Here is a 144,179-nt window from a genome sequence, read left to right on the forward strand (position 1 = left end):
CATTTTTTTCCTTGTTTTTAAAAGTTTTCTTCATTTGATCTTGTCAAGATTGCCAGAGATGTGCTAATTTACCATCTCTTCAATCAGCTCTTACGTGTGTTTATCTACAAATTTTTGTTTTATTAATTTACTTTTATGTTTAATTCCTTCAGATTTCTTTTAGTCTATGTTGCTCTTTTCCTAGCCTCTTTAGTGAAATGATTATCACTTAGAAAACGCTGAAAATAAACAGCTTCCTCAGAACAGAATCTTGACCATATCTCATAGTTTTTGATGATTTGCTTACATTGACATTCATTTATTAACATAATTTAACTTTTTAAAATTAGAGTACGAGCTGTATGTTATAGATAGCTAAGATAGCTAAATAAGCAAGAATGATGAAATAATTTTTAATTTACCACCCAGATATAATCAGTTAGCCTTTTATAGTCAGTATGATGATTACAATACAAAAATGAACACAAATGAAATCAGCCTATACAGAGTTTTGTAATCTGCCTTTTTTTTACTTTACTATAATTTACAAATATCTGCTTAAATGATGTGTTCTACTAGAACATCAATTTTATTAGCTATACTGTACCACTGCTTATTAACATACTTCTTCATCATTGGATATTTAGATTGCTTCTAATTTCTATTAAAAAATTAATGTGCTCTATAAGATATCATACATACATACACACACAAACACACAAACACTGAGGACCCTAAAGATTTTTCCTACTGATACATGAAGGCAAGTAAATGAAATAACTAGATTATTAAAACAGTAAGAAAGAAGTCAATATAGTACATTCAGAACTGCACTTTTCTTCCCTTCAGTTTCTAGAAAGGAGAATAACCATTCAGAGAGCCACAGACCATGATGGCTAAAAAGTCAGCCAAATCAGCAGATAAGGAACAAATAGTTCAGTTCAGTCGCTCAGTCGTGTCCGACTCTCCGCGACCCCATGAATCACAGCACGCCAGGCCTCCCTATCCATCACCAACTCCCAGAGTTCACTCAAACTCATGTCCATCGAGTCAGTGATGCCATTCAGCCATCTCATTCTCTGTCGTCCCCATCTCCTCCCGCCCCCAATCCCTCCCAGCATCAGAGTCTTTTCCAGTGAGTCAACTCGTCGCATAAGGTGGCCAAAGCATTGGAGTTTCACCTTTAGCATAAGTCCTTCCAATGAACACCCAGGATTGATCTCCTTTAGAATGGGCTGGTTGGATCTCCTTGCAGTCCAAGGGACTCTCAAGAGTCTTCTCCAGCACCACAGTTCAAAAGCATCAGTTCTTTGGCGCTCAGCTTTCTTCACAGTCCAACTCTCACATCCATACATGACCACTGGAAAAACCATAGCCTTGTAGATGGACCTTGGTTGGCAAAGTAATGTCTCTGCTTTTCAATATGCTATCTAGGTTGGTCATAACTTTCCTTCCAAGGAGTAAGCGTCTTTAAATTTCATGGCTGCAATCAGCATCTGCAGTGATTTTGGAGCCCAAGAAAAGAAAGTCTGACACTGTTTCCACTGTTTTTCCATCTATTACCCATGAAGTGATGGGACCAGATGCCATGATCTTTGTTTTCTGAGTGTTGAGCTTCAAGCCAATCTTTTCACTCTCCTCTTTCAAATAAGGAATGCTTATTATGTATGCCAGGCACACTGTAAGATGCTCTCATGTCCATGATCTGATTTATTTAATCCTGTGTTTAAAAAAACAAAGGAAAGAAAAACATGTAAGTATCTATGTTCCTATTCTTTTCTTAAAATAGGAAATAGTGTCTCAGAAGAATGAAAATCATGGTGGCAGAACTGAAATTTAAATGCAAACTTGTCCTTCTCTAAAAATGTGCAGGCTACTCTAACAGGAGGATTTTGTCAGTATTTACCAGTAAAATTAATATAACTACTATGAACAAGTTTATTATTTTATGCTAAGTTTTGTCTAAGCTCAAACTGACCATGCCCAACTTAATGCATAATTCATTACTAATGCCTGAAAAAAATAGAAGGTATTCTGGTTAATTTGATTTTTTTGTTCATATATGTTGTTTTTTAAAACTAAGACTCCAAGTATTAGGACTTTGTGAGATGTTGTTGTGCCTACACTCTGGAATTTTATGTATGCATATTCTGCATTAATTTTGTTACCGTTTATGATTCATGGCCAAATAAAGAGCTCCACATTAATTCACTTCCAAATTGAGCTTAAGACTAATTGTAAACATTTTTCCAAAGAGACTTTTAGAGTTAATTTAAATTATTTTATCAAGTAATACAGAGTAATTTTTATTGAATCTCATTAGGCAAAAGTGTAAACCTTGGTCATAAATCCTTCACAAACCATTTCAGTACAATTTGAAACACCTGTATAAGATCCCCAGGGGATATTAGAAGGCTGAAATTCATGATAAAATCACTTGTACAACTTGCATGTTGTCTAACAGTTATGTCCAACCTGGTGTGTTAGTAGCTTAGCCATGTCCGACTCTTTGTGACCCCATGGACTACAGCCCACCAGGCTCCTCTGTCCATGAGACTTTCCAGGCAACAATCCTAGAGTGGGTTGCCATTTCCTTCTCCAGTGGATCTTCCCAATCCGGGGATCTAACCCATGTCTCCCCCATTTCAGGCAGATTCTTTACCATCTGAGCCACAAGGCCTACATCATGAAACAATAAGACTTTGGGGAAAGACTAGATTTGGTTTGGAGAGGTTCCAACAGCAAGTGAAGCTCCCGTCAATTTGACACGCACATGGCACATCGCTAGTACAGAACCGCATGCATCCTCAGTCACAAGGAACAGCTTTTCTGTGCTTACCGAGTCAGGAATAGTGTCACTTTCCATTCAGCTTCCCTATCCATTCTCTTCAGAAAAAAGGCAAAATACAAAACAAATAAGATAGAAATAAATTAACAAAACTACTCCATTTGCTAACTCTAAATTGTCTAGCCCAATGCCTGGCATTATACGTTTGCAATAGATATCAAGTATTTGTTGGCCTCTTGGTTAAAGTTGAGGATAATTGCTTCATTTAGTTTTTCACCAAGAAATCTTCTAACTTTAGTTCTGTCTTTGTCCTTCATCTGCTTTTTATTCCTCTCTGCCTCTCATTCTCAGCTACCATTTCAGCTTTTGCTAAGCCATTCTTTCTTCGTCCTGAAAGTGTGCTTTTCCATCATGCACTTCTTTTACCTTTGTCTCATGCCTTGCTCAGCTTTTCCATCGTGCACTTCTCTTACCTTTGTCTCATGCCTTTACTGTTTTGAGAGATTTTAAAAGCAAACAAACAAAAAACTTATTTTCCCGCTTTCTCTGTTTCCCTGGTAGCCACCAGGGCATTAAGATCTTCCCATATTGTTATAACTTCAGGCAAATCTAGATACAAATATCACCTAAATTCCCCTGATAGTCTCATATTTTTCTTTCAATAACTAGGTTCTCTATGTGAACCCAATTTTTATGTTCAATTTTTATGTATGCTTTTCTTCTTTACAGATTAGGGTTCTAATTTAGAAGCAGCATACAAGGAGAAAAAAGAGCATCGTACAGAATATTTCTGATAGCTCTAGATTTGGAAAAGTCATGATCTTCCCCTCCTACCTGCTTCTTTCTTCCAGCTTCCTTCTTATCTCTGTTCCCTGCTACCTTCCCTGAGCCAGGATCCACTGGCATTGGAGGCCATCAGGGTCAAAGGTCAGGAGCAGCAGCTCTGATCTTGTCCAATTGTGAACTCTGGAAATTTCTATCAATCAGTCTCAGCCAAATGATGAGGTGATTGCTCATTCCAATCCACCTGTGACTTTCAGGCAGGCAGAAATCTTGATCCCCCAATAACTTCCAGGTTCACTTTATGTTTTTCAAATAGGCACTAACATTGCAAATATAAAACCAGAAATTCCTTGAGGAGAAAATTAAATCCAAACATAAGCTCTTATTTTTCAATCACTTTGCACTCAAACTTTTAATTTTATAAAACTGTATTCTGCCAGATATGATGACTCGTTCATAAATGCAAAGAAACCTGCAAATCAATTCCTACATAAAGCAAATTCATTCTAGGATAGAACTTTCAGGAAGTGACTGGAACAAGCATAATAATAAGTATTAGGAAGTTAGATGCAGACTTATTTTACTTCTGATCAGTGCAAGTTACTACAATTTATAAAATGCCCATGCAGAGTCCCTCATTTGTTCCACAGGTATTTACTAAGCACTACTCCAGTACTCTTACCTAGAAAATCCCATGGATGGAGGAACCTGGTAGGCTGCAGTCCATGGGGTTGCTAGGGGTTGGACACGACTGAGCGACTTCACTTTCACTTTTCACTTTCACACATTGAAGGAAATGGCAACCCACTCCAGTGTTCTTGCCTGGAGAATCCCAGGGACAGGGGAGCCAGGTGGGCTTCTGTCTATGGGGTCACACAGAGTCGGACATGACTGAAGTGACTTAGCAGCAGCAGCAAGCATAAAGTCAGGCTAAACCTTCTGGGCAAAGATGAGTGCAACATACTCCTTATGTTTAGGACGTTCACAATTTAGTTAAGTAAGCAAATAGTTACAGTACTATCTCCAACAACCGAGGCAGGTACCAGCTTTCATGAGAGAATTAAGGATGTGGCATCTAACATTATCAATTGAGAGGATCAAAGAAATCATCACAGAGCAGACAATATTTCAATAGTCTGGAAGGAGGAACAGGGCAGATGCAGTCATGTGAAATGTGAGAAGGGAATGGTAGGAAAGAGAAGGGAAGAGAGAGAAAGAGCGTTTGAAACAGAGAGCTCAGACGCATTAGTATAAGAAAACATGGGAATTCCCAGCAGCAGGGTCTCTGAGTGACATTGGAAAGGGAATCCGGGAGCTGGTCCTGAATATATGATGTATCATCCTAAGGACTTGGGACTTCATCCTCCCAGCAAGTGGTTTTGCAACTCTACCCCTTGGAATAAGAGATTAATTATAATCACAATTAAATATTAAAATAGCAAACACTTTCTGGGCAGTTTTTAAATGTCAGTAACCATTTTAAATATCAATACATTTAAAATACTTAATCCTTAAAAACAACCCTATGAAGTAGGAACTAATATTATCCTAAGTTTTGAATGTTAGGAAACTGAGACTCAGTTTCCACCGAATGGAAGAACAAAAGAGGGCAGCATATTTATGCAGCAGGTTTGGTGGTGAGCAGACGCTTGAACAAAGTCTTCCTCTGCTAAGAAAAAACAGGATCAGGGGGCTTGAGGGCAGATTAATGAAAGTTGGCAGAGCTGAAAGAGACCTCTGGTTTTTCATACTATTAGCCCTCCTTCCCCTCATTTTCATAATGAATAAGGAAGGAGGAGAAGGAAGTACTGCCATGTCGAGAAAGACCTTTCAGCACTCTCTCTGCTGCTCCCCTGCTCTGCTTCTCCCCTCCAACATGAGTAGTCAGCAGTGATGGAAAGGCAGGTGGGCGTGCCTAGTGTGCTGGACCGAACTCAACACTTCACAGATGCTTTCTCATTTCATCTCCACAACAGCAATGTCACAACCTGCCTTTTATCCTGATTCACAAATAAGCAGACTGATGCTGTGGGGAGGGGAATACATGATTCTTTCCTTTATGCTTTCCTCATATTTCCCATAATCTCTCTCTCTATCCAACTTCCATTCATTTGCCCCTTTCTTCTCTGTTCTCATCTAGGTGACCAACTGTCCCACGAACATCTGGAATTTCTTACTGTACAATCTCTGAGAAGTTGGGGTGACTGCCTCTTCTCTTTTCCTTTTCTATTATTACTTATCTGTGCCCAACACGAATCCAGCACTTACTGCATTCCAGGAACTCTTCTGAAGCTGTCCCAAAATATTTACTCATGTAATGCTCAACCAACGATCCCCAGAGAAAGACCATTGCTCCCTCAGTGGAAGATTCTGAGTGACCAAGAGTTTAAGGAAATTTTCCAGGGCACAGAGTAAGAGGCAGAATGGAATCCAGGAGGTCTAGCTCCAGGGTCTGCATTCCTATTCAGGCTTCATATGACTTGCCTTTGCAGGTCTTGGCACACCTGACCAGGCACTTGATCTCAAAATCCTTTTTGTTTTCTTCCTTGGCTTCCAATTCTCCTCTCTCACCTGGTTCACCTCCTACCTGTCTGACTGTTTCATCCCAATCCCCTTTGCTGATTCCTCTTTGACCCCTGCCTTCCAAAAGTTGGAGTACCCCAGAGATTAGTCCTTTGACCTGTTTTCTAACACCAGTCCCTCCTGATCTCATACAATTTCACAGCTTAAGCATCAACTCTAGGCAGATTGTAGCTGAATTGGTATCTTCTGTCTATAAATCTCCTATAACTTTCTGACTCATATATCTAACTGTGCATTGAACCTCTTCACATGGCTACCTAGTGGGCATCTTGAAATCAACACGCCTCCAACTGAGTTCCTGCTCTTTTTCCACAAACTCCTTATTCCTCATCTCAGTAAAATGGCAACTCCATTTCTCTAGCTGCCCAGGCCAAAGAACAGTATCATCCTTAATCTCTTGTTTTTCTCTCTCCCAGTGCATACAACTCAAATGTAAGATATATTCCAGAATTTTATCGCTTTTCACCACACCCACTATTGCAATTCCACCACAAGACACTGTTCTCTCTTACCTGAATGTCGTGGTGTTTCTAACTGGTCTCCATGCTTCTCCTCTCAACCTTTCCAACCAGAGCAAGGGAAGCAAGTCCCTGTATTAAATGCAAAATGTAAGAGGCATCATAAAATTCAGTAGTTAAGACAAATGATAAATTAATGGAATATTTTAAAAAAATCAAAGTCAATGAAAAGAATTCATGGTGAACAAAATGGCAAATTTTAAATGAAAATAGAACCAGATTGTTTGCCTTGCCTCCCTTGCCTCATCAGGCCTGTCTGACTCCCTTCAATGTATTTTCTTACCTTTAGCATAGCATAGCATAATTGCTTTACAATGCTGTGCGAGTTTCTGCTATACAACAAAGTGAATAAGCTATATGAATACATATATCCTTTTCCTCTTGAGCCTCTTTGACAAAGGATTAACCTGCAAAATATAGAAGCAGTTCATGCAGCTCACTGTATACAAAACACCCAATCAAAAACTGGGCAGAAGACCTAAATAGACACTTCTCCAAAGAAGTTATACAGATGGCAACATTTGATGCTCAACATTGAAAAGATGCTCAACACTTCTCATTATTAGAGAAATGCAAATCAGTGTGTTCTTGATGGTTAGAACTATTCCATTAAACATGAGTCACATCTTCACAACTCAAGGCAAGAGCCAAGGTCCTTCCTGTAAGAATTGCAAGCTCCTTCACAACCTGGCCCACCATCATCTCTCTGATACCGGATCCCATTTCTCTACTAATTCACTCATCTGCACCCTCTCCACCTAGGCCTCCACTGTTTCATCAACAGGCTCGCACCTCAGGGCCCTCGTATCTGCCAAGCCCTCTTCTTGGAATGCTCTCTCCCAAATACCTCCCTCACTTCAGCCAGGTCCCTTCCCAAATTCACTATATCAGGATAACACCATCTAAAATTCCATGCCCCTCCCAATCCATATACTTCACATTCCTTTTCCATTCTTTTTTCTTCCCTGAAATGAACATAAGCACAGTGCATATTTTGCCTATTTTATCTTGCCTACTACTGTCTATCACACCCACTATAAAACTTCATGAGATTTGGGGGAGAGAGGGATTTGTTTTGCTCTCTGCTTTATCCCCAGTGTCTCAAAAATTCTTAGATGACAGTAGGTACAGAGGAGCCCGATGGGTTATAGTCCCAAAGTGTCAGACATGACAGAAGCGACTTAGCATGCGTGCATGCATGCATGCACCCAGTACACAACTTTTGAATGAGTAAGTGATAAATGTTTATGAGTGCTTTTTGTTTAGCTCTGAATGTCTGCTATGTATAGGTTTTGAATTCTATTTCCTCAATAAATTATACTGGAAATTACTCTTTCAAAATTCATAAGCTCAGATCTGATGTATTTATAAGGTATGCTGCTGCTAAGTTGCTTCAGTCGTGTCTGACTCTGTGCGTTAGAAAATGTATTGCAAAGCCTTTTTTTCAAGTTGACCATATTTTTTAACAAAAGTTTGACTTGATTAAGAATATATTTATCTTGGATTTTAGTTCACCCCTTAGATTAGGTCAGTGTTGAAAGGGGATTGTTTTTGAGGAATAATCATTGAAGATCAAGTGTCTCTTATCCAAATTTTGAATTTTATTTTCATGTCCTAATTTCCAAAGACTTGATACTATGTTGAGATATTCTACAGATTTTCTCAATAATATCGGAGTGAACCTGTATGTGATCAAAAGGCCATTCTGATATCAAATGTTTAATCACCTTTACTAATAATTAACCAAAACTAAAGGTAAGTTTTGCAAATAAAACTTGTCATTTCACCACAAATTGTTATGTCCTGATAGAGAAGATGAAGTTCAGCAAAAAGTAAACTTACAACTTGGCTAGAAGACAACAGACTTTGCCTTCTAACATCTGTAACGCACACAAGACTAACCTCATCAGACCCCAGTCCATCCATGACCTCTTTGCTCTTATGGGTTAAATCTAGCACTGTGGGATCATTTGAGAATATCCTGATGAAAGGCAATTTTAGTAACATTTGGGAAAAGTGAACAAGTTAGAATTAGTCTTAACAACTAGCTTTTTCTTTCTAAATCTTCAAAATCCTTTTTGGGTTTTTTTAACTTATAAGTTTTTGAGGTACAGTTGATTTACAATGCTGTATCAGTTTCAGGGATACATCACAGTGATTCAGTTTTATACACACACATGTATATGACTGAATATATATAGAATATATATATATTCTTTTCAGATTCTTTTCCCTTACAGGTTATTACAAAATATTGAGTATAGTTCTCTTTGCTATAGAGTGGGTTCTTGTTGGTTATCTATTTTACATACGGTAATGTGTATATGTTAATCCCAAACTTCTAATTTTTATCCCTCTCCCCTCTTTTCCCTTTGGTAACCGTAAGTTTGTTTTCTACGTCTGTGGGTCTATTTCAGTTTTAAAGATAAGTTCATTTGTATCATTTTTTTTAGATTCCACATATAAATGATAACATATGATATTTGTCTTTGTCTGGCTTATTTCACTTAGTATGATAATTTGTAGGATCATCCGTGTTGCTGCCAAAGGCACAAAATGCCTTTTTTATATACAAAATGCCCTTGTAGTTTTATTTTTTAAGATGATTTATATTGTTTCAATATAAATGTAAACAATAAATGTTTATATTGTTATAGAAACTTCTATAACCATTTCACCAGCAGTTTAGAATTATAAACTAAATAGAGATCTCATTTTATGCCTACTTTGTAGTATGCATAGAAATTATTTATACTATCAATGTGTCAGTAAAGCTATAAGTCATTCTGAATTGCTGAATATATATATATCAAACCACCACTATAAAAAAATACATTCCAGTTTGTCTTAGCCAAGATACAAAATTAAAATGGAAACAAACGAAACTCTGCCTTTTGTAAAGTAACAGAAACAGAGACTTAGTCAACTGTCCACAGAACACAATGCCATAAAGCTGGGCGGAAAACGAAACTGGCATACAGACAACACTAACTAATTGCTTCTTGAGAGAATGAATGATTGAGCACCGAATCGATCTGGGTCAGAAGCAGGCAAGAATCATGAGAAAATGCTGGGCAAGAATGGCCAAGCTTATATCCAGAACAAGAAACTGTTCTATCTCTTTAACAGCTAATGAATATTCTCGCTGGTATCTTGAGTTTTCTAAATTATATGAAAAATATTACATTCTAGATGATGTTTGTCTATTAATTTGGGAACATTTTTATTTTATTACTTTTAATAATAGAATACTTTGAAGCTGCGTTTTACTCAAATGATTACCTCAGCTTCACTTTTGTCACCTAATTTTTACCCATTCCCTGTATTGTTAGTGGTACATTTACTCCGAATCTTTAAATGAAAACCAAAGTAGTTTAGGAAATCCCAATGCACAGGACAGAGAAGTTTTTAGAGGGTCTTTAGTGAAATGCATAATATTTGCATGTGATTCAAATCGGTGTAAAACAAGCTTCCTCTGTCTTGGTTGGCAGAATACATCAGGCAGAGTGAAAATCCAGCACAGAAGCTTCACTGAGTCACTCCCGCTCATTCCTCTCTGAACAGGAAAACCTCCAGGGCCTCTTACCACTGTGAACTGGGACCTTCACCATGGATGTGTCCTTGCCCGGGGAATCTGTAAATTTGAGCAACCATTAAATCGGGAATGGGGCTCAAATAATGTTCCCAAATAGAAAGTATAGATAATGAAATGCTGAAGTTTCCTATTTGTAGCTACATAGATCAGCATGTGTGCTCAGTCACTCAGTCGTGTCTGTATCTTCATAATCCTATGGACTGTAGCCCACCAAGCTTCTCTGTCCATGGGACTCCCCAGGCAAGAATACTGGAGTGGGCTGCCATGTGCTTCTCCAAGGATTCTTCCTGACCCAGGGATCGAACCTGTGTCTCTTGTCCTGGCAGGCAAGTTCTTTACCACTGAGCCACCTGGGAAGTCCACATAGATCAACACTGACATACACAAATTTTTGCAATTTCTTAGATTTTACAAAGGCCTCACATCCTTTCCTGAGTGGTCCATGTCGTATGTGATCCAGGTGTCAGTAGGCACGTCCAGCACCACTCAAAAGGATCCATTGTCCTTGTTCTGCTAAACCCCATGTGACATTTTTATTACAGAGTAGTTTGCATGACTTTTGTATATCTGGTACCAGCACACTCTGGTCTAGAAATTTATCTTTGAAGAATAAGTTGGTAAATACCCTAGGTAACAGAACAGATAAGTGAAAATGAAACTTTCAGGCTCTTCATACCATATTCTAGTTGATTTGATTTAGTAACAGTGCTCTCTCCCCATATTTGCAAGGACCATTCTACATATTCTTTTAATTGGTAAGAACGAATTTGTTTTCAAGCATTTGGTGACATTCTGGGATAATTGGATTGAGAAATACTGGTCTGCCTTCTAAGTGTAAAAAAAGATATTATTCAATTTTTACTTCTAAATTTCAACTAAAATTGAACATTTTTAAAAAGCTCTTTTTTTAACGAGGACATTTAACTGGTCTGGTTTGTGGGTGACTGTTAGTTACTCTATCCTTAGTGACTCATTTATCGAGAATGTTTCCTGAAGATGTCCTTCATGAAAGGGACACGTTTGGACTAGGCAATAGTAATTTACTTAATCTTAAATTTGGTTTCAGTGAGCAACCCTAATTAACCTGATTTTTTGCTGATAATCACTCTCAATGGAATCAAATCACAAATCCGGGGATGGATTGAGCGGAACCCAGAAGGAAGCAGCTCTCCGCGCACTGGTCCAGCGCACGGGATATAGCTTGGTCCAGGTAGGAACTTCTCGTGCCATCTGCTGAGGCTCACCACTGAACTCAGAGTGGTGGGAAGATCGGGGATCCTAGCATGTAAATTGTGACTGGTCAGTTGCGTAACTCTTAAGATGGACATTCCTTTCCTGGGGCAGGGGAAGTTGGATCCTTTCGGTCTTGCAGGGGACCTTACAAGTGATATTCTCTCTACTCTGGGTTATCAACTCAATTTTGCCTTGTCATTTGGAAGCTGAACTAGTGTTCACAGTCATGAAGACTATCACAGTTCTGAAAGGCCAATTTAGAATAAGAAAAGGCATCTGGAATTCACCACCAAGAACAGTCAGTGAAGTAGAACCAAGTTGGTCTTTCAAGAAATCAGCAGAAAACAAACTATCCAGAGACTTGCTTTGGTTTCCAGAGAGATTTCTGACTATCGATGTATGACAACTTGTAGACGAAGGATCTAAGAACTGACCATTTGGTCAGCATAACTATTCCAGGATGTTTTCCCAAAATAACTACTCAAGCCGTTTAGGATATATAATAATTTCTCTCCATGTCCAGCATTTTTGAAAAAGAAAGGAGAAAAAATATCCTAAAACTAATTCTTCATAGTCATTAGTTGTTCAGAATTATCTGCATATTATTGTCTTTATGATAACCTCTGTTAGTTTATGATACATTGAAAAGCAAACTAGTTATACATATAAATTATCTGAAGAAATAATGCTGCTTTTTTTAAATGTTGCTCTTTTTACAGTAAAACAAAGTGTTAATATTTTAATTTCTCAGCTGTTATCTTTTTCCTACATACTTCCCCGACTTAAAACTTTGTGCTATTATGAAAATGAAAGTCAGAAGTGGATAACAATAAAACATATAGTAGTGTTCTTTATTGTAAGTTCCTTTGTCAGATCAACTGAAAACTAAATGTAGCACACTTTGTAATAATCTTATGAGTCATGGCACACTTTGTTAGAGATAATGCTCAAAGTTATTTTTAATTTTTCATCCTAATGAAGAGTATTTATTTAGTCTTTTTTAAGATTTCAGAAAGTATTATGTCACAGAAGACTCCTAAAAGTTTAAGCCAAGAGGGATACTAATGCATTATTAGTTTTTAAACTTAATAAAAGTCTATTTTAGGATCATTAATAATCTAAATGCCTTTATCTCCAAATTTAATGTGCTTCAAAATTAATGCCTGAGTGAAATTTTTTATGCAGTCTTTTCCTACATAAAGGGGTTTTCATAAGCCACATAGAAAATTCAATAGCACTTACAGTCAATAAAACAGAAATATTTAGAATAATTTTTACATTTGCTTAGGTATGGTTAGCTTAAAAAAAGTTCTTTTTCTTTTGTAAACAGCAGTCTCATAAGTGTTATAAAATCAATAATTTTTAAATCAGTTTATCTTTTTAACTTCTTTGTATCTGAAACACTCATATAAGAACAGTGATAGTGAAAAGCACTTAAACCCTTTTGAAAGCAGTTTGTCAATATTCATACATAAGGGTATTCTCCTTGTGGAAACAAACTTCTAACGATCTGAAATATAATGATGAAAATATATATAAACATTTCTAGTGTGACACTATTTCTAATATCAATGTCTTAACTGTGAATATATAATTACCCTCGACAAGCAGAAGTTTATGAGAAATTACCCTTAAACAATATAAATTGTCCATTTAACTTTATTCTGGGCACTGGTTCTTTCACTTCCCCTGGATGAAATTCAGGGCAAGTCTCATGACTTTTCTGGTAACTTTCAGCTAATAAAAGATCAGCCGCTAAATAATGAATACGTCTAGTCCAGTAGAATAAAAACTTAACTTCATTCAAAGTGAAAGCTATTTCCCTTTCCCACGCATATCAGGGTGGAAGGCAATTTCTATTTTTTTTCTCTTTATGCTCTCAGAAGCATAGTTCCCTACACCAGTTTCAGTTCAGTTCAGTTCAGTTCAGTCGCTCAGTCGTGTCCGACTCTCCGCGACCCCATGAATCACAGCACACCAGGCCTCCCTGTCCATCACTAACTCCCGGAGTACACTCAAACTCATGTCCACAGAGTCGGTGATGCCATCCAGCCATCTCATTCTCCATCATCCCCTTCTCCTCCCGCCCCCAACCTTTCCCAGCATCAGAGTCTTTTCCAGTGAGTCAACTCGTCGCATGAGGTGGCCAAAGTATTGCAGTTTCAGCTTTAGCATCAGTCCCTCCAATGAACATCCAGGATTGATCTCCTCTAGAATGGACTGGTTGGATCTCCTTGCAGTATAAGGCTAACTAGAATTCCTGACTCAACTGAAACAGAAGAAAGGGATGAAAGTAAAGGAGTGGGGACAGGGAAGTTTTCGCTTGACTGCTTTTGACATCAGTCTCTGGGCCTGGCAGGTGCGTAAAGCTCCTAGGGTACTCTCTAGAGTCATCAGAGACACCCTGAATTCCACTGCCAGGGGTCCCTCTAGCTAAAGGCTACTTCGCTTAGACCCAGTCTCCTTCGACAGAGCTCTTTTTGACACTCCTAGCATCCCTCTTGGAGGAGATGTAACTTCAACCCTAATTCCTACATGTGGCCAAACTCTAGACCCCTGGAAACTCACATTCTGACCCAGCAAAACCTGCAAGTGCAGGTGAGATGAAGCAACCAGTTCTTCTCACCAACATCAAACCAAACAGCCAGCCTATTGCTCACCGTGAGATACTCCAGGGATGAGTTAGACCTACCATCCTTGGGTGTTCCCAACTGCAGGGAGTACATAGCAAGCTCCATGAGCTTTTTCCTTACTTCCCTCCTCTGCTTTAGGTGAGCTGAGAAGCACCTCAAAATTCCTCCCACTTAGGGGGAACTAGGATTCACAACACACCAGCAATGGGCTCCAGAGATCTTTGAAGCAATTCCAAAAATTCCTCTTAAACACTTCAATATTTTTTCTAAACTCACAGATGGGGAGGGGTAGGAGGTGTTCAGTTAAAGTTGTTAAACAGTGTCTCCCTACCTCCTTGTTCTGCTTGCTGGTCCAGTAAGTTTCATATCCACATCAGAGGCCGGAAGAATTCCACTCCATCTTTAAATCTTGTTACAAATGAAATGTAAAAAGTCACTAAGTGATCATTTAGAAAATTCTGCAGAATAGAACATTTTAGCATATTAAAGCAGTATAAAAAGCTTGCAAATAACAATACATTTTTTAAAAGGCTCAAATAGCGATGGAGACCTTTTCATAAACCTAATAATTTAAGAACATTTTCATTAAAAAGGAAAAAATAATAGGGCTATTTTACCCTTATTATGTAAAATGTTTTCAGATAAAATACACCTAAAAATATATGGCCTATTTGCCTATCACTTTGGTCTTACATAATCAATTAAATTTGGAAAATATTAATAATAAGGAATTATATCACAAGTTAATAGCAATTATAAAATAGTAAACAGTTATTGGGCACTTATATTTCAACTGCTTTATGTCTATTAATTCATTTAGTCCTAACCACAACACTGTGAGGTAGTTACTATGATCATCTCCAATTTCCAGATAAGGAAAACAAAGCTCAAGGAGTTTGATAGTTTGCCCAAGATTTATGGGCCATAATTCCACTGCAATTGGGTAAAATTTCCAGCAAGATTTACAGAACTAAGTGTTAATATAATGTTATATTTAAGATTGCTATTTGAGAGATTAGCATGCCAGAGCATGCTAAAAGCACTTTGTTGAGCTTAAACTTTGTAACATGATTCGCTTGAAGTAATCATTTATTAGCAGAATGACTACTGGATCAGAAATTTTCTAGTGATGTAGAAACCTAAAGTTCTGAAACCTTTGCTATGTAGATGAAAAGCCTCTAATAAAGATGTAAGTATGCACATGATTCAGTGCAAAATGATTCAATCATTTTGAATGATTTGGAAAATCCTTTCCGATTTTGATTACAGAGTGTAGAAAGTCACCCAAGACTTCAAATCAGACACCTGTTATTTAACCCAGTCTCTACCACACACAAGAATAATAAATTTTTTCTCTTTTAATTCCTTTTTTAAATTGAAGTATAGTTGCTTTACAATTATTGTATTACTTTTGGGTATACAGAAAAGTGATTAAGATTTAGGTTGCTCAGTATATTGAGTATAGCTCCCTGTGCTATATAGTAATATATATTAATGTGTATATGTTATTGGAGAAGGAAATGGCAACCCACTCCAGTGTTCTTGCCTGGAGTATCCCAGGGACGGGGGAGCCTGGTAGGCTGCTGTCTGTGGGGTCGCACAAAGTCGGACACGACTGATGTGACTTAGCAGCAGCAGCAGCAGCATTGTGTATATGTTAACCCCAAATTCAAGTCCCTTAACAGCTCTTGGCCTTAACTTCCCAGAAAATTGGCTAGGACCTACTCCACTCTTAGTCAAGGTTTGGTTATTCTAGCACATGCTCAACCTAATTATTGGTCAGCAAACTTGTTTAATTGGAAAAGGAAATCAGCATGTACTGAGACATAGCTTCAAACTGCAGTTTAGGAAAATCCTTCAGCCTTCTCAGTATTTCAGTCTTCCTACTCTGGATTACAGAAAACATTAGCATCAACATCAAATAAAAGAACAACATCAGATGTACTTTTAAAAAAGTCTCTGTACAAAAGTGCAGACATTAATAAGTATATTAATAAAATTCAGGGAATTGTACCTATATATAATGATATTTTAAAATATTACAGTATTCGCTAAGTTAGGGTTTGAAGGATTTGCTTCAGCTGTACCTTTGCAGTCTCTGATATTGAATGCTGAATACTTGCGAAACAAGAATTCCAAAAAGAGAGTGTGACTAATCTGTGCACTCTTATCACTAGCAGGACAAATACAGCTGCCAAAAATAGAATTTTGCAGGTTACTTAATAACATGAGTCAGTCTCTCATATCCAAACTGATGCAATAAAACGTGCTCATGAGGATCTGAAAATATGCCTTGTGATATTCTTTTTAAATAATAATTGGATATCTTTAGAATTGATAACTAAAATTTTTATCAAATTTCTTAAAATGATAAAAGAATTTTAATGAATAGAGGCTAAAAATTGTGTAATGTTGACAAGCTAAACTTTCAACTTAGATGCATTATGCCACATAGAGATTTCAGATGTGTGCTACAATGTTAACTTGCAAATAAAATTTGTCTCTAGGTAATGGAATTAGATGTGGAATTTTTTTTTCACTTTTCCACTCTTAACTGTACTTCCCAGATCTTCCAAAACTACCATATATTTGAGACACAAAGGCGGAAAAAATAACATTATGATGATCCTTTCCTCCAGAATGTATTGCTACTGTGGGTCATCAACTCTGTGACATCTGATGCTCCTTTCATCCAGAATTTTCTCCTTAAAACTAGAAAAATACATTTTCACAGATGAATATTTTCAGACAACTTTCTACCCAATGTGGAGTCAGTTTACACCAGTTCTACTACAATGAAGTCTAAATATATAGTTAATAAAGATCACTCTTAAGTAGTCTGTATATATTTTAAAGACGACCTGATGGTTATATAGTATTTTTAAGTGATTTAAAATATGGTATGTGTTAATGCTTTGTCCAATTACCCTATAGATAATCTATTTTCTAAAAATTATTACAACACAAATATTTATGTGGTATGTCAGTCCTACTGTTTGTCTAATGCAGTGGTTGTTTTTAACAAAATTTTCTTTGCTTTTTTCCCTAATCCTTATTATGAAACACAGTGTGTTAGTATTAGTCCTTGAGATTACATAAGTATAAATTATAGCAGCTGACCTAAAATGCATATCAAGTAATTGCAATGAAAATTAATTTATCTAGAATTTAAAAGGACAACACAAGACTGCATTAAACGGGTATAACATTTCTGTTTAGAGCCTTAAAATTGACCATAGTCTTTGATATAAGGAATAAGGACTAATATTTAGACATAAGGATGTTCATCATAGTGGAATTTATAATGTTTAAAAATATTGGACATATCATAAATATCCAATAAAATATTACTGGTCATACAAAATATGTCACCCTTATATTTCCAAATTATATAGTCATATAAAACTGTGATTTCAAAGACAGACATGGGAAAATGTCCAAATTTTAAAATTTAGTTAAAAATAAGAAAGCAAACCTGTATGTATCAGCTTATAGATCATATTTTAAGAAATTATTCACACACACAAATATTAGAAGATAATAAAAGTTAATCTCTGATAAGGATAACTTTTTCTTTCTTGTGCTCTTCTTTATTTTCCAAACTCTTTATGATGAATATGGATTATTTTTATTTCGAGGAAAAAAATCTCATAAAGTAGAAAATATTTCCAAGAAGCATTCAGCTAGGAATAGAAAACCTGGGGAAATTTCATGAAGAAAACTTCATTATTGAAGCTGGATGTAGATGCTTGGGTTCACTAGGCGATTCTTTCTAATTCTTTATATGTTTGCTGTATACATATTTAATCCTGATACAATCCAACACTTCCATTTCACCGTTGGAAAACAAGCTCCAGAGTTATACAGTTCAGTACAGACATAAGCCAGAGGTCAGCAAACTGATCCATGACTCAAATGTGGCCACAGCCTGTTTTTGCAGTGATTTAAGGACATGAGTGGTTCTCACAATTTTAAAAGGTTTTTTTTTTTTTAATCCTAAAATATCAACTATCTGGCCTTTTACAGAAAAAGTTTGCTGACTCCCAACTTTTATCCTGAATTTAGTACTCTATAAGTTAATCCATAGGTTTTTAAAATATTGATGTACAGTTGATTTACAGTGTCAAGTTAGTTTCTGGTGTACAGCAAAGTGATTCAGTTATACATATGTGTGTGTGTGTGTGTATATATATGTGTACATATATGTATTCTTTTTTCATATACTTTTCCATTATGGTTTACTACAGGATATTGAATATAGTTCCCTGTGCTATACTATAGGACCTTGCTTATCCACTATATATATAGTTTGCATCTGCTAACCCAAAACTCCCAATCCAATCCTCCCCTGCTCCCCCTCCCCCTTGGCAACCACAAGTCTGCTCTCTAATTCACAGTTCATAAAGAAAATACCCTATAACATAGATGAGGGTTTAAGATTCCTTAAAGGAAGTAGGAGCATCCCTCCTTGTCCTACCCACCAATTCAAGCCTAAGCCCTCATTCCTTCACTTATTTATTTACTCCACAAATAGAGACATGGTGCCTACCTTCATGAAAATTACCCAAAGGAAGACAGAAAGTAAGCAAGAAATAAAATAAAACTTAGCATGTTAAATGCTATGAATATCATAAATCAGGTCAAGTGACAGAATGGTAGAAGGCCTTCTTCAGACAAGATGACATTGAAGTGGGGACACAAAGGATGAGGGTAAACAAACATGGCGAGGAGCCAAAAACGAAGCAGCGTCTTTAGCAGAGGGGACCACTAGGGGGGTACTGATTAACCAAAATATTTGTAAAATGCACAACAACTTGCAAGCAGTGAAGACAATAGAGTGCCTCAATTTCGGTAAGATTACAGCAGATAAGTAAGAAATCAGTGCGCTTCATCTTTCTCTTCCTTTTTCAATCAGTCATCAGTCTGCTCCTAGAAGCAATTCCCTCAGACTAGGAACAAAATACAGACTTTAATTCACACTTCTCAAACTTTCCTTTCCATGCGTGTTCTCTTATTTGGAGTTTCACTGCAACTATATATTTTAATTTTCTCATTTGTTCAATTCCTAAATAAATATCTACAAGCCAAAAGGTACAAAAGATGGCACTAGATCAACATTAATCTGATTAGAAGACCATTCTCTGCTTATGTGCCTCAAATTAACTCCCCTATCTCTTTGGTTTGGTATAATGTGCTTTAGTAACTTTCCTTGGGTACTTTTGAAATGACAATTTTTTTCTACAAACAATGCCATAAAAATAAGTAACTTAGGATCCCAGAGTTTACAACTGGCTTCAACTAGACTAGATCAGCGAGAAGCAGATGGAAAAACCCTGTGGCATCGACATTCTTTTCCAACCTCCACACAAAAATCCTAGGGACAGAAATAAGTTTGACTCCATGACAAAATATAGCTCTTGGGTCCTCCTTTTACTTTCGTTGCCTGTTCTTACCACCTGCTTCGGTCCCCATTATTCGAGGACTTATGTCATTCATCAAGAGCATGAAGCTAATTCCTTAAATAGGTGGCACTAAACATGAGAACAGGATGGTACCATTAGATCATCACAGGCGTGATTCCTTAAGGTCACCACTCTAGCCACCCAAAGGCTAACTTCATTTTCAAGCTCCTAAGAAGCTTTGCTTTTACTAGCCAGCAATGCCACAGCCTGGTGTGGAAGACTCCAAATGAAGGAGCAGCTCTGTGAATCCTTTCGTGGACAGTGCATGTACCTGACATGAGACGGGAACTTTAGCATCCCAAGGAATAGAAATGCATTCCAGGAGCTATTTTCAAACAGCAATGAATTTCTTCTCCACTTGCCTAATAGGGAGTGGGTTACATATGATATAAGGTTCAAAATATTTGCAAAATATGAACTATAGTGCTTTCCCTTAAAATAGAAGGACATGATGGTTTCTGTTTTGTTGGCTTAAAAAATGGTGTAAATTTCATGACTCACACAGAAGCATTGATGGCACTTTTGAACCTTAGACTTTGTTTGCAGGTAACTTCAGGACTTTTAAAACTGTTACCTGTTGGCTTAATATCAATCAGCAACAAAAAATAAGTGCCTCTTAATTTTCACCTAAAATCTTATTATGACATGCAAAGAGAACTCTCTAACATAAGCTAAAGAGAAAAAAGTGAGATCACAAAAGCATACAATCATGAAGCTGGGTGGGATTTCAGTAGCCGTGATCCTTTTTTTAAACATTGTTTCAGAGATGCAGGGCAGAGAGCTGAAGTGATGTTGAACAATATATTGACAGAGCATTCAATAACCTTGAATTTCATCATGAGAGAATTATTCCACTTTCAATTCTCTTTTAAGTTTTCTGATGAGGAAAGTTTTTAGAGGTACATCTTAAACACCTCTCCTTCCCCTGCTAATCTTTTAAAACAGAGAACAGGACTAGGGATAGGTTTTTAGTAGATAACAATGTCTGGCTAGAATTTAATCACAGTTTCCTTCTTTTGTATTGTTTAAATAATGACCTTCCATTTATGGGAAATTATACTCCACTTAAGAGAATGATACTTTCTTTTTTGCATAAGTTTAAGACAGTGAATCAATGCAAAGAAAGTCATTAAGTATTGAATAATTAATGGACGAAGTGTCAAGTGGATATGCCACTGGCTTTTAAAAATCCCTATATTTCATTTAAGGATCCTATTAACTAACTCAAAACACATTCTATGAATATGTTTCTGCACTTAAATATGGCAAAAGTCAGACTCCATTTCACAAGCATCCTAATACCCTCCCAAGACCTCTGCAATCACCTCGTTAATCTTTTTCCCTTTTAAATGAAGAATTTCCTGAGGAAAGATTCAGTGCCTTGCTGAGTCCCTTAGCTTGTCAAACATTCTTCTGGGTGTGGTAAGGAGAATAATTGCTGTATAAGATTTCTCACGTGCTAAAAGAACAAGTGCATTCAGAATTCTCCTTGTCATATGTTGAACTAGAAAAGGATAGAACAATTAACCCAAAACAAATGTTTTTATCTATATAAGGTCAAATCTGCATGTGAATATCTTTATGTCATTTAACCAGATGTCCGACTACTGTCAGTTAGTCAATGCAAAAGGGCAAATTGTATCTATAATAATAAGTTGGATGGCCTATTGAATAAAGTACACATTCCAAAATGATAAAAGCCCAAAACAGATAAAGGAATCACCAAAGCTTTCATCTAGCTATTTCTTAGATATGGTTTATAGGTTCCTGCAGGTTGGAGCAGTGAGACAAGACACATACCCAGAGCCAGAAGTGAACATGAACACAGTAAATCCTGGTCTCAAGATAATATATGCTTTGCAGTCCACATTAGTGAACCTCAGGGCAAATGTAAACAGAGTGTCTTAGAAGTGAATTGGCATTTCACTTGCTCTCTTATACAGAAACACACATACCCTGCAAAAAATATATTTTCTGATTCCTAAATTTGTATAAGGATATTCTTGAATTCCATATTCCCATGAATTAGCCAGAAATGTCTAGGAAGCTTTACAAAACATAAGTTATTTTTAAAAACCTGTTTGCTTTTAAATACTTCCACTACTGAGATACTGAAATCCTAAAGGGTGGTTGTCACACATAAACTTTAAAAATAAAGGGGAAGTATTAGAAGATATCATTAAAGTCATCATTTGATAACAAATTAGTTCTGCCTTCATAAGAGAACTAACAACTTGAAATCAGAACTCTTCCTAGGTGATAGGATTTCAACAGTCACTCTTCCAAAATGATACATCAAGAACATGGTTCATAATTTGCTAACAGTTGTTTCTATGGAAAAACCATACATTTTTTAAAGATCAAATGTGAGAGCCTTTTGAAGACTGAAACAAATAGATAAATTTTCAAAAGCCAAGATCTATTTGCATATGTGTGAGTTTTGACATAAACACATACCACCAACAATAATACTTAGAAATTTATTTAAAAATTTGAATAGAAATACTGTTTAGTTTTAAAAGTAGACTTTTTCTAACATGTAAATGGGGAAAGTTTTACATTCCTGCTACTGCTAAGTCACTTCAGTCGTGTCCGACTGTGTGTGACCCCATAGACGGCAGCCCACCAGGCTCCCCCATCCCTGGGATTCTCCAGGCAAGAACACTGGAGTGGGTTGCCATTTCCTTCTCCAATGTGTGAAAGTGAAAAGGGAAAGTGAAGTCGCTCAGTCATGTCTGACTCGTAGCGACCCCATGGACTGCAGCCTACCAGGCTCCTCCGTCCATGGGATTTTCTAGGCAAGAGTACTGGAGTGGCTTGCCATTGCCTTCAAAATAAATGCATAACTATTAAAATAAAACATTGACTATAACTACCTAATATCACCTCACATATGATATTTTGAGAAACTCTGGGCTGTATGATAATAAACTAAATTTATATTCATGTATTATAGTCATGCCCTGGCTTTGCCTCTTTGTTACTAACTGTAGTATCATGTTTCTACAAATTCCAACATCCCTCTTACTCAGTTTTATACAACAATTGTTATTTTTCTATTTTAAGAAAAATATCTGGCATTCAAGTGGTGTATGCCTTGCAAAGATTGTAAAAAAAAAAAAAAATTACCTAACAAGGGTAATGCCAACTTCCAAAGTTTATAAGTTAGATAAATTCTGCTTTGGAAGAATTCTCAGCCTAAAGTAGATTTTACCAATTTGAAGTCACTGATCTTAAGATGTGTGGGTAAACAAACAATACACAAAACAGACTGTTATCTTCCATACAGAATTAACAAAATAAACATTCCTTATAGCACTGTCTGTTGTCCTCCACAACAATAACAGCATTAGCAGACCAAAGGTAAAATCACAACTAAGGAGATTCTTTTGGTACCTCTTATTTAAGGCCTCTAAGATTTGCCTTGAACCCTATCACATGTTGAGGTATAAGTGTTTTACAGGTGGAAGGTAATAACAATAAGGTCCAGTAAAGACCTTTATTCAATTTCACAAATCAGCAACTAGGAAAACATGGTAGTAATGTATGAACTCCAACAGACACAGTCCATAGAGCTGTTCTCCATGTGCAGGCATCAACCATGAGGACAGACCACAGGAGTTTAGCCATAGAACCATTGTTCTTGGTATGACACTGGTGACCGGCATGCTTAAGAAGGCTAGAAATGCCACCAAACTTGGGGAGATTGTCCAGCACTTAAGAGAACAGGAATCGAAATAGATACAAACACAGTCGATTGGAAAATGGGTTGGAAAACATCTGAAAGCAGTTTAGTAAGGAAACATACACAGTTTCTTCCCTCTTGGCAAGAAAAAACATAGGACCAAAGGGAACCACAAAGATGATTACAGATTTGGAATATAAAATTTCCAAAGAACCAGTTAAAGGAGTTGAAATTACTACTCAGGAAAATGACTGAATGAGGGTTCATTAATTAATGTCCTTCTAGCTTATGAATGGGTTCATTTATCAAGACAACTAACCATCTGGTATCCATGTTTGATGAAGTTGAACAAGAAAGGGAGTGTGGAACACAACACACAAAATTGTGAGACTGCTAAGCCTGAGAAGAAAGGTCATCACGAATTTTGAACAGTACATATGCCAAGTTCACCAGATTGAGAACCTGAGGAATTTTAGTCTATATTTTCTGTAATAAATTAAACTAATGCAACCTTACGGAAGTCACATCATATCTCTGGATTCAGCTTCCTCCTCTATAAAATGAATATATTAGGTTAATATTTTTTTAAAAGAAAAATAATGCTAAAACTACAAGTATGGACTCAGGATTCAAATTTTGTCTTTGTCACTTACTGTTTGTATGTCTTTGGACACATTCTGTGCCTTGAATTTCTTACCCACAAAATGAAAGTAATAATAATATCCTCATACGTTTGTTGAGAAGGTTAAATTAATTAATACATGGAAAGCATTTGCACAGATCCTGACTTAGGGTTAGCTGTTGTTTTTTCAGTTGCTGTTACTATTATGGGCAAGTATTAGAGGTAAATTCTGGAGAAGGAAATGGTAACCCACTCCAGTACTCTTGCCTGGAGAATCCCATGGAGGGAGGAGCCTGGTGGGCTACAGTCCATGGGGTCACAAAGAGTCAGACACAACTGAGCGACTTCACTTCACCTCACTTCTTCTGGCTGATTAAGCAGAAAAGCAGTTTATTAAAAGGGTACTGGTTTCTAGAAATTTTGGATTTGGAGAACTAGATTAAAGAGTGAAAAAGATGTAAGCTTTTACAAAAATATATATATATATAAATATATATTGGAGAAGGAAATGGCAACCCACTCCAGTACTCTTGCCTGGAGAATCCCACGGAAGTAAGAGCCTGGTAGGCTACAGTCCATGGGGTCTCAAAGAGTTGGACACGACTGAGCGACTTAAGCTAAGCTAAGGCCTAAATATATATACACATATATCTGAATCACTTTGCTATACACATGAAACTATTAATAACACAACATCGGAAATCAACTGTTTCAATTTAAAAAATAAATAATAATATTAAAACAAAATAATTTCAAAAAGGGTAAACTCTTAGAAATGAAGCCCAGAACCACGCACAAATCTGGAATGGTAATAAGATATATCCACCGTCAATGCTAATGTTAGCACCATGACAGTTTCTGCACCAGAACCCAATTTAACTTTATTATAACCAGAACTATCCCAGCTACAAGGGACACTAGAAAAGCAAGTATCTGGGCATTTTTAACTCTTACAGGAAAAATGTAGTTTTGCCCAGATTTCTCAGATGTAGTCAAAGATCAGATGCCAGGTGACCCAAATTAACTCAGTCTGCTTGTCCTTCAAGCTAAAATTTATTGCTCAGAATCATGTATTAAAGGTTGGGTGGTTTCAACCAAGGTGAAGAAGACAGTATATAAAATTTCTTAAAGACTCTGTGGTTCCTTCATGAAAGGGCTTAAAATATCTGTGGCAGAAGGGACTTCCAAATACTCTTAACATATAACTGAGTTAAGGGTAAGTTCAGTATTCAGTATCTAAATTAAAGCCACTGGATTTATAGTTAGAATTAGGTCTTTAATTTTGAAATTTATATAGTGAAATTTATAGGTGAAGATTTTCACCTATTTATATGTGACATTCACATCTTTGAAAGGAAAAATAAAAGATCCCAGAGTTTAATGAACATTCTCTCATAGAAAACAAAAACCTGTATTTTAAATCTCTAACTATTTATACATGTATGCTGCTGGAAGAATGCACCCCATAGGAAGGACATCAGCCAGGAGAGGGAGGAGCAGCGCTAACTGTGCTTTATCTATTTTAAACTCGTCAACTATAAACATGGTACCTAAAATACCAGCAATTCAGCTTCCAATTGTCCAGGTAATGGACAGCTATACTAACCCCATGACTAATGCCCAGAGCCTGTCTTAAACTGGCCTGGACCTCCACTTACTGGTGCATTCTGAGCCCAGTGGGTTGTTCATAGGACAAATCTCCCCCAGTGTTTGAACTTCACAGCATCAGTCAGAACTTCACGGAATCAGTCAGATTCTTGGTGATTCCCCAAAATACTCTTGGTGTTACAGAAACAACAGAATTAATAATCTCTCCTAATCAATCATTTTGGCTCAAAATCACATGAGTTCTATATATATGATATGCACAAAACAGTTTGGTGACATTTTTAGCAATAGCAAGAAACTTGAGGAAATTCTAAAGGTCAGTCTACTGGTTGCCTATTTATTTTCAAGCTATCAAAACTTGTCAAATGAGAAATTCTGGAATAGCCACTTCACTATTATGCAATGAAACTTTGTTTCCTTAGGTCGAAGAATACAAATATTGTCAAGTTTATACTAAATTTATTCCAATAGTCCATTGGGAAGTATATCTCCAGATACTTAAGATAAATAGAAATGGCCACAGAGGGATCTGCATCAATTCAATGGTAACAGTCAGTCCTAGGAGGTGGACTATAGAATATGCAATAAAAATATTTCTCTCTGTAAGAAGTAGGTGTGAGATATGTTCTTTCCAAAATTTGTGCAGTAAAATGATTGGAAGTTGGAATGATTCTAAAAGCAACAGAGAGCCTGCAATTTAATAGCATGACAATTTTTTTTATAAACAAGTAACTGAATGCATGAATCTGTTATAAGTGATTAGGTTTTCATGTAACAAAGCAAAATATAGTAGAAATTTAGCTGATAGACTCTGACACCAGACTGCCTGGCTTTAAATTCTGACTTCCCCACTTCCCAACCACAGGATCTTGGCAAATTATTTAATCTTTTGTGGGCTTCAATGTCTTCTGTAAAATCAGGATAGTCATATCCATAACCTATAACACTGTTTGAGAATTAGAAGAGAGACTGGTATGTAGTAAGCACTATATAGATATTTGTTAAATAAATAAAACCTTAAATATGCCTCCAAAAATATTAAATTCATTTTTTACGAAATTCTTGGTTGAGACATAGCTCATTGAATTCTTAAGTTTTTTCCTATAACACATTTCATTTCTCAGATTTCTCAGTGAAAGCTTTTTTAATGAATAATCCTAAAAGTATATAGGGGAAGGAAAAAAATACAAACACTCTTGAGGCAAATATTTCCATGTTTAGTAAAATGAGAAGCACCTACTTGTTTGAAGCAAAAAATAATCAAGGCAAGGTAGAACACCTATATGACATCTTTTTTATTTAAAGCAACATGATTGAATTATCAGGAATTTTAAACATGATTACAATTAAAGACATTATTTAAATACCATAATCCAAAAAGCTTTTGTATTATCAATTATAAAACAATTGAGAAAGTCTTATTAGTATTCACAAAGATTTGACAGTGAAACTAGAAACTGCTTTACTTTTATTTTTAACAAACAACTGCAATGTAAAACAATGTCCTTAAATAACTAAAATGTGTCTTTTAGAAATATACATAGAAAAGTATTTGGAAAGGCAGACAAACAACAAAACTGCTTCTACAAACAGGTAGGGTGACACATTGAGAAATTTTCTTTTTTACTTTATACGTTACCACGTATTTTCCAACATCATGTATCATTTTATGGTATAAAAATTTTTTAAGTAATCATGGTAGAAGTTAGTAATGAATACAGACATTTGGTTCCTTACATTTTCCTTTTTCCAAAAATCCCAATAAAGTATAATAACAAAGAGCTCTGGCTATGCCTAAATGAAAGGTAAATTTATCCCTCTCTAGCAAATGAACCGTCAGCTCAGTAGTGGTGGATTAGGCCTACTTTCACTTTGGGGCCCCTGAAGTTATTTTTAGGTCATTAACTTTCAGAAAAATAAAGACAGCACTGGCAGAAAACCCAGTGTTACTCCTCCCTGAAAAGGACATTATATAGCTGATTCACACTGTTGGATAGCAGAAACTAACACAACTTTGTAAAGCAATTATATTCCAATTTAAAAAAAGGACACTGAATTTACCAAAGGTCTTTTTATGACAAAGGAAAAAATAGAAACTAATTGTATTTGGGCTGAGAACAGCATTGGTTCCCCACAAAGATCCAACATTAGCGAACACCTCTCACCAGTCTTGTCAACTTCAAAGACAGATTTAAGCCCCTCACTGGGGACCCCCCAAATTAGCCAGTTCCATTGCTAACCTTCATGATGTTTCTAATTAGGGGTTCACATTGCCTTGCTCATGAAACAACCTCAATCTAGGCAGGCAAGAAGAGGATTAGTAACTATTAAATGCATATCGCATGCCAAGACCTGTGCCACGCACATCTGATGCATTATCTCCTTTAATCAAAAGCTGATTATGTCTCCACTTTGTAGATGAAAAACACTCAGGATCTGAGAATTCAAGACATTTGTCCAAAGTCCCACAGCTAGTGTGTTCCAGAGCCAAATAGTCCAGGTCCAGAACCCTCATAGACTTCAACATTAAATCAGAACCCCAGATTCAAACTGTGGTCAGAGTCTTTGATGATCAGGCATTGGTGAGTTTGAATGGCAATCAAAAAATAATAATGACCCCTTATATTTGTCCAGCACTTTATAAGTTTTCACTGTGCTTATCTGGAGCAAGTCCTTGAAGCAAAGAACATGGTGTTAAAATCCACATTGAAGAGACTTAAATTTTTATCTGACCAGTCTACTACTATTACTTGTCAATAAGCATCTTCCTTATTAAGTAATGATTTTGAAAATGCTCAAGGAACTCAAACTAAAGATTGTATTGCTTTTTTCTCCCTCCAATACTCCATATGGAATTCGCAGGAAAATGGACAAAGAAAATATGGTGGTCCCCCGCCTGGATGGGATGCTGCACCCCCAGAAAGGGGCTGTGAAATTTTTATCGGAAAACTCCCCCGAGACCTTTTTGAAGATGAGCTTATCCCACTATGTGAAAAAGTGAGTCTGAAGATGATTGTTTTTTAATCTTTTAAGGGAAAAGACACTATTCTCATCACCTCGCTTTCACTCTCATTTTTCTTGGCCAGTGACAGTTTCTCTTCCAATAGCCATTCTTCAATCATGGACAAAGTTAAAGCCTTCCTAGCTATTAGTGATTTGCCTCTAACTATCAATGCCTTGATTCTCTCTGCTCTATTACTCACAGTTGAAACTACCATTGCTGATGACTTTTTGTTGTTGTTGTTGTTTCCTTTTCCTAACTTATTTATTTTTAATTGGAGGATAATTGCTTTACAATGTTGTGCTGGTTTCTGCCATACGTGCTGATTACTTTTAAATCTGTATTTCAATCCCCCATCTCCACTGGCAAAGCTATTTTACTGCAAACTCAACATATCTGTCAGTCTAGAATAACACTACAACAGCCTGTCTAAAATAAGATATTGCTTCAACTTGAGATGTTACTATGGTTTTATAAAGTGTAAGACTGTCAGATTAAAAAAAAAATGTGTATGTTTGTCATGGCTCAACCATGTACCTGTATATGTTGATCCAGAATGAAAAAATTTCTTTCTAAAAATTTGAATGTGATGAACAAGATTAATAACATGGTTTTTCAAAGTTATTACATAATTGAGGAATAAATTCCCTCAGTTTTTACTCTAAATTATATTTTGCTACTGAACCCAAAGTTAAAGCGAAAATGCAAAATTGACATTCTTGATAATTTACCAAGTAGGTGTTTAAAATAATCACATTGCTAAAAAATTGAGTGAAAATAAGAGTTTAGCTATTTCTTTTCCTAATGCCCAAATCAGCTATGTGTGTGTTTGTATGTGTGTAATTTAGCCTGTTTCAGAGCTACTTTTAATTTTATACAAACATCAGTTGGCACATGCACAAATTATGAGGACTTAATCCTGTAAGAATCTTATATACTGAACATGAAAATAAGTGCCAAAGCCACCTGAAATGCAGAGATGAAACATGCTTGAACTTTTTTTAAATGAGCCCAGGAGAAACAGGTGTCCATCACCGAATACCTGGGGTGGCTTGGGGTGGGGCTGAGCTGAGGGGAAGCCACCACTGCAATAATAGCATTTGCTGAATAATGCCTCTTCTCACACGTGTCCCTCACATCTATGTCGGCCGTCCTTCTTACCGCAGCCAGCAATAATGAACTACTGTATCTGGATTATGAAGAATATTTGGGGAAGCAGGAGAGAGTAGTATAGAGGCAAAGCAGGGGCTGCACTGAGGGACAGAGGGAGTGCCCTGTGGCCATGGAGGTCTGACCCCAGATCAGTTGTATTAACACTAGCATTTGCCTTCTGCCTACAGATGGAGAAAACAGGGCTTCCCAGACCATCCTCTGAAATATACCTGCTCTGTTCACTTTGTTTCATGGTGGGGGGAAAGATAGCAAATAAGTCAGTTTTGTAATGTTCCAAATGACTGTTCCTAGTTTTGGTTTTTAAACGCTAAGGGTAGAGTACAACCAAGTAAAGATAAAACTATGGAGACTTCAGAGGTCAATGTAGAGAGTAAGGACAAATCCATCGAAAAATTGTACTTCTGATGACAAATGTGTTTTCTGGTCCCTAAAATGGTATATAACTCCCCAGATAATTGTGTGATGAAAGGTCACTTACTCTGTAAAAAATATATATATTCTGGCAACTCAGGCTGAAATGCCACTTGTACACGTTTTCTTTATTATCTTGACTTTGCCAATGAGTCAGAAGACAAATTTGAACCCAGCATGAAAATATGTGAACCATTCATACGGGATGCAAATACCAAACGTGGTAGAGGCAGACTTCACAAAACATTGTGTGTATGTGTATGTGTGTTTAAATATGAATTCTCTCTTTTCATTACTTGCAGATTGGTAAAATTTATGAAATGAGAATGATGATGGATTTTAATGGCAACAATAGAGGCTATGCATTTGTAACATTCTCAAATAAACAGGAAGCCAAGAATGCAATCAAGCAACTTAATAATTATGAAATCAGGTAAGATCTATCTCTTCTAGATTAAAAGTGAATCAATGTACCTTTATCTATTCTTCTATCAAGTTTATCTATATTTTAATATATGCAAAAGATAGCCAAAATAAGGGAAAAAATAGGTTAGTTCTTTTCCTTGGAAATCAATTTAATGAAACATTTATTTAGCCAACACTATATAAGATGCCAGACTAAGTCCTGTAAACTATTCAAAGAAACAAAATTCATTCATTTATCCATTTCATAAATATGTGCTGGCCACTGTTCAAACCATTAGAAGTATCAAGGAACACTTTCCTCCAGTCATAGTAAGCAATTGGATGTATTCAAAAGAATTTGAAAAAAATAAAACCAGGAAATGGGATAAAGCTGTGTGAAGAGGTTGCTGTTCTAATTTGATGTATTTAAGAAAATACTCTTCTGGGAAGCAAAATTTGATCTGAGACGTGAATGAAAAGAATCCACCATGATAGTCAGACCTAGAGGAAGATCATTGCAGAGAAAGAAAGAACAACAAGTGAAAAAAGTCTCAAAATGACAGTAAGTGTGATGTTTTAGAGAACAGAAAAAAAAGCCAGTGTTTAGAACAGAGTAAGGAGAGGAGGGCTGAGGGCAATACAGTTAGTTGGAGAGTCATATTTCATCTTTAACAATCTGTATTTTAGTAGAATAAAAGGGGAAATCACAGAAGAGTTTAACTAGAGTCATACTTTTAAAAAATATTCCATCAGCTATTAAGTGCCCAGGGTAAGGACTAAAAGAGGGAAAATCAGTTCCAAGGCTGCCACTATGTCTAGAACTAGGCAGGAAATGGTGGTGGTTAGACAAAGGGGTTGGCTAGTGGTGTAGGTGGTAAAAAGTCAGATGTGGGAGATATTTTGGAGGTTGAATAGACAAGACTGGCTAAGTATTGGATTTAGAAGAAAATTGGATTTTGGGCCAAGTCTCTGTGGATGTGATAGTGTCATTGAGATGGAACAGGCTGGGAGAATAGAGGAAAACATGAAGCGCTATGTTTGGGACAGGTGACACCTGAGATGCACATTACATGTCCCAGGGGAGACACTGAGGCGATGACTGTGTGACACTGGAGTCTGGAGAATGGCGCCATTAGAGTATAAACTTGGGGGTCAGCCAAGTAAAGGTAATATTTGAAGCCATGAAATTAGCAGGAGGTTCCAGGACACAACTGACCCTATACAATCAATAAATTGGCAATAGGACTAAACTTCATGAAAATGTTTGAGTTCCAAAACGTAAACTAGAGGGAACTGCCATAAATCCTTTCTTAAGGAAGCCCAGGGTCACCCAGAGCAAAGATTAGTGTACTAAGGGAAAAAGGAATAGCTTGGGGTCAGACAGGTTTCAGTCGAGTGTCAAAAAGTGACTTGACCTCTCTGAGCCTCAATTTCCTCGTCTACAAAGTGGGAATAATAATAATACTTATTTCACAGATTTATTATGGGGATGTTATCAAGATTTTTAAATGTTTAGCCCAGTATTCAGAACATAGCAATAGCTCAATAAATGATAGAAGTCACATATTAGCAACGTTAATTCTGAGATGGTATTTTTCACAGGAAGGAATGAAGACATTCCTTCCTGTAACAGAGTCACACCTTAAAAGTGATGGAATCTGAAATTTGATGAGTACAAAGACAGTAGATTTCCTACCATTGTTTTTCTCTCACTTCTTATAGGCCCAAAATAAGTTCCACATGATCCCTGTAATTCTGTAAGTCAGTCAACTACTGGATCATTTTTCTTAAACCCCTTAGCCACAATGAGATCGACTGGACTTGGCAACTGCTAGTAGTCTAGCCATTCAGTCTCAAGATTGGATTCTAGAACAGAGTCAGAAAAAAACATAAAGGAGGCTCCCCCAACATATGGCTCCATGGATCCAAAAGAATTCTGCTATGTGCAGAATTGTGGGGGATGAGAATCAGATCTGAGGTCTAGTCCAGGCTCCTTGGAACAAATCCTTTGACCTCTTTCAGTATCATTGTTATACTATCATGTGATCACACAGAGTGATTCTGGGCATCCATCATATGAAATAATGCATACCAAACTGTTTCAGAAAGGGCTATAAAAAGCTATATCCTAGTATAGCTTTTAATATTAGTTATATGTTATATAACTCTAGGATTCTCCATTCCTTGATCTCATGGTATCTGGATATCTTGACAGTAAGGATTATTGCCAAAAGTGCTTTTAAATTGAGATGGATGTAGAATTGGCTGTATAGGGAATCAATAGTGTTTTCTGGATCTTCTTAGCATACTGTTACACACTGGAGCCTGTCAATACTTTTTGAAAATAGATAGGGTATGAACAATAAACACAATCCACTGAAAAATAACACTCTCCTCTGTGAATTTTAGTGTCTTCATCTTTAAAATAAAAATAAAAGTATCTGTACCTCATGGGGGGCATAATGAAAAAAAAAAGAGATAATGCATGCAAAACTCAGTGTCTGATATGTCAGATGCTCTATAAATGTCTGCTGATGGTTATGGCGATGACAGGAGGAGGGTGAGAAGGAAGAGGAGAAATACGACAAAGTATTTGGAAAGAGAAAAGTGGTGGCCAAAATTCCAAAGTTCAGGTTGGATGCCAGAAGCAAGGTGAAGGCACAGAGTGACTTTAAATTTTAATGAGTAGGATAAAGGGAATGTGAAATAGCACAACAGACGCCAGATCCTCTTTGCCTGGGTCCTGCCAGAGAGAGAACCTTTCTTGCAGAGAGGAGAATAAACTTTGCTTTGTTTTTAGCCACTATCTCTCAGGAGATAGATAAAGTTCTTATCTGGAAAAGACAAAGTTGTCATGCTATCCTCCTCCTCATCAAATATCCACTGAGTATCTTCTAAATGCCTGGCTTCTGGCGACATTAAAGTCATGCCCTCAGCTTTTGAGAGATAGTTTTTTCGTCTCCAAGCAATTCTTGGAAAAGTGAAAGTGTTAGTCGCTCAGTCATGCTGGACTCTTTGTGACCCCATGGACTGAAGTCCACCAGGCTCCTCTGTTCATGGGATTTTCCAGGCAAGAATACTGGAGTGGTTTGCCTGACAAATCACAGTTCTGAAACAGGATATGGAGACTCCAGGCTCCCCCTACTGGTAACTGATAAGACCGGTCCCTGAATGATCAATAATATATTTTCTAAATAAATAATATCTTGAAGCAAAAGGTTTAAGATGTTTAAAAAAAAAAAACAAAAGTTCATTTTATCAACCCTTTCACCCCTCCAGTAAAACCACATTCCTAGGACAATGTTCACCAAATAGAGACGGACCTGTCACAGGTCTGATATGCAGTTATTGATTCTTCAGCAAAGCATAGACCCTGGACAAACATCTGCCACACAACTGAGAGCCACTAGAAGGAAGAATTAAGAGCAATCTCCCCCTTAAGCACTTTTTATTCCTAGTGAATGAGTGGTTTCTGTTAATGGAAATTTACCCATTTTTGATAACTGTGTTATTACAAAAGTCACATAGCCTAATACACAACACACAAAAACAGCCAAAAAAAAAAAAAAAGAAGTAATACAAGTTCAAACCATTCCTTCATTGCTCTATTGCCCAAAGATAATAACTATGCTGAATTATTATAGTCTTTCTAGACTTTCCATACAGTTTTAATCAAAGTGGCTTTCTCATATACTCATTTTATAGTCTTTAACCCAACAGCACAGACTGAACTGGTGTTTTCAGCTATCAAATACTCTCCCATGTTACTGTGTTTATTGACTACAGAGCATTCTATGTTACGAATGCTCACCTTTTATTTACCAGTGCATCTCAGCCAGGAGCAGTATCGTCTACCCTAAGGGACATGAGATGGTGAAGAGGCTTTCCAGGACGACCTAATGGGTGGCTACTGGCATTTAGTGGGTGAGAACTAGGGAGGACGAACACACCACAGTACACAATGAGGAAACATCCAGCCCTAAAATCAACGTCATCTCAGCTGAGATACATTAAACCAGTCCTCTATGATGGAATATTTTGCCCATTTCCATATTGGGAGAGATTTTAAATAGTGGCAGTGAATAAGTTTACACAAAATTCTAGTGCTCATCTCTAAGGACACTCCCCACCGAGGGCCATTATATGGTCAAAGGTTTCCCACATGAAGACTTTTTTTATGCATTTTGCCAAATGCTCCTGGAAAAGTTGAACCGATCTCATCTTGGCAAACGTACCCATCAACTTGCTAATAAGCAACATGTACAGTGTGAGAAACGGAGATTGAATTGAGCCTAGAGGCCAATTTTATATCTTAAAACCTACAAAACTGTAAGCAAGTCATTTCATTTCTTGGAGTCTCAAGTTCTTCAACTGCAAAATGGAAATAATACCTATTTTGCCCATCTCACATCCTCCTTGTGTCAGTCAAATAAGATAATATGTGAAAATCAGTTCTGTATATGGCCTATCTTGAACAGTGATGTCAGAATAGCTTCTATTTGGTTGGAAAAGAAAGGGAGCACCAGGGGTTACAACCTCAGATACCTTCAGGGAAGCCAGGCAAGTTACCCGTGTAGGTTGGGCCAGGTGCAAAGGCCTCAGGATTGGTGATATATTAATATTTGGGAGGGTTGAGGATTGGCAATAGCTAGCGAATTTACAGTAAGTCTAAAGACAGCAGATACTACTCAACTTCAATTTTTTTTCTTTTTTAAGATAGCAATGGGAAGCTGCTATATAGCACAGGGAACTCAACTCCGGGCTCTGTGATGACCTAGAGGGATGGCATGGAAGGGTATGTGGAAGGCTCAAGAAGGAGGGGATATGTGTATACATATAGCCAATTTGATTTGTTGTACAGCAGAAACTAACACAACATTGTAAAGCAATTGTACTCCAATTAAAAAAATTTTTTTTAAAAAAAGCAGAATTTCCCAAAAGCAGTTACCACTCTCCAAAAGCAATCTAAACCCTAAAGGTAGCCAAACATCACACATCCACAGACCATAAAAGTTCCAAGGTCAGACATGTTCAACTTCTGTCTTAAACCTTAACCACACAAGGATTCTCACCAATCAAAACACCTGCTCTTTTGGCAGAAATGGGCGTCTCTTAGGGGTTTGTGCCAGTGTGGACAACTGCCGATTGTTTGTCGGGGGAATCCCAAAGACCAAAAAGAGAGAAGAAATCTTATCAGAGATGAAAAAGGTCACCGAAGGAGTTGTGGATGTCATCGTCTACCCAAGTGCTGCAGATAAAACCAAGAACCGCGGCTTTGCCTTCGTGGAGTATGAGAATCACCGGGCAGCTGCCATGGCCCGGAGGAAGCTTCTCCCAGGTTAGGACCATCCTCAGAGAGGAGGCATCACTCCCTTCTGCATGCTTCAGGCTGCTGTGCTCCTTAGCAAAGGAAGCAAAACCCTGCAGTCCGTTTCTTTGCTGTTTATCTCTCATTATGCAACATTTTAAACTCTCCGTCTTTCTTTTCTCACAGTTAATTGTTCCCTAGATTTGTCACAGATTAGGTTCTGAAAACTATTCACTCTGTGCATTAAATCCAATACACATGCACAGGAGAAATCTAGAACCTCGAGCTATAGCAACCCTGTACTGAATCTTTAAACTGAAGAATCTCCTTAAATTTATCAATCAACAGTTATCTTTATGTATCATTTTCATTATCAGACTTATTAGAAATAAAGTATATTATCCATCATAATGAATAAATAATAAATATGCAAGTGAAACATTATCCCAATGACAATTAAGTGGCATACTTTTATTATAACTCCCTAGTAGTATCACCAACTCAATGGACATGAGTTTGAGTAAACTCCTGGAGTTGATCATGGACAGGCAGGCCTGGTGTGCAGCAGTCCATGTGGTCGCAAAGAGTTGGACACAACTCAGCAGCTGAACTGAACTGTCTAATAATTTGTAATTTCAGGAATTAGAAATAACAGCTTTCCATAAAAGGACACCTTAGTTAGGGGCTATAAATACAAGGTAGGTCCTGTCTGGGCAACAACCATAAATTCCTAGGTTTAGAAAGAGGTTCCACCAAGACACTGTCTCAGTCAGATCAACTAAGGAAAAATTATTGAAAGTCTTGTGCTTATTTTAAAATATTTGCCAAAACTTACATAAAGAAAGGCATTGAAATGAATTAACATTAAAATGATAAGGATTTCAAGAATAACTGATTGAGCACACTGGAATCAATGTTTCTCTTAAGCACTATGGAAGACCACCTTAATTTGAAACAAAGCAAAACAGCAATACCTAGATGTATGGTGCCCTATACACATTCTTAAAATATACTAACAGGATTAGCCCTCTAAAATTTTTCAAAATTGAAATATGGCTTCTGAGCTTGAGGAATAATTTTTAATACTATGAAGGCAGCTTAAAGTGAAAAATATGAGCTAGCCCCCAAAATTGCTGAATCTATTGAGGTGGATATTTTTATATCTAAAGTAATATTCATAAATTTTGTACATGTAGTCCATGGGGTCGCAAAGAATTGGACACAACTGGGTGACGGAACAATAACAACATTAGTATTAAAAACATTGGAAAGGGAAATTTTACGAAGATTAGGGAAGATCAAATCAATATTTAAAATTTAACAGTAAAAATGTTTTGTCCTGAGAGGTGGATAGGTTCAACATGGAAACTTCCATTAAAAAGTAAACAGTCAAAAAAAAAAAAAAAGAAGTAAACATAAATTCACTTCCCAGTGGTCAAGGTGCCTGACTCATAGAGGCATAGAATCACTAAAACTCCTCACACTTCTTACTTCGCCTCTCAGTGACCAGAACTTAATAGTTTACTGCCCTCTTCAACGCCAACAATTCTGCTATCGAAAGCCCTTCATTTCCTTCGTGTTCTTGGGCCATCATTGTAGGCTAAACACATATATGGCCAACCTTGGATTTTTCTTTTTTTTTTATCAAGGTCTCCTAATTATTCTCTCAGCTCTGCTTTCTCTTCAGTGGACCCCACCTTCAACTGACTCCATCTGGAACTTTACCATCAGAGTAGTGTTCCTAAAATATCCATCATCCTTCTACAGGTTCTTTTACATAGCAGAAATCCAGCCTCTCCTTGTTAAGAGCCTGAATGTTGTCGCTCACTCAGCGAAAAAATTAGTTAAAAATTATTAAAAAAATATTATTTGAACTGTCTCGTTGCTGCATAGGAGATAAACCATAAACCTCTGAGCCTGTCATTCAAGGCCTTTCACTCAGGGTTCCAGTTCTTTTCAAACACATTTTGTACCTTTTGTTTCCCAATAAAAACCCCTTCTTTCTCTCAGGATAAACTCAATGTCCTAGACAACGCCTTGATCATTTTGTATCCTTTATTCCCAGTGCTGTATCTCCTACTAGAATGAGTTACCCTGTCCCCTCTCTCCTGACTCACTGATTCTAAGGCTCAGCTTAGCTATCACTTGGTGAAGAAACCAGCCTTACCCTGTTTCAGCCCACACTAATTATTTTCCTCTTTTATTACCTGTACAGATATACACAATCATTTGGGAGGGGTAGCGGGAGAATGGCAGTGAAAGAGAATCCAAAATAGGAGAAAGGGTTCTCAGAAGTCAACCAGTGTTCCTGGGGAATTAAAACTTCCCATCAGCTTCCTTTCTTCAAAGAAAATAGCACACTTAGTCACAGAAAAAGCCTCTTTTTTTTTTTTTATTGGAGGCTAATTATTTTACAATATTATATTGGTTGGTTTTGCCATACATTGACATGAATTCGCCCCGGGTGTACATGAGTTCTCCCTCCCGAACCCCCCTCCTCCCTTCCTCCTCCCCTTATCCTCCCTCTGGGTCATCCCTGCATACCAGCCCCAAGCATCCTGTAACATGCATCGACCCTGAACTGGCGATTCATTTCACATATGACAACATACACATTTCAATGCCATTCTCCCAAATCATCCCACCCTCACCTTCTCCCACAGAGTCCCAAAGACTGTTCTATACATCTGTGTCTCTTTTGCTGTCTTGGTTAAGGTTACCATCTTTCTAAATTCCATATATATGCGTTAGTATACTGTATTGGTGTTTTTCTTTCTGGCTTACTTCACTCTGTATAATAGGCTCCAGTTTCATCCACCTCATTAGAACTGATTCAAATGTATTCTTTTTGATGGCTGAGTAATACTCCATTGTGTATATGTACCAAAGCTTTCTTATCCATTCGTCTGCAGATGGACATCTAGGTTGCTTCCATGTCCTCGCTATTATAAACAGTGCTGCAATGAACATTGGAGTACATGTGTCTCAATTCTGGTTTCCTCGGTGTGTATGCCCAGGAGTGAGATTGCTGGATCATATGGCAGTTCTATTTCCAGTTTTTTGAGGAATCTCCATGCTGTTCTCCATAGTGGCTGTACTAGTTTGCATTCCCACCAACAGTGTAAAAGGGTTCCCTTCTCTCCACACCCTCTCCAGCATTTATTGCATGTAGATTTTTGGATAGCATCCATTCTGACACCTGTCTTTACCTGAGTTGAGCTGACTAGTCGGGTCAGGGCTGAGCATCGAGGCTGCAAGAATTCTCAAGCACCATGTTAAGCTTCCACCCAAGATCCTGACTCTTCCCTATGATTCTCTGGCCAGGATGCAGCAAGGGAGAGGCAGCCCCACCCTCTCTAGGCGTTCCTCATTTCCTCATTATCTGAGGTGCCCTCCTTGCCTGACCCTTTAATTGGCCTCAGCTGTTGGAGTTTCAGTCAGGTTGGATTTAGATCACAGTGCCTAGAAAATCCCATGGATGGAGGAGCCTGGTGGGCTGCAGTCCGTGGGGTCGCTGTGGATCAGACACGACTGAGCGACTTCACTTTCACTTTTCACTTTCACACATTGGAGAAGGAAATGGCAACCCACTCCAGTGTTCTTGCCTGGAGAATCCCAGGGACGGGGGAGCCTGGTGGGCTTCCGTCTATGGGGTCACACAGAGTCGGACACGACTGAAGTGACGCAGCAGCAGCAGCAGCAGCAGCCTCCGCAGCAGACTAACAAGATGCAACAAATAAGCCAGTCAGAGCAAACTGTTCTATTTCTACAAAAGCCTGAGAGTAAAATCTATTACCCATTTGGACCTCACCAGTGAAACGACAAAACAGGATTTCAGTAATGGGCAATCCTCTGGAGAGCCTGGTTTGAAAGGAAAAGGAGGTCTTTCAGAAACATGATAAGCGAGGACCACAGGAAGCTTTTCCTTCTTAATTGATCCAGACTTGAGACAGAGAGAAAACTGTGGTCTGAAGTGGTGTATTGACTCTCCCTCTCCCCCACCTACCTTCTCAGCAGTAGCAACTCTCTCCTGACACTGCATCTTTGCTCAGGCATATATGGAGCAAAGATGATGCATCCACCACAGAGTTTATCAAAGCATTCATTCTAAGAATGCTCTGAAAAAGAGTTCCAAGAGTACTTTTTCCATTTTAGTCTCCATCAGAATCACTTGCAGGGCTTATTAAAGGACAGTGCTGGAGGCTCCACCACCAGAGCTCCTGATTCAGTAGGTCTGGTGTGGTTTGTTTTGTTGTTTTTTAGTTGCTAAGCCATGTCAGATTCTTTGTGACCCCAGGTTTGGTGTGGGGTCTGATCATTTGCATTTATAACAAGTTGCCAGGATGCAACTGCCCCTGAGACCTCAAGCTTGAGATTTGGTCATCTAAATCAAGGATTGTCCATCGTGGGCTACAAATTTGAATCACTTAAGAAGGCTTTAAGGTTTATTTATTTTATTTATGACTGCACTATGAGGGCCTTCTCCAGTTGTGGTGAGCGGGGTCTACTCTCTAGTTACGATGCCTGGGCTTCTCATTGCGCTAGTTTCTCTGTGGCAGAGCATAGGCTCCAGGAATGCAGGCTTCAGTAGTTGCAGAACACAGGCTCCTGAGTGCTGGGTCAGTCAGCAGTTGTGGCACACAGGGTTAGTTGTTCTGTGGCATGTGGGATCTTCCGGGACCAGGGATCAAACCCGTGTCCCTGATTTGGCTGGTGAATTCTTTACCACTGAGTCACCAGGGAAATCCTTGAGGAGGTTTTTAAACAATGCCAGTATCCAAATCAATCGCTAATCAAGTAGAGATTCTCTGGAAGCAGAGAGTAGCATTGAGGCATTGATATTTTTAAGTTTTCAGGGTAATTCTATTGTGGTGCCAAATTTTGTGATCCACTGCTATATCCATCAACTAATGATATCAGCCATTTACTTGCATGGGAGATACAGGAAAACCTGGGGAATGACTCAGGATAGAAACATTTATTAAGCATCTACAATGTACATTGTTTTCTTCTAAAGGACAGGGGAGATTCTAAAAAAATCATTTGTAATTTGACACTATTTACATTAGAGTCAAAAGAACACATATTCTTTATAAACTATATATCTCCAAAATAGACCAAAAAGTATCAAGAGGAAAGTACATTATTGAATTATCATTTAAAAGTGAAAATTCTCCCTTCCGTGCATCATCTTTGTCTTCACAACAACCTTAATGAGTAGGTATTTTTCTTATCCAATTTTACAGATGAGGAGAGTGAAGCTAGAAGGATCGTTTCCTAGCCAAGATCACCGATCTGATTACAGAACCTGTCTGACTTCAAAGTTCACACTCACAAATCACTTTCCAATACTACTTTCACAGGGATTTTATGGAAATCACTGTTTCCTGCATCCCCTCTCACTTCTATCCACTTTAACCTTTTCCACATCTTCAGGCTTGTGAATGACTTAATGTGGTCTCAGTCTTGGTAGGCAAAAGTCAATGAGCTAGAATAGTGTTCTCAACTTTGGATGAACTAACTGAGATACTTTTCAAAATCCTGACGACTAGGCCACTTAGATCAGAATTTGGAAGAAGGATCCCGGGATCAGAGATGAGGCAATTCCAAGGGGAAAATCAAAAGCCTCGGTTGTAGCATTTTGGGATTTCCTTAGTGTTAACACTCCCACTGTGGCTCATTTCAAGCTACCAAGGTGACATCAGTTGACAAAAAATTCTGAAAATTGAGCAGTCTATCCCTGCAGGTAGAAAGGAGCTCGGTCCAGCAGATCCAGTAGAACCCATTTTTTTAAGCTCTTCTACTGTGGGGTCAAGACTAAGAACCACTGAGCTACAGAAACCAGAGTCACTTGGGAACCTTAGGGATCTTGGGGTAAGATCTTTAGCAAAGTCTATGTAAAACAGAAAAGGAAGGGAATGGTATAAAAAGGGAGGGAGGTATAGAAGGGGAATCGAAGGCAGGGGGAAAGAGAGTGATGGACAAAAATGTCCTCTAGGATGCAAGGAAGGACTGGAATAGTAGCAAACAGCCTCCCCAGGATTGGCTGACTCATTAGGCTATGTCTATCTTTTGTTTGGGTTTTAGAATGTCAATGCCACAGATGCTTTCATTGACCGCTTTTTATAGGATAAAAAGATACATTTGGATTGACAATAATTGCCTTAAACATGTAATAATTAAACAACTAAACTCTTACCAATACTGAGGATTTCTGATTTTATTTTCTCACCCTTTTTATTGCTTCCAGGATATAACTTGTTCCAAAACTAATAAAAAATAAACATATTTCCAATCAAACTTAGAAACCGAGTTGACCCTCACTCTCCTCTTATCACTTCAACATGGATCTTCACTGTATAGGGGTACAAGATTGAGTAATAAAAAGCAAAAGGGAGCAGTGGAGAAGGAAAGTGGATCTAGGCAATGTATCCTCTCAAAAGTTCATTTACTTTTCTGTAAAACTGAGAAAGTCACACCCCACCCCACAGAGTTACTGTGAGAAGTCACTGTGAGACAGAATATGGGAAACATATAGTAGAGAGGAAGACACTCAATTCATTACAGTTATAGAAATACAAAAATATATGTAGGATAACAGCTACCTTTTTAAGATGAGTTCAGTTTCCCCTCATAGACTCTACTATTGCCCTTTATCTTACTTTGGAAACATAATAACTTTTTCTATTTTCTGGCAAAGAACTAGGAGAGAATCCTGTTGATCAGAGCTCTGAGTGTAAGCGACAGAGAATGTACCTGAGCCCTACACACCTTTCACATGCACCAATTTTTTGGACAGTTCTGTGGTGGTACTTGATCACAAAGATTCTAGTGATGTTTCTAATGCTTCATGAAGCCAGACTCTATGTCTGAGCCCTAAATTCATCCTTTTCCTTTCTCCCCTTTTCACCATCTTCAGTGATTACCTTCACCCTGTGAGAACTGTTCTAAGATCCAAACATGACATCGGCTGCCTCCTTTCTGTTCCACTTCAAATCATGTTCTAGTTCCCTTTATGCCCAATCATTATAATAAGCCACTTGACATTCAGAACTCATTTCTGTGTGTGCATGCTCAGTTGCTAAGTTGTGTCCAACTCTTTGTGACCCTCTGGACTGTAACCTGCCAGGCCTTCCTGTCCATGGGATTTTTTCAGGCAAGAATATGGGAGTGGGTTGCCATTTCCTTCTCCAGCGTATCTTCTTGACCCAAGGATTGAACCCACATCTTGTGTCTCCTTCATTGGCAGGCTGGTTTCTTTACCACTAGTGCCACCTGGGAAGCCCGGAACTTGCTTCTAGCTAGCTCTTATTTGAAATGCCTTTTAAGATCAACCATCACCTCTTTTAATATTAGTGTTCTTGCTCAATCAACATCTCAAGGTTCAATTTAAAAGGCCATTTTAGTATGAACAGAGATGATGTCCTAATTTCTATATAATTAATCATATCTGATCTTTCTCACCAGGAAGAATTCAGTTATGGGGACATCCAATTGCAGTAGACTGGGCAGAACCAGAAGTAGAAGTTGATGAAGACACAATGTCCTCAGTGAAAATCCTATATGTGAGAAACCTAATGCTGTCTACCTCAGAAGAGATGATAGAGAAAGAATTCAATAATATTAAACCAGGTAGGACATACCAGACAAGATCACTTTTTCAAAATATATTTAAAACACTTATGTTTGAGCTGACTTCCCGTAACTTTAAATAAGCTAGCTTTCACTTATCATTCTCATAATCACATACAGACTATTAAAACTATATTTCTACCTTTGGATTAGAAAATGTGGACATAAGGTTCTATAATGTTTATCAATATCATAACCTTACATGTTTCTGTGTGATTACTTAACACATATTTCCTTCACTGAACTATAAATTCCATGAGCTCTTTTTCTGTTGTCTCCTCAGCTCCTATTTCTGTGCCTGGGACTTAGCTGATGTTCAATAAATATTTACTGTAGTAATGAATGCATGGCCATAACTAAAGATCTAACGCAGGTTTCTAAACCTCAGTATTTGTGACATTTTTGGCCAATAATTCTTGGCTGTGAGGGTCTGTCCTGTGCATTCCAGAATGTAATGTTTTGTAATTTTCATAACCAAAAACGTCTCTATGATTTTTTGTGCCTGGGAGAGCAAATTGCCCCCAGTTGAGAACCACTGGTCTAATGGAATATGATTATGACTTTAGACACATAAGGAAGGAAGAAACAGTTTGTTCTAGAAAACTAATTTGAGTGAATAGAAAAGAAAAAGCGTGGTGGATTAGAATTTATTACTCTTCATTTTGTCAATATTTTTCATTGTCCATTTTAAGCCGTGAGATTGACTCCCTATCTTTTTCCTCATATAGGAACTGTAACACTGAGACAGGTAAAGCATTTTAAGCAACAATGTCCAAACAAGTATTTCTCAAAGCCAGTTCTGCAGAACACTAATTCTATAAACTATCAATAGATGTTACTCTTAAAAGGGATCCATGGTCAAAAAGTTTGCTAACACCAGATTCAGTAAAATTAAAAATTTGTTTGTCTGTGGGACTTATCATAGTTCTTAACCTTCTCATTTGCTTTGAAAGTCTCCAAAAGAGGAGATGTAGAATGACTCACTTCCCAATTTGAGGGCCATGGAGCCCATTTTTTTGGCAGATCATCTTGTGGGATTAGCATGCCTTAGAGCATGTTAGTCTAAGTTTATCACTATGGTGACATCGTTCCATAAATGAGAATTTCCTAGGTTGTTGATAAGCATGGGCCATGATACCATCACCTTAAAACTGCCTGAGAATATTCACTTCACATAGTGATGTTGCCTGTTTCCAACTCTGACTGCTCTGTGAAGTATAATAGCATAAATTGATGGTTTATTCTAAAGGTATTAGTAAGGATCTCTTTTCTCCTTTTTAAAGATTCACCGGAGACTTGTCTTTTTCCACACTTCAGGAACTCTGCCTTCCTTGCTACTTGAGTATCATGGTGTATTCAACAGCTCTGTGATGTAGGTTACCTTACTACTTCCATTATTTTAAAGAAACCAGGGCGCGGAGCAGATAAGTTGCTTGTCTAGGGTCATACAACCAGAAAGTGTCAGGGTCTGGACTTAAATCCAGGTCTGGTTAAGAGCTTGTTCTTAACAACTCAAGGACCCCCATGACCTACACATATTCCATTCACCCACTCATTCACTCACCTGTCATTGTTTCAGTAGCCAGGAATGGTGGGAAGAACTAACAGGTAGGATGTGTGTGTGTGGAAGGAGTTTAACAGCAATGGCAACCTAACTCCTGGGGTTAGGCTGTTTAAGAGAAGTGACACGTAATTGGAGATCTGGAAGTTGATGCAATTGTGAGCATAGAAACTGATACGTGCGTGTATAAACTGTTCCACCATGACTTAGCACTGACTTTCTTCCTTCCCATAGTGAATAATACTTATTTTGTATAATCAAAATATTACTGTTTGGGATGGGGGGTGCAGAAAGGCTGGAATGAGAAATTACTAAAAGGCTGCTTCCTTTCATAGTCACTGGCTATCAGCTTTCTAGTCTGCATGTTGAAGAGAGACGAGTGTCTATGCCCTTTTAATTATAGTGAAAATAGTAAACGCCAGGTCTGTTTCTCTCTCTCTGAGGCTGGTGGCGCAACTCTTAGGACTCCATAATGATATGTGGCTTCTGCTTCTTGGCACTCTGCAAAAAAAAAAAAAAAATGAATTGCAGAGGGTTGTCGACTAGCAGACATCTGTTGTATTGGGGAAAAAAAGAGCTAACCAGTTTCTTTTCCAGTGGAAATGATAAGTTTATAATTACCTAGAAAAATCTGAGAAACAAAAAAATAACATTTTAAAAATTCTATTGAAAGTTGGATCCCTCAAAGGACCCTGAATATTCTTGCCAATAATTATCAATATATTATTTTAATCCTTATTAAACTGAAAATATTATATTGCTATTCAGAGAAATAACGATAATTAAAACAAAAACTAGAGCCAGAAAATGTATGTTATTCCCCAGTGTAGCCTAAGAGGATCTGCTGAAATTCCAATTATAATCATTTTGTAAAATCAGATTTTCTTAAAACAGTTTACCTTCAGAATCACCTGAAGGGCTTGTTAAAAGATTACTGGCCCCGCCCACCTGAATTTCATATTCAGTAGCATTACTGACTCAGTGGATATGAACCTGAGCAAACTCCAGGAGACAGTGAAGGTCAGGGAAGCCTGGCATGCTGCAGTCCATGGGGTTGCAAAGACTAGGACATGACCGAGCGACCGAACAGCAATAGGTCTGGGATGGGTCCCAAGCGTTTGCATTTCCATTAAGTTCTAAGGAAGCTGATACTGTGGGTCTGAGGACCATACTTTGGGAAACACGACCTTCTGAAAGTCTCCCCTTGGGACTGCAGATGTGTTTGTCTTCAGGTAATTCAACTGCTGCTGACAAGTTGATAATGAACAGAGTCATTGTTTTCCAATTCCCTGTATTAGAGTCTTTTGGGTGACCACTGATATTTTATTGCCTCACCCTCTGCAAAATGATGATTGATCAATAAACAAGAAGAAACATATTAAAATAAGCCATATGATAAACACCATTGTAGAGAAAACCAGCTTTTATGATTTAAAAAACTCTCACTTTCTAATCTGTCTGCTTAATGAGGTTACATTTTCACATACCATGATTTCTAAAAGCATGTGTTGCTGCTGCTGCTGCTATTAAGTCGCTTCAGTCGTGTCCAACTCTGTGCAACCCCATAGACAGCAGCCCACCAGGCTCCGCCATCCCTGGGATTCTCCAGGCAAGAACACTGAAGTGGGTTGCCATTGCCTTCTCCAAAAGCACGTGTGGCTAAACATTATTGTTCCAAAAATGCAAGCTGATTTCAATATCTGCAAGTAGAATTTGAGTATGCCAAAATCTATTATCATCTAAAATGCCACCTAACTAATGTGAATGATAACAGAATATGAATTGACTAAAATAATTGCTCATTCCAGGAATATTCATTGAATAGCCCCTGTGCACAAAATACTATGCGGGAACTAGATAAGGACAATACCAAGATGCCTCTGGGAGCTAACAGACTAGTGGAGCCTGGCTGGAGGATGGCACTGCAGAGTGAATGGGGCAAAGACCGGGAAGGGAGAGGTCCTCACTGGCCCATCTTTTACCTGTTAATGCCCAAGAAAAGCGTGAGATTAAGTCACAATAATTACTCCAACCTGATACTGAAGGAATAAAGAGACCACATTTGCAATGCAGTTAATTACATGTCTGCATGGTTCATGGTCTCAAATACCTTTATTTTCTCAACTTAGCCATATAACTTTGTTCTGTACAACCACTGTCATAAGAAGTAAAGAATCAAATACTGAGGGGGAAAAAAAACATCACAGTGTTTTAAAATTATCTTTACATTAGCACCCTATCATTATTCCAAAGGAAGACAGTTCATAACCATTGAAACATGTAGCAGAGTAGAAACTCAGATTGTCTTCATGACCTTGAATCTAAGAGGGTAGATAACGGAACTTTGACAGTGAGAGGGAAAAAGGAGAAGACATATCCTTTTCTGATCCTCCCTGGCATAGGGTTCCATCCTTTGTTGTCCTTGGAAACTAAGGATGGAAGAAAACCTGAGTGCTCAAAATATACCCAAGTGACTGACTGAAAAAGGATAATTTGCATGGTAAACTAACAAATTAATATTAAACAAGTTTCTATCTTTAGGCAAAAGTTCTATTTTTAAAACTGAGTAAACAAGGACATTTTAATAATAAAATGCAAAATCTAAAGTTCAACTTTAGATGGTAGAACTTTATTTTTACACATGTCCATCAACATGTACAGCAATCCCTCTAAATAGGTTAGGTTGATTTGTTATTTTTTTATTACACAAAGAATATATATCAATATTGCAAATATTTATAAAAACACCAAAGAATGCAAATTAAAATATGAAAGTCCCCTTTATTCTCCCCAACTTTTTTCCCCATTCCTGTTGTTCAGTCACTAAGTTGTGTCTGATTCTTTGCGATCCCATGGACTGCAGCACTCCAGGCCTTTTTGTCCCTCACTATCTCCTGGAGTTTGTCCAAGTTCATGACCATTGAGTTGGTGATGCTTTCCAACCATTTCATTCTTTGCTGCCCTCTTCTCCTTTTGCCTTCAGTCTTTCCCAGTATCAGGATCTTCTCCTGAACTAACCCCTACTAACAATTCAATCTTGATCATTTCAGTTCTCTTTCTGTGTGTATATTCATATTTATGTGAAATATATGTGTGGGTTGGGATTTTATAAATATAAATGCTATAACATTATACTTACTATTTGTGACTTTTTAGATTTAACAACAGGTTCTGAAGGTTTCCATGTAAGTATACATGAGCCTATTTGTTCTCTTTAAAGACTTCTTAGTATTATTTAATACAAATGTACCAGATTTAATCACTGTCATGAAAATGGAAATTATTTTATTTTGCTATTTCAACTGACTAGTGTTATTAATATTCTTATGCATAATCCTCTTGCACATGTGTGAATACTTCTATTAAAGAGATTTCTCTAGTAGGATTAGTGGATATGTACATTGTTTCCAACTTTTGATATTTTAAACCAGCATGGTAAGAAACTATCTTGGTTCTCAGATGTACTTTCAGAATTTTTGTTTGTTTGTTTTGATCAAATGAGATAAGCAGATGAGAGATCTGAGTTCTAGTTCCTAGCTATGTGAGGTCATAAATTTCACTTACTTCGTCAGAGATTTAGATTCAGAATCTTTAAGTTGAAAACAAATAAAGGTAAAATGAATTAAAAATTAAATTATTGCTAAGTCTCTTCTGATTCTAAAATTTTATTGTACAAATCAAAGGAGTCAAGATGTCTTTCTGAGGAAAGAGCCATAAAATTTAAAAAGGTAATTCCATTCCGTTCAGTCGCTCAGTCGTGTCCGACTCTTTGCAACCCCATGGACTGTAGCCTACCAGGCTTCTCCGTCCATGGGATTCTCCAGGCAAGAATACTGGATTGGGTTACCATCTCCTTCTCCAGGGGATCTTCCCGACCCAGGGATCGAACCCGGGTCTCCCGCATTGGAGGCAGACGCTTTAACCTCTGAGCCACCAGGGAAGCCCATAAATATATAAGATGACCAATAATTGAGTTCAACTCAACAAGTATTTTACCATGTATAAATTACTATCCTTTATATAATATACTGAGAAAGATACCCTTCTATCCTCAAAGATAATAATCTAGGAAGTGGAAAAACAAATCCATAAATAAATATATAAATAATAAGGCAGAACATAAGTGTTATTAAAGAATTATAAACAAAATCTTCTGTTGAATGTGCAGAATTTTAAATCTGAACACAGGAAATATTCTCAATGAGCTCTTTAAATACTGAATCTCAATAAAAAGAAAAAAAAGATTCTTGCAAGCTAAATGTTTAAGTATATCGTGTTCAGAGCTATCTCAGGTTTGCTAATGAAGCTACTTTCACTTTGCTTCCAGGTGCTGTGGAAAGGGTGAAGAAAATCCGAGACTATGCTTTTGTGCACTTCACTAACCGAGAAGATGCAGTGGAGGCTATGAAAGCTTTAAACGGGAAGGTAATGTAGGACAAAGAAGAACTATGTACAGATTCCACCACAGTTTGTTGTGGAGGTTTTATTCAGGAGAAGAGACCTACAAGTCCATCTCACTGAGGCTTCCTCCATCTCTGACATGGCAGTCTTAGTCCATCTAAGAAGAACAAAAGGGTGATGGAAAATTCAACAGAGATGTGGCTTATATGTCCAATTCTATCTCTAATTTTGGCTGATTTGGACAAGCCACTGGCCCTCAATTTTTTTAGAAATAGTTTGAATGGAGTATCCCAAGGTGATTTTCCCAATTTCAGTTTTCTCTCATTATTTCAAAGAAATTATAACCTTTGTAGTACAGTATTTTGGTGACTGATGATCTGACAAGATGTCAAGATTCATTCTGCACTTAGAGTTTGATATTCCAAGTCTGGAAAGCTTGGAATCTCTTCACCCTGCCAAGAGTAAGCTCTGGGAAAAACAACTAGTAATATTATACTCTAACTTATGATTTATATATAGAAACCAGTATAATATGTACCTATTAATCCCATAATATTGAAAATCTTCTGTAAACAATTTATCATGCTAGATATTATTTGGAATACTTAAAGGATCAAACCAAAGATGCTTATCAAGTGGCTAAAAGTCAACTGAGGATTAAGACAAGTACTCAAATACCTTTGCAAAGTCCAGTCAGATAAATATTGTTTAAAAAAAATGGATAAGAAGTGGTGACAATGTTCAAAGAGGAGTAGGTTATTAAGAATCAGAAAATCTTCATAGATGTGAAAAGATAATATTTAAGAGAAGCCATGACACTTGGGAAGAATACCAAAAGGAAAAAAATAACCAAAACATGGCAAAGGAGAGGTAATCTCAGACAGAGGCATAGAATTTGTAAAGAGCAAAGTATAATTGGAGAACAGGAAAGATGGATTGCCTTGCTATGAATCGAATGAGCATAGGGCTGTTTCACCTGCCAGGCCTTGCACTGGTCAATCCTAATAGGAGACGATTGGCAAAGGGACTAACTATAAAGGTATGAGCCTCAGGCAGAAGAATTAAAAGAGACTGTGCAGAAGCCTGGGGCTCAGGCACTCCTGGAGCCAAGGAGACAAAGGACTAGAGAAGTAACAGGAAACCTAAAGGAGAGAGGATTGTAAAGAGCAGATCTTGTTGAGAAAAGTAATGAACTTTGGCCAATGGACATATTCAGGCCAAGGTCACCTCATAGAGAGGGAGCCAAGAGAAGAAATACCTCGCACTTGCTGCTCTCTCTCCTGCCAACCTCTGGCCAGGCCTCCCCTTTGACTAAATTCAATCATAATCTGGAAGGCCCAGGAGCCCTGAAGGCGAGCCATGCAGAACTCCCTGTGGGAGCTTGGAGGCTGGCAGCCAATGGGGAGTGGATCTACAGGGCAAATAGAGGGTCTCCACACAAGGCCTTCAGACATAGTGGGGCCTGGGCTTATGAGCTATTCCTGGTCTACAGAATTGTGTGAATCCTGCTGTGGGGGGAGGGTGGTGTGGGGGCTGCATAGTGGGGGAGACTACTGACTCCAAAACACAAAAAGGAAACTTGAAAGCAAAATATTAATGCATATTTAAATATATGTCTGGGAAGCAAAATATTATTTCTTCATTGATAATTACATTTAGTGTCATAATAATATTTCTTTGAAAAAATGTGATAGATTAGTTTCTCACTTTGAAAACATTTCTGAGGATACATGATGCTTGCAAAGAAGGGCCCATTGTAAATTAAATGCTAAATAATTGCATTGGAATCATCATAGTGGAAAAGTATTCAAACTGTTTCCAGTTTTTGCACCTGGCATATTTATGGTGGTTTAGTCACTAAGTTGTGTCTGACTCTTGCTACCCCATGGTCTGTAGCCCGCCAGGCTCCTCTGTCCATAGGACTTTCCAGGCAAGAATACTGGAGTGGGTTGACATTTCCTTCTCTAGGGGATCTTCCTCACTCAGGGATTGAACCTGGGTCTCCTGCACTGCAGGCAGATTCTTTACCGACTGAACTATCAGGGAAACCCATGGCTACATATTTTTATAATAATGATAAATGTGTTATATAGTTAAATACATATTCAATGTTATTATTAAATATATATATTAAATATTATAATAATACTTAACTGTAGTGTGATATGGAAAAATCAAAAGTAAGTTTGCCTAGAACTATGAAAGTTTTTAAGTATCCATGAAACTCCAATACTTTGGCCACCTCATGCAACAAGTTGACTCACTGGAAAAGAGTCTGATGCTCGGAGGGATTGGGGATGGGAGGAGACGGGGACGACAGAGAATGAAATGGCTGAATGGCATCACCAGCTCGATGGACACGAGTTTGAGTGAACTCCGGGAGTTGGTGATGGACAGGGAGGCCTGGCGTGCTGTGATTCATGGAGTCGCAAAGAGTTGGACACGACTGAGCGACTGAACTGAACTGATGGATATTTATATTTAATCTATTAGACAAGGTGAGGCTTTGAAGATTTTTGTGCAGTGAAGTAATGATCCCATTAACAATTTAGGGAAATCAACCTATTAAGAACTGAAGTTTCATAGAATAGGGAGAGAGATGTAATTGGAACTAGTTAAGTAACTATTCAAGTCACTCAAATGGGAAGAAATAAGGGCTTGAATGAGGGTGAGAATGGAATGTAGGAGAAAGCTCTACACAGAACTATGCAGGGTGAATTCAAAGGATCCAGGAACTGATTGGATGGAGCAGTGGCAAAGAAAGATGAGTCATTTTAGGTTTTCAATAGAGAGAACCAGGATAATGATGTTAGGGAAGTCAGGCAGGGAAACCTATTTGGACAGAAAGGTGATGAACTGAGCATTGCATGTGATTATTCACTTATTCTACAAATACCTGTGAATGTCTACAATGAGAAAGTAATCTTGCTGGGCTTGGGGCTATACGGGTTAATATGATATTGTTCTAGACCTTGAAACACCTAAACAAAATAAGCGAGATACAATACTGGGTTTAGAACACTGTAAAGGAGCAGAGGCATGCAGAACAAAGTCTATCACATTAAGAAATCTGACTTTTCAGTAAAGAATAATTTCACTGAAAGCATCTCTTGATATAGAAGTGCCTGTAAGTACAGACCTAAGATAAGATACCTAAATAGGTCTGTACTTACAGGCGCTTCTATATCAAGAGATCTTTCTTAAGACAGGAACAAAGACAAAGAATTACATCCAAGGTATTTCTTTAATACTCCAAGTCTGTTTCTTCTTATAATATGGTAGAATATGAGCTGAATTCTCTCTCTGTGTGTGTTCAACCTAAGATATTTGATAATGATTCCTGCTACTAAAAAGTAGGGTAGATACTAACTAGGAACAAGAGGCTGATCCCAAATGATCAGGATGATCATAAAGCATGAACTTTGTCCAGCAGACATCAGTGATCCAGGAACCACTGGATCACCCATGAAATCATCAGCTGCTGTGAAAGGGAATATTTGCAGGAACATTAATATTTCTTTTCTTTATTAAAAAAATAACATTCTTATTTGGAAGAAGCTACAAATGCCTCCTAAAAATACCTTGTCTCTTTGACAGTAAATATATCAATGTATCAAGTAACTGTTGAGAGCCATCTTTGTCTCTTATGTATGCAAACAACACATTAAAAAGCAAATCACACTTGTAGATCTACACATGGCCATTATTTTCAACATCCAGATATGTTTGCAAAATGTAAAAAAACTAGTATCAGAAAAGAATCACTTCAAAAGTTTTTGAAGACAAGTTTTAAGTAGCACCTGACTTGAGAAACATTAGTACTGACCTGCTATCCCTGTTTGTTTAGCAGATCAAAAGTTTGCTTTTTAAGGAAGTATCTATAGAGGACAAATGAAGTGCCCTCAATGATTTGACTTCCTTAAGTAGGGTCCTACTTTTAAGCCGCTCTTTTTTTCCAGTAAAAACTCAGCTATGATGTAGCTCCAAAGAGTAAGACACTTAGCTGGCTGGCAACTGGAAAGGCCTGACTAGGCTGCCCATAACAAACTGTGAACAATTGATAAGACCTTTTATTGATTTCCTTTCATCTTCATTGCACTGTGTTAGGTACTGGAGATTATATTCCACCCATAATTAACCTAAAATGTCTTAGAATTATGTAATTATATAAGTATGTATTTTTAAATACATCACATAAAAATATTACATAATTCTGTCTCAGTGACTGTATTCAGTCAATAGATTTGTAACTAATATGTCCATAGACAGTGGCCAATTATTGGCCTGTTGACAGATTATATGCAATTTACCAACAAACCATTCAGGGAAAATTCAACTGGCATACAAAACAAGAACCTATGAAAAGATGACGCATATGTTGAATGGAAAAATTACATAACCTAAAAGTTGAGAACTATGTTTCATTTTGAGGATATTCTGAGGACCTGAAGCCTGGGAGACAGCCTCTCAATAGTTATAAAGGACTACTCTGAAGAGGTAAGAGAGGAGCCAGATATATAGGAGTTTTGCAACAAAGACCAGGTAGTTAGAACAACAAAAGATAACTGGTAAAGAAAACCTCGTATCTCAAGTTAAGGAATTTAGCACTTTTCAGTATATGGGAAGATGCAAGTCTGAGCTCACTGAAATCATTCCTTTGATATGCACCTCGCTATCTAGAGCCAGTGTCCTATTCTTTCCCATCCTGAGTTCCTTCAAGGTCACCACTGGGGGCAGCTGTAATGTGATGGCTTGATGGCTGCAACATCCTATGTTTACTGATGTGACAGGTAACATTTTCCTTTCAAACAGATAAGTGAAAGAGTAAACAGCAGCAAATAGCCTACCCTTAGAAGGAGACATGTTACTAGGACTCAGCCACACCTGAGCCACACCTCATATCTTTTCATATGCTTTTTCCTTACTGTCTACAACAGGTGCTGGACGGGTCCCCCATTGAAGTGACCCTAGCCAAACCAGTGGACAAGGACAGTTATGTTAGGTACACCCGAGGAACAGGTGGAAGGGGCACCATGTTGCAGGGAGAGTACACCTACTCTCTGGGCCATGTTTATGATCCCGCCACCACCTACCTTGGCGCGCCTGTCTTCTATGCCCCCCAGGCCTACACAGCAATTCCCAGCCTTCATTTCCCAACCACCAAAGGACATCTTGGCAACAGGGCCATTATCCGGGCCCCTTCTGTTAGAGGTAACATTAATCAGCTCTTAGATGAAGCTCTGCAATTTCAAATTACTCGTACTGCAATAGACTTGTGTCTAAGTTATGTCTAATTGTATGAGTCTACTGGGAGAAAAGAACTGGAAAATGGCTTATTGAAAATCAAATATTACATTAATATTTTTCCTTTCATAGGAATCTTTTTTCACATTACAACTGGTTATTGAAAAACTTGGTCAGAATACAGTGTAAATGAATTTAAGGTATGCATTTGATCTCTGCACAGGCCCATAAAATATGCACACACTAAAATTCAAATCCACAATTTCTAGTCTCTTATCATTGTACTACCATATTACAAACATATGTGACTCATTACAAAACTTTCAAATGGGAGCAGTATGGTTCAGAGGAAACCAATTACCTTAAATGTCAAGACATGTGTATTGGATGGTGACTCAGTGCCATCATGTCCATATATAAATCACAAATTATCATAAATATATTCTAACAGATACATGAGATGCTCTCATCTGACCTCCCCTGAGAAATATATACAATGCCTTCCAAAAAGCCACATTACTAGGGAAATCAACTTCTTTCTCGAGGATATGGGGAACTAAATAATAAAAGTCCAAATAGAAAAAAATAAACAAACAACTCTCAATCTCATTGCCAAACTAATCTTTCCTGCTGAATCCTATGAGAATTCCAAATGTTTGAGAAGTTCTCTGAGCTCAGTTATTTCAAAAAATGTCAAAGATAAGGAAAGCATTTTTTCAAGAAACTGTCTTGATTTTGCCTGATGGGGTTCAGAATGGTTCTCCTAGGAATCAATGCCAACAGAATCTCAATTCTGTCTTCCAAATATGACAACAGTCTGGGCAATTCATGACAAAAATGTGTACTTAAATCTATTCTTGGGTTTGACTAGAAGCAAGGGGCATGTCCAGATTACTGTGGAAACAATTATCTTACTGTGTTTTACTATTTTTCAGGAGAACTGAATTGGCCATCCTAGGAGTTCTAGTCTTCAACTGCCTTGAAAGTTCCATACTCATAATACAATCACTTCACCCAAAGTTGTAATATAAAAGAAACCTTTAGGAACCTTTTCCTGAAGGAAATCCATTCAGGACAATCTATTTATATGTTTGATGGCAAATTATGTCATTAAACCATTGTACATTTATCATCTAAAATCACATCATTAAACAATCTTTACATTAAGTTGTCAACCAGTTGTAATGTAGGAAAAAAACAAACTGTACTCCAAGGGGAAAAATACCTGTCTTATAACAAGAAAGAAATCAATGAATGATATTCATGGATGAAGGGTAATCAACTTTTTATCTCTTTACAACACTAATAGGAAATCAAAGTAGCAATGTGGCAAAACAAAAAATCAAAAGTAATCTATTAATGAAACTCAACGGAAATTTAAACGTCACATTGATAGAATATAAGAAAATGGGGTATTTTAAAACACATTTTCTAAACATTGGTTTTCCAACAGGTCATCAGGAATGGAACATTAGGGAAAACTAGAATTCATTTCTAATATACTGGTCAAAGACAAAAAGACAAGACTTATTTTAATACATGTGGTCATATTACACTGTGAAATGTGAAAATATATACCTCCCAACATGTATTAGTCTACAAAAAATGTCAATGCAAAATTAACTGAAGAGAGAAACTGCACAATTTTTCTCTATACCCAAGTTTTAAAGTGGCATGTGTACTTATCCATAGCTTTGATAGTACTGCTTTCTTCTATATACAGTTTAAAAAAAAAAATGCCTGTGGTAAATGTTGTATTATGTTGAGTTTCATTATATCAGAATCCTGGAGTTTTCTATCTACCTTCAGGGCAATAATCAATGTGACTTGGGCTAACTTTTCCATTACAGTAAGATTCAGGGTGATTTTCTGGTGGTTTGATTCAGTTTAATGCCTTCTTACATTCCTAGAAATTTACATGAATGTACCTGTAGGGGCTGCGGGAGTGAGAGGACTGGGCGGCCGTGGCTATTTGGCTTACACAGGCCTGGGCCGCGGATACCAGGTCAAAGGAGACAAGAGAGAAGACAAACTCTATGACCTTTTACCTGGGATGGAGCTCACCCCAATGAATCCTGTCACTTTAAAGCCCCAAGGAATTAAACTTGCTCCCCAGGTATGTAATGTTATTCCAGAGGCAGCTTGGATAGTTTGTATAAGTTGGGTCAAAGACAATCATTCACCATTCATCAATGGATTTGACTTGATCCCTACTTGGGGCTGTTGTCTTGTTTTGTTTTCTTTTGTTTTATTACATAAAGTAACCAATCAACATAACATATTGTGAGACAACAGTGGGCACTGAATACCATTGGTCCACTTCAGACTCTTTATTTTTTTTTATTATAAAATTTGACATCTTAAATAATCATCCACTGAAATGCAAAAATCCTGAGTACTACTAAGAATTATCAACAAGTACCTTAAAAGAAAACAAAATAAAGCAAGGCTGGTTAGCAAATGAAGAGCACTCACAACAGGGAATGAATAGATTCATTAGAACATCTTTTCTTGGAAACACTCTTAAAGTGAAAACACCGTGCAATCTATGGTGTATCATTACTCATATTAACTATGATATGCCATCAGTCATATCAAATTAAGTCTTCTACAGTGATTATATTTGGGCAGTGGCTTTATGGTAAATTTTTTTGCTTTCATTTCACAGTTCTAAGTTTTCACATTCTTGCATGAGGTATGATTTTTATTATTGGAAATTTTAAAGCTATAAAAGTTGTTCCAGTATGGAAACTGAATCACAGGGTTAAAAATAAAACAGGATCTGTGTTAACCCTCAGACTGTTCCCTCTGGATGTGCTTTACGTGTTGGACTCTGCAAAGATACTTTGGCTGAATAATCAAGTTGACAGTTTGCAAATCCTAAAAGAAACTTCCTGACTCCCACCCCAAAGATATAAGCCCCAAATTTAAGGAAGTAGCCTTATGATTACAATCAAGTAGAAAACTTGATTTTCTAAAAGCTCATCTGGAATGGGTGTGTTTTTTTTTTTTTTTTGGTTGATTATTTTTGGTAGGAGTAATAGCTTTCTTGTACATATAAAGGAGCTCATCTATAGTTTCTGCAACCCTCCCTAGGTAATTTTTTTTTAAGGATGCCCATTAGAGTAGTAAACAGTAATAATATGTCTAAAGATGGGAAAGCAAATATAACATAATCCTTGCCATCAAAAATCATATGGCAATCCAGTGAGAGGATCCTGACACATAAATAACTACAATAAAATCTAGTTAAGTACAACGATGGAGCTTTGTTCAGAAAACACAAAAGCTAGTCATCCAATATATCTTGTGTTAAAACCTAAAAGAAGCAATCGAATTAAAGTATTGGGGTATCTAGAAACATTTTAAGGAAAAAAAGAGAATCATTGTCATGTGCATGCTGCATGCTAAGTCACTTCAGTCATGTCTGACTTTTTGTGACACCATGGATAGCTCTCTTGGCTCCTCTGTTCATGAGATTTTCCAGGCAAGAATACTAAAATGTGCTGCCATGCCCTCCTTCGGGGCATCTTCCTGACCCGGAAACTGAACCCATGTCTCATATGTCTTCTGCTTGGCAGGAGGGTTCTTTACCACTAGCAATACTTGGGAAGCCCCATCATTGTCATAAATTCTATGTAATAGTTCTAAGAGCTACTACAGAGTGTGTAATGATCTCTGCTTTTATATTAGCCCAGGTGAGAAATTGGTCATGCTTTATAATACCATCAGTAACCATCTCTATGAACCAATGAAAGTTTTCAAAATTATTCTCTCTGAATTTCTGCAACTATGGCTTAGAAATTAAGGGTCATGCCACAACCAACCAGCCTAGATGGAGCCTTGACAAATTCTTGGAGTGGTTATGAATTTCCAACAAGAAGAGCAGAGGTACTAGGACTGCCCTGCAGAGTCAGGAGTTAGAGTTAAAATCCTTTACACGTGTCTGCACAATGGGCATAAACAAGCAGGCAAAATGCCTACTAGGGCAAGTAACTGACTATTGCCCCGGAACCTTAGAGAACACTTTGTAGATGAAAAAAGATGCTGCAAAGCTAAGAGTACTAAAAAGCAAAAGTTAGTAGTAGAGGAAATAGAAACAACCTAAAAGTTTAATAAATAAGAAAATGTGCCATTGCTGCTGGACGAGGATTTGAGCAAATGAGATAAGATCCATGGACTCAGTCTAGGGAACAGTTCTACCCCAGGAGTTATTTTTTCAGATTTATGCCTTATGTTGCACAGTTTACTGAATCTGCTGCCCAGTGGGAGCATCAGGGCTTGTGGGCCAACAAAAATGGTTTCAGGATGAGGAAAATATGTGCCATTAGGAAAGATTTGGTTTGGAGTAATGACAGAAGGCAGCTTCTAAAAATCAGATCATTGTAAAAATAGCCAGAAGTGGTGTCTTGCCAAACAAAAACATGGCAACTACCAACACGCATCTATTCATGTCCATCAAGAAATGCCCATCAAACTTTTTAACTCTATTTTTGTGAAAATGTAAAGTTACAACCCTATGACAAATGCCATGAAATAGGAATAAATCCTTAGATTATTTTCTCTAACCGATTATAAACAAAAGGATTCACAGTAATAATGAGTAAATCCAGCTACACAGTGTTGGAATATCATATAAAAAAAAGAATATATCAAACAAATCGTAAAAGTAAAGTATTGGTAAAAAACTTAGAGCTAATGGACTAAACTAAAAGCATATTAAAATAAATGATGTGAAATTATTTTTATGAATTAATAGACAACATTTTAAATGGAGTTCAAATGGAGTTCATCTTAAATTTTATGAGTCATTAAACCATGTGGCATTTTATATCTTCTTATATTTGCTTAAACGCTGAAGATTCAGTTTAAAAACCTGAAAGCTGGAGAAATAATGCAAATGTGACATTTGAAAGAAAAGTCACTTTTTTTCCCACTCTTGTAGATACTGGAAGAAATTTGTCAGAAAAATAACTGGGGACAACCTGTGTATCAACTTCACTCTGCCATTGGACAAGATCAAAGACAACTCTTCTTATACAAAATAACCATTCCTGCCCTGGCCAGCCAGAATCCTGCCATGTGTGTAACTTCTCATCATTTAGATTTTAGAATAAGAGTCTCTTGTAAATGTAGTATATATTTATCGCTATCTAAAGAAGATAAATATTCAAGCTTACTACCAAGTCATTTTAGTCAAAGCATACGTTGAGGTGTGTATTTGGGATATATGTGCCAGCTATGAGACTAGCATCTCAAAGCCCCTAAGTTTCAGAGACAACGAAGATTGGGTACTCTCATCAACCAATAGAAAACTGTGCATATTAAGTGTAATAGAAATGAAAACTATAGCCCATGTTTTTATCTGTGTAGTATTTGGGTTGAACTATATGAAATTACCATTTTATACCTAATAACACCTTCCTCTGCCATTTAAATCTTGGACGAAAGACATAACCTCTCTGTTAGTGGTTATGACCTTCAGAATTTTACCTTGAGCCTGCATTTCTGCACGTTTTAGGAACCATCATGTTTCACATATATATTAGAAAAGGTTTACAATGAGTTGCAAGTACATTCCAGGAGTGTCATCCCACCCATGTTCTAAATAAATTCACAAATATTCCGACATGCATAGATCCTTAAAAGGTTTAAAAGCAAAAAGAAAGATAAGTACCCACCCAAAATTCTATTATCCAATCATCTTAAAAAGCATACAGAGCCTTAGGTTTTCATGTCTCAGCAGCACACATTTATTAATAAAATGTGCACCCTGACTAACTCTGCTTTCCAGCCACCCTTTCACACCTCCGAAGCTAAGTGCCTATGTGGATGAAGCAAAGACTTACGCAGCTGAATACACCCTGCAGGCCCTGGGCATCCCCACTGATGGAGCCGACGCCCAAACCGCAGCTGCTGCCGCTGCTTCTGCTACTGCTTTTCCAGGTTTGGAAAAATTAGCGCCAGAAATGACACCCTACAGAGAGTGTTTGGGTACCATGGACTCACAGAGTTGTCTGTGAACACCATCTACTCTAAATCTGATTAGTGAGCCATCAATGTATAGGCGGGAGAATAGAGCCGGGTGGCAGGGGTCTTAGTTCAGCTGTGAGACTCTGTGTGACCGAGAATGGAGCAGTCACTCTGCCTCTGGTTTTGTTTTGGTTTTTACTTTTAGTAAGAGAGGTTAGAACTGCCTATGAATAGCTGATATTTATTTGAACTCTAACTATGTGCCAGGCACTCACCTATCTCAGCAATGCTCATGACACCACAAGAGACAGACTCTACCTTCATGCCCATTGCACTGGTGAAGAAACCAAGTACTGGAGAGATTAAGCCATTTGCCAAGGTCAATCAGCTTTGAAGCAATCCTTGGACTCCCTCCCTCGTTCTAATCTTCAGTTCTACTCAATCCTACTTTTATTACTTTGCTTTCTGAAAGAAATGTGTAGAGCAGATTTTTTAAAATTATTTGAAGTAAATTCTGTATGTGAGAGAGGGGGAGAGAAAAGAGAGAGAGAGACCCTTTCAATAAGGGGATAATCAGGCTCATTTTATCTGTTGTATAATTTAGGTCTGGGGCGTATGCTGATCACTTAAAGTAAAGCCTATCTGTAGATCAACATGCCTTCAGGGTCACATTTAAAAGATTTTCCCCCATTTATTATGTACCCACAACAAATGCTAATCATTAAAATGAATCCTCTAGAGATTAAAGAGGCCCAGACAAGAAATGTCTTTTGGAAATTTTCCTTCAGCAGTTAGTCTGAGCAACTCCACTCTTAATAATAAAAGTTTGTATCTTTCAAAGAAATCTATTATTCTGACTTGTCACTGTTAGCATACTTCCCATAAGCCCAAATCAAACCAGACCTAGAAATAGGACATTCCTATCAATTGATTAATTTATATACTGATTGCACATGGGTATGAGGACTGCTATATTCCTCACATCCATGACACCTGAGCCTGCTCTCATTTCCTTTTATTTCTCAAAACTTGCCAATATGTCTTCCATTCTGGCAAGTGAGGCTAAAACTAATCACGCTTCACACACAAGTATGATCTCAAGTCCAGCTTTGGTCTGTAGAATATGGAGAAGATGTGTGATGCACGCCTTAAAAGTTACCAAACCAACAGCAGCCACTGCCAAGGGCCAGGTTCCCCCTTGGATTGTGCTGGGGCCATAAGCTTTGTGCTCGCTTTCCATACAACAGGGTGTTGACTCATCCATCTTCTGGGGACTTGTGTCAGGCTTCTCAGTTCCCGCAAAGTTAAACCCCTGTCTTACAGAGAGCTGTACCCCAAAGACATCTAATTCATGTACTGTAAAAATAAATGAGCCACTTCCAGAAGAATTTTAAAAGTTTGCTTTCACACTGGAAAGGATTTGCTTTTTACTCAAAAATGTTTTATCTTATCCTCACTTTTATTTGCCCCTACAAGAAATAAAAAATTATTTAGAGCAGGAGACTCATCTTGGGAATGCCTAAGAATTTGAGATGATCTGTTATAACTCACTATGAAGTCAAGCAAAGAATAACAGGCTCCAAGGAAAGACTCTGTTTGGAACACAAATACTCTTGTGCTTTAGAAATTAGCCAAATTGAAAAAGAAAACTCAAAATCCCTAAACATAAAATCTATGCTCCATGCATACACACACATATTTTACTTACTTTAGAAATACTGTTTCCAAAGTTATGAAAGTAATTCTTAACACATTTCTCATATCCGTGGAAAATGTACCAAACTCCACTCGTGCATTAGTCAGCATTTACTGCCCCAAGTGCACGAGCCAAGGAGTGGATTCAATTTTTAAAAAACTAGTCCAGCCAGCTTCCTGCCACCACTTCCTGAGAAGCCACCAGAAACAAATCAATGTGTCTGGGGTTGGGCAGACTCCCACAACACAGAAACCAATGGGCTTTTTAAAAAATTAGAAAATCAGGTCTCCATTTGTTGCTTAAGCACACTTTTCCCTTTTTCTTGTTATCTTTCACAATTTGGGGATCATCTCAGAAAGAACCAGGTTTTGATCTAAAACATTAACAGGGAAATATTGCTTGTAGATAACAGCTATTATGCTCTTTTCTTCAAAAGGGAATATTGATCAGCTAGAAAAACAGTACTATGAAAGTACATGATTATGTCTTTATTACTCAAACCCCTTGGTTCTCTGACAGGATGAGCATCAAGGCCTCCACATACACCAAAGACAGACTGCTGGTGGGGTTAGGTATTTTGGGCCTTGTCCAGTTAGGTCAAAAGGTGGCCACACTAGGTATTTGCTTTTATGCTGCTCATAGACATATGCTAAAATGTTAAATATTTATCCTACTGGTCTACGCAGTCCTTACAATCCTGAGTACAGCAATGGCTTTTAATATTCAGTTTAGGTGAGGTGGGGTGCAGCAGAACCGGACCCACAGAGCCCACCCCCCATGCCTTACCAACCCATCAATTGCCTGCCCTGCTTTATAAGTTCTGCTGCTGCTGCTAAGTCACTTCAGTCGTGTCCGACTCTGTGCGACCCCATAGACAGCAGCCAACCAGGCTCCCCCGTCCCTGGGATTCTCCAGGCAGGAACACTGGAGTGGGTTGCCATTTCCTTCTCCAATGCACGAAAGTGAAAGGGAAGTCGCTCAGTCGTGTACGACCCTTAGCGACCCCACGGACTGCAGCCTACCAGGCTCCTCCATCCATGGGAGTTTCCAGGCAAAAGTACTGGAGTGGGGTGCCATTGCCTCCTGCATTATAAGTTCTGAGACCCTCCGTAAAAGTTCTGAACCTCAAGCTTTTCTCAACTCAGCATCCTGTGAAGTGTCTGTTTCTTGGGATCTATCCCCAATGTTTCTAGTTTTCTAAGAGTGAAATGATTCTGACATAGGTGGTTGACCCTACTCTGAGAAACACTGTTCCCTATTGCATGAGTCCAGATATTATGTCTTCAGAGGGCACCTTTTAAAATATACATATTAATTTTGGGTTTTAAGCAACCATGCTAAATTGTCATCTTTCAAAAAGAAGACAACAAGCCAAAAGGAAGCAAATCTAAAACCCCTTCATGAAGTTTTCTTTGCCTCCTCCTCCAGGCTACGCTGTCCCCAGTCCAACTGCATCTGTGTCTGCTGCCCAGCTCAAGCAAGCGGTGACCCTGGGACAAGACTTAGCAGCATATGCAGCGTATGAGGTCTACCCCACTTTTGCAGTGACTGCCCGAGGGGATGGATATGGAGCCTTCTGAAGACATCTTTGTCTTAAGAATAAAACACACAAACTCAGTCCAGAAGAAATAAACCTCTAACTCAGTCCCCCAATGATCACGATACTTGTCCCAAAGTGATGCCTGTCCTGAGACTGTACACCTTATACTAATTGTAAAATTATGCGAAGAGAACTTTATTCCTAACTAAATGCAATGTTAAGGAGCCATTTATCTAACAGATAACTAAAGAGTTATTGTCCCCAGAAGTTTTTCTTTCAGGGTTCCTGAGGGTTTTGGGAGCATGTTTACAAACCTTGACAAAGTAGAGAGACACATTTTAGCCAGCAAGAATTCAGGAGCTAAACAGACTTGGACAACCAGTAACAACCAAGGGAGCCAAGTAATTCCAGAGTCTTAGCCCGTGGCTTCCAGCTTCAATACACGGTCACAAAAGGACAGTAGGAGATGAGTTTCCAAGTATGTTTCCCATTGCCCACTGCATGTGGCATGTTCATAGCCTGGAGCTTGTGAGCGATTGTCCAAGTTTAAAGGAATCAGCATCATGTCAGTCTGCAAATCCATCCAGTCATTTTGTTGTAGGTCAGGATCTTCTCATCCCCTGCATCCCCTGGGGACTTGGTAATTGATGTGATCTGTTATAGCTATTGTTAAATCCAGGCCCATTGTTTGTTAACTCATTAGCCCACACCTCTTTTTCCCTAGAACTCCTACCAATCCCAAGGATCCCCAGGAGATAATTGTCGTACCAACATGAAATGACTTTTTCTCATTTTAAACATCCTGACTTGTTCATATTGATTTATTTTCCTCTCAGTCTCATTTTGCTCATCTCCAATATTGCAAAAAATTAAGTCAAATCTACAGAATACCATTTAGGATACTTTTACCTATTCAAACTGCCTGAAAAGTCACTTCAAACTAAGAGAGGAGTGAAGATTTACTCATATTTCTTTGATGTTTTTGCAGCACCTAGCCCACCATCCAGCATTCAGAGACAGTTATCTCATCTTAAGTTCAGCCGTGGACTGTCTAACCCACTTGTACTAAATCTGCTGAGAAATCCACTGCCTTTTCTTCCTTTTACTTTCAGTAAGTATCAGACCGCTTCACCATATCTGAGTCCTTTGGTCTTGAAAATTATCACAGGAGAACCTCATGTCCATCTCTGAATATTAGAAGCTGAGTCTTCAGATACTCAGCAAAGGTGCTATTTATCAAAATATCCAGTGTTTGGGGCCTCTTCTCTAGAAGATCCAAGGTAAGAGTGCTAGAGAAACTGGGATGGAGACAAGAGTAGAAGGTGCTGCTTTCTTTTTGTACTTGTAAGTGATGGCTTTTTGTTCAAAACAGAAATAAGCAAAATCCAAACACAGAACAGAATACCTGTTATGAACCACTACAGTCCCATTAGTGGTGAAAGACATTCAGTACTCAATTTCCATTTCAAAAATCCCTGGCCTTTGTAAAATTCCTCAAGACTGAAAGGCAAACAAACACCAAAGCATAGAAAAATTTGTCAACTCTTGAATGGAATTCTATGATCCAAATGATCAGGCCAGATTCCAGTCAAAATCAGGTAAATTCCAACAACAGTTACGAGTCCTTGTAACCTTTCAGTTCTGTTAACTCCAATCAGGTATCGAAGGCTTCAAGGCTACAGCTTAAACACTGAAAGGCCTCGTGCTTTCAATTTTATGTTTTACTTTTCCTATTTCCAAGGACAGTGTTTCCCAGACTTGACTCCACATTAGAAACACCTGGAGAGTTTTTCAACCCACCAAAGCCAAGGTCACACCTCATACCAATTACATCAGAATGTCCTGGGATCGGAGCCTGACATCAGTAATTTTTTGGTTTTTTGTTTTTTTTTTAAGATCCTTAGGTGATTCAAGTATGTAGCTAAATTTGGGAACTGCTGTATTCTTTGTATTTCCACTCTGTTTAAAAAAAAATTTTTTTTTAGTTTCACTTTCATTAAGTAGAAAGATGAAAGAAAAAAAATGTCTAATAAATGAAAACAAATAGCCAGATCTTATTTTTACACACAGTCATCTCATGAGAAGTATAGATGTGACTATAATTCATACTGGCTTCAAACTAACTCTTGGACCAAACCAATTTTAAATAGAAGAAAGTGAACAATATTTCCTTAAGCAATTCTTAGGTTTAAATTTATACTCCCCCATGGACCTGCTTTCATACTCATGGAGAGTAATTACAGTGAAGGCAGGCAGGTTTCTACTCAGTCCAAAGAAGCATTTCAAATTCCAAGGACAAAAGTTTTAATGCTCTTTAAAATCTTTGAAAATGAACAGAAAAACTCACTCTGCCTGGCTGGTATATGTACAATAGAAGGTCCGATCCAGAGTAGTTTAAAATATAATCAAAAAGAACAATTAGTTAATACAAGAACCTCTTTATGAGAAAAAAAATTATTATTCCAAATTAAATCATAATCACTTTTTTAAAGGTTAAGAGCAGAAACATAAATATACAATAATACCAAAGTATAAAGAAAATTTCCACTGGAATATCAGCTCATTCTTGCTCAAGGGAAAATAAGTATTCATGACATTTACTTCCTGAATACTAGTTTTATTCAAGTGAGTAGATATAGGTTTTTTGGTTTTTTTTTTTTTTTTTGCTAAAACTTTATTCTAGTAAAATGTAGGGAATCCCATTTAGAACAAAAATCATGAAAGTTTCAGTGTGTTCACCATACCATATGTTTTCACTTCCTTTGCCCAAATTAAATAATGTAAAATAAGTCCCACTATGATGAATTTGAAACTTTAAAACTTGAGATTTTAAAAAAAAGCAAATGTAGAACCAAAATTCTTTTTGCATGTTCATGTTTTTGAACTTCAGAAATTAGCACTTATCTAATACCTATCATTCTTTGTGTATTGATATTTTCCTTTTTCTTAATTTATTGCCTAGTAGAAAAAAAATCTTCATAGAAAAATTTAAAAACAACCTACCAAGTGATAAGAACAAAATACCCAAGCCAATAATCTAGAAACATCTAGTAAGTTAGAATTGGGTTTCTAAATTTGGGTATTAATAGCTTGCTGCTGCTGCTGCTAAGTCACTACAGTCACGTCCGATTCGATGTGACCCCATAGACAGTAGCCCACCAGGCTCCCCTGTCCCTGGGATTCTCAAGGCAAGAACACTGGAGTGGGTTGCCATTGCCTTCTCCAATGCATGAAAGTGAATTCACTCAGTCGTCCCCGACTCTTAGCGACCCCACAGACTGTAGCCCACCAGGCTCCTCCATCCATGGGATTGCTTAGTGAGAATTAAAATCAGTCCTATAGTTCTTAGGAGGAAATGAAATAGCAGTGAGATTAGATGTCAATTTTTCTTCTCTGTAAAAATGCTCCTCTTCTTAAATTGTTGAATTTCTCTCCCACCCCATCAATATAGCTAGAACTGCCTTTAACTGCCACAAAATATAATTTTCCTAGATGACTATCCACACCCAGCCAACCCTGCCCAAACCTAGTATCATGCCAAACCACATTGTATTCGGGTGACAGCACCCAAAATGCTGCTAGGAAGCTACCTCATGTTAAGAAAACATCAACTTCAAAAAATATCTAACAAATGAGAACATATTTCCAAACCACAGATATTTAACTTTTTAATGGTGGATGGAAATTATAGCTATCTATTGATAACAGATATGTAGCAAATTACTTTGTCTTACTTAAAAGTTAAAAGTTTTTTTAAAAAATAAAACAAAATATTCTTCCAATCATATAGATTAGCTTTTCAGAAATATTACCTCATGTAATTTTTAACTTGTGTTCTTTTTCACTATATTTTTAAATGACTATTTTATAGTTATTTCTTGGGCAACTGGGTCACAATTTGAATCCATGGGGATAGGGAGATTTTCCAGGGTGCCTTGGCAGAATAAGGGTCAATAAAGAAAGCTAGGATTTTTCAGTAAATTGTCTTGTATTCAAAGCTACAAAGTTTGATAAAGTTTGTTATTATTGTGTAACTCCAGCCCTAGCCCAGATTTCCCAAAAGTAACTTACAACTAAAAAGGAACAATACAAGTGCATAGTCATGTATCCCCTTCACCCTTGAACTCACATAGAAGTTTCCAGGAGGTGAAAACATAGCTACAGTTTAAACTAGAGAATCCATACTTTTATATTTTGTAGATACATTTTTATACATTGTAAAGACATCTATTAAAGACAAACTAAGTTTCAAATATGATACCATAAGTGAACTTTGTGATAAACACTTTTAAGAGAAAATATTAATAGCACGACTTAGAATTTTAATATACTTATTGAAAGAGAAATAAGGCAATAGACATTCTTACCTGACAAGCAACAGTTGTCTACTGGTTTTGTTAATTTGTCAAGTCTGGTATTGATATTTCACTTCATTCTAGTAATATCTTGAAAATACTCTCAGTTTAATGAGGACATAGTCATAAAACATGTCAAGTATTAACCAGGCTGTATATTTGCATTTGCCAACATTAGAACAAAGCCAAACATATTCTGCTATAATTAGTGAAACTACTAGGAAAATAAGAATTTTTTCTGACTCCCCCCATACCTCTTTACTTATGGGGTAAAACATTTTTTTAATCAATAAAAAAATGGGTATAGAATATTCTATTGCCCCTCAAATGCCAACATTTTAAAAGCCAGCTTTTTCTTGCAATGTTATGCAGAATATAGAATGAACAGGTATAACAGGGACAGCAATGTATGCCTTGAACACAGAGACTCATTTATGGGAGACAGCAGGCTTTACACATCCCCAGTTGCCCTCAGTTTTGTAGGAAAGATAAAACAATACCTTATACTTTAGCTAGTAGTGAAGAGAAGTTCATTACCAATCTTGAAGTAAAAAGCAATATGAAACCAGAAGGCTTCATTCATTCAAAAATGCCTGGAATAAAATATAGAACACTTCTGCATCTACCTCTCTCTTGTGGACATCTCTCCTATTTTGAGGGAGAAATCAAGAAAAGAAGATGCCCCTACTCTCCGTTCACATATGTTACTTTGTCTAAGGGGAGGAGAAATAGCAAGAAACAGCTCTTTAAAGAAAGTAAGCTGCCAGCAGGAATTTCTTAGAGACCAACGAGCATCCACGCCACTCATTGTTCAATAGCATCTCTCTGGAGTGACGGTACATCCTGGTTTGCCAGGACAGTGTAGGCTTACATCTGTTGTCCCATTATAAATATTAACTATCAACAATTAAAATAAACAATTATCCCCCTTACTTTCAAATGTGTCTCAGTTTAGACAACAAATTATACAGTGACTCCATCTTTATGGCTCTTTTTGTTTTCTTGATGTTGTCAATGTGGCTTTATTCTCTCCAGAGCAGATATAGCTTAAACTAAAAGACCTGACCACTTCTTTCTGACTGAGGTAGGAGCATGGTGAATATAAAAATGCATCATCTTCTCTTCCAGGGTTACCCTCGATCCACTGTCCATCTAGCTGAGTCTCTATGACCCCATTCTGGCCCTTGCTTTCTTCCCACTGCCCCTGGGTGCTGGGTCCTGAGTTCTGCCTGTCATTCACTGAGCTCGCAGCCACTTGGCCAAAGAGTACAGCAGAAAAGATGAAAAATGGCCCTTAGAGGCATGTTCTTGGTCTGTCAAAATCCAGAGGGCATTAGCAAGGTCTTAGAGCACTTGCTGGTTTCTTTCTTTCTTGAACCAAGTTACCTACACCTCAAAACAGAAAGGATTTCCTGTATAAAGCTTCACACTAAGAGGCATGTTGCCTTTTCCCCTCCTGTGTCTTAGATTTGCTCAAACACTAACTCCCTTGCATTTAATTCACCATTATGGTTATTCATCAACTATTCTTCACCCCCAATCCTCATATAATCCTATATAAAGATTTTATTATTTGTAATGGAAAATAATATTAATAGATAGAAATTCCTGTTAAAAAGGAAAGTTTTTCACTCCTCCTTTATTCTCTTTACTAATACTGAGTGTTACTAGTCTCTTGCTATGAGCCCACAAAAATGTTCATAGAATGTATGATCAGTCTGTTTTTACTATGCACTTACTCTTATGCCAGAAACTGTGAATACAAATTTTTTAAAAAGTTTTTTCTCTCAGTGGGGTGCACAGTCTAGTGATCCATTATGCAGTTTTTAAAAATGAATATAATTGCACATATTTAAGTGCATCAGCTGGTAGGTTTTGTCATTTAGTCAGAATCCCCAAAATAAATCAACTCTGCTCTAAACTTTGTTTCTGACCAAACACTAGGTTGGTACAGTAAGCCTTTTTAAAGACAGATTTAACTCGATCTGTTGTTATTTCTACTTAAGTAAAAATGAGTCTTCAAATATTTTCCCCAGGAGAAATATAACAGACTATCCAAAAATTTTAAAAGAAGAAAAAATTATAATTAGAGATCCAGAGGACCTTTAAAACATGGAGTTGACAAATTCACATATTGACTTATGATCTTAATGAGCAGAGATCCGTGCTTTTTATTTACTTGAGGACATTTTGGTTATTAACTATTTCTATTTTCTAAATATACCTGTGTTTATAAAATTTAACAATGCTTAACAAGCCTTGTCTATACCTTTATTTCTTTCCAGTAGATGATTTACAATGAAGTATACATACTTTTTCCAAACGTAAATTTTGAAACTTTGCATTTTCTGCAATAATTCATAAGAGATATTTGAGCTCCTAGGCTGAAGATCCGTCTGTTTAAATCAATTTGTCATTATCAGTGGTTTAAAGATGTAATGTAATTATTGGCATTTTATCCCTATTTCTTCATGAGTTCTTTTTTTTTCTACTTCTGACTACAATATAGCCAGATATTATCTCTTCTCTTGATAAAAAGCATGCTGTCCGCAAAATGCATCTCTAGTTTCTAGATGTTAAGCAATTTCTTGCTTCTTTTCCTTCTTGTTATTATTGATACTATTTATGTGAAGTTATTTAGCTGAGGTACCAAAGAAAGAAACGAAAACAGTATTAAAGAATGTGCATAAGGCACTTATTTTTGTACTTTGCGTACAGTGTTTTATAAGACTCTGTGATCTATCTAAACATACTGAATAAAATTACAACATTCATTCATCAGGAAAGTAATCATTGGTTTGGAAGATATAATGTGCACTGTAGAAGCGTAAATCTCATAAGATAATCAATAATGTGACATTGTAATGATTAGTGTAATTCCAGGATAGTAAAATGATTTTAATTTAATTTTCAAATACCATTATAAAGTTTTAAAAAGTATCAACATGTGTTGCTGATTCATTTTCCTTTCCTGAAAACTAAAATTTTCCCTCTTTGAGTAAATACCTAAATATTAATGATCCATAGTTGCAATGTCCCTTTCGTGACTTCTTTACATTCACATCTTTTATAAAAGTTTCCTCTGGTGCAAATTCTGAGAGTAAATGTAACTTTTAATGATTGAATGCTTTATTTTCCAATCAATAAAGAAAACAAGAATACTCAGAAACAAAAAATAATGAGAAAACATGGCTCCAGAAAGGTAAGTGGACCCTGAAGTCAACATTTACCCTGAGGTTCCTACTGTTCCCTTAAAGAACAAGAGCAGAGAGGTCAGCACACCATCCCTGGAGACCAAATCCAGCCTTCTGTGTTTTGTTAGACCTTGAGCTATGGATGGTTGCTGTTGTTTAAAGGACTGAACTATTTTTACATTTTAAAAAGTTGTTTTGAAAACAGAAAGGAATAATTTGTGACAAGGACCATAGATGGCCCACAGAAACTAAAGACTTTACTATCTGGCCCTTGACAAAAAGTTTGCCAACCCTGCGCTAAACCAAAACCAGACATTTTGACAATACCCCAAATAGCAGTTTAAATAAGATAGCAATTTACTGTCCCTCCCCTAAAGTCCCAAAAGGCAATACAATGCTGATATTGTGCTTCCCAATGTCATAAACAGAAGGTCTCTCTTCTAGTTGTTTTACCTGCATGGTGTCAATCTCATGACCTAAAATTATGGCACTTAGGCATTCCAAATAGGAGGAGAGAGGAAGGACAAAGAAGAGGAAAGGATACCTACTAGCTGTTCCAAAAGGGGTTTATTGGAAGCTGCCACACAACACTACAGCTTCCAACCCATCAACTGGAACTTAGGCCCATCGCCACCCCTAGCTGCAGAAAATGTGGGAAATGTAGTCTTCACCTGGGCAACCATCAGAAATTTTGCAGCCCATGGGGTTGCAGAGAGTTGGACATGATTTAGCGATGGAACAACAACAGAAAAGAAAGGAAGAATGAATATTGAGGGAAAGCCTCAATACATCTGCCACAAATATATCACAGGAAAGATTTGGGAGTGAAATAAGTAAGGCACACAAGATCATTCAGCACTGGGCTTGACAGTTCAGTTCAGTCGCTCAGTCATGTCTGACTCTTTGCGACCCCATGAATCACAGCACGCCAGGCCTCCCTGTCCATCACCAACTCCTGGAGTTCACTCAAACTCATGTCCATCGAGTCGGTGATGCCATCCAGCCATCTCATCCTCTGTCGTCCCCTTCCCCTCCTGCCCCCAATCCCTCCCAGCATCAGAGTCTTTTACAGTGAGTCAACTCTTTGCATCAGGTGGCCAAAGTATTGGAGCTTCAGCTTTAGCATCAGTCCTTCCAATGAACACCCAGGACTGATCTCCTTTAGAATGGACTGGTTGGTAGATGCATATAAATCTTGGCTCTCTCCCCTTCACCAAATAAAAAGAAACTGCCAATTTACATCAATTTTTTGATATATTGGCACCCATTCAAAGTATAGTTATGGTAGGGATGGTTCCACTGATTCTACCTCCTGGTATTTACAACATTAAATAAAAATCTCTTCTCCTTGAGTGCAAGGTGGACCAAGTGGCTCACTTCTAGTGAAGAGAATATAGAATATCACTTTTGAGATAAGGTTATAAAAGATTACAATTTCCATTCTCTGGTATCTTGCTAGTTCATCTCATTTGCTCATTCTGGTGAAGCCAACTGCCATGTTGTGAGCTGTGCTAAGGAAAGGGCCATATGGCAAGGAAAAGCCTGTGAGGAACTGATTCAGGCAAAGAACCACATGATTGGACTCAGAAGCAGATTCTTTCCCAGCAGAGCCTTGACAAAACCGTAGCCCAGGCTAACAAGGTTAATGGCAGATTATGAGAGATTCTGAAGCAGAGGACCCAGCTAGACTGTATCTCGATCCCTGCTCCACAGGAGGAAATAAGTCTTTTCTAAGTTGCTAAACTCCAGGATAATCCGTTGGGAAGCAAAAGATAATAATAAAACAGTGAAAGGTTATCAAGTTAGAGTGAATGTGAATGAGCTTATTATCTGAGAGTCACTGCAGCTGTTAGCAAAATCAGAGAACCCAACTCCGTTTTTGAATTTGTGAATCACTTTGCTGTTGTCCATATGCAGGAGCATTTGCCCACCACTGCAGAGGATTAAAGCTAAGGAGGTTGACTGTACCTGACAGGATGTGCTCAGAATTGCTGGTTGAATAGAAAGAAGAAAGGAAGGGAGGGATGGATGAAGGGAGAGGGTGAAAGACGGAGGAAAGCAGAAAGGGAGAAAAGGATGGAGGTATAGAGAAAGAGACAAAGGGAAAGAGAGAAAAGGAAAAGAAGGGATGACATTAACATACTTCTACTCTCACTGTATTGCCCCCTTTCTCAGCAGATCCATCTGTCTACATTGCTTCAGTGAACGTATCTGGCCAAACATTGGAGATTCCATGCAAGGATATCTGGCTGTCTTTTTCCAAAAGCTTTATCAATTCAAAGAATTTACAGGAAGTAAAAGAGTAGAAAACAGTGATTCATATATAGACAGACTATCATAGAGAAGAAAGAGGATGGGGATGGGGAGAGAGAGAACAGTGAGATCTGAAAAGCCAAGAATATAGGGAATTTGGCTTCTGCATCCAAGCAGCACCCACTAGATGGTAATAAGGTCTTAGAGAAGAATGGCTGCAGAGCAAGTTCAGGCAGGCTTGAATAGACACCCATGCCCCCAACCTCAGCAGGGACTTCTCAAAGGAAAAAGGCTGTAACAGCAGAGACATTGATGCCCGATTCTACCACTTCTATTCAGCAATGTGCTGGAGGTTCTTGCCAGTGCAATAAGAAAAGGAAATTTTAAAAATCTAGATTGAAAAGGAAGAAGTAACACTGTCTTTATTCAGAGACAACATGATAGCCTAAACAGAAAATTTCGAAGGACTCTGCAAAAAGCTACTAGAACTAATAATTTAGTTAGCAAGGTTGCGGGATATAAGATCAATACAAAAATCAATTATATTTCTATGTACTAGCAACAAAGAATCCAAAGTTGAAATTAAAAAAAAATACAATTTGCAACATCATCAAAAAATGTGAAATACAAAGACAAATTTGACAAAAGATGTGAGGCCTATACAATGAAAACTATAGAACACTTCTGAGATTAAACAAAGTAAAAAAAAGTTAAAGAAAGTCTAAATGAGTAGATAGATACACCATGTTCATGAATCAGAAGTCTCAATGTTGCTAAAAATGTCAGTTCTCCCCAAACTGATCTATAGTTTCAGTGCAATCCCAATCAAAAGCTCAATCCCAGAAGATGTTTTAGATATTGACAAGATGATTCCAAAATTTATATAGAATGCAAATAGAATATGCTAACACAACTTTGTTGTTGTTGTTTTTTTTTTTTTGCTAACACAACTTTGAAAACAGTGAAGCTTGAGGTCTTATACTACCTGACTTCTAGACTTATTATAAAGCTAAAGTAACCCAGATCTTGTGGTACTGGCATTAGAATAGTGAAAAAGATCAATGGAGTGAAACAGTTTAAATATACACACACACACATCTGAGTTTTGACAGAAGTTCAACGTCAAGGCAGTGAAAAAAGGCTACTCTTTTCAACAACCTGTGATGGAACAATTGGATGTTTGTATGTAAAACAGCAAATTTTGATCCCTACCTCACACTGTACATAACTACTAACTCAAATTGTTTGATAGAATAAAATTTAAAACCTAAAATAAAATCTATAGAATAAAAAAATAAGAGAAAAATTTGTGACCCTCAGACAAAGATTATTTAGATATAATATCAAAAACATTGTCTATACAAAGACAAACTGATAAACTGAACTTCATCAAAATTTAGAACTTCTGGCATTCAATAGATAATGAAACAAGACATAGATAATGAGAAAATCTTTGCAAAGCATGCATCTTATAAAGGATATGTATCCAGACGGTAAGTTCAGTTGCTCAGTTGTGTCCAGCTGTTTGTGACCCTATGGACTGCAGCATGCCAGGCCTCCCTGTCCATCACCAACTCCTGGAGTTTACTCAAACTCATGTTCATTGAGTCAGTGATGCCATCCAACCATCTCATCCTCTGTCATCCCATTCTCCTCCTGCCTTCAATCTTTCCCAGCATCAGGGACTTTTCAAATGAGTTAGTTCTTCACATCAGGTGACCAAAATATTAGAGTTTCAGCTTCAGCATTAGTCCTTTCAATGAATATTCAGGACTGATTTTCTTTAGGATGGACTGGTTGCATCTCCTTGCAGTCCAAGGGACTCTCAGTCCAACACCACAGTCTATATAAAGAACTCTCAAAACTTAACACTAAGAAAACAAACAGCCTAATAACAAAAAGGGCAAAGGTTGTGGCTGGCAAATAAATACATAAAAAGATGTTCAACATTATTAGTCCTAAGGGAAATGCAAATTAACACCATAGGAAAGGTCCCTATACATTTATTAGAGTAACCAAAACTTAAAGAGATAGACCTACCAAACATTGGCAAGAATGTGAAAGAACCAGAACTCTTACACACTACTGTTTGGAAGGTAAAATGATACAATCACTCTGGAAAACTCCACCTTAGAAAGTTAAATGTACATGCACTATATGATCCAGCCCAAGAAAAATCTAAGAATTTTGTTGTTCAGTCACTAAGTCATGCCTGACTCTTTGTGACCCCATGGACTGCAGTACACCAGGCTCCTCTGTCTTTCACAATCGCTCAGAGTTTGCTCAAATTCATGTCAAATGAGTCAATGATGCTCTGTAACCATCTCATCCTCTGTGGCCCCCTTCTCCTTTTGCCTTCAATCTTTTCCACCATCAGGGTCTTTTCCAATGAGTTGTGGCCAAAGTATTAACTTATACATGACTGTTCCTACCAGCTTTATCTGTAATAAACAAAAATACACCCATATAATGGATTACTACTCTTTAAGAAAAGGGAATGAAGTATTGATATTCTGTGCATGGATGACTTCTAAAATAACTATGCTGGGTGAAAGAAAATAAACATCAAATAACTGGTACTGTGTGACTACATTTTCTAAAATTCTGGAAAACGCAAGCTAATCTATACTGAGAAAAAACAGTGGTTGCCTGAGTTTGAGGCTGAGAAGGGCAGAGTGACAGTTAAGAATCCTGAGGAAACATTTCTGATGAATATGTTTACTATTATGAATATGGTAGTGTTTTCACAGGTGTATAAATCTGTCAAAACATCAAATTGTGTAATTTAAATATGTACTGTGTATTATACATAAAATGTAACTCCATTAAGCTTCATCTAAAAAAGTTAAATACATACCTATTCTAGTATCTAGCCATTCTTTTACCAAGTCTTGATCCAACCAAAAGAATCAGTTCATTTCACTCGCTCAGTCAAAAGTATAGATGCATGCAAAGACCAGGGCTTCTCAAGTGTCACTAGTGGCAAAGAACCTGCCTGCCAATGCAAGATACTTAAGAGATGTGGGTTCAATCCCTGGATCGGGAAGATTCCCTGGAGTAGGGCATGGTAACCCACTCCAGTATTCTTGCCTGGACAGAGGAGTCTGGCAGGCTACAGTCAATAGGGTTTCACAGAGTTGGACATGATTGAAGCAACTGAGCACACACACAGGCATGCATATACAAAGACCTGTACATGAACATTCATAGAAGTTTTATTTGCAACAACAACTGGAAAAAGTCTAGAGGTCCATCAGCAGATGAATGTTCAGTTCAGTCACTCAGTCATGTCCGATTCTTTGTGACCCCATGAGCCGTAGCACACCAGGCCTTCCTGTCCATCACCAACTCCCAGAGTTCACCCAGACCCAGGTCCATTGAGTCAGTGATACCATCCCACCATCTCATTCTCTGTCGTCCCCTTCTCCTCCTGCCCTCAATCCCTCCCAGCATCAGGGTCTTTTCAAATGAGTCAGCTGTTTGCATCAGGTGGCCAAAGTATTGGAGTTTCAGCTTCAACATCAGTCCTTCCAATGAACACCCAGGACTGATCTCCTTTAGGATGGACTGGTTTGATCTCCTTGCAGTCCAAGGGACTCTCAAGAGTCTTCGCCAACACCACAGTTCAAAAGCATCAATTCTTTGGTGCTCAGCTTTCTTTATAGTCCAACTATCACATCCATACATGACCACTGGAAAAACCATAGCCTTGACCTTTGTTGACAAAGTAATGTCTGTTGCTCAGCAATAAATAGAATGAACAACTGATACACACTACAACATGACTGAAGCTCAAAGTAAGTATGCTAAGTGAAAGAACTCAGACAAAAGAGATTCATTTATATAAAATTCTAGAATATGCACACTCTTCTATAGTGATAGAAAACATGTCAGTGTTTGCCTGGGGTGGGGGATGGGGAGAGAAGGAAGGATGGATTACCAGACAGCAGTAGGAAACTTTGGAGTGTGATGAATATGTTCATCATCCAGACAGCAATGACAACTTAGCGAGTATATATATGTCACGCCTGCGTGCTCAGTCAGTCATGTCTGACTCTTTGTGACCCTATGAACTGTAGCCCACCACTCTTCTCTGTCCATGGGATTCTCCAGGCAAGGATACTGGAGTAAGATGCCAAATTGTATAGTTTTATTTTGTATAGTTTATTATATGTCAATAAGACCTCAATATTTAAAAATGAGTATGGAATAGTAAAAGCTTCAGGGTAATTCGAGAAATCAAGAGATGAGAATTCTGATGATATGGGTACAAGAAAGTATTGACAAAAGGAAAAAGAAAGGAAAAAGGTATCAGCTCGGCTAAATTTCTGTGGAACCCAAGGACTCTGTCTCCTCTGGACCCCTATTTTTGGTTGTGCAATGTGAAAATGGTTAAACTTCATGCTCTTTAACATTTGTTTCACTTTTAACAGACTACACTACATTTTCTGATCACTGACATAAGAGTTCTTCAAATTTGATTTTAAAGAGACTGCCAACAAGCTCCCTTTTAGAACCTTCAAAATCCTTATCAACTAAAGAAATAGGCTTGCTTCACTCTCCACACTCCTGGCTGCCAGGAAAGGGACCACAGCCTTCTCAAATTGTGCAGAATATCCTAACAAGTGCCCTAAGCCAGTGGTTCCCAACCTTTTTGGCACCAGGGTCTGATTTCGTGGAAGACAATTTTTCCACAGACCAGGGAATGGCAGAAGGATGGTGTCAGGATGATTCAAGCACATTACATTTATTGTGCACTTTACTTCTGTTATTATTACATCAGCTCCACTTCAGATCGTCAGGCACTAGATCCCAGAGGCTGGGGACCCCTGACCTAGGCAGTAAAATGTTCTCAATGGAAGCCTGATTTACTCTTATCTTGGTAATTCCTATAGGACTACAATTCTGCTGACCCTGTCCCAGAAAGAACCTTCTGCTATCCTAAAGAGAACACAATCAGGGAAATCTAAATTTGAGAGATAATTACCCTCTCTGATCTGGTTTTTCCAAACGTGGTGGGTAGAGTGTGAGCAATATTAGTGTATATCCTCTGTCTGGTAGTTATGAAAATTTAAACTCCTGTGTAGTTATGTACAGTTACATTATAACTTATTAATACTCAGAGTGAGCTCTGTTGGCATGTTTTTTCTGATAAGAGTCAGGATAAATCATGACCCTTGGCTTGTCTTACTGATTTCCTGTTAGAGGTTGTGGACTTTACTGTTAGCCTAATGTCTCTCTGCTAAGTGCTTTGGGAAACATGTTCCAGTGTCCAAACACAGTCCCAACCCCCCAACCAAGTTCACGAGATAAAACATTCATGAGATAAAACTGCCCATCTAGTGCTGCAGTGAAAGTCAAAATATTCTGAGGCTTGTGGTTGAACACAGCTTAGGAGAGAGCATCAGATAACGAGCCCTCCCAGCTGCTTTTGTATAGTGGAAAGGTTCTAAAGGTGCATAATCTTGATGGAATCTAGGGTAGCTGGCTAAACATCAGGGACCAACCAGGGAGGCAAGTGGCTGATTTACCACCAACTCAACTTATGTCCTTGGTCAAACCATGTAAGGTGTCTGGGTGGTCAGTCTCCTCCTCTGTAAAATGAGATCAGGTGCTCTACACCCCACTACCTTGAGGAAGCAGGTGGGTAACCCAGATGAATGAAAGGCTCAAGTAGGGCTCTACAGATTAGAACAGGGCACCCTCTGCCTGAGTGCATTTATGTTCCATTAAAACTTACAAAATAAAACACATGCAAAGCAAATTTCAGCTTTCAAACTCCAGCTCAAACTCTGACTCAAAGATCACTAAGGTCCACTTGAGCTCTAAAAGCCCAAGACTGTCCAGAGCCAGAGTGCACTGGACAAGGTAGGTGCAGTAGCTTAGATCAAGTGTGACATCCAGTGGCCTATTTGGCTAATGACACTCAGAGTCAATAGCTTGGGGAATTCTGATCTTTCAGGCACTCAATTTTGCTGAAAAGATTCCAGCGGAAGAAAGGGAACTGGAACTAACAAGTATTCTCCTCTGGGTTGCAGGCACTGTGAGAACTTTCCCCATTTAGCCTACCCACACTCCACAGTGAAAACAGTATTATCATCCACCAAAATGGAAAAGGAAACAGAAGGAGACATAGAGATGAGCTAACTTGCCCAAGTAACTTGATGAGCCTGCATGGAAGAAATTGTAAATACAGGGCTGCGATGGGGTGTGGGGTGGGAGAGACGCTCAAGAGGGAGGGGACACATGTATACTTATTCACATTGTTGATGGCAGAAACCAACATGACATTGTAAAGCAATTACCCACCAATTTAAAAAAATACGCAGGGGGAAAAAGGAAAAAAGAAATTGCAAATACTGTCTGACTCCTGAATCCATGCTGCATCCATCATTCTGGGACTGTAGAGTGTATGTCTTCAAGTTTCTCTTTTTAATGTAGAAATTAGTCTGAGGAAGGTTAAGTGATGCCAAACAGTTAATAGCAACTAGGGAAAAGGCAACTATGGAGAAGGAAATGGCAACCCACTCCAGTGTTCTTGCCTGGAGAATCCCAGGGACGGCAGAGCCTGGTGGGCTTCCGTCTGTGGGGTCGCACAGAGTTGGACACGACTGAAGCGACTTAGCAGCAGCAGCAGCAGGGAAAAGGCTGAGGCTGAAACTCCAGTCTTACAGAAGACCCACCAATTAATATTTCCTTTATAAACTTCACTAAACAGAAACATCTTTAACCTCCACCAGGGCCCCTGAAATACAAAGACCCTTTGCTTTATATCAGGGAAAAGCTCCCACTCTGACCACTGGAAGGTTAGAAATGAACTTCCACTTCATACCAAGCATTGGCAACAGAAAGGATAGAAAGGAACTAATAATAATTTTTTTTTAAATGTGAATGTGATGGTAGAACCGTGAATACAGCGGCAAGAAGTCTGACACACTCTAAGCTCCTAAGGTCTCACTCTGTACAACCTGGCATCATAATTAATGTCCATAATGCTGACCCCTGAGTCATTAAAGCAATTGAATTATTCTTAGAATTCTATGTTTAATCAAGTAAAGAAACATATAATCTAACCGAGAAAGATTTAACATCCAAAATAATGAGAGTGAACATTTTCTCTGCAGTTCAATAGCTTATCTCAAAGACTGGCTTTAGTTTGCCACATTCTAAACCCTTGAGAGCAGTCTGCAGGAGTAGTCAGATGACATCCATCGTCTGGCCAGAAATTCTTCTGCCATTAGTCTTTGGTTTAGGCTAAAAATATGGGGGCACCATTCCCATATAAGGAACTATTTTTTAATACCCCTTGCGTATTTTTCCCAGATAAAATCTAGTGTCTTTCAAATCAGTCTCAGAGTCACATTCAAGAAGCAATTTATAAGGAATTTTACTCTTTATATTTCCCAAGTGACTCTGAGGGGCATTCAAGTACAAAGTCGGCGGTAAACTTGGTAAAAGTTATCACCTGTCCTCTCTACTTTTCTCACATTGTGTCTTCTCTGGGACCCATCCCTTCAAAATCTCCAGGAAAAGCTTTTTCTGCTTCTTTACCAGCCACGTCTTGTCTTATGCCTGGAATTTCTCCCCTCATAACCATCTCCTTTCTAGTCTTCTTTATCAGTTTAGTCACTTGTAATGAGTTAACCCCACTTTAGGGTTTGACTCAAATACAGTAAAATTTCCCCTTCACAGAACTCCCTGTGCCTCTCCCTGAGAGGGAATTCCTTATTCTACTGCATCACAACTTCACTTTTAGTTCATGCTTGTTCATTCTTTCAATTAGACCTGATATTTCAGTTGTTCCCATGCTCTATCTTCCTGTTAGAATCTGAGTTCCTTGAGAAAAGTGACTGTATATCTGGCTGTTTTGCATGTAGTAACCAAAAAATAAATACTAATGAATTTTTGAATACTTATAAGTTGCTGATTAAACAGAACGTTTCAGAGAAACTCAGAGAAATCTCCAGTAAGTATTTTACTTGCAACATTTTTCACTGAAGACCTCGGTAAAATAAGTTTGTCTCCTTTTCTGACTTATAGCATCATTGAACTTCTAATAAAGAATGCTCTTTCTTAGAAAACAAACTTATGATTGCTGGGGGGAAGGGATAGTTAAGGAGTTTGGGATGGTCATGTAGATACTGATGCATTTAAAATGGATAACCAACAAGGACCTATTGCATAACACGTGGAACTCTGCTCAATGTGATATGGCAGCCTGGATTGGAGAGGGGTTGGGGAGATTGGATATATATATGTATGTCTGAGTCTCTTCACATTCACCTCAAACTATCACAACATTATTAATCAGTCATACAACAATACAAAGTAAAAAGTTCAAAAAAGAAAGAAACTCTTTAAGGATTTCTGGGTCCTTATTCATTCAATAGATATTTGTTGAGTGCCTACAATGTGTCAGGTAATTCGAAGTACTAAAGATTCCATGGTAAACAAAAATTCTCTTTCTTTTACTCTCTTCCTTTCTTTCTCTTTCTCCCCCTCTCCCTTTCTCTTGGTAATTATACAAGTTTAGAATGTATGAAGTTGGGTTTGAAGTTTATAAACTTAATTTTTACACCATATACCAGCTTTTCTTCTGTGAAATGCAGATGAAAGGATGTGTTTAATGGAGTTTTCTGGAAAGCTAGCTTCCAGTTGGCCAAGCTTTTGCCATGTGTGTTAACAAATGGAACAGAGCTAGCACTTCTGGAGCATCTCTTTTACTTAGATTATTTACTAAATGAGTTAACTTAAACTATTTCATTTACATATTACAACGCTCTGTGTTGTTGTTCAGTAGCTAAGTCATGTCCTACTCTCTATGGCCCCATGGACTGCAGCACGCCAGGCTTCCCTGTCCTTCACCATCCCCCAGAGTTTGCACAAACTCACACCCATTGACTCAGGGAAGTCATCCAACCATCTCATCCTCTGTTGTCCCCTTCTCCTCCTGCCTTCAATTTTTCCCAGCATCAGGGTCTTTTCTGATGAGTTGGTTCTTCGCATCAGGTGGCCAGAGAATTAGAGCTTCAGCATCAGTCCTTCCAATGAGTATTCAGGGTTGATTTCCTTTAGGATGGACTGGTTTGATCTCCTTGCTGTCCAAGGGACTCTCAAGAGTCTCCTCCAGCTCTATGAGGTACTTGTTATTTCCATTCTGTAGATAATTATACTGATCTTAGTTGAACTTAAGAAAACTGTTCAAAGATGCACCTGGTAGGTTCCACAGGAAATCCAGACCATGATTAGTATAAAACTGCTTCTTTCCTGAAAACTGTTGCCTCTCAAATTCAAAATTTCCAATAGGAAAATCTTTGGAAGTAAAATTTTTTTTTATTATTTCTGTTAAACAAGGAGGCCACTGGACTGAGGTGGCTCTAATGCTATGATGGCCTACATAAGGAAACCTAACTCTAAGCCTGTAAATGTCTAGATATGAAATAGAAATCTATAGATAACTGATCATAGCCAAGTTGTAGTCGATCAAATAATTTGCTTTGGCACTTTCTCTATATGTCTTTCTCTTGGTTCCTGTGGACAGAGAGCCCACTTCCAATCTGGTGCTGCCCAATTCCAATTGATTTGTGCTCAAATAAACTCTGAAAATTTTTAATATGCTTCAATCTATCTTTTAACACTTCTAAGTCAAGAAAAATCTGGTCATCTAGGAGAATGAAAATAATCCCACATGAATTCTGTAATTTTGCTCAGAGACCTGTCCCCATGTGTTCCTTTCTCCAAACAAATATATGTCTAAGGACTCCCCTAGTGGACCAGTGGTTAGGACTTGGTGCTTTCACTGCCAAGGATGTGGGTTTAACCCCTGGTTTCCTGCAAGCCCTACAGCATGGCCAAAAAGGAAAATATTACATCCATCTAAAATTTCCTCTGATGGGAAGAAATACCCCACCCAGGCCACTTTACTTTATATTATAATTGGAGTATTGCACTGTGTTGGGCCGGTTAGGAAAAGAGTATTTCTAGCACAAAACTCGTTTTCTAGGATTTTATTATTCATCTATTGGAGTAACAATTTCACAAGTGCTGCTCCATGTCGGCTTTGGATGTAAGACTGCTCTTATTCATTTCCTGTTAACTTTAACTAGGGATTCTTGCTCCACCTCCGCAAAAGTGATAGCAGGTTGCTGTTGTAGTTAGTCACTAAGTCGTGTCTGACTCTTTTGCGACCCCATGGACAATAGCCCTCCAAACTCCTCTGTCTATGGGATTTCCCAGCAAGAATACTGGAATGGGTTGCCATTTCCTTCTCCAGGGGATATTCCTGACCCAGGGATTGAACCCAAATCTCCTGCATTAGCAGGCAGATTCTTTACTGCTGGGCCACCTACGAAGCCCAATAGTAGTTGACTAGCTAATACTTTAGAGCTAAAATTGTGCTCAAGGAACCACCGTAGGTATAACCAACAAACATGGAAAGCACGTATTACTTGTATTGCTAAATCACATACACAGGGCCCTAAACTCTTATCAGAGTCACTTTGCATTCTCGTTGTAAGCCACAGTATCCCCAGCACTGTTCCCAAGATACTATTTGCAAAAGGGCTTTGGAAGAAATATATGAAGAATGTGATATTTCTGTAAGTCTTCTGAGATGCTTGAACTGCAGTCAGGCAAAATCTCCTGACATTCTCTACATATGATTCTGAATTTGTCCCTGCTGCTATCTTTTCCTTGAAGTCTCCTGGGAATCATTTCACTATATCTTTTTGTCTTTTTCATGACTTTTCTTCTAATTGGGATTTTCACATTAAATTCAGAGTAGTGCCCTTATCTATCTTCGCCTGGAGACTAGAGTTTCTGAGTATTTCAATCATCTTACTAATATTTTGTCTTCATGCCTGACCACTGACTATACTCAATAAACATTTGAGGAATGGGATTTCTCTACTGGCCCACTGGCTAAGACTCTGAACTTCCAATGCATGGGGCCTGGGTTCAATCCTTGGCCAGGGAACTAGATCTTGCATGCTGTAACGAGGAGTTCACATGCTGCAACTAAAGACTGAAGACCTGGCACAGCCAAATAAAGAAGGAATGAAATAAAATATATGTGAACTAATTTGATGTTGCACGGTATGAGGAGATAGGAACAGCTTTAAACTTTAAATTCCTAGGAAAAACTATTTGAGATGTTGATGTGCACAAATGAGATTTTTCTCTACCATATAAAGACCACAGGAGGAAAGAATCTAGGTAAGAACTAGAAAGGGACCCTGTGTGTAGCCACACAGTTCAAGTTTATGAGAATTTCAGAGAACTCACTCCTGAGCTGCACAAATCCTAAAATAGTACTACAAGAGTCAGCACCATTCTATACTCTGCCCAGGATACTTTTAGTATTTGTAAAATAACTAAAGAAGAAGAGTGGACACAATACAATATTCAAAAGAGCAATAAGTAGACTCAAAGAAGAGAATAGGTTCCAGAGTCACCAATCCTATTTTGTCTACTATCATTGATTACTCCATGTGAAAATCTGTCTTCTATGCATTTCGTATGTATTAACCCTTTAAACCTCACAGCGTGCCTGTGAGCTTTACTATAAACCTCACGATTTTAGATGTGATAAGTAGGGCTTAGATAAATGAATAACCAAAGAGCAAATAAGTGGCACAAACAAATTTCAAACCCTGAGCACTGTCATGGCCATGGAAGGCCACCACTCAGACCTTGCTTAAGAGAACAGGAAGCATGTTTGAATCTACCATGTCATTCATGACAAGGCTACACTTACCCCAGGCTGCTCCCAGACAATGAGCACAGCAGAGATATTAGAACTGGGCCATCATTGCCCAGCACAGGACTCCTCTATCAATCAGGCTTTGCTCAGAGATTCCCTATCAGCCTAACCAAGATTTTCCCAGGACTGCATTGTGGTCTGGGGAGTTTCCGATGCAATCATTCCTTCCCTCCCTCTCTTCTTTTACAAATGCCAGGTCTGTACCATAGCCTATAGGTTCTCTAACCTGCTTCTGTTCCTTTCCCTAAATGGGTATTTTCCCCAATAAATTTCCTGGATGTCTAATCTCATCTTGGTATCTGCTTCCTGGATGACACAGGTGATACCAGAAGTGGTCCAAGAAAACAGGCAGTATGACAAAGTGTCGGGACTGGCTCACTCACTAACTGAATGTCAGGGATGACTCCATTCTGAAGAGACTGCAGGGCACAGATAGTCCCTGGCACAGTGGGCAGTTCAGCTGCTGAAGATTTCACCGGTGCTGATCTGGAAAATGCTCTGTGGGAAGGAAATGCTCTTGGATGTACAATGACTCAGGTATTTGAAAGATATTGGGAAATAATTCCTACAAAGACAAGAGAATTAGTCTCTTGAGTTAGTTACCAAGTTGTTCTAGTGCGCCACAGAGGAGTAATGTGAAACAGGTGTGCTGGTTGCTGGCTGACTGAGAGAAGCAGAGGGCCTCTTTGGTAGCTTATTTCTTGCAGGGGAAAAGCAAACACAGCTGAAGAGCGTGTTTAGAAGTTAATAGTGTTGCAGAACTCCAAAGATATTTCAGTAAGAAACAAAACATCACTGGTGGCTCTAGCACCTGTTCTCATCTTTTATTCGAGTCCACATATTACTCTCAGAAGTATCGGAGGGTGACCACTCTATTCCTCTTTATTTCATTAATACCGATTGTCTACTGTGCACAGTATATGACTTGTCTGACTCTTGCAGTGCTGCCCTTGGATTTATACAGTTACTCACATTTCAAGACTCAGCCAAAATATGTCTGTTAAGCTAAAGCCAGGGTTCTGGTTGGGAAAACACGGGACCCTAGAAATGTGGGATGGAGACATCTGGGTGGATTCCCTCAAGGACTTCACTCCACAGACCTTCCCCTAAGAGTTTCCAGAGGTCCCATCCACAATAAGAACTAGTACTTCTCCTATGTGAGAAGACACTACCAAAGCTTCTCCTTCCTACTCCAACAGGTAACTCCCAAAATGATACTCCCACCTCCTCTCCTAACTGTCAGGGTTAAATCCAGTGTAATTCAGCTTGGACCATGCTGGGCTCAATAAGAGAGAAAAGAAATCATATCCCCAGAAGGGATAGCAAGAATCACCTAGTAGGTACAAGCAGGTCCTCCAGAGACCCTGGGGTTAGACTGTGAGTGTGCTTGACCCAGGGGCAAAAGTGTGAGCCTGGATAAAAAAGAATTAACTGAGGACTTCCTGATGGTCCAATGGCTAACACTCCATGTTCCCAAGGCAGGGGGCCCCACGTTTCATCCCTAGTCAGGGAACTAGATCCCACATGCTACAACCAAGAGTTTGCAAGCCACAACTAAGACCCAGCACAGCCAAATACATAGTTTTTATATTTTAAAAAAAAATTTTTGTCACTTTATTTTTTTATTTTTTTTTAAATGGAGGCTAATTACTTTACAATAATATATTGGTTGGTTTTGCCATACATTGACATGAATCCACCCCGGGTGTACATGTGTTCCCCTTCTTGAACCCCCCTCCCACCTCCCTCCTCCCCATATCCTCCCTCCAGGTCATCCCCGTGCACCAGCCCTGAGCATCCTGTATCATGTGTCGAACCTGCACTGGTGATTCGTTTCACATATGATAATATACATGCTTCAATGCCATTCTCCCAAATCATCCCACCTTCACCCTCTCCCACAGAGTCCAAGATTGTTCTATACAACTATGTCTCTTTTGCTGTCTCATATACCGGGTTAAGGTTACCATCCTCCTAAATTCCATATATATGCGTTAGTATACTGTATTGATGTTTTTCTTTCTGGCTTACTTTACTCTGTATAAGAGGCCCCAGTTTCATCCACCTCATTAGAACTGATTCAAATGTATTCTTTTTGATTGCTGAAAAATACTCCATTGTGTATATGTACCAAAGCTTTCTTATCCATTCGTCTGCAGATGGACATCTAGGTTGCTTCCATGTCCTCGCTATTATAAACAGTGCTGCAATGAACATTGGAGTACATGTGTCTCTTTCAATTCTGGTTTCCTCGGTGTGTATGCCCAGGAGTACGATTGCTGGATCATATGGCAGTTCTATTTCCAGTTTTTTGAGGAATCTCCACACTGTTCTCCATAGTGGCTGTACTAGTTTGCATTCCCACCAACAGTGTAAGAGGGTTCCCTTTTCTCCACACCCTCTCCAGCACTTATTGCATGTAGACTTTTGGATAGCAGCCATTCTGACTGGTGTGAAATGGTATCTCATTGTGGCTTCGATTTGCATTTCTCCGATTATGAGGGAGGTTGAGCATTTTTTCATTTGTTTGTTAGCCATCTTTATGTCTTCTTTGGAGAAATGTCTGTTTAGTTCTTTGGCCCATTTTTTGATTGGGTCATTTATTTTTCTGGAATGGACCTGCTTGTATATTTTGGAGATTAATCCTTTATCCATTGCTTCATTTGCTATTATTTTCTCCCATTCTGAAGGCTGTCTTTTCACCTTGCTTATAGTTTCCTTTGCTGTGCAGAAGCTTTTGATTTTAATTAGGTCCCATTTGTTTATTTTTGCTTTTATTTCCAATATTCTGGGAGGTGGGTCTTGGAGGATCCTGCTGTGATTTATGTCAGAGAGTGTTTTGCCTATGTTCTCCTCTAGGAGTTTTATAGTTTCTGGTCTTACATTTAGCTCTCTAATCCATTTTGAGTTTATTTTGGTGTATGGTGTTAGGAAGTGTTCTAGTTTCATTCTTTTACAAGTGGCTGACCAGTTTTCCCAGCACCACTTGTTAAAGAGACTGTCTTTTCTCCATTTTATATTCTTGCCTCCTTTGTCAAAGATAAGGTGTCCAGAGGTGTGTGGATTTATCTCTGGGCTTTCTATTTTGTTCCATTGATCTATATTTCTGTCTTTATGCCAGTACCATACTGTCTTGATGACTGTGGCTTTGTAGTAGAGCCTGAAGTCTGGCAGGTTAATTCCCCCAGTTCCATTCTTCTTCCTCAAGATTGCTTTGGCTATTCGAGGTTTTTTGTATTTCCATACAAATTGTGAGATTATTTGTTCTAGTTCTGTGAAAAATATCGTTGGTAGTTTGATAGGGATTGCATTGAATGTATAAATTACTTTGGGTAGTATACTCATTTTTACAATATTTATTCTTCCAATCCACGAACACGGTATATTTCTCCATGTATCAGTGTCCTCTTTGATTACTTTCACCAGTGTTTTATAGTTTTCTATGTACAAGTCTTTTGTTTCTTTCAGTTCAGTTCAGTTCATTTCAGTCGCTCAGTTGTGTCCGACTCTTTGCGACCCCATGAATCATTAGGTAGATATATTTCTAAGTATTTAATTATTTTTGTTGCAACAGTGAATGGAATAGTTTCCTTAATTTCTCTTTCTATTTTCTCATTATTAGTGTATAGGAATGCAAGGGATTTCTGTGTGTTGATTTTATATCCTGCAACTTTACTGTATTCATTGATTAGCTCTAGTAGTTTTTTGGTAGAGTCTTTAGGGTATTCTGTGTAGAGGATCATGTCATTAGTGAACAGTGAAAGTTTTACTTCTTCTTTTCAAATTTGTATTCCTTTTATGTCTTTTTCTGCTCTGATTGCTGTGGCCAAAACTTCCAGAACTATGTTGAATAATAGTGGTGAGAGTGGGCACCCTTGTCTTGTTCCTGACTTGAGGGGAAATGCTTTCAGTTTTTCACCACTGAGAATAATGTTTGCTGTGGGTTTGTCATATATAGCTTTTATTATGTTGAGGTATGTCCCTTCTATTCCCACTTCCTGGAGGGTTTTTATCATAAATGGATGTTGAATTTTGTCGAAGGCTTTTTCTGCATCTATTGAGATAATCATATGATTTTTATTTTTCAGTTTGTTAATGTGGTGTATTACATTGATTGATTTGCGGATATTGAGGAATCCTTGCATTCCTGGGATAAAGCCCACTTGGTCATGATGTATGATCTTCTTAATACATTGTTGGATTCTGATTGCTAGAATTTTTTTAAGGATTTTTGCATCTATGTTCATCAGTGATATTGGCCTGTAGTTCTCTTTTTTTGTGGCATCTTTGTCAGGTTTTGGTGTTAGGGTGATGGTGGCCTCATAGAATGAGTTTGGAAGTTTACCTTCCTCTGCAATTTTCTGGAAGAGTTTAAGTAGGATAGGTGTTGCTGCTGCTGCTGCTAAGTCACTTCAGTCGTGTCCGACTCTGTGTGACCCCATAGACAGAAGCCCACCAGGCTCCCCCGTCCCTGGGATTCTCCAGGCAAGAACACTGGAGTGGGTTGTCTTTCCTTCTCCAGTGTGTGAAAGTGAAAAGTGAAAGTGAAGTCGCTCAGTCGTGTCTGACCATTAGCGACCCCACGGACTGCAGCCTACCAGGCTCCTCCATCCATGGGATTTTCCAGGCAAGAGTACTGAAGTGGCTTGCCATTGCCTTCTCCAAGGATAGGTGTTAGCTCTTCTCTAAATTTTTGGTAGAATTCAGCTGTGAAGCCGTCTGGACCTGGGCTTTTGTTTGCTGGAAGATTTCTGATTACAGCCTCTAATTCCATGCTTGTGATGGGTCTGTTAAGATTTTCTATTTCTTCCTGGTTCAGTTTTGGAAAGTTGTACTTTTCTAAGAATTTGTCCATTTCTTCCAAGTTATTCATTTTATTGCCATATAATTGCTGACAGTATTCTCTAATAATCCTTTGTATTTTTGTATTGTCAGTTGTGATCTCTCCATTTTCATTTCTAATTTTATTGATTTGGTTCCTCTCCCTTTGTTTCTTGATGAGTCTGGATAGTGGTTTGTCAATTTTATTTACCTCCTCAAAGAACCAGCTTTTGACTCTGTTGATTTTTGCTATTGTCTCTTTTGTTTCTTTTGCATTTATTTCTGCCCTAATTTTTACGATTTCTTTCCTTTTACTAACCCTGGGGTTCTTCAATTCTTCCTTTTCTAGTTTCTGACTTTTTTCTTGTTTCTTGAGGTATGAGTGTATTGCTATGAAGCTTCCCATTAGCATTGCTTTTACAGTGTCCCAGAGGTTTTGGGTTGTTGTGTTTTCATTTTCATTCATTTCTATGCATATTTTGATTTCAATTTTGAATTCTTCTATGATTTGTTGATTATTCAGCAGCGTGTTGTTAAGCCTCCATATGTTGGCATTTTTAATAGTTTTTCTCCTGTCAGTACAGTTTGGTTCAGTCGCTCAGTTGTGTCCAACTCTTTGCGACCCCATGAACCACAGCACGCCAGGCCTCCCTGTCCATCACCAACTCCCGGAGTTCACTCAAACTCATGTCCATCAAGTTGGTGATACCATCCAGCCATCTCATTCTCTGCCATCCCCTTCTCTTCCTGCCCCCAATCCCTCCCAGCATCAGAGTCTTTTCCAGTGAGTCAACTCGTTGCATGAGGTGTCCAAAGTATTGGAATTTCAGCCTTAGCATCAGTCCTTCCAATGAACACCCAGGATTGATCTCCTTTAGAATGGACTGGTTGGATCTCCTTGCAGTACAAGGGACTCGCAAGAGATTTCTCCAGCACCACAGTTCAAAAGTATCAATTCTTCACTGATCAGCTTTCTTCACAGTCCAACTCTCACATCCATACATGACCACGGGAAAAACCATAGCCTTAACTAGACGGACCTTTGTTGGCAAAGTAATGTCTCTGCTTTTTAATATACTATCTAGGTTGGTCATAACTTTCCTTCCAAGGAGTAAGCGTCTTTTAATTTCATGGCTGCAATCAGCATCCGCAGTGATTTTGGAGCCCAAAAAAATTAAGTCTGACACTGTTTCCACTGTTTTTCCATCTGTTTCCCATGAAGTGATGGGACCAGACGCCATGATATTTGTTTTCTGAATGTTGAGCTTCAAGCCAAGCTTTTCACTCTCCTCTTTCACTTTCATCAAGAGGCTTTTGAGTTCCTCTTCACTTTCTGCCATAAGGGTGGTGTCGTCTGCATACCTGAGGTTATTGATATTTCTCCCAGCAATCTTGATTCCAGCTTGTGCTTCTTCTAGCCCAGAATTCCTCATGATGTACTCTGCATAGAAGTTAAATAAGCAAGGTGACAATATACAGCCTTGATGTATTCCTTTTCCTATTTGGAACCAGTCCATTGTTCCATGTACAGTTCTGACTATTGCTTCCTGACCTGCATACAGGTTCCTCAAGAGGCAGGTCAGGTGGTCTGGTATTCCCATCTCTTTCAGAATGTTCCACAGTTTATTGTGATCCACACAGTCAAAGGCTTTGGCATAGTCAATGAAGCAGAAATAGATGTTTTTCTGGAACTCTCTTGCTTTCTCCATGATCCAGCGGATGTTGGCAATTTGATCTCTGGTTCCCCTGCCTTTTCTAAAACCTGCTTGAATATCTGGGAGTTCACGGTTCACATATTGCTGAAGCCTGGCTTGGAGAATTGTGAGCATGACTTTACTAGCATGTGAGATGAGTGAAATTGTGCGGTAGTTTGAGCATTCTTTGGCATTGCCTTTCTTTGGGATTGGAATGAAGACTGACCTTTTCCAGTCCTGTGGCCACTGCTGAATTTTCCAAATTTGCTGGCATAATGAGTGCAGCACTTTCACAGCATCATCTTTCAAGATTTGAAATAGCTCAACTGGAATTCCATCACCTCCACTAGCTTTGTTCGTAGTGATGCTTTCTAAGGCCCACTTGACTTCACATTCCAAGATGTCTGGCTCTAAGTCAGTGATCACGCTATCATGATTATCTTGGTCATGAAGATCTTTTTTGTACAGTTCTTCTATGTATTCTTGCCACCTCTTTTTAATATCTTCTGCTTCTGTTAGGTCCATACCATTCCTGTCCTTTATCGAGCCCATCTTTGCATAAAATGTTCCCTTGATATCTCTAATTTTCTTGAAGAGATCTCTTGTTTTTCCTTTTCTGTTGTTTTCCTCTATTTCTTTGCACTGATCGTTGAGGAAGGCTTTCTTATCTCTCCTTGCTATTCTTTGGAACTCTGCATTCAGATGCTTATATCTTTCCTTTTCTCCTTTGCTTTTCGCTTCTCTTCTTTTCACAGCTATTTGTAAGGCCTCCCCAGACAGCCATTTTGCTTTTTTGCATTTCTTTTCCATGGGGATGGTCTTGGTCCCTGTCTCCTGTACAGTGTCACGAACCTCCGTCCAGAGTTCATCAGGCACTCTATCTATCAGATCTAGTCCCTTAATTCTATTTCTCACTTCCACTGTATAATCATAAGGGATTTGATTTAGGTCATACCTGAATGGTCTAGTGGTTTTCCCTACTTTCTTCAATTTAAGTCTGAATTTGGCAATAAGGAGTTCATGATCTGAGCCACAGTCAGCTCCTGGTCTTGTTTTTGCTAACTGTATAGAGCTTCTCCATCTTTGGCTGCAAAGAATATAATCAATCTGATTTCGGTGTTGACCATCTGGTGATGTCCATGTGTAGTCTTCTCTTGTGTTGTTGGAAGAGGGTGTTTGCTATGACCAGTGCGTTCTCTTGGCAAAACTCTATTAGCCTTTGCCCTGCTTCATTCCATGCTCCAAGGCCAAATTTGCCTGTTACTCCAGGTGTTTCTTGACTTCCTACTTTTGCATTCCAGAGATGGCTGGATGGCATCACCAACTCTGTGGACATGAATTTGAGTGAACTCCGGGAGTTGGTGATGGACAGGGAGGCCTGGCGTGCTGTGATTCATGGGGTCGTGGAGAGTCGGACACGACTGAGCGACTGAACTGAACCGAACTGAACCCTATAATGAAAAGGACATCTTTTTTGTGTGTTAGTTCTAAAAGGTCTTATTCAGCTTCTTCAGCATTACTGGTTGGGGCATAGGCCTGGATTACTGTAATATTGAATGGTTTGCCTTGGAAATGAACAGAAATCATTCTGTCATTTTTAAGATTGGATCCAAGTACTGCATTTCGGACTCTTTTGTTGACCATGATGGCTACTCCATTTCTTCTAAGGGATTCCTGCCCACAGTAGTAGATATAATGGTCATCTGAGTTAAATTCACCCATTCCAGTCCATTTTAGTTCACTGATTCCTAGAATGTCTATGTTCACTCTTGCCATCTCCTGTTTGACCACTTCCAATTTGCTTTGATTCATGGACCTAACATTCCAGGTTCCTATGCAATATTGCTCTTTACAGCATCAGACCTTGCTTCTATCACCAGTCACATCCACAGCTGGGTATTGGTTTTGCTTTTGCTCCATCCCTTCATTCTTTCTGGAGTTATTTCTCCACTGATCTCCAGTAGCATACTGGGCACCTACTGACCTGGGAAATTCCTCATTCAGTATCCTATCATTTTGCCCTTTGATACTGTTCATGGGGTTCTCAAGGCAAGTATACTGAAGTGGTTTGCCATTCCCTTTTCTAGTGGACCACATTCGGCTGTCGTCCATGTGATCAGATCGACTAGTTCTCTTTGATTATGATTTCAGTGTGTCTGCCCTCTGATGCCCCCTCACAATACCTACCGTCTTATTTGGGTTTCTCTTACCTTGGGCGTGGGATATCTCTTTACAGCTGCTCCAGCAAAGCGCAGCTGCTGCACCTTACCTTGGATGAGGGGTATCTACTCATGGCTGCCCCTCCTGACCTTGAACGTGGAGTAGCTCCTCTCGGCCCTCCTGCGACCGCACAGCCACTGCCTATTGGATGTGGGGTAGTTCCTCTCGGCCGCGCTTCTTTGCATGGTTGGTTGCACTGGGGCCGGCATCTCTCGCATCTGCGCCACTGGGTCCGGGGTCTCGCATCTTGAGATCTAATCTTACTGCATTGTGGTCAGAAAAGATGCTTGGAATGATTTCAATTTTTTTGAATTTACCAAGGCTAGATTTATGGCCCAGGATGTGATCTATCCTGGAAAAGTTTCCGTGTGCACTTGAGAAAAAGGTGAAATTCATTGTTTTCGGGTGAAATGTCTTATAGAGATCTATTAGGTCTAACTGGTCTATTGTATCATTTAAAGTTTGTGTTTCCTTGTTAATTTTCTGTTTAGTTGATCTATCCATAGGTGTGAGTGGGGTATTAAAGTTTCCCACTATTATTGCGTTGTTGTTAATTTCCCCTTTCATACTTGTTAGTAATTGTCTTACATATTGCAGTGCTCCTATGTTGGGTGCATAAATATTTATAATTGTTATATCTTCTTCTTGGATTGATCCTTTGATCATTATGTAGTTTCCTTCTTTGTCTCTTTTCACAGCCTTTGTTTTAAAATCTATTTTATCTGATATGAGTATTGCTACTCCTGCTTTCTTTTGGTCTCTATTTGCATAGAATATCTTTTTCCAGCCCTTCACTTTCAGTCTGTATTTGTCCCTTGTTTTGAGGTGGGTCTCTTGTAGACAACATATATGGGGGTCTTGTTTTTGTATCCAATCAGCCAGCCTTTGTCTTTTGGTTGGGGCATTCAACCCATTTACGTTTAAGGTGATTATTGATAAGTATGACCCCATTGCCATTTTCTTTATTGTTTTGGGTTTGAGTTTATATACCCTTTCTGTGTTTCCTGTCTAGAGAAGATCCTTTAGTATTTGTTGGAGAGCTGGTTTGGTGATGCTGAATTCTCTCAGCTTTTGCTTGTCTGTAAAGCTTTTGATTTCTCCTTCATATTTGAATGAGATCCTTGCTGGGTACAGTAATCTGGGCTGTAGGTTATTTTCTTTCATCACTTTAAGTATGTCTTGCCATTCCCTCCTGGCCTGAAGAGTTACTGTTGAAAGATCAGCTGTTATCCTTATGGGAATCCCCTTGTGTGTTATTTGTTGCTTTTCCTTTGCTGCTTTTAATATTTGTTTTTTGTGTTTAATCTTTATTAATTTGATTAATATGTGTCTTGGAGTATTTCGCCTTGGATTTATCCTGTTAGGGACTCTCTGGGTTTCTTGGACTTGGGTGATTATTTCCTTCCCCATTTTAGGGAAATTTTCAACTATTATCTCCTCAAGTATTCTCTCATGGTCTTTCTTTTTGTCTTCTTCTTCTGGGACTCCTATGATTCGAATGTTGGGGCATTTAACATTGTCCCAGAGGTCTCTAATATTGTCCTCATTTCTTTTAATTTGTTTTTATTTTTCCGTCTCTGTTTCATTTATTTCTACAATTCTATCTTCTAGCTCACTTATCCTGTCTTCTGCCTCTGTTATTCTACTGTTTGTTCCCTCCAGAATGTTTCTGATCTCATCTATTGCATTATTCATTGTATATTGACTCTTTTTTATTTCCTCTAATTCCTTATTAAACATTTCTTGCTTCTTCTCAATCCTTTTCTCCACTTTATTGATCTGTAACTCCATTTTGCTTTCCATACTTTGAATCATTTTCACAATTAAAATTCAAAATTCTTTTTCAGGTAGGTTCCCTATATCTTCCTCTTTTGTTTGTGTTGGTGAGCATTTATCCTGTTCCTTTACTTGCTGGGTATTTTTCTGCCTCTTCATCTTGCTTATATTGCTGTGCTTGGGGTGGCCTTTCCGTCTTCTGGCAGTTTGTGGAGTTCTCTTTTTTATGTAGTTACCTCGTTGTGTGTGGGGTTGGACGGGTGACTTGTCAAGGTTCCCTGGCTAGGGAAGCTTGTGTCAGTGTTCTGGTGGGTGGAGCTGGATTTCTTCTCTCTGGAGTGCAATGAAGTGTCCAGGAATGAGTTTGAGATGTCAGTGGGTTTGGAGTGGCTTTGGGCAGCCTGTGTATTGAAGCTCAGAGGTATTCTGTATTGCTGGAGAATTTGCGTGGTATGTCTTTCACTGAAACTTGTTGACCCTTGGGTGGTGCCTGGTTTCAGTGTATGTATGGAGGCATTTGATGAGCACCTATCAATTAATGTTCCCTGGAACAGGAGATCTCTGGTGTTCTCAGTATTTGGCCTTAAGCCTCTGCCTCTGGTTTTCAGTCTTATTCTTGCAGTAGGCTCAAGACTTCACCTGTTACTTCCAAGGCCGTTCCTTCTGTTAAAGCTCTTCTGTTTGCTGGTCTCTTCAGTGTCTAATTCCCGTCCTGACACCAGGGGGCGGTGGTGGACACTTTTTTTTTCTTTTTTTTTCGGCTCACCTGTTCAGTCCTGCTATGGGGAGGGAGGAACGCTGCTAACAAATATCACTGCCGTCTATGGGGAGTGCTCACAGTGTCTCGACTACTCTGGGAATGCTCCCAGTCGCAGCATGTGTGCTTTCCCTGTTTATGCTGCTCAGGCTTTAGATTGCTATGCCGGGAACTGTCTGCGGTTGGCGCTGGGTTGCATGCACTTCCCAGGTCTGAGCGGCTCAGGTTCAGGTCCTCGGGTACTCCACAAAGCCGCAGACTTGGCTGGGCCTGCATTTTGTGCCTTCCCCGATCAGAGCAGTTCAGGTGACCAGGCATTTCGCGAGCGCTGTCGCTGCGACTTATTGCCTCCCCAGTCCCTGCTGCTCGGTTTTCTGGGTGTACAACTGGCGCACCTTCTCAGGCAGATATCGACCGGCCCGAACCCGAGAAGTCTTGGTTAGCAATGAAGCCTGCCTGCAGCTTGGTATGGGAAGCCTCTCTGGGGCCACGGCTGCCCCTTCTGGCGCTGGCTGCCCTCCCTGCCTGTCCGGCAGGGGCTGGGGGATGAGCCACCCGCAGCTGGCTTGCTCAGATCAGTCCTTTGTTCTGTGAACGGGGCTGGCGGAGTCTTAGGTTGGGGCTTTTCGGTGCACAGTCTGCTTAGCTGCCTCCCATTAGTGCACTCAGCTTGCCCTCAGGGCGTTCGGGCCTGGTCCTCTAAGTGCTGCGACGGTGCCTCCCTGCCCGGCCCCCGTTTGCTTGTGTGGGGTGTGGGCGTCTGTGCCGCTTCTCTGCTGAGAGTTTCCTCTGGGCACTTAGTCTGTGGGTTTTCATTATTTATTTCTTTTTTCTCCCAGTTATGTGGAACTCTGGGAGTTGGTGATGGACAGGGAGGCCTGGCGTGCTGTGATTCATGGGGTCACGGACAGTCGGACACGACTGAGCGACTGAACTGAACTGAACTGAACTGAGGTTCCAAGGCTCGTTACAGACTCGCCCGTGAGTGTTTCCAGGTGTTTGGAAACTTCTTTTTTTTTTTAGGCCTTCCTTCCCAGGAGGGCGCTCCGTCCCTCCCTCTTTTGTTTCTCTTTTTATCTTTTATACTATTTCCTACCTCCTTTCGAAGACTATGGGCTGCTTTTCTGGGTGCCTGATGTCCTCTGCCGGTATTCAGAAGTTGTTTTGTGGGATTTACTCAGCGTTCAAATGTTTTTTTGCTGATTTTGTTGGGGAGAAAGTGGTCGCCCCGTCCTATTCCTCCACCATCTTCTACTCCTCCTCTGTTCTCCAAATACATATTTTTTAAAAAGGAAAGAACTGATTCAAAAGCATTTTTGAAACATAAAATGTAACATTTTGGGAAAAATCCCTAGAGAAGGGCCAAACTCAGGATATCAGTTTGGTTTCCTAATGCTTCTATAATTTAATAGCTTAAAACAAACTCAAATTTAGTATCTTACCAGTATAATCAGATGTTCAAGATGGATCTCACCAGCTAAAATCAAGGTGTTGGCAAGACAGTATTCCTTCTGGAAACCAAGGGGAAATGTGTTTCCTTATCTTCTGCAGCTTCGAGAAGCTGCCAGCATTCTTTGGCTCAAGGCTTCATCTTAAAAATCAGTGGTAAAGCATTTTCAAATCTCTCTGACCATCCTGCCTCCATCTTTCACCAATAAAACCTGCAAATGAAGAATCAGCTCTGAGCTTATTACTGGGCTCTTGTAAAGGCAAAATATCTGGTTGCTGCTTCTCATATACTCCAAATGAACGCACCCACTCTGTTAGATTAAATTTGTGTTACAGTTCCCCTCCTCCAAGGACAGAGTTGTTCTGCAGGAAGCTAGGCTAGAAGCCAAGCTGATGACCCCCACACCCTGAGACATTCCTTAACCCCTCCCTTGCAGCTGCTCTCATCTCTCCAGGAAAAAAATGTGCAGCAACCCCCTAACAGACTGAACTCCTTTCCCATCAAGTGCAGGTTGTGATGTTTAAATGATTTCCTCAGAACCAAGAGTAGTTTTGCAGATGAGCTGAGCTGCAAGGGTCAATTTTCTCTCACCTCAGGCACCTGGATTTCTCAGGCAACTAGACCTCTGGCAGGTTTGACCTTGAATCTCTGGAGTTTTAAATACATTGCCATTTTGTTGCTTGTTTTCTGGTTGTTTTTATAGTTCTTGGTTGTTCTTTTCTTCTTCTATTACTCCTTTCCCATATGATTTGATGACTATCTTTAGTGTTATGTTTGGATCCCTTTCTCTTTTTCATTTGTGTATCTATTATGGGTTTTTGGTTTGTGGTTACCATGAGGTCCATATGTAACAACCTACATATAACTATTTTAAACTGATCTAATTCGTATGCACTCTAGCTACCCTGCATTTTAACTCCTCCCTCCACCACATTTTCTATTACATATTTTCCATACTTTTGTTTTGTATATCCGTTAACTACTTATGGATACAGATGATTTTGCTACTTGTGTCTTTTTAACATCCTGCTATCTTCATAAGTGGTTGATTCACTCTCTTCAGCGTATGTTTGCTTTACCAGTGAGATTTTTCCTTTCGTAATTTTCATATTTCTAGTTTTGGCCTTTTCTTTTCCACTTAGAGAAGTCCTGTTAGCATTTCTTGTAAAGCTTGTTTAGTGGTTCTGAACTCTTTTAGCTTTTGCTTGTCTGAACTCTTTATCTTGTCTCTGAATGATAGTCTTGCTGCTGCTGCTGCTAAGTCACTTCAGTCGTGTCCGACTCTGTGTAACCCCATAGATGGAAGCCCACCAGGCTCCTCTGTCCCTGGGATTCTCCAGGCAAGAACACTGGAGTGGGTTGCCATTTCCTTCTCCAATGTGTGAAAGTGAAAAGTAAAATTGAAGTCGCTCAGTCGTGTCCAACCCTTAGCGACCCCATGGACTGCAGCCTACCAGGCTCCTCCGTCCATGGGATTTTCTAGGCAAGAGTACTGGAGTGGCTTGCCATTAAGTATTCCTAATTATAGGTTTTTCTCATTTCATCACTTTGAACATATCATGCCACTCCCTTTTGGCCTGCACTGTTTCTGCTGAAAAGTCAGCAAGAGTCTGGCAGGCTTAAGTCCACAGGGTTGCAAGGAGTCACACATAATTTATGGGACTTCTCTTGTGTGTGCTGCTGCTGCTGCTAAGTCACTTCAGTCGTGTCTGACTCTGTGCAACCCCATAGATAGCAGACCACGAGGCTCTGCCATCCCTGGGATTCTCCAGGAAAGAACATTTGGAGTGGGCTGCCATTTCCTTCTCCAATGTGTGAAAGTGAAGAGTGAAAGTGAAGTCGCTCAGTTGTGTCTGACTAGTAGCAACCCCATGGACTGCAGCCTACCAGGCTCCTCTGTCCATGGGATTTTCTAGGCAAGAGTACTGGAGTGGCTTGCCATTGCCTTCTCCATCTCTTGTGTGTAACTAGTTGCTTTCCTCTTGCTGCTTTTAAGATTCTATGTTTATCTCTAACTTTTGCTGTTTCATACAGAGTGAAGTAAATCAGAAAGAGAAAGACAAATACTGTATATTATCGCATATATATGGAATTTAAAAAGACGGTACTGACAATCTTACATGTAAGGCAGCAAAGGAGACACAGATGTAAAGAACAGACTTTTGGACTCAGTGGAAGAAACTGAGGGTGGGATGATTTGAGAGAATAGCATTGAAACATGTACATTACCATATATAAAACAGATGACCAGTGCAAATCCGATGCATGAAGCAGGGCACCCAAAGCTGGTGCTCTGGGACAAACTAGAGAGCTAGGGTAGGGAGGAAGGTCGGAGGTTTCAGGATGAGGGGGATACATATATACCATGGCCAATTTATATTGATGTATGGACTGCAAAAAGATCCAACCAGTCCATCCTAAGGGAGATCAGTCCTGGGTGTTCATTGGTAGGACTGATGTTGAAGCTGAAACTCCAATACTTTGGCCACCTGATGTGAAGAGCTGACTCATTGGAAAAGACCCTGATGCTCTGGGAAAGATTGAGGGCAGGAGGAGAAGGGGACAACAGAGGATGAGATGGTTGGATGGCATCACCAACTCAATGGACATGGGTTTGGGTGGACCCTGGGAGCTGGTGATGGACAGCGAGGCCTGGTGTACTGCGGTTTATGGGGTTGCAAAGAGTTGGACAGGACTGTGCGACGAAACTGAACTGATGGCAAAAAACATCACAATATTATAAAGTAATTATACTCCAATTAAAATAAATTAATTAATTTTAAAAATTATAATATGTCTTGATGTGGACTTCTTTGACTTCATCTTGTTTGGGACTGTCTATATTTCCTGGACCTGGATGTCTATTTCTTTTCCCAGATTAGGGAAATTTTCCACTATTATTTCTTCAAATAAGAAGAAATACCACTTACTCTCTTCTCTTTCTGGGATTCCTAAAATGCCAATGTTAGTACACTCGATGTTGTCCAAGACATCTCAGACTATACTAGTTTTTAAAAATTCTGTTTTTCTTTTCAGCTTGGATGATTTCCCCAACTCTGTCTTCCAGTTCACTGATGCATGCTTCTTTATCATCTCATCTATTGTTGATTCCTTCTACTGTATTTTTTATTTCAGTCATTATATTCTTCTGCTCTGTTTAGTGTTCGTCACTCAGTCATGTGTGACTCTTTGCGACTCCATGGACTTAAGCCCGCCAGATTCTTCTGTGATTGGAATTCTCCAGGCAAGAAGACTGGAGTGGGTACCCATTCCCTTCTCCAGGGGATCTTCCCAACTCAGAGACAGAACCTTGCTCTCCCACATTGCAAGTAGATTCTTTACCATCTGAGGCACCAGGGAACCCTCTACTTTGTTTGGTTCTTTATAACATCTCCTTGTTGACATTCTCAATGTTCATCCATTTTTCTATTGCATCAGTTAGCATCTTTATGATCATAAACTTTAACTCATCATTGGATGGAATATCTCTACTTTTTAGTCCTTTGTCTGAGATTATGTCTTATTCTTTTATCAGAAATATATTTCTCTATGTCCTCATTTTGCCCAAATCTGTGTCTCTGTGTTAGATAGTAGGTTGGTTATATTTCCCAATTTTCGACAAGTGGCCTCTTATAGATGTCCTATGTGGCTCAATAGCTTTGTCCCCTATGGTCACCAGAGCTGTGTGTTGTAGGTGTGGGCTGCATATGCCTTTCTGTTGTAGTGGGCTGACTACTCTGGGTGTGCTAGGCAAGGATGGCCTCCAGTCTGGTTGGTTGTAAGCCTTGTGAAGTGGCTGCAGGACTGCTGGAGATAAAGGTAGGTTTCCTGCATGGTTGGCTGTATGACCCGGGCATGGGGGGACATGGAGCTGATGTCAGTCTTCTGGAATGTGGGACTGGACTTCTAGGGTTAATAGTCTAAAGAGAAAATTCTAAAATACTTCTGACCAGAATCAATGTTATTATGGTAGAATGAGCTCTCAAATAGGCCTGCCACTAGCATCTCCATCCCCAGGGGCAGACCTGTTGCCTCCTGGATCAGCAAGTGGGTCTGACCCAGGTTTCTTTCAGTCTACTACCTCTCTTTCGGGACTTCAAGAGTGTGAGATTTTGCTTGTACCCTCTAAGAGCAGAGTCTATTTCCTATAACTCTCTGGCTCTCCCAAACATAAGCCCTGATGTTTGTTTCAAATCCAGACATTCTGGGAACTTGTCTTCCCAGTGCAGGATTCCCAGGGTGTGGAGTCTGATGTGGGACTTGGACCCCTCATTCCTTGAGGAGGAGGACTTCTACAATTGCCATACTCCTCCTGTTTGTGAGGCAGAAACCCCAGGGAGTGTGTCCTGACTATACCATGTCTCCATCCCTCCTACCTGTCTCATTGTGATTCCATTCTGTGTGTCTAGTTGTGGAAAAATCTTTTCTGCTAGTCTTCAGGTCATTCTCATAGATGGTCGCTTGGCAAGTAGTTGTAATTTTGGTGTACCCATGGGAGGAGACGAGTTCAGGGTCTTCCTATTTCACCATCTTGGTCTCCTCTCTCCAGATCAAATTGCTAAAATTCACTTTCTTTTTAATCTACCATTTGAAGAGGTGAGGAGATCCAAAACATTTTCTACATCATGGGTCAGACATGCAAGTTTCCTTCACCATATTAATAAACCTTGTCAATTGTTTGTCCACATTGTTGTCTTTGCTGGATTTTATAGACTTATAACAACTTGGAGTGGGAGAATGCATATCTTCAGGATCTCATTTGGTACTGAATTCAGCCTCAAGTACTAGGTACATTCACTTCCTTTCAACACCTGAGGAAACCGAGACTCTGAGAATCACACAGAAAGCAAGAGTTTCAGCCGGGTTTTAAAGAGCCCATCTTTTCCTGTCCTCTGTCCTAAAGGCCTGCTCTCATCCAGCTTTCCTACAGAAAGTACCCAAAATAGTATCCCTAAAAAATAGCTTCTTGACAAGTGACCTTCTGAAGTTATCTGTTCTTTAATAGCTGTTCTTTACTAGTAAGGTACAAAAGCTATGATCTCTTCAGGGAAGTGACTTTGAAAACTGAATCTCAGAGAATTAGACTATAAATTCTGCTTTCATGGCTAACAAAACCAGTGCTTAGTACAGACCTGGAAGGAGACTAGAGGCAAAACATCTCATGCAAATTAAGAATTCCCTAGGGACAGGACTGCAAGGAGATCCAACCAGTCCATTCTGAAGGAGATCAATCCTGGGTGTTCATTGGAAGGACTGATGCTAAAGCTGAAACTCCAATACTTTGGCCACCTCATGCGACGAGTTGACTCACTGGAAAAAACTCTGATGCTGGGAAGGATTGGGGGCGGGAGGAGAAGGGGACAACAGAGGATGAGATGGCTGGATGGCATCACCGACTCAATGGACATGAGTTTGAGTGAACTCCAGGAGTTGGTGATGGACAGGGAGGCCTGGCGTGCTGTGATTCATGGGGTCACAGAGAGTCGGACATGACTGAGTGACTGAACTGAACTGAACTGAGGGACACTGTTTTTCTCCAGGTATTCTCCAAAACAAGGGCAGCTGTGGAAGTGGATGGTGAAGGTTCTGAGGAGTAACACACAAAGACCGGCTACTCAGCAGGCCATGATCTCTCACCTCCTGGAGAAGAGAATCAGATGCTTCGGCAAAAGCAGGCTTTGAAAGTGTCTCTACCCCAGGGAAAAGCCAACTGAAAGCAGGGCTCTTGTGACTCCCACCCACTCGTCAAGCAGAAGATTCTATCCTCAGCTATTTGGTACCTGAAAAGCCTTGTTGAGAGATCCTGTGATACAGTTAGAAACAGCAGTTTCTGAGGAAGCAGGCAGGCCTGGGTTTTAAGTCTAACACTGCCACGTTCTAATCATACACTCCACAAATGTTTCAACCATTTCAACAGTTTAGAATCAAATGACTGTAACGAAGCGTAAATCAGTTAACATATGTGAAGCACCCAACACCATGTCTGGCATACAAAAGACCAATATTTGAAATCGTTGCCATCTAGTTACTAAGTCATGTCAGACTCTTTTGTGACCCTGTGGACTGTAGCCTCCCAAGCTCCTCTGTCCATGAGATTTCCCAGGCAAGAATACTGGAGTGGGCTGCCATTTTCTTTCTCAAGGGGATCTTCCCAACCTGGGATTGAACCCAAGTCTCCTGCATTGGCAGGAGGATTCTTTACCACTGAGCCACTAGTGAAGCCTAATATTTGAAAAGCTTCAACTAACTTTAGGAAGCACTGAATTAGACAAGTTAAATAAATTATTGGCCTTCAGAGTGTCTGAAAACCTCTATGATTGTAATGTACATTGTGAATCTATGAGATGGGGGTTGAGCATACAGTAGTTCCCAAATTTACTGGATCATGAAACTGTTTTCATGACACTAGTATAAACAGTTCTGCCAATACTAATTTGGAGCAAAATCTAATAGACTCAAACAAACCTTACTGTGGCTACAAGGACATCAGAAATGTACTTTGGGGTTTTGAGTTTTTAATCTTCGACTCTATGATTTAAAAACTAATTTAAAAAAAAAAACAGGTGATTCAACATGTATCAACAACATACTCATGATTGTTTACATGGGTTTAAAAATGCTGTGAGTTTTTCAAAAGTGTTCTCATATCAAAATATTATAATGAAATTGCAGCTAAATTATGAGATTAAAATATGTGGTCTTAAGTGAAAAGCATATTTCCTTTCATTGTCATCTGCAATGCTTTTTTGTTGTTCAGTTGTCCAGTCATGTCTGACTCTGCAACCCCATGGACTGCAGCACGCCAGGTCTCCCTGTCCCTCACCATCTCCCTAAGTTTGCCCAAGTTCATGTCAATTGCATCAGTGATGCCATCCAGCCATCCCATCCTTCAACTGTAAAATGCTTTTACAGTCTTTGTATTATTTCCTACCTGATTCAGTAGATGGCACTGTAGATTTAACACAGAGAAACATCCCTCAGAGTAAATGTAGATTCACCCTCTCTCTGCTGCTGTTGCTGCTAAGTCACTTCAGTCATGTCCAACTCTGTGCGACCCCATAGACAGCAGCCCACCAGGCTCCTCTGTCCATGGAATTTTCCAGGCAAGAGTAATGGAGTGGGGTGCCATCGCCTTCTCTGTTCCTTTCTCTAGGAGAGGCTATTATCTATCAGCAGTGTATTTTGCTGGAGGGGAAGAAGGTTGAAGTCAGATAAGAAATGTTTTTCTTCCCCTCTGGAAACTATAGATATGTATACACACACACACATATCTTCTCCCTGAAAAGGTTCATTTATAGAATTCTGTAGATCAGGAAGGGCAAAGACCATTATTTGATCACTAACCTAGACCCCAGGGCTTCCTAGGTGTCACTAGTAGTATTCTTGCCTGGAGAATCCCATGGACAGAGGAGCCTGGCGGGCGACAGTCCATGGTGTCACAAAGAGTCAAACATGACTGAACACAAGCACACACAATCTAGTCCCCACACATGTCCCCACAGTGCAAATCAATGAGATCACAATTTCCCACTGGACCCATACACCACCTCTCAATTCTTTTCTACACACTTCTCCAAGTAGCTACTATCAGTCTACAAGAGCACTAAAGATGAAATCTACTTATAATACCAGCCATAGAGTTCAGAGACTTCAAGGACCAAATGCTTGGTGAGACACAAAGAAACTTATCCGAAACTTACCAGCTGCTTTATGACAGGACCAGGATAGGGATCCAGGCCTTTTGACTCTCACTGAAGCGTTTTCATTCCACCCAGTCTTCATCTCCTCCTGCTAAGAGCCAGGCTATTTAAGTATAAGTCCTGAGAACCAAGTTCAGATAATTTAAGTACTAGGGGTCTTTCTGTTCTTACACGAACCAATTACCCACTTGGAGAGAACAAGGTGGGCAAAAATAGGCAGAAGTTAAACCCAAAAGCTGCCTGTGGGGGCCTAGTATTATTTGTGCAACCAGCCTGGCAGGCCAGTTTTATCTTGACCCAACAAAATCTTGTTCTGTTGCCCTCTAATCACTCCTTCCCCAGAGTTCACCACCTCCATATGCTAAGACTTTTAATCCCTTGGCACTGAAGGTGATCAGGTATTAACTTTGAGCCAAATGGCAGGTCCCTTCATTAATACTGCTTTTCAGGAACTTTCCATAGATTTCAACTTCTAATTGTGTTGCTCTGAAAGTACATAAGGAAAAGCTGAGTGTGAAGCCCTTAAACGACATCCTGATACTTTTCTTCTCAAAACTGAAGGTATCAGAATGAACATTTCCAGGAGGTCTGGAGGCATTTCTCGATGAAATGCAGCCTGAATTTTAAGTATTATACATCCAAAAGTGGTGCTGTCATCCTGTTTCATTCCTGATTTCCATTTATCAATGGCAACTTCAAGGCATTGCTATTCTGCAGTCACCAGATTTGAAATCTCAATCATTTTCAACTCCCATTTTTTTTTCACCCTATTTTTTTTTTTTTAAGATTTATCCATTTATTTTTGGCTGTGCTGGATTTTTTTGCTGCCACACGAGCTTTCTCTAGTTACAGACAGCGGGGGCTACTCTCTAGTTGTGGTGCGCAGGCTTCTCACTGTGGTGGCTTCTCTTGCTCCTGAGCACAGACAGGCTCCAGGCATGCGCGCTTCAGTTGAGGCTTGAGGGCTCTAGAGCACTGGTTTAGTAGTTGTGGCACATGGGCTTAGTTGATCTGTGGCATGTGGTATCTTCCTGGAGCAGGGACTGAACCAGTGTCCTCTGTCTAGGCAGCAAATTCTTAGCCATTGGACCACCAGGGAAGCCCCCTCACCCCATTCTCATCAATTATGTTAATTCCTGGCTGTTCTGCATCTGTGGTGTTTTCAAAATTATCAATGCAGTATTTTAAGCATATAGAAAAAATAAAAAGAATAACATAATGGACACCCATGTATCCCTTTAAGCTCTATCAAATATTTGTGTTTTGCTATTATTCCTTAATGTTTTTTTAAGAAAGAAAAGTACCATTTATAGTTGAAGACCTTGTAAATTCATTCCTGACTTCATTTCCCTCCCCTTTACCCATTGTTCTAGTCAACAAAAATTTTTCAAGCACTACTAAATGTCAGGCACTGGTCTAGGAATGAAAGTACATCAGTAAATGAAACAAAACCCTCTGCTTTCATGGAGCTTACACACAGAAGTATCATTCCAATTTTTTTCTCGTATCTTTTCTCATTTATCACATTGTATATATCCAAAAATAGTATACACTGTTCTTTTGCACATTTTAGAACTATCTAAATGGTATTCTACTAACATGTAGTACATATGATCTGAAACTTAGCATATTTTACCTCATATTTTGATAAATTACCTTGAGACAGGCCACCCTAGTTCACATGTGTTAACTTTTTTATAGCATCTCCTAGTATGGAATACCATAGTAGTAATCCATTTATTCTGTTGAAAGACAGGTTATTCTGCAATTTTTCCCAATTAAAAACTATACTGTAATCATTAGAACTGAGTCAAATGTATTCTTTTTGATTGCTGAAAAATACTCCATTGTGTATATGTACCAAAGCTTTCTTATCCATTCGTCTGCAGATGGACATCTAGCTTGCTTCCATGTCCTGGCTATTATAAACAGTGCTGCAGTGATCATTGGAGTACATGTGTCTCTTTCAATTCTGGTTTCCTCGGTGTGTATGCCCAGGAGTGCGATTGATTGGATGAAACTGGAGCCTATTATACAGAGTGAAGTAAGCCAGAAAGAAAAACACCAATACAGCATACTAACGCATATATATGGAATTTAGAAAGATGCAAATGATAACCCTGTATACGAGACAGCAAAAGAGACACAGATGTATAGATCAGTCTTTGGGACTCTGTGGGAGAGGGTGAGGGTGGGATGATTTGGGAGAATGGCATTGAAACACATATGTTGTCATATGTGAAATGAATCACTAGTTCAGGGTCAATGCATGTTATAGGCTGCTCGGGGCTGGCATGCGGGGATGACCCAGAGGGAGGATAAAGGGAGGAGGGAGGTGGGAGGGGGGTTCAGGAGGGGGAACTTATGTAAACCCGGGGTGAATTCATGTCAATGTATGGCAAAACCAACCAATATAATATTGTAAAATAATTTGCCTCCAATAAAAAATAATTACAAAAAAAATAAAGAAAGAAAGAAAGAAAGAAGATTACTCTCCACACACACACAAAAAAACTATACTGTAATCAATAGCCTTTCTCCCCAGTATCATATTCACGTGGCTTTTTCCCTAATCTCCACACTTGGTACAATGCCTTGTTCCTAGGAGCTCAGCCAATATGTGCTCTCTTGAATTCTCCAGAGTTTTCTAGGGTCTATCAGAAATTCATTAGTGGACTCCTCTAGCTTCTAGGGGGAGTTCCAGATCCCCTAGATAGCTTCAGAAAAGAACTGACATACTCCAAGGATAAAATTAAAATTGTACCCCATTATTAAAAGATGGGATTGTATTGGAAGAAGTATAAATAAGGTGAATTGCAAGATACCACTTGTTACCATTGACACAAACTCCCTTGAGTTCATCACTCCTTTATTCTTCTTACAATGTAGTAATAATACCTTTAACAATGCATTTCAATTCTGGCTGCCCATTCAAAGTACCTGGGAGATTTTAAGATTTATTTATTTAATTAATTTATTTATTTGGTTTCACTGGGTCTTCATACAGGATCTTTAGTTGTGGCAGGTGGGATCTAGTCCCCTGACCAGAGATCAAACCCAGGCCCCCTCCATTGGGAGCACAGTCTTAGCCAATGGACCACCAGGAAAGTCCCCTATTTGGGATATTTTAAAGCCCACTGACTTTGGGACTCTTATCCCAGCAATAAAAGGAAAATGTCAGCAGTGGCTTCAAGGCATCAGTATATTTTGAAAGTATTCCTTGGGTATTTCTGATGTACAGAAAAGGTTGAGTACCTCAAAGCAATGGTGAGAACCACAGGGCTGAGAACCACTGAGGGCAGTGGTGAGCCTCAAATTGTGGGCCATGGTGCACTGCTGGGCTGAACTCTCTGCCAGTGTGTTCAATGTGCACAGTTGTTTGGGCTCCAGCTAAAGATACATATTGTTCTTATGCTCTAACTGATCACCCGGAGCAGTCTGTTGTTATCTGTGTAGAAACATTTATTGCGCTGACTCTGTGCTCCAGTTCAGTCCCTCGTGTCTGACTCTGTGACCGCATGGACTGCAGCACCCCAGGCTTCCCTGTCCAACACCAACTCCCAGAGCTTGAGCAAACTCATGCCCATCAAGTCAGTGATGCCATCCAACCATCTCATCCTTTGTCGTCCCCTTCTCCTCCTGCCTTCAATCTTTCCCAGCATCAGGGTCTTTTCCAAGAACTCAGTTCTTTGCATCATGTGACCAAAGTATTGGAGCTTCAGCATCAGTCCTTCCAATGAGTATTCAGGACTGATCTGCTTCAGGATTGACTGGTTTGATCTCCTTCCAGTCCAAGGGACTCTCAAGAGTCTTCTCCAACACCACACTTCGAAAGCATCAATATTTTGGTGCTCAGCTTTCTTCATGGTCCAATTCTCACATCCATACATAACTACTGGAAAAACCATAGCTCTGACTAGACATACCCTTGTCGGCAAAGTAATGTCTCTGCTTTTTAATATGCTGTCTAGGTTGGTCATAGCTTTTCTTCCAAGGAGCAAGCATCTTTTAATTTCATGGCTGCCGTCACCATCTGCAGTGATTTTGGAGCCCAAAAAAATGACTATGTGCTTATACAACCCCAAAGCTAAGTCCTTCCAGGTTCCACTGACGATGTATTTCTCTGGAGTTAGCTGAATGTTGTGAATACCTTTTACCTGAAGAAAGTTAAATGCCCTTTACTGTTCTACATCATGTCACACAAAGCCCCACTCAACTCAATGTTCTACCCAACAAGTGTTATTATTATGGCTTATACTCTCATCAGCAGTAAAAAATAAATTGCACCCATTTATCAAAGTATGAAGTATTGTCTAATCTCAGGTTCTGGAATAAATACAAGAACCTGTATTTTTTTTTCATCCTGAAACTTGCTCATCTATACCAGTGATTACTTTTTAATCACTTCAAATGTATTACTTTTAGCATGCTAAATATACTGTGAACCTTGAAAGATTAGAAACCACAATCCAAAAAGCTCATATTAGGCTGTAGGAAGAAAAATGAGTCAAATGGCTATTTTGTCTGCTTTGACTATTGGTTAGTATTTTTGAAACTGAGGTATTTTCCAGGAGTTCAATAATTACCTTTAAAATTTTTATATTTTACATTTTGATGCCAAGCAAAGTCTTACAATATTTATACAAGCATCAATGGACTATATTGAGTGCTTGCTATATGGGAGGCATTCTGTTAAGTGTTTAACATACATACTACCTCACTCATCCTCACAACAGCCATGAGATAAAGTTTCATCTCTTATTAGAGATAAAGAAAAAGCATAAAACCCTTACTAACTTGTCCCCAAATGCACAGCTGATACCTAATGACATTGAGATTAAAACCCAAACCATGTAGCTCCCAGGTTCACCTTATAATCAATAGTTTATGCTACTCCTTGAAATATTACTACAATGGCATTACTTTGTCACCAAATACTAAGAGAGGAAGATGAGCTTAAATGTGATTGGGGCTTTGTGCCATGTGAAGACCAACTGATGCCATAACATTTACTCAAATACAAACTTTGCAATAGAACAAACAGAGAAAAGTGATGATTAGAAATGAGTCATCATTGTTCCCTATAGCAGAGATAGAAAGGCTCAAAAGAGCCCATACAAACCAGCCAGAACCATAACCACATTACAAGTAGCATTCAATTTCAGCAAAACAGTATCAGGCAATAACATTTAATAGCTGTTGTTATTTGATTCTTACTAGTTTGTGGTTTTGCAGTACATTAAAAATTTTTTGATGTATTTTTTAGATTGGTGAATAAAACAAGAGAGAGAAAATAGAGGGAAACAGTCACTCGATCATGTCTGACTCTTCATGGCCCCGTAAAATGTAACCCAAAAGGCTCATCTGTCCATGGAATTTTCCAGGCAAGAATACTGGAGTGGGTTGCCATTTCCTACTCCAGGTGATCTTCCGGACCCAGGTATTGAACTCGTGTCTCTGGCATCTCCTGCATTGGTTGGTGGGTTCTTTACCACTAAGGCCACCTCAGAAATCCCATAAATAACAAATGTATGCCTAATTTTGTTTCTGCATATTTAAACAATATTTTATTAAGAGGTTTTAAGTAAAATTATGATATCCATAATAAATTTGTTTTTCCTTTTAACTGCAGTTAATTTATGACTCAAGTTTGATAAACACTGAAGCAGACTTATCAAGAAATATGTATTAGAGCTCCTACACTTCACATATGGTCATGTCCTGGTCTCAAGGGTTTAGGACCCCAAGCCCCAATGTTGCCTTGACCAACCTTGTTCTCTCTGCCAAGATGAATATAAACAAATCATCTGGGGCAGCTAAGTGAACATCCAGGTTTTCCAGGATCTTGACTGCTTTCTTCCATTTTCTCTCCTACCTAGCTTGTCCACAGAGTTATTCACAGTCCCAGGTGACTACACTTTGAAATGAATACCCTTGTATTTGGAAAGAACTTTAATTTCAAAGATACATCAGTTCAGTTCAGTTCAGTCACTCAGTTGTGTCTGACTCTTTGTGACCCCATGGACTGCAGCACACCAGGCCTCACTGTCCATCACCAACTCCCAGAGTTTACCGAAACTCATGTCCATTGAGTCGGTGATGCCATCCAACCATCTCATCCTCTGTCGTCCCCTTCTCCTCTGCCTTCAATCTTTCCCGGCATCAGGGAACTGACTCTTTTCCAATGAGTCAGCTCTTCCCATCAGGTGGCCAAACTATTGGAGTTTCAGCTTCAACATCAGTCCTTCCAATGAACATTCAGGACTGATTTCCTTTAGGATGGACTGGTTGGATCTCCTTGCAGTCCAAGGGACTCTTAAGAGCCTTCTCCAACACCACTGTTCAAAAGCATCAATTCTTTGGCGCTCAGCTTTCTTCACAGTCCAACTCTCACATCCATACATGACTACTGGAAAAACCATAGCCTTGACTAGATGGACCTTTGTTGGCAAAGTGATGTCTCTGCTTTTTAATATGCTGTCTAGGTTGGTCATAACTTTTCTTCCAAGAAGCAAATATCTTTTTATTTCATGGCTGCAGTCACCATCTGCAGTGAATACCCTTGTATTTGGAAAGAACTTTAATTTCAAAGACACATCAAGGCCTAATCAAAAGACTGACCTTCCTCTTCTATAGCAGATTAAGGAGCTATATAATTTCTGCCTGATGAGAAAGGCACCAAAAATAGGACAGAAAGTGTAGCATTCTTCTCTTCTAAACTTGTGTCTATCTCTGGGCACATAAAAGATGCATTCGATCTTTCATTTACTCATCATTTCAGAAAAGTTATTAATCAGGCCATGTTGTAGGTACTGAGACCACAATAGTAAACAAGACAAACAATTCCATAGGTCAATTTCATAAGGTGAAAATTGCTGGTAAGGAAATAATACAGACAAGAGAAAAACGGGGAGGGAGCTATGTTAGATAGGGTGATCAAGGAGGGTGCCTCTGATAAGGGGAAATTCAATTACATGATAAGAGTGGAAGAAAGTGAAAGGCGCTCAGTTGTGTCCAACTCTTTGCGACCCCACAGACTATACAGTCCCTGGAATTCTCTAGGCCAGAATACTGGAGTGAGCAGCTGTTCCCTTCTCCAGGGGATCTTCCCAACCCAGGGAATGAACCCAGGTCTCCCACATTGCAGGTGGATTCTTTACTAGCTGAGCTACGAGGGAAGCCAAGATAAAAGAGAGAAGTACAAATATGAGAAAGAGCACATGAAAAACACATTGGAAAACCAAAGGGAAATTTTAAAATATCATGAGAGACTGTTTTATACAATGCTATCAAATAAATATAACTCAGATAAAATTGATAACTGCCTAGGGAATTAGTTGAAAGTTTAAATAGACCCATCTCCATAGAAGTAATAATGTCAAAGAGCTTCCCATAAATTTTAAAAAATAAAATAAAAATAAAACTACCAGGTCTAGATGTTTCCACAAGAGCATTATGTAAAACATTAAACTATTATGTAATCCTTGAAACAGTTTAAATGGTCTAAAGCACAAAAAGGGAAAAATAGCTTCAAATTTTCTAAATCTTTATATAAATTCAGTATAACATTGTTACTAAAAACCAGGGAAATACTGAAAACATACACACAAAACAGATCAATTTCATTTATAAATATTGTTGATGAAATCTTAAATATTTTGAGGACATAATTCTATAATATATTAAAAAGTACATCATTACAAAATTATTTTTATTTCAGGAACGCAAAAGTGCTCAATATTAGAAGCTCTATGAATATGGAATATCATATTAATAGAGTTAAACAGAAAAATCAAACAATCACTCCATAGATGTTAGAAAGATACTTGACCAAAAAAATTAAAAAAGAATGCCAAGGCTAAGGCCAGATTCGTTAATTAAAACCCAAAAAGACCAGGGTTTCAGTGAGCTCTACAAGGTCTTATCTAAGAGGCACAAATTGTGAGTGCCCTGGAAGATGAGGGGCATTGTTCTATCATAAGGACCACTGAGAAAGTAATATCTGGAATTTACATCTACTTATGACTCTGTGGGTAATTATCTACAGCATGTGCAGAAAGGGCTAGGGGCAGTTAACGGCCCCTGCAAGACACATGACCACACAAAATGGATGCCAAGGAAGCAATATACTGGAATTTAAACTCTTGACAAATATCTAGAAGTCCAAGTCCTTATATCCAAGTGCATTAAAGATTAAATATTTAAATTTTTAAAATTTAAACTAAACACAATTGCACTCATCTCACATGCTAGTAAAGTCATGCTCAAAATTCTCCAAGCCAGGCTTCAGCAATATGTGAACCGTGAACTCCCAGATGTTCAAGCAGGTTTTAGAAAAGGCAGAGGAACCAGAGATCAAATTGCCAACATCCGCTGGATCATGGAGAAAGCAAGAGAGTTCCAGAAAAAACATCTATTTCTGCTTCATTGACTATGCCAAAGCCTTTGACTGTGTCGATCACAATAAACTGTGGAACATTCTGAAAGAGATGGGAATCCCAGACCACCTGACCTGCCTCTTGAGAAACCTGTATGCAGGTCAGGAAGCAACAGTCAGAACTGGACATGGAACAACAGACAAATAGGAAAAGGAGTATGTCAAGGTTGTATATTGTCATCCTGCTTATTTAACTTATATGCAGAGTACATCATGAGGAATGCTGGGCTGGAAGAAGCACAAGCTGGAATCAAGATTGCTGGGAGAAATATCAATAACCTCAGATATGCGGATGACACCACCCTTATGGCAGAAAGTGAAGAGGAACTCAAAAGCCTCTTGATGAAAGTGAAAGAGGAGAGTGAAAAGGTTGGCTTGAAGCTCAACATTCAGAATACAAAGATCATGGCATCTGGTCCCATCACTTCATGGGAAATAGATGGGGAAACAGTGGAAACAGTGTCAGACTTTATTTTGGGGGGCTCTAAAATCACTGCAGATGCTGATTGCAGCCATGAAATTAAAAGACGCTTACTCCTTGGAAGGAAAGTTCTGATCAACCTAGATAGCATATTAAAAAGCAGAGACATTACTTTGCCAACAAAGGTCCGCCTAGTCAAGGCTATGGTTTTTCCCATGGTCATGTATGAATGTGAGAGTTGGACTGTGAAGAAAGCTGATCACCAAAGAATTGATGCTTTTGAACTGTATTGTTGGAGAAGACTCTTGAGAGTCCCTTGGACTGAAAGGAGATCCAACCAGTCCATTCTAAAGGAGATCAATCCCGGGTGTTCATTGGAAGGACTGACGCTAAAGCTGAAACTCCAATACTTTGGCCACCTCATGCAACCAGTTGACTCACTGGAAAAGAGTCTGATGCTGGGAGGGATTGGGGGCGGGAGGAGACGGGGACGACAGAGAATGAGATGGCTGGATGGCATCACCGACTCGATGGACATGAGTTTGAGTGAACTCCGGGAGTTGGTGATGGACAGGGAGGCCTGGCGTGCTGTGATTCATGGGGTCACAAAGAGTCGGACACGACTGAGTGACTGAACTGAACTGAACTGAAAGACAGAATCTCAAATCAGTAAAGAAAAGACAGGCTTGAGTTAGTATTAGGACAGTTGGATAGTCATTTGAAAAGACAGAATGGTGTATGAACCATACACCAAGGTAAATTCAAATGGATTACATTTCTAAATGTAAATGATGAAGCCAGGTAAGCACTAGAATATCATATAGGTAAATTCCTTTAAGGTTTAGAAGCAGAGAAAGTTTTCTTTATTCAAAATCCAGGTACAAAAAAAATAATAAGTAATATACAGCTAATAAAACTTTAAGTTAATATGGAAAACAACTACTATAAGCAAAGTCAAAAGACAAGGAACAAACTGGGGAAAAATTAACTAATTAAATTGCTGCCTAAGGGCCAATATAACAAATATGTAAAGACAATCTAAAACTTAAGAAAAATATTGCTGATTCCAGACTATACAAAGTTATAGTAATCAAACAGTATAGTATTGACATAAAAACAGACACATAGATCAATGGAATAGAACACAGAGCCTAAAAATAAAACAATGCATACATTTACAACAAAGGAGCCAAAAATATATAAGGAGGAAAGGACAGTCTCTTCAATAAATGGCATTGAGGAAACTAGACATGCAGAAGAGTGAAACTGGCCACTATTGTACACTATAGAACAAAACTAGATTTAAAATGGATTAAATACTTGAGCATAAGACCTGAAACTTTAAAAGCCTAGAAGAAAACATGCAGTAAAGTCCACAAGTGTGGTAAGGATGTAAAGGGAACCTATACGTACTATTGGTGGGAATGTTAACAGATGGGGCCACTATGGAAAAGAGTACAGAGTATATTTGAAAATTAAAAATAAAACTGCCCTACGATCCAGCAAATTCCACTTCTGTGTATTTATCCAAAGAAAATGAAACCTTAACTTGGAAATATATCTGTACCCCCATGTTTATTGCAGCATTATTTAGATATGGAGAACCCCATGAACAGTATGAAAAGGCAAAAAATATGCCCTGACAAGTAACGCTAAAGAAGTTGAAGTTGAACAGTTCTATGAAGACCTACAAGACCTTCTAGAACTAACACCCAAAAAGGATGTTCTTTTCATTCTAGGAGATTGAAATGCAAAAGTAAGAAGTCAAGAAACACCTGGAGTAACAGGCAAATTTGGCCTTGGAGTACAGAATGAAGCAGGGCAAAGGCTAATAGAGTTCTGCCATAGAGTTCTGCACTTGTCATAGTAAACACCGTCTTCCAACAACACAAGAGAAGACTCCACACATGGACATCACCAGATGGTCAACACCGAAAACAGGTTGATTCTATTTTTTGCAGCCAAAGATGGAGAAGCTCTATACAGTCAGTAAAAACGCTGACTGTGGCTCAGATCATGAACTCCTTATTGCCAAATTCAGACCGTAATTGAAGAAACTGGATAAAACCACTAGACCATTTGGGTATGACCTAAATCAAATCCCTTAACCCAAATCAAATCACTTACAGTGGAAGTGAGAAATAGATTTAAGGGACTAGATCTGATAGACACAGTGCCTGATGAACTATGCATGGAGGTTCGTCACATTATACAGAAGACAGGAAACAAGACCATCCCAAAGAAAAAGAAATGCAAAAAATAAAAATGGCTGTCTGAGAAGGCATTACAAATAGCTGTGAAAAGAAGGGAAGTGAAAAGCAAAGGAGAAAAGGAAAGATATACCCATTTGAATACAGAGTTCCAAAGAATAGCAAGGAGAGATAAGAAAGCCTTCCTCAGCAATCAATGCAAAGAAATAGAGGAAAACAACAGAATGGGAAAGACTAGAGATCTCTTCAAGAAAATTAGAGATACCAAGGGAACATTTCATGCAAAGATGGGCTCGATAAAGGACAGAAATGGTATGGACCTAACAGAAGCAGAAGATATTAAGAAGAGGTGGCAAGAATACACAGAAGAACTGTACAAAAAAGATCTTCACAACCCAGATAATCATGATGGTGTGATAACTCACCAAGAGCAAGACATCCTGGAATGTGAAGTCAAGTGGGTCTTAGGAAGCATCACTATGAACAAAGCTAGTGGAGATGATGGAAATCCAGTGGAGCTATTTCAAATCCTGAAAAATGATGCTGTGAACGTACTGCACTCAATATGCCAGCAAATCTGGAAAACTCAGTAGTGGCTACAGGACTGGAATCATTCCAATCCCAGAGAAAGACAATGCCAAAGAATGCTCAAACTACCGCACAATTGCACTCATCTCACACGCTAGAAAAGTCATGCTCAAAAGTCTCCAAACCAGCCTTCAGCAATACGTGAACTGTGAACTTCAAGATGTTCAAGCTGTTTTAGAAGAGGCAGAGGAACCAGAGATCAAGTTGCCAACATCAGCTGAATCATCGAAAAAGCAAGAGAGTTCCAGAAAAACATCTATTTCTGCTTCATTGACTATGCCAAAGCCTTGGACTGTGTGGATCACAACAAACTGTGAAAATTCTGAAAGAGATGAGAATACCAAACTACCTGACCTGCCTCTTGAGAAACCTGTATGCAGGTCAGGAAGCAACAGTTAGAACTGGACATGGAACAACAGACTGGTTCCTAATAGGAAAAGGAGTACGTCAAGGCTGTATATTGTCACCCTGCTTATTTAACTTATCTGCAGAGTACATCATGAGAAACACTGGGCTGGATGAAGCACAAGCTGGAATCAAGATTGCTGGGAGAAATATCAATAACCTTAGATATGCAGATGACACCACCCTCATGGCAGAAAGTGAAGAAGAACTAAAGAGCCTCTTGATGAAAGTGAAAGAGGAGAGTGAAAAAGTTGGCTTAAAGCTCAACATTCCTAAAACTAAGATCATGGCATCTGGTCCCATCACTTCATGGGAAATAGCTGGGTAAACAGTGGAAACAGTGGCTGACTTTATTTTTCTGGGATCCGAGATCACTGCAGATGGTGACTGCAGCCATGAAATTAAAAGCTGCTTACTCCTTGGAAGGAAAGTTATGACCAACCTAGATAGCATATTAAAAAGCAGAGACATGACTTTGCCAACAAAGGTCCATCTAGTTAAGGGTGTGGTTTTTCCAGTGGTCATGTATGGATGTGAGAGTTGGACTATAAAGAAAGCTGATCACCAAAGAATTGATGTTTTTGAACTGTGGTGTTGGAGAAGACTCTTGAGAGTCCCCTGGACTGCAAGGAGATACAACCGGTCCATCCGAAAGGAGATCAGTCCTGGATGTTCATTGGAAGGACTGATGTTGAAGCTGAAACTCCAGTACTTTGGCCACCTGATGTGAAGAGCATCAGGCTCTTGAAAATACCCTGATGCTGCGAAAGATGAGGGCAGGAGGAGAAGGGGACGACAGAGGATGAGATGGTTGGATGGCATCACCGACTCTGTGGACATGGATTTGGGCGAACTCCAGGAGTTGGTGATGGACAGGGAGGCCCTGCGTGCTGCAGTTCATGGGGTCACAAAGAGCTGGACACGACTGAGCAACTGAACTGAACTGAAGATATGGAAGCAATCTAAGTGTCCATCAATGGATAAATAAAATGTGATATACATATACATGGGAATTCCCAAATGGCTGAGCAGTAAAGAATCCACTTGCCAATTCAGGAGATGTGGGTTCCATCCCTGATTCAAGCAGATCCCCTAGAGGAGGAAATGGCAACCCACTCTAGTAGTTTTGCCTGGACAATTCATGGAGGAGCCCAGCAGACTATATTCCATGGGGTCACAAATAGCTAGAATTGACTGAGCATGCATGCACGCAGGCAAACATATGTATATACACGTACCACATTTTATTATTTTAATATTGTATTGGAAATTCAAGATTTGCTAGGAGAACAGGTCTTAAAAGTTTTAATTATAAGAAAAAAGTTGTATAACTGTGTATGATAACAGATGTTAACTAGACTTACTATGGTGAACATTTTATAATATTTCATAATACATACAAGTATCAAATCAACACATTGTCCACCTGAAATTAATACAACTTATATATATATTTATGTCAATAAAATAATTAAAATTTTAATAAAACAAAACTTAAAAAAATAGATACACAACTAAAATGGAAAGAATATATGAATAATAAATGGGAAAATGTAAAGAAAATGTGATCTCAGTCTTAATAAGAGAAATCCAAAATAATAACATTGAAATACCACCATTTACCTAATTGGTTAGCAAGAATTAGAAAACATGACAGTATATACCATTAGCATGGCTCTAGGAAGACAGACAATCTCACTCAGATTGAAGAAAATATCAAATGATACAAACCCTGTGAAGAGAAATTTAGCAATTAATAATTGCATATACATTCACCTTTTATCTAACGATCTCATATCAAGGAATTTATCTAAAAGATATATTGGCAAAAATACACTTGATTTGTAATAACATAAGACTGGAAACAATCAAATGTTTAAAACAGAGGACTGATTAATACATTACAACATATGCACAAACTATAGTATTGGAAAGCTATAAAAATAATAATATTGATATAGTGAAATGGAATGATCTCTTGGTATATTTTAAGTGAAATAAGGAAGATGCAAAGAGGAATGTATAACATGCTGCCTTACAAATATGAAAGGAACACTCTCAAACTCATATTATAAGGCCAGTGTTACTTTGATACCAAAGCAAAAAGGACACTACAAGAAAATTATAGGCCAATAACTCTGATGAATATAGATGCAAATATTCTCAACAAAATACTAGCAAACTGAGTTCAAAAGCACATTAAAAGGATCATACCATATGATCAAGTGGGATTAACCCCTAGGGTACAAATATGCTTTAACATCTGCAAATAATGGGATAAACTTGGGGGGGATGCATTTTTTAAGTGAAATAAGCCAGACTGAGAAAAAATACTGAACACTCTCACTTATATCCCCTTCATGGGTATTGTCACGTATGGATGTGAGAGTTGGACCATAAAGAAGGATGAGGGCTGAAGAACTGATGATTTTGAACTGTGGTGCTGAAGAAAACTCTTGAGAGTCCCTCGGACTGCAAGGAGATCAAACCAGTCAATCCTAAATGAAATCAACCCTGAATATTCACTGGAAAGACTGATGCTGAAGCTCAAATACTCTGGCCACCTGACACAAAGAGTTGACTCACTGGGAAAACCCTGGTGCTGGTAAAGATTGAGGACAGGAGGAGAAGTGGGTAACAGAGGATGAGATGGCTGGATGCCGTCACTGACTCAAAGGACATGAGTTTGAGCAAACTCTGGGAGATAGTGAAGGACAGGGAAGCCTGGCATGCTTCAGTCCATAGGGTTGCAAAGAGTTAGACGTGACTTAGCAAATGAACAACAACAACAAATCACTTATATGTGGAATCTGGAAAAAAAAAATTGAACACATAGAAGCAGAGAGTAGAATGGTGAATTCTGGAAAGACGAATAAAGTCTGAGGATCTAGTGTTTAACATGGTAACTGTCAATAGCATTGTATTGCATAGTTGAAATTTGCTAAGAGAATAGAGAGCTTCCCAGGTGGCATGGTGGTAAAGAATCTGCCTGCCAATGCAGGAAATGCAAGTTTGATCCCTAGCTCGGGAAGATCCCCTGAAGAAGGAAATGGCAACCCACTCCAGGATTCTTGCCTGGTAAATCCCATGAACAGAGGGAGCCTAGTGGGCTACAGTCCATGGGGTCTCGAAGAGTCAGACACGACTTAGCAACTAAACAATGAAGAGAGTAAAAGTTACGTGCTCTCAGCAAAAAAGAAAAAGACAAATAAAAGGTAAGTAAGAAGGCTGATCGCCGAAGAATCGATGCTTTTGAACTGTGGTGTTGGAGAAGACTCTTTAGAGTCCCTTATACTGCAAGGAGATCCAACCAGTCCATTCTAAAGGAGATCAATCCTGGATGTTCATTGGAGGGACTGATGCTAAAGCTGAAACTGCAATACTTTGGCCACCTCATGCGATGAGTTGACTCACTGGAAAAGACTCTGATGCTGGGAAAGGTTGGGGGCGGGAGGAGAAGGGGACGATGGAGAATGAGATGGCTGGATGGCATTACCGACTCTGTGGACATGAGTTTGAGTGTACTCCGGGAGTTGGTGATGGACAGGGAGGCCTGGCGTGCTGTGATTCATGGGGTCGTGGAGAGTCGGACACGACTGAGCGACTGAACTGAACTGAACTGATTTGAGGTGATGGGTGTGTTAATTAACTCAGTGGTAAGAATTCTTTCACAATACATGCATATATGAAAGTACCTTATACACTTTTAATATATTAAAATTTTGTTGGTTATACCTCAGTAAAGGTAAAAAAAAAAAAATTACTACTTTGTAACTCCTAAAGAAATAATGGATCTAATTAACACTTCTATGACTGTGAAAATCAAAGACCAAAGGTTGACAGGGAACTTTATGACAGATGGATCAGGCTGACAACTGAATGTCATGTCAATCCTAAGATAAGCGGGACAACCAGATATTATGTATATCCACAGTCCTAATAACAAAGCATTCTTGCCAAAAAAAAACCCCCAAAATATTAATTTGAATGTAACCAACCTTTTAGATTAATTTGTAAGAAACAGCAAGGATAGATGAAATTTTTAAAAAGTTAAAACACACCATGAAAAAGCAAAAGGTCAGAATGTGGGAAACACTATGGTTTCTTTATTAAGTAAATAGCATGCAGAGGGGTTACCGTGAGGAGAAATGTTACACATCAAGAGCAACATAAGAGATAAGTAAACCAAATGCTATATACTGTACTTATTTGGACCTTTTAATAAAGAAACTTCAGTAAAAGGGCATTTTGTTAACAATTAGGGAAATTTGACCATGGACTAAATAGTAGGTGAAATTAAGGGATTATTTTGTTAGATATAAGAGTGACCTTACAGTTAAGTAAAAGAAAAACACTTTTATCTGTTAAAAATATATATAATAAAGTATTTAAAAGGGAAACACTGCAGCTTCCTCCCACTCCCACCCCACAAAATGTGAAGGGAGAGATGAAATGAGATAGGCCAAATGTTTATAATTTCTAAAGCTGGATGATGGAATGTAGGAGGTATTATTATACTATTCCCTCTACATGTCTACATGTTTCAAATTTTCCATAAGAATTTTTTTTTTTTAATCAGGAAGTTCAATGACCATCTAACCTTGGAATCATGGTGGAGGCATAGGAAAGATGATCTCTCTGGAAAGAGATTTTTGGACTTCCCTGTGTGGCTTTACGCCCCAACCACAAGCAAACATCACATTTCTCACAGGACCCCAATAAATTTATTCTAAAAATGGGCACTGAGATGCTATTTGGTTAACCCAGAAAAAATAAAAGGCCCTCCAAAAATAGAAAGATTTCTCTTCAATAGTCTTGAAAGCATTCTTATTCATAAAAACATTTCTTGAAATAGAAACTATTCATTTATTTAAACACGCAGTGAATCATCCATTGAGAGGGGGAAAAAAACTCACTACTTTTTGCAATCACTTTCTACAACATGAATACAAACATATTTTGCCTTAATTTAAAATTGGCACAAATTCTTGAAGTATATCATGACTCTCTTTTAGCTTTACCTCCATGTAAACACAAATATGGACCCTACAGTGACCTGTCCCCTATTTGCTATATAATAAATTGGGGAGGAAAAAACCCAACTCAGTTCAATAAGCACCAAGAATAAATATGCATTACTGTGTGTCATCTCATAAATAAATATAGTAGATATTCATAGTCTTCTTCACAACCCATAAAAGATCGATTTCCAAATTACAGAAGGTTTATTCTTCATAAAATTTTAGTTAGAGCTGCATCATAGCTGACTCTTTTGGCTTTTTATTATATGTAAATTAGTTTCAGAAAACTAATAGTCTGTGATAGTGATGGATGATGCTCACTGGCAGTCAGCGATGTAATAGATGAGACCTGTTGCCAAAAAGTGACCATATTATCCTGGTGAGTAAAGGACACATTTCCTAGGTCCTCCAAACTGGGAGCCTCACAGAAGTCTCTTTTGGCAAGGTGCCTTACGGATGGGAATTAATCCACTGGCCAGTGGATTTGTTTCCTAGAATTACCGTAACTAAATACCACACACTGGTAGGTTTCAACAACAGGTATTTATTGCCTCATGGTTCTGGGGGCTGCAAGTCACCAGGGTTGGTTTATTCCAAAGACTGTGAGAGAAGATGTGTTCTGTGCTTATTTCCTTGATTCTGATGGTTTACTGGCAATCTTTGGCATTCATTGGCTTACAGACCCAGCACTGTGGTCTCCGCCTTCCTGTTCACATGGTAGTCTCCTGTGTACATCTCTTTATATGGCATCTTTGTATAAAGGTACCAGTCATTTTGGATTAGGGACCTACTCTACTCCAGTATGACCTTGCTTTAACTAATTACCGTCTGCAATGATCCTTTTTCCAAATTCTGAGGTACTGGGGTTGAGGACTCAGCATACCTTTTTGGGGAAAACAATTCAATCCATAACAGGCAGAGAGTCAAAAAATAGAAAGAGGTCACCATACTGTTTTCTTAAGGTCAGCCAATAAAGATCTGCTTTCTGATTTTATACAAATAAATTGATATTTGTTGTAGCTACAGTAGAAGAAAGGGTCTAAATTACAGTCCTCATGGGGGTTATAATCAGTATAGCAGCTAGAATATGCTTTCAACTATTCTAACAACAAAATGTAACAGTGGAAAATGAGGTGGAAATTTATTTTCTCTTCACTTAACCATCTGAGAATAAGCAGTCAAGGAATGATTTGATTATCAGGTACTATCATGGACTCAGGCAAATGGTGGGATGGTAGGTTGCCTGATCTTCTCTGACTAGTGTTGAGCCAATACCCCAAGTTTCTAGTTTGCTTATTATCTTAAAATACAGCCAGAAATTTAAAAAAAGAAAAACAGAGACTGAGAATTATGCATGCTAATGTACTGTGAAATTCATGTGGGTGGATCAGTTTTTCAGTGCTTATGAGTACTTATAGGATACAGCTCTGGAACTCCATCCAAAGAGAGAGAGACTGGTCTTTATTGGCTACACTTAACAACTCAGCAGGTATGAAAAAGCAAAAGGAACTCAAGATTTGAAAACATGAGATGTACAGAAGCAAAGGAGTCTCTTAAATTCAATTCCAAGAACAGTCCATGAAGACAGATGGGTGGTATCTAATATCACTGCAGACTGAGAACCAAAATCAGTTTCCTTAGGTATAAAATATGTCTTTTTCCAGCACAGCAAAGGGGAAATACATTCAGGCATATTGATGTTATAAGTGACAAGTCTCAAGGAGAAAAAATGCTAATACAAATCTAAAACCAAATTGCCTTTATGAGGGCAAAGTTCAATGCTGCATTTCTGACCACTCCTCCCTTGCAATCTAATTACAGCCTTGATAAACTACTTGATACTCCCTCTACCTGGAATAGTCTACTTCTCTTACACACATGCAAGTACACATATCACACATGCACACACCCCTTTACCTTCCTCCTAGCTAATACTCTTTAGGTCTTAGCTTAGATGCCACTTCTTCCATAAAACCTACTGAGATATCACTTTCCAACCTGATTTATATATAATCTACCACCATATGTTCCATCTCTTAAAATGAGAAAACGGCTCAAGTGTCTACACCTCTCATTAGAAAATAATGTCCCAGGTACAATTATTAATTTATTAAACATTCTATTGAATACTGACAATTTACATAATAATGATTGACAATATAGACAGATCATTCAGTACTTTTCAAAGAAGTCATAGCATCCTTAATACCAGAGTGGACAGAGTACAACAAATAAAACACAGACACTTTGACATGAGAAACAAAATCTTCTAAAGAATTCTCAGAATTCTCCCACACTCTCAATTGTCCTTTATACTTTCTCCACCAATTTTCATTTTCTCCATGTGCTGTGGTTCCAAAGAGCTGCTCCCAGCAAGAGCCCCAGACACTGACTGGATCTGTTTTTATGTGGACAGATCAGATCAGCATCTATGTGCTGTTTTTCATGTTCAAATGAATAACTATAGTATCTGTGATGTAGGGATCTGGATTTGTTTTTACTTACAAACTGTAGAAATGCAACTTCAGTTGGAAGAGATGGCAGCTAGTGAGAAAACAGGTTTCTGGGGGTTACATTTGGCCAAGAGCACTGGTGGCAGAGGGTGGGGTGTAGAAGGATCAGTAGGCAATAGAACGGCTGCTTTGGCGCAGCTGCAAGTAAACAGCAGGGAACCACAGGCCAGCTGAGAAAAGTTTCAATGGGAGGCATGGAGGTGGTGGGAAATAATTCAAAAGCTCTTTTGAAAACATTATCATCGGCTGTACCATAATTTGTCTTTCTGAGATCAGCTACTTTCAGAAGCATCTACTCTTTTAGGTCTCTGAATTTTTATCCTAAATAGTGTGGTGTCACTAGGATAAATGATCACTACCCATTGACATCGTAACTAGTTAATTCTCCACAATAAACTTGCACAGAGACGGCCTCTAGAACAGCAGTCCCCAACCTTTTTGGCACCAGGGACTGGTTTTGTGGAAGATAATTTTTCCACTGATCAGGAAGAGGGGATGCTTTCGGGATGACTCAAGTGCATTGCATCTCTTGTGCACTTTATTTCTATTATTATTATATCAGCTCTACCTCAGATCATCAGGCATTAGATTCTGGAGGTTGCGGACCCCTGCTCTAGAGCACTGAGTCATCAAAAAATGTTCCAGGTACAATATAGCATGTTCAAGTCTTATGTAAATAGATGTAAATATTATTATTGATATCACTATTATTTGAAAACTTGAAAGTTATTTTTTAAATAAAAGTTGATTTTTCCAAAAAATGCTAAAGCATTTATACCCATGCAAAAGCATGACTCAGCTTTGAGAAATTTATTTTGCAACCTGGGAGCGCCTAGCTAACTTGGATAATTTTAAATGCAATTACTACTCTCAGGCAATCAATGTCAGATCGTCATAGCTTCTTCTCTGGGACATTAGACTGGATATTTCACAATACCCAAAAATAGCTTTCAAAACAGGTTTTTCCAAATTGCCTGGAACCTCAGTTTACCCCCTAATTAGAATACTCAGCAAAGGTGATATACAAGATGTGACATGAAGATTATTGATTTTTCAATGCCTCCCCAGGATTTACACATGGAATTGAATATTTTCTCCTTTGAAATAGTGACCTTTTGACACTTCTAAAGTCATCCCAAATATGATCTAATTGTCAGAGCCACACTAGTACAGTGCTGGGTATGAGAATATGCCTTCATAAATATTCTGTGATTGAACAGGTCCATGAGTGAGTGAGTGAGAGAATAAGTAATGACAGATAAATGAATTCAGAGCCTCTTCTTTGAGGACTCCTTTCCAAGCCCATATCACTTTCATTTTAGTATCTATACTAATAGCAAAACTTTGTGGGTTTGCAGTGAATTTGATTAGTGAAAACAATCCAAAAATCACTGAGAACAAGTCATGGTAATATGAGACTCAATTCAGTGGAGGAAACATAGGCAAGATCAAAATATTACAAGTCTGACTTTCCCGCAGTTGGGCTCTAAAGGCAATTCCAGAAATGATCTGAACATCCAAAACAACTCTGGATTGGCCATATCAACACCAGGGTGACTGTTTGGAAAGGCTACCCCTCAGTATAGGAAAAACTGGCATGCTAACTTTCTCTAACTGGGCTTAAACATTTATGGTCAATATTTATATAATACTTTTTAAATGTGACTGAAGGGAAAGGCCCTAGCCTTATGCTAATCTTAAATCCATAAAACTTCATTTTCCCATCTATAAAATGAAGGATCCAACTAGATAACCTCTTTCTGCTTTTTAAGTGCTAACATTCCATAATTTCTATAAATAAATAGTTTAAACATTGTTCACACATCTTCAACCACTCTCACTAACATCTCAGAGGTTCCATATTGAGGGGAACTGTCTTTTAAAATAGCCACAGGGCCCCAAGGGAAATTATGCTTTAGGCAGCAACCATAAGGTAAAAGTAAAGCTATGATAGCAAGGTAAGCAGGATACACATCTCTCTTTCTCACACACACACACACACACACATACCTGTCCCATTAGCTGTAAACGATCTGCCCCGAAGGACAATTATTGAAGTCATCATAATAGATTACATTCACATGAAATCAGTCATATAAATCATACAGAGTACAGCTGCTCTTTAAATGTTTTATCAACTTTTCATCAAGTAGTTATGACTTCAAAAACAGAGGGAGTGCTTTCAAATGAAAGTAGGACAGCGGGCTTGAGTAAGTCCTGCTTCCGACTGTGTCCAAAGTATTTTATTCTGTAGATTCCAGGCTGGGCAGTATCTGGAATGTGCCACTGTATCGTTGCATTGCTAAGACCCAGTAATCCTTTGTGCCAATAGAAACTGTTGGTAGGAAACAAACAAACCCAATTTTACTCTTAAAAATGTGCAATTAAAAAGTGATTAGTCAATAAATGAATATTAAAAGAGTACTGACAATAAGCAAGGCACTCTACTAGATATTGAGAATATAGCAATGAACAAAATAGGGATAAATACTTCCTAGAAGCAGATCTTCAAGAAACAGTCATTTGTAGAAATATCTTTACTTGTTCTACCTAACTACCTAAATTCTATCCATCCTAGGACAGCCTTATCTGATATTCAGAACAAAGGATGTCCCCTGCTTTAGAACTGCTATAGCATCTCTTCAGCCCTTGCCATCCTCTACTTCAACTTGACACTTTTGCATCTAGATTCGTTTGTTCAAAATATGCATTTCATGAGCTCACGTGCCAGACTCTTTGCTAGAGGTACTGAGAATACCATAGTGAACGAAACAGACATGGTCCAAAGTTTCACAGAGCTTATGGTCAAACTAGGACAAGCATAGTAAAAAAGCAATAAAAAAGAAAATCAGTAAAAGTGAGGGGCTTCCCTTGTGGTCAAGTGGTTAAGAATCCGCCTGCCAAGGCAAGAGATAGAATTTCCATCCCTGGTCTGGGAAGATCCCACATGCTGCAGACCAATGAAGCCCGAGCACCACAGCTTTTGATCACATGTGCCCTAGAGCCTGTGCTGTCCACAACAAGAGAAGCCACTGCAAGGAGAAGCCCATACACCGCAGTGAAGAGTAGTTCTTGCTCGCTGCAACTAGAGAAAGCCTGAGGGCAGCAATTGAAGACCCAACGTAGCCAAAAAGAATAAATAATTTAAAAGTAAAGTTAAAAAGATAAGTGAAATGATGAAAGTAAGAGAGGTATCTCTGAGGAAATGTCCTTTATACTGAACGCACACATGTCTAGTAGAAGAACATTCTAGAAAGAAGGAAGAGAGAATGCAAAGCATCTGAAGCAGAAGCAAACTTGGTGCAGCCAAGAGACAGAATGCATGTGAGCAGGATCAGGGCCAAATGGTTGAGATGATAGAATCGGATGGAATCAGATCACGTTGCTCCTTGTAGATCACGGCAGGAAGGTCAGCTACTAAATACAGAGAGGCACAATGGGCAAGCTGACTGATACCCTTGGTTATGTAGAGGATAAACCCCCTGGGCAGAAAGGGTGTGCTCAGCATCCTATGTTCCCTCAGAGACAGGTCCAGAGTTCTCTGTAATAGCTGGTGGTAACTGCTGCTTGCGAACAAGGCTGAATACTACATTTCCTTGGTGGTAACTGCCATTCTGACTTCAGGCTTTTGAAACTAAATTATCCTTTTTTGTTACCTGTATAACCACATCTTAACAATAAATATAAAGATCAGAGTAAACATTATGCCCATAATTTTGGGAGGCTATCAAATAGGCCACAATAAGGTCAAACCTCTATTTTCAGTTAACCATGGAAACTAAACTAACATACAAATAATCACTTAGTTTGAGGTCATTTGAATTAGACCAAATGACCAAAAATTTTGCTCATGTCCATACTACTGTTCTGTGGTGAAAATTTTATATACATAGGAATGGAAACATTTCCAAATCTTCATATTATCTATTCAGCTCAGATATTTGATAACAAAAAGCACAGAGAAAAGTTTCTCTGAGGAAACTCTATAAGCATATTCCTTTCCTACTTGGGTCAGCAAGAATTAAACACTCAAGCTTATTGTATTTTAGTAATTCAAATGAAGAACCATTGACCACATACAAACATGCAACACATGGTAAGTCATTATTATATCAGGAGAAATATCAAGCTCCACAGAGCTATCTCATACACCTTCACCCAGCAGGCCTTGCACCCACTTTGCAGGAAGACTAATTAGCTTTTAGGGGTTATGTCTGTGACCATGGAAAAAAACAAAACTAACAGATATTTGTAAGCATGGAGGTCATAACCTCATTAGCACCTAATCTTACAGATGCACACAGCACATTGTTTTGTAGAAAAATAGGATCAAGATGAAATCTAATAAATCAACTAAATAAAGCCAGAAGGCTTTTTGGGAATTTGTTATCATTAATATCATGCACTGAGCCAGTCTTCCCATTTGTCTTCTCTGCGTTACTAACCAACTCTTTTCAGGGCTTGAAAGACAAAATATTCAACAGACATGCTCACCGAGTCTCCCAGGAGGCATCATTATGCATTATCTGCCATGTTGCTGATGTGGCCTCATATTTCTCCACAGTTAGGAAGGTCTGATGGGTCTGAAATGCAATTAATATAACTGATCAGACACTGCACAGTCACAGAAGAAATCTAACTATAGAAACCCCATAATCCCCTGTTGACCATCGCTAACCTCCCAAGACCTGATGAGTATATGTATCAGAATTTCACACAAATCCTCAGGTGTTCCTCTTAACAATCTATGCGATGTCTTCAGAATGTTAACTCATCCAGTCTATTAAAAACCATGACTTCTCTTTACAAAACTGAATGAAGAACAGTTTTAGAGCTGACAGCAAATTTTGGAAATTACAGCAAAGAAGAGAGTAAATAAAACAAGATTTAGAAAAGGCAGCAAACTATTTCTGATATGTTCATTGATCTGTATTCTAAGACTTTCTCTAGTCACCTCCAGATTCAGGAGGGAAAAATGGGAAAATTTCCTCATCTTTACATCTCCAGGTAAATGAGTTATTAGTATAAACTGTCTGAGTGAAAGAATTGAAAAGCATATGTAAATCTTCTTAACTCCTGGGGAGCTAAAAGCAATCCTTATATTTTGTCATAATGGATGCCTAGAAACCACATCATAAGCAGATTTTATCTTCCCAGTGGAAAATAAAATTCTCCACATTGGTCATAGTAATTTGTTTTAGACCAAGAATTCGGCTTCAAATAAAGCACATATTTAAATAATATAATAATAAAACATACAAAGGCCATGAATCTCCAATTTTCCTTAAAAATCTTTAGATCTTGGCCCTTCAGGTCAGGTTGTTGTTGTTGTTTAGTTGGTAAGTCGTAGCCGACTCTTTTGTGACCCCATGTAGCCCGCCAGGCTCCTCTGTCCGTGGGATTTCCCAGTCAAGAATCCTGGAGTGAGTTGCCATTTCCTTCTCCAGGGGATCTTCCCAACCCAGGGATCAAAGTTGTATCTCCTGCTTGACAGATGGATTGTTTACCACTGAGCCACCTGGGAAGCCAGGACTTGGGTCTGTTGCTGCTGCTGCTGCTGCTACTGCTAAGTCGCTTCAGTCATGTCCGACTCTGTGCTACCCCATAGACGGCAGCCCACCAGGCTCCGCCGTCCCTGGGATTCTCCAGGCAAGAACACTGGAGTAGGTTGCCATTTCCTTCTCCAATGCATGAAAGTGAAAAGTGAAATTGAAATCGCTCAGTCTCGACCCCATGGACTGCAGCTCACTAGGCTCCTCCGTCCATGGGATTTTCCAGGCAAGAATACTGGAGTGGGGTGCCATTGCCTTCTCCAGACTTGCGTCTAATTCACCTTTATCCATTACAACCTTTTCATTTACAGGTGCTCAAATAAACCTTTGCTGAATGAATCACTTATTTATAGCTGGACCATGGGATTCTTTAAAATCCCACTTTAATTACTCACTCAGTCGTGTCTAACTCTTTGTGACCCCACTGACTGTAGCCCGCCAGGTTCTTCTATCCGTGGGATTCTCTAGGCAAGAATTCTGGACTAGGTCACCGTTTTATTCTCCAGGAATTGAACCTGGGTCTTTGCACTGAAGGCAGATTCTTTGGGCTACCAGGGAAGCCCCGATTACTCAACCAATGGATAATATTCAATTAAAAAAAAGTTTCTGTAACCACAGTGACTTGAAAAGAGAATTGTTCATGGCCATTTAGGGCAGAGTGACACTGGGAAGGCCTTCAATGGAGAAGGAAACAGGAAGGGCCCCAGCGTATAGGTCTAGAGTGCAGATCCGAGAACAAGGCTAGGACGCCAAATGTGCAAACTCTGTGACCATCCTCTCCTCGCCTACCAACCTTAATCTCTTCTAGATACACAGTTAGTTCATGCAAGTTACTTAATTTCTCTCAGTCTCACTTTATTCATCTGTACTACAAAGATAATAAAATGCGTCTCACTGAGTAGTAGGGAAGAGTAAATAGATTCATGTGATGATGCATGTAAATAAAGCCTTTAGCCTAGTACCTGCACATGGTAAGCATTCAACACGTAGTGGTAAGGATGTGATGATCACTAATAGTAAAGAGTACCAGAAATTATTTTATGCCAAGTCCCAAAACAGCCTTAGGAATTAATTCTGTTCTCATAGTTCTTTAAGTAATTTAGTTTCTTGCTTCTCCAGGCAATAATGATGATAGTATTTCTCCACCCTAAGGATGTTCAGGTGACAGCTAATCCTGCATTCTTGCTACAACACTTTAATATCGTTAGAAAATAATGTTGTAAACATGTAAATATTCTGGCATGACTTGACTGCCTAGAGAAATTATTTCAAACAGGTGCATGTTGACTATCCAAGCAGTAGAAAAATCTTTCCCAATATTATATCTGACAATGTCACATTGTCACAACTTTTATCAAAGGAATCATCATATTTTAATAAACAGAAATGGGAAGGCTCACTTGAAAGAAAGGCATTTTGGTTTATAGGCAACAATGGGCTCTGGGAGGAATGACTCTTCCAAAGAGTTAATTCATTCTCTGCCACGGAAAAAAATCTAACCTTGAAATCACTTTCATGGACCCATTTTTTCCTCTATATATTTCTTTATTGTTTGAAATCTTACAGATAGAACATATCTAATTATTGCTTGTTTAGTTATAAGGACATTCCAAGGGAGTTCCAGAGGAAAAAAATTACTGCATTTTATTCATAGGGAAATGGCAACCCACTCCAGTGTTCTTGCCTGGAGAATCCCAGGGATGGGGGAGCCTGGTGGGCTTCCATCTATGGGGTCACACAGAGTCGGACACGACTGAAACGACTTAGCAGCAGCAGCAGCAGCATTCATAGATATTGTATACTTTATCATATACATAAATACAGATATATGACAAAAAAGTATGAAATGATATGTAAGAAACTGGTAACAGTGATTGCCTCTAAAAATGTTCATGAAAAGAGAGGTGCTTTCACAGTATATTTTAAGAGCTTCTGTACTATCTGTTTTTACATGGAATCTGTATTTCTTGTGTCATTTTTCAAGATTAATAAATAAATACCCTATTAGTGCCAGTAGCAAAGAGTAGGGAAATGGCCAGTGCAAGAAAAAGGAAAGCATGTGGGCCAAGGCTCCAGTCATTAGAGTGTCCGCTCGGGGATCATGATCATTCCACAACAATGGAAGCAGGACCAGAGTCAGGAGTGCAGAAGAGGAGAGGAGCCAAAGAGGGGTGAAAAGGAACCAAAGATACACTTCACATTGGCCCTTGGATTATTTTACCAAATTCAGTAGAGTTTTAAAATTGGAATTCGTAAATGGGAATTGTATTCAAATCTACATCATCTCAAGAGACCACGCAATTCTCTATGCATTGTGCTAAATGTGGTCCTAAGTAGAACCAATTAAATATTTCCTGGGGTCTATCTTTTTAGACCCAACTCTACATTAACTGTTCCCCCTGAAAATTTTCACACCTATAAAATACGATGAAAAGCAAGTTGGAACATTTTATCTTTATTTTTTAATCTTCAGAGGGACATGCAAGTGAAAGGCTAAAGAAGTGGACTTAAATTCGTAAAAAGAATCATTAATGCTTACCCGGTTTTCTGCTGAATTCTTTGGGTTAGCACCTACAAACGTAACTTCAACAACTTCTCCCTGAAAATAAAAACTGCTTTCATGAGTTCTAACAATAGTACTTTTCCATGCTCATATTTGGGCCATTATTTATGAAACATTCCTAGGAGTCTGGGTACCTGTAGAGATTATATTGTATTTAATTGAATCTTCTGAGAATATTAGAGAACATATCCTTGTAACAACGGGAACAGGAATTTGGACCCAGTAAATTACTTCAGAATCAATAATTTGCTTTTGGTAGATTCAGATATAGATGAAGATATAGAGCTATATATCTACAAATTCAAATAACTTAGATGAAATGAAATGGAAAAATTCCTCAAGATATAGAGATTACTAAAGATTATTCAAGAAGTAGATGCCCTTAATAGTAAAAACTTACCAAACTGTACTCTTTAAAGATGTATTACTGTATGTCATTTATACATCAAAAATTTTTTTCTTAAATAACAAACTAACAAATAAGTCTTCACATGACTTACCATGGTATACAAGACCTTTTACAGGTTAAGTTCCCACCTGCTGCTCCACCTTAAGCCCTCTATAGTCCATATACCTACAGGTAGTACGTCTTGGGGCTTCCCTGGTGGCTCAGCCAGTAAAGAACCTGCCTGCAATGCTGGAGATCCAGGTCTCTTGATGGGCACTATAAACTCCTATGAGAGTCCCTTGTACTGCAAGGAGATCCAACCAGTCCATTCTAAGGAGATCAATCCTGGATGTTCATTGGAGGGACTGATGCTAAAGCTGAAACTGCAATACTTTGGCCACCTTGTGCGACGGGTTGACTCACTGGAAAAGACTCTGATGCTGGGAAAGGTTGGGGGCGGAAGGAGAAGGGGACGACGGAGAATGAGATGGCTGGATGGCATCACCGACTCTGTGGACATGGGTTTGAGTGTACTCCAGGAGTTGGTGATGGACAGGGAGGCCTGGCGTGCTGTGATTCATGGGGTCGCGGAGAGTCGGACACGACTGAGCGACTGAACTGAACTGATCCTCCAAGACCTAGCCCATATTAAAAACATTTTTTAATAAAAATATTCATGGGTTCATAATCAACGATAACCATCTAAATAAAGATGTGCAGCTCAATTATTTACTGTTAACTCCCCTGAATAACTATCATCAATTTATTTTTTCTACTTTTCTTCATTTTTACCAGTGAGATTATCAAATTAGCCAGCCTCACCAATGGCTAGCAAAATGTTTCAACAGCAGTTATAATTTTCTACAAAAATCACTCTATTCTTTATACAGAGCAATCATCCCTGCAAACCACACCATGGTTCACTTAAAAAATAAAATTTGCACATGATTAGCCAAATTTTCCTAATCCTCACATGTTCTCATCCTTGATTTTTTCCTGCCATCACAATTTCTGCTCACTCACACTCATCTTAACAAGAGACAACCACACTACAGATATAATATGCCAATTCAAATGGTGGCAGTATAGAACAGACATTTCTCACATGACAGTATGAGGAGGTCAGTATGTCCTTTCCCTAAAAAGCAACTACATATATGGACAAAACTATCAAAAATAACCACTTTTAAACTTTATTTTTTAAAATAGAGTCCGTTTACAATGTAATATTCATTTCTGGTGAACAGTGATTCAATTATATATTTTTTAATATTAACTTTCATTTTAGGTTATTATAGGTTATTAAAAGATAATGAATATAGTTCCCTGTGCTATACAGTGGAACTTTATTGTTTATTTTCTACATAGTAGTTTGTATCTGCTAATCACAAATTCCTAATTTTTTCCCCCATCCCTTTTCGCTTTGGTTACCCAAAGTTTATTTTCTATGGCTATGAATCTGATTCTGTTTTGTAAGTAAGTTTGCTTGTATCATATTTTAGATTCTATGTATAAGTGATATCATATATTTGTCTTTCTCTGACATGTTTCACTTACTATGATAATCTCTAGGTCCATCCATGCTGCTGCAAATGGCATTATTTCATTCTTTTTCATGGCTGAGCAGTATTTATTGTATATTATATATACCACATCTTATTTATCCATTCATTTGTTGAAGGATATTTAGGTTGCTTCCATGCCTTCAGTTCAGTTCAATTCAGTCGCTCAGTCATGTCTGACTCTTTGCAACCCCATGAATCACAGGCCTCCTGTCCATCACCAACTCCCAGAGTTTACCCAAACTCATGTCCATTGCATCGGTTATGCCATCCAGCCATCTCATTCTCTGTCATCCCCTTCTCCTCCTGCCCTCAATCCCTCCCAGCATCAGGGTCTTTTCCAATGAGTCAACTCTTCTCATGAGGTGGCCAAAGTACTGGAGTTTCAGCTTCAGCATCAGTCCTTCCAATGAACACCCAGTCCTTTAGGATGGAATGGTTGGATCTCCTTGCAGTCCAAGGGACTCTCAAGAGTCTTCTCCAACACCACAGTTCAAAAGCATCAATTCTTCGGCACTCAGCTTTCTGCACAGTCCAACTCTCACATCCATACATGACCACTGGAAAACCATAGCCTTGACTAGACAGACCTTTGTTGGCAAAGTAATGTCTCTGCTTTTTAATATGCTATCTAGGTTGGTCATAACTTTCCTTCAAGGAGTAAGCATCTTTTAATTTCATGGCTGCAGTCACCATCTGCAGTGATTTTGGAGCCTCAGCCATTGTAAATAGTGCTGCTATGAACATTGGGGTGCATGCATCTTTTCAAATCAGAGTTTCCTCTGGATATACTCCCGATGTGGGACTGCTGGATCACATGTAACTCTATAAACAACCTTTTTGGCACTTCAAATAACTGCAAACTGAGACATGTTTACTCATTAAAACAACTAAACTTAGGGTAAGCACAGTACAAGCTTTTGGTTTTCTTACCAGGGTTGTGCTCATCCTCTGTGTTACTATAGTTCAACCAGAGTGGGGAAGGCCATAAAATCTCTAACTTAAGTGTCTTTCTAGATGAAAATAAGATGACTGGTGGCTGGGGGCTTCGGCATAACCTCAAAATGGGAGTTAGTTGTCAGGGGCACAAACCATGTGATTAGAGAGCTAGAACTTTCAATTCCCTGATCTCCAGGGAGGGAAAAGAGCTAGAGGGCGAGTTAACCACCCATGGCTAATGATTTAGTTAATCATGCCCAGGTAAGGGAGCCTCCACAAAAGTCCCTGAAGCATGGGATCCAGGGACCTTCGAGGCTGGTGAACACGCAGAGATTCTGGAAAGTGGAATGCCTGGAGAAGCTCTGCATTCCTTCCCCTATACCTTGGCTCTACACATCTCTTCCATGGATTGTTCCTGAGTTGTATCCTTTTATAATCAGCTGGTGATCTAGTAAGTAGACTATTTTCCAAAGTTCTGTGAGCTGTTCTAGCAAGTTATTAAACCTGAGGAGGAGAATCTCCAATTTATAGCCAGAGCATCTTCAATTTATAACCAGGCTGTTAGAAGGACAGGTGACAACTTGGATTTACCATTGGTGTCTGAAATATGTTTGTATGGGGAGAAGGAGGTGGGAAGAGAGGGTGCTGTCTTGTGGAACTGAGCCTTTGTGGAAAAAACAAACAAACAAACAATAGAAGAGTTAGTAGCTCAGATGGGTCCAACTCTTTGCAACCCCATGAACTGTAGCTCCTCTGACCATGGGATTCTCCAGGCAAGAATACTGGAGTGGGGTAGCCATTCCCTTCTCCAGGGGTTCTTCCCAACCTAGGGATAGAACCTGAGTCTCCTGCAGTGCAGGCAGATTCTTTACTATCTGAGCCACCAGGGAAGCCCACTGAGTCCTTAACTCCAAGTAAATAACATCAGAATTGAATTGTGTAGGGCATCAAATTGGTGTCCACAGGGAATAGGAGAACCTCCACACAATTACTGTGAGGGGAAGCTCCACACAATTGCTTTCAGAATTATTGAGAGTGAAATGTTAAGAGCAGAAACAGAGCTCTTTTCCAAGTCCCTAATATCAGGAAAATAGCTAAAACTATACATAGTAAAAAACCAACAGAGGAATTTATAAAAGGACACTACACATAAAAATAACTAAGCATCCACCTTAAGAAATAAGAAGAAGTGCAAAATAAAATCAAAGCAGGCAGAAGGAAGGAAATTAAACACTAGAGCAAAAATCAATGAAATAGAAAACAACAGATAAAATCAATGAAGCTAAAAGATGGCTCTTTGAAAACACAAGTCAGCAAAACCAGGAAGAAAGATGGGACATCATTATTGACCTTACAGGAATTAAAAGAATTATAAGGGAATGCTATGAACAAGTTTATCCCAACACATTAGACAATTAAATGAAATGGGAAAATTCCTAAAGACAAATTAACCTGTTAGAAAGACATACAACTGACACACAAAAAAATAGAACATCTAAATATGCCTAGATTGAGTAAAGAAATTGAATTACTGATTTAAAATTTTGCCATAAAGAGAAACCCAAATTTAAATGACTTTGCTGGTAAATCTGATCCAATTTCTAAAGAAGAAATAATATTAATCTTTTGCATACATTTTCAGATAATATGAGAGGAAACACTTCCTACTCCTTCTTTGATACCAGTATTACCCTGATAGCAAGAGCAAAGACAACATATGAAAAGAAGACTACAAATGCCCCTCGTAGACATGAGTATAAAACTCTTTAGAAAGATATTAGCAAACCAAATTTGTGAAGTGAAGTGTTAGTTGTGAAGTGTTAGTTGCTCAGTTGGGCCCAACTCTTTGTGACCCCATGGACCGCAGCCCACCAGGCCCCTCTGTCCATGGGATTTTCCAGGCAAAGATAACTGGAGTGGGTTGCCATTTCCTTCTCCAGAGGATCTTCCCCACCCAGGGATCGAACCCGGGTCTCCTGCATTGCTGTTGCTGCTGCTGCTAAGTCACTTCAGTCATGTCCGACTCTGTGCGACCCCATAGAGGGCAGCCCACCAGGCTCCCCCATCCCTGGGATTCTCCAGGCAAGAACACTGGAGTGGGTTGCCATTTCCTTCTCCAATGCAGGGAAGTGAAAGTGAAGTCGCTCAGTCGTGTCCGACTTGTAGCGACCCCATGGACTGCAGCCCACCAGGCTCCTCCATCCATAGGATTCTCCAGGCAAGAGTACTGGAGTGGGATGCCATTGCCTTCTCCACTCCTGCATTGCAGGCAGATTCTTTACCGACTTAGCTACAAGGGAAGCCCACGTGTTGTTAAACCAAATTTAACAACATGTAAAGAGTATACCATGACTAAAGGATATTTATTTAATATGTGAAAATCAACTAATAAAATACACCCTATTAATAGATAAAAAAAACAAAAGCCACATGATCATCTCTGTAGACACAGAAAAGCATTTGGAAAAAAGTTCACACCATTTCTTCATAAAAACTCTCAACAAACTAGACATAGAAGGGAATTTTTTAACCTAATAAAGGGCATCTACAGAAATTATGGCAGAAAGTGAAGAGGAACTCAAAAGCCTCTTGATGAAAGTGAAAGAGGAGAGTGAAAAGGTTGGCTTGAAGCTCAACATTCAGAAAACAAAGATTATGGCATCTGATCCCATCACTTCATGGGAAATAGATGGAAAAACAGTGGAAACAGTGTCAGACTTTGTTTTTTGGGGCTCCAAAATCACTGCAGATGCTGATTGCAGCCATGAAATTAAAAGACGCTTGCTCCTTGGAAGGAAAGTTATGACCAACCTAGATAGTATATTAAAAAGCAGAGACATTACTTTGCCAACCAAGGTCCGTCTAGTCAAGGCAATGGTTTTTCCCGTGGTCATGTATGGGTGTGAGAGTTGGACTGTGAAGAAGGCTGATCGCCGAAGAATCGATGCTTTTGAACTGTGGTGTTGGAGAAGACTCTTGAGAGTCCCTTGGACTGCAAGGAGATCCAACCAGTCCATTCTAAAGGAGATCAATCCTGGATGTTCATTGGAGGGACTGATGCTAAAGCTGAAGCTGCAATACTTTGGCCACCTCATGCGACGAGTTGACTCACTGGAAAAGACTCTGATGCTGGGAAAGGTTGGGGGGGGGAGGCGAAGGGGACGACGGAGAATGAGATGGCTGGATGGCATCACCGACTCTGTGGACATGAGTTTGAGTGTACTCCGGGAGTTGGTGTTGGACAGGGAGGCCTGGCGTGCTGTGATTCATGGGGTCGCGGAGAGTCAGACACGACTGAGCGACTGAACTGAACTGAACTGAACAGAAAGTCTGATGAAAACATTATACTTAATAACAATACTTTTCCTCCTAAGATTAGAAACAAGATAAGGATGTCCATTCTTACAACTTCTTTTCAACATTGCACTGGAGACTCTAGCCAATGCAGTAAGAAAAAAAAGAAAAAGTATCCAGAAAAGAAACTCAAAAAGAAGTAAACCTGCTTTTATTCACAGATGACATACTATACATAGACATTTCTAAGGAATCCACACCAAAGAAAATCTATTGAAACTAATAAATGATTTAGCAAAATTATAAGACACAAGATCTATATAAAGCACTAGTAGTAGAAAACCTGCTTCATTTCTATATGTTTTCCTACCCTTGATTTAAGAAACCACTTTTCTATGCTGCAATGAATGGTTTCATGCCTAATTTCAGTTTTCTAATAAAAAATTTTATAAAAAAATAAAAGTTGCAAAAAGACAAAAAGAGAAAAAAAATTCAATTTTTCCAAAATTGCCATCTGAAAAATAAATACTTTCCCATTCTCATGTTTGCAGAGCCTCTGCAGAGACAAGAACAATTTTCAAAATCATTGCTAAAAACTGGTCCGTGGCATGATTCAAGGCAGGCGGTGACTTTTAAACAACATCTTTCCCCCCATCTTCAAATATAGGCTTCAAAATGATCCCAAGATCCTTTTCCAAGTCTTACCACTCTGTATATAGTGTTCGCTGGCAGCAGGATATCCCCAAAAGTTGTGCCTGCAGGCACTCTATCCGCAATATTTGGAATTAATGGAGACATCAGTTCTTCAAAAAATGGAGGCTCTGGACCACTGCTCAGATTGGCTACAGTATCCTAGAACAAAGAGTATTTGCTTAAGGGGTGTACAGTGTAGAGTGGAGACCTGTTCCCCTGACCACACCCCCCTCAAAATGTCTTCATTGGAACACACACACACACATACATTCACTTTCACTTTTTCTCTCTCTTCCCAAGAGCTAACAACTATAACAAAATATGAGGGGAACTTTGCTGAAATCGGAGCCTAGATGTCCATAATTTTAACTTTTGTGACAGAGGAACATTTCAGTCACAGGAAACACTCTCACTCCCCTCATCAGTATAATCTGAGTGTAAGCTAGGAATCGTGCTACATGAGGTTAGACTCTGGGACAACCATTCTTTAAGTGTATGACTCTGAATAGGAACACATGGTCAGCCTCTGTAACATGACATTGTAATTATTCTTTTAAATGTTTAAAAATTATTAAGTCTCTCTTATCCAAAGTCACTACCAAGTATTTTCCTAAATCCTTCTCTGTGCTAATTAATGAATATAACAAATATAGTTTTAATTTAAAAGTTAAGATCAACCTATAATATGCCCAGTTTAATCTATGTTTTCCATGTGTCACCTTTAATAGTGCCATCAAAATTCTAGTCTCAAATTTTAAATAGCCCTTCATATGTATTTAATATACTTTAATCCTTGTTCTATATACTTAATCTTTACACCAGCCATAAAATCCACTCATTATCATTTCCATTTTGCAAATGGGAAAATAGATTTGAAAATACTCAGTGGTATTTTTGCCCAAGATCACATAGATATTCCTAGACACATAACCATAAAATTCTGAAACAAATTTCTGCAAAGTGAATCACACTTCCTAAATATCACTATAAAATTTGATACCTCTATTTCTATGGGAAGAGCTATAAACCTGTAATTGCATGAAAGTTAAACAGTAGTTATCTCTGCTGCTGCTGCTGCTGCTAAGTCACTCCAGTCATGTCCAACTCTGTGCGACATCATAGACAGCAGCCCACCAGGCTCCCCTGTCCCTGGGATTCTCCAGGCAAGAACACTGGAGTGGGTTGACATTTCCTTCTCCAATGCATCAAAGTGAAAAGTGAAAGTGAAGTCGCTCAATCGTGTCCAACTCTTAGCGACCCCATGGACTGCAGCCCACCAGGCTCCTCCATCCATGGGATTTTCTAGGCAAGAGTACTTGAGTGGGGTGCCATTGCCTTCTCTGGCGGTTATCTCTAGAGATGGCTTATAGGTTAATACATATCTTTATAATCTGAATATTCCACAAATAGGTACAGATTTTATGATAAAAACTAAAAATAATTGAAAAGAAAGTATCAGATCTAAAATTGAAAGGCATATTATGATAAAACAATAATCAGGTAATTAAGATACTGGGTTGGCTAAGAAGTTTATTCAGGTTTTTCCAAAAGACGTTACAAAAAACCTGAATGAACTTTTTGGCCAACCCCATATATCTTAAAGTAGATTCCTTCTACTGAGATTTCAAATACACAGTCAATAGCTAATTAGGTGGAGGCATATGAAATTTCCAATATTTCACTGTTTTGACCTACAGAAATAGCAGTTTTGTTTCAATTTGATATGTCCAAGCTTTTCCTTTGAAAGGTCTTTATTGTCTTGGCTATGCCATCCCTGCCTCATAGCCTTTTGGGTCTTATGTGGTATTATACAAGGATCATTTATTATCTTAAAGCTGTTATCCTGCATATTGACTAATCTTCTGCCACCAGAATGCACCTTTGTATATAAACTATATACCAGAGGTAAGAGTTACACCAGTGTTTTTTCTTTAAATAAACTCATTTAGGTGTACATATTTTAGGTATACATATTTTAGGTAGATACAATGTATATGTACATTGGAAGACAACTCTTATACTTTATCAAATCTAAGGCTCTGTTGATGATAACTATTATTATTTTTGAACCACCAAGAAAGTAAAAACATGCTAATGTATAATTGTAAGATTCCTTTGATTGGAACATCCCAAATTCAGAGATGTTCTAATACAGAAAATGGACATATCAGAATTGATAAACCACTCAATTTATGAAGCAAATGGAGAGAAACTGACCAGGATTAGGGAGCAGTGGTTCAACTCCCAGTTATAGTAAGCTTGATCACTTCTCATCTCTGAACCTATTTGCTCATCTGAAAAACGCAAAAAATGATAACTCTATACTTCACACGACAATTGCGAGAATGAGATAATATAAATGAAAAAAGTGGTCACCACCAAAAGATGATTAACTGACTCTGAATTCATTTTATCAGTTTCAGTTTTTAGAGATACCTCACAGCTATATTTTTAAATATAAATATTTTTAAAGGAACCGAACACTCAAAGCAAAGGTCTTTTTAGCTTCCCTTTTCATCTCCCCACCCCTGAGATATAAAAACATACAATTTTTGATTACCGTAGCAATGGCCTTAGCAAGGACTCGGAAAAGCTGGATATAAGCAGACAGAGTATGTGGTCCATAAATTGTGGATGCTGCCTCGTACCGCTGAGCCTGCAGGAGAGGCAGAGCAGAGGTTTACACCATTCTGCATAGTTCGATCCATTTGCAGGTGTTGCATTTTAGTGACAGGTGATGATTGGACATCTTGCATAATCCAAACTGACATCATTCAAAACTAATTATGACAAAGGAAGGGGAGCATTTCCATTTACCAGCTGAAGTAAATGGTTCCCATCAACTATTCGTTAAAGGCAATGAATTCTCTCGGCGCATGCCATTTGGACAGTCAATCCATTTTATTTGAAAGAGGGATTTATTTGAAAGAAACCATCCTGAATAAATTGGATGGTTATAGAACCATCTGGAAAAGGACATTTAACCCATCCTTCTTGTTGTTGTTTAGTTGCTGAGTCATGTCTGACTCTTTTGCGACCCCATGGATCATAGACTGCCAGGCTCCTCTGTCCCTGGGATTTCCCAGGCAAGAATACAGGAGTGGGTTTCCATTTCCTTCTCCAGGGGATCTTCCTGACCCAGGGATTGAACCTACATCTCCTGCATTAGCAGACTGATTGTTTACTACTGAGCCACCTGGGAAGCCCATATAACCATCATAGAACAATAAAATGAAATGAAATACATCTCCTTTCACCTGTGGTCCAAAGTTACTCACAGAAACCTTCAATTCAAATCTAACATGGAACTTATCCCTCCAAATATATCCACTTTCCCTGCAACATTCTTCATCTCAGTGAAGCCTATGCCAGGATTGTCAGGCAGTCATCCTATAAGTCTCCAAGTCATCATTCCTTAAAAACCTCTTGAATTCTTTCATTTTCCTCTTTCTTTATTGCTTTACCTTGGTCAAACCCTTACCTCTCACCCAGATCATAACTACAAGCTTCTTCATCAGTTAGTTCTCTCCCTCCACAATTGCCTTTCCAATTCATTTTCTACAATGCTATCCTAGTGAGCTTTCTAAATCAGAGCATTCCTTCCTTTGAATTTGACTACGGTGCCCTAAAATCCTCCTTATTGAGTCAGAGCTCTGTGGCATAGAGCAGAAGATTCTCCATTGACTAACCCCTGCCTCCCACTTTAGCCCATCTCACTACCCTCTTCATGTTTATCCCAGGGTATTCAGCTAAGTACAGCCCCTTAAATATACTAAGC

The 144,179-nt window shown here is 38.8% G+C and overlaps 2 protein-coding genes across 4 annotated transcripts in view; one reads left to right on the top strand and one right to left on the bottom strand.

Annotated features, from left to right (window-relative positions):
* Positions 1 to 11,357: 11,357 nt before the first annotated feature.
* Positions 11,358 to 63,874, top strand: A1CF (APOBEC1 complementation factor). 3 transcript variants are annotated; one of them, XM_088842504.1, is made up of 12 exons: positions 11,358 to 11,456; positions 25,092 to 25,097; positions 28,352 to 28,486; positions 30,377 to 30,507; positions 35,579 to 35,817; positions 43,255 to 43,419; positions 49,308 to 49,405; positions 54,319 to 54,592; positions 56,536 to 56,741; positions 59,571 to 59,707; positions 60,420 to 60,571; positions 63,723 to 63,874. In XM_088842504.1, exons 1-12 carry the CDS (start codon positions 11,358 to 11,360, stop codon positions 63,872 to 63,874), a joined length of 1,794 nt encoding a protein of 597 aa, XP_088698630.1. The 3 variants fall into 3 exon arrangements, with proteins under 3 accessions (XP_088698630.1, XP_055281921.2, XP_088698631.1); XM_055425946.2 differs by lacking the exon at positions 25,092 to 25,097; XM_088842505.1 differs by lacking the exon at positions 25,092 to 25,097 and having other exon boundaries at positions 56,560 to 56,741.
* A 63,652-nt stretch (positions 63,875 to 127,526) lies between these two features.
* Positions 127,527 to 144,179, bottom strand: part of ASAH2 (N-acylsphingosine amidohydrolase 2) — a 90,712-nt gene continuing 74,059 nt past the window's right edge. The window contains exons 18-22 of the mRNA XM_055425184.2: positions 142,962 to 143,057; positions 140,414 to 140,560; positions 133,502 to 133,561; positions 129,905 to 129,993; positions 127,527 to 127,745 (exon numbers count right to left, since the gene is read on the bottom strand). Of these exons, the coding sequence (XP_055281159.2) occupies positions 127,556 to 127,745; positions 129,905 to 129,993; positions 133,502 to 133,561; positions 140,414 to 140,560; positions 142,962 to 143,057 (582 nt within the window). The 3' untranslated portion in view covers positions 127,527 to 127,555. The remainder of the gene's footprint in view (positions 127,746 to 129,904; positions 129,994 to 133,501; positions 133,562 to 140,413; positions 140,561 to 142,961; positions 143,058 to 144,179) is intronic.

This window comes from Moschus berezovskii, chromosome 12, assembly GCF_049115385.1.
Source record: "Moschus berezovskii isolate FMDL1 chromosome 12, NW_MosBer_1.0, whole genome shotgun sequence".
Lineage (NCBI taxonomy): Eukaryota > Metazoa > Chordata > Mammalia > Artiodactyla > Moschidae > Moschus > Moschus berezovskii.

Coding starts and splice junctions, on each gene's coding strand:
- A1CF (XM_088842504.1), top strand. CDS start 11,358: ATGGAATCAAATCACAAATCCGGGGATGGATTGAGCGGAACCCAGAAG. Junction 28,487..30,376: donor TTATCCCACTATGTGAAAAA/GTGAGTCTGAAG, acceptor CATTACTTGCAG/ATTGGTAAAATTTATGAAAT. Junction 43,420..49,307: donor ATTCAATAATATTAAACCAG/GTAGGACATACC, acceptor CTTTGCTTCCAG/GTGCTGTGGAAAGGGTGAAG.